We start from the raw sequence: 144,179 nt of genomic DNA on the forward strand, positions 1-144,179 counted from the left end.
ATTTGGGATTCTGTACCCATAAGACTGGGTGCTGGAAAGGCAAATACAACTCATGTCTGCAAACTTGATCCATCCCATGGGATGCCCAGTTTGAACTCCTCCTTTAGAGCTGGGTCATATGCTTTATTTTTGATGTCCGAAATATCAGTGTCTGAGTCATAAACACAGACTGGACACTGGTTAGCCACACGCATGCTGATCTTTTTGGGTGAAGTATGCTGATGTCTGCAACTTACTTCGAAATGCATCCAACAATTAAATATTGTGATGGAGAGATAAAGAATGGATACATGGAGAGATAAGCACTCAAGAGAGGAGATGTCAATGGTCAAATCTAGATGGTAGGTATATGGCTTTTCACTGTAATGTTCTTTCGATTTTTATGTATGCTTGAAAATTCTCATAATAAAATATAGGAAAAAATATATTGTGTAGTAGATCTTGGCCAAGTACATTAATACAAGCTGTTGTTGAAACCAACATCTCCTGGTGGCATGGCAACTCTTTCAAAATTCAGCCTTCGGGGTTGTTGCAGAAGACAGTTCCATCCCTGGTATTAGGCTGCCAAAAATGGTACCTGACATTTTCCCCTGATGCTCCCAGTTCTCCACTGACCTTGGCCTCCTCTGCTAGAGCTTTTACCCGTTTGTCTTTGTCCTCAGGCTCTTGTTTGCTTCCCAGTAAGAACTGTAGCATCCAGTGTTGGCTGTGTTTTATTTCTCGGGCAAGGCTTGTGTTTGAGGATCTTGGTGTACTGCTGAGGCTCTATGCCAGAAGTCCTTGTAACCATCATTGCCTACAATTTTTTTTGAGGTGCCTGTCAATTCTCATAGAATTTGCAGGAAGTCTTTCTTGGCTTGTCATTGACCTGTCAGTGTGGTCAGAGGCCAGGGCAGATTAACCAGTAAGCAAGGTATGGGCCGGCTTACATCAGTGTGGTGAAAAACAGGTGAAATTGTTCACTACCAATTAGTGAGTAAGCACAAGTAAGCCCACGCATACCTTGCTTATTGGGTAATCTGGCCTTGTCAGGGGTACGAACAGAGCAGGATGGGGAGATTTCGACAGTTGTGAGTCTCCCCACCTCTTACCGCCCACTGGGAGAAAGGAGAGAGCCCAAGTTGTGCCTGGGTAAGTTTCATCAGGATATGAAGAATGGCTGTGGACGAGGGGGAGGAAAAGCAGACTTTCCCTGAGAGGAAGGAGGGACGAGGGTCAGGGGTGTGTGCATTAGGATGAGGGAGGGTGGAATTGACCAGGATGTGGAGAACCAGGAAAATAATCTTTTCTTTCTAGATCAGAGAGACCCAAGAGACCGTAGAGTATCCTTCAAGACTCCCTCTGCTGTGTGAAACCTTACCTGCCAGTGGTGGGGTGAGGGAGAAAGGGACAAGAGGAGGGGAGGGAGGGGAAGAGAAAGGAGAGAAGTGGAAAGGGAGGTGCGATAGGATGGCAGAAGAGACAGTGAGAGAGGAGAGGAGGGGAGAGGAGGAAAGAGAAGGAGAAGAAGACAGAAGAGGAGACAGGAGACAGGAAAGAAAACAAAAACAATGTGTATCATCAAATTTCCTGTTTCGTATCCGTGGAGAAACATGTAATGACAAAAAGCAAAAACAAAGAAAAAATCATAGGAGAGTTATCCCATAAAATCCATTGCCACCGAGCTGATTCAGACTCCTAACAACCCAATAGGATGGAGTAGAACTGCCCAGTGGGGTTTCCAAGGCTGTCATCTTTACAGAAGCCAACTGCCACATCTTTTTCCCTCAGAGTGGTAGGTGGATTTGAATGCCAACCCTTCGGTTAGCAGCCGAGTGCTTAACCACTGCACCACCAAGGCTCCTTCTAGAAGTGTTACACAGTTAAGTAATATCTGGGTAGTAGATATTTTGCGTTTATGGGCTGCCCAGAATTGTATTCCTCTTTCCTAACAGCATCTTGATCTGCTTGTAGAGAATGATTCTCTCGCACCGGGTGTGGTTTTGGAACGAGAGTGAATTCAGGCGCCTGCCTCCCCCCCCGCCCCCCCACCCCCCGTTACAGAGGCAGACAGGGTCAGATCCTTTGTTGGACTCAGGACAACGAGCTTGGCGGGCAGGTGTTCTAACCCTGGCTAGTGAGATACTGTCTTCTGGGGCTCTGAACCTTGAATGAGTGAAACAGGGCAGGAGAACAGTTTGGATTGCAGTCATCTCAGTGGGGACTGCAGGCAGGATCAGCTGCCCCTGGACCACTGCTGTATGTATGGTCTATGGCTTCCTGTTTCTCTGTGAGTCCCCTTATATCTCTTAATAAAACCAGAGACGATTTCTGTTGCTGGCAGCCCAAGGATACTCATGGATCCGCTGGTGATCTTTGTCCTCCTTATAGCAATGCTTCACAACTGATAGAACTTTGTTATTAAACAGAGTAGCTGGATACCTCATTCTATTTTATTCCCCACTATTATCTACAGGGACACCCTGATGGCTTAGTGGTTAAGTGCTACCACTGCTAACCAAAAGGTCAACAGTTCAGTTCTACCAGGTGCTCCTCGGAAACTCTGCTGGGCAGTTCTACTCTGTCCTATAGGTTGCTATGAGTCAGAATCAACGGCAAAGGTTTTTTTTTAATCATCTACAGGGAGCCGTGGTGGCACAGTGGTTAAGCGCTTGGCTGCTAATGGAAAGGTCGCCAGTTCAAACCCACCAGCAAGCTGCTCAGGAGCAGAAAAATGCGGCAGTCTGCTTCCATAAAAATTTACAACTTTGGAAACCCAGTGGGGCAGTTCCATTCTGTCCTGTAGGGTCACTATGAGTCAGCACCCACTTGACAGCCACAAGTTTGGCTTTTGGGTTTATGACGCACGTGAAGCATCTAAGGCTTTGAGAACTGTGGGACCCGCAGAGACGATTTTGGGAATCTCCCCCATTTTACAGGCGAGAAAATTGAGGCCCAGAGAAGTTAAGTGAGGTGTCCAAGGTTACACACTGCATTCATGTCAGAGCCAGAATGTAAATCCATTGTTTAGAACTCAAAATCTAACTCCTTTCGTTGCATGATTGAGAATCGGCTTCAAAAAAGACCATAACAGGAACTTTTTGTTAACTTTATGGCTGTGTGTTGTGTGAATGAAAAGTTACCAGATGTCATTTTCCCTTGATTTGTACAGCATCCGAGGCCAAGAATTCTCTCACACTGTGTACAATACCTAGAACATTCCAGGTACTCAAGTCACCAAAACTGGAAGAGAAGGTTTGGATAATCTTTTCCACCAGTTCATCCTGAGAACATTCCCCTAATCCCTGAGCCTTTTTTTTCCCCCCACCACTGCACTCCCACTGCTGAAGAGTTCAATTTTCTTTAAGAGCCTGAGAAATAGTCCTAAGAGAAAGACATGGGGTATTAAGAGTAGTGAGAGTGGATGTACTTACCAGAATCCTCCCTGCTGGGATAAAACATTGAAATGTACAGAAAGCATGACTCATCAATGTACAGGTAAGGCTGATTCTGCCAAGCAGCGAGGATGACAAAACCAGAATGGCCACAAAGGCTAGCAGGTAGGGCAATCTTGTGCCTGGATCAGTGGGGGCCTGGGGTAGGGGGGTGGGTGCAGAGGAATGAGCTGTCCTGCTTGGAAGAGTTTCAGAATGTACCGAACACCTGGGCAGCACAGATGTGATCTCCAGGACTCTGTGTGGCTGATCTCAGAGACAAGTTTACAATCCAAAGCCAGGTTCTGTTACTACTATACCTCTCTTTGTAGCTGAGGCTGCAGGGCGAAGAAGCTCCAGGAGCCTTGGAGAGAGGCTTCAGCACCTTGTCCAAGCTTTTGAAGGTGGAGGTTAGCCATACACAGGCAACCAATTGCTAAAGCCAGCAGGTCTCTGGAACCTTCTTAAATAATGCACACAAGGGAAGTTTGCTTTCCTAAGAGGATTCCCTGGGTGGTGCAAATGGTTTGTGCTCAACTATTAACCTAAAAGTTAGTGGTTCAAACCCATCCAGGGGCACTGCAGAACAAAGGCCTGGCAGTCTTCTTCCAAAAGATTACAGCCAAGAAAATCCTACGGAGAAGGCCTATTTTGTAACATGCTGGGCTGCCATAAGTCAGAATTGACTTGATGGCAACAGGATTGATTTGTTTTGGTTGCTTTCCCAAGCTGAAAACTTCTGATTCTGGAAATAAAATGCCCTGTCAATGTGGTAAGATTTGAAACTCTGAAGTCAGGTGGAACTGGGTTTAAGAAGTCTTCCCCCATCTGCGTGACCTTGGCCAAGTCACGTCACTTCTCTTCTCTGTCTCTCAGTTTCCTATACCCAAACTAGAGATAAAAGTTGCATCTACCTCATAGGGTTGCTACTAGGATGAAAGAAAATAACTCAGCATTTCCCATGACTTAGCCGTTTGAGTACAACCTGAATGGGTTTGTTTTTGTTTCTGCCATTTGTACTATTGTTTACATAATAAAAAAAAAAAAAATAGTGCTGCTTAAATTGGTTTGCTTTTAAAATACCTTGAAAAAATAGTTAACATTTATATAATAATTAAACTCTACCTCATATATGCAAATGAATGTCTCTGACTCTATAAAGAAGAAAACCATTTCAAAAAATTATGGCAAAAAGCAACGTCAGTAAAATACTAGTTAAAATGGGCACACTAGCCCAGGGGCAAGGACGAGAAGGCAGGAGAGGACAGGAAAGCTGGACTAATGGAAATGGAGAACCTGAGATCGGGGTTGGAAATGAATGTCACAAAACAGTATGTGTATTAATTGTTTAACAAGAAACTAATTTGCTCTGTAAACCTTCATCTAATGTGCAATTAAAAAAAAAAAAGACAAAAAAAATACATATATATATATACTAGCTAGCTACTGCAGCCTGCCAAGGCTCTGGATCTAAGGCCTGTTCTTCCTTTTTCAGAAGGGGAGGATTAGAAAGTGTTAGGCGTTAAAGATGTGTTAGCACCCACCTGAGACTTTGCCTTGATGTAATCAGAATGACCGGAAAGGGAATAACTCTCTCACCATGTGATTCAGGCTATTTAATACTGGGTCTGAGAACCCCTAAAATGATCTCCTCTATGGTCTCTCATTACTAAATTTGGACCTGCTCAACAAATGTTCTTTCTCTCCCCTATCCCTTTGTCATTGGTACTGGGATGCTGCTTTCTGAGGAACTATCAGGAGGTGCAAGGAGTCCTAGTGGTACAGTGGTTAAGCACTCAGCTGCTAACAGAAAGGGCGTGTGTGACAATCTGCTTCCGTTCAGACTTACAGCCTTGGAAACCAGTTGGGCAGTTCTACTCTGTTACATAGGGTTGCTATGAGTCGGAATTGACTCGACAGCACTGGGTATGAGTTGGAGTTAGGCTCAATGGCAATGCTTTTTATTTTTATTTTTTTTGTTTTTTAATCAGGAGGCTCAAACATGGTGGCAACATTTCCACTGGTAAATACATTTTTTTTTTTTCCATCAGATGGAAGGGTTGGTTTGGTTTCTGGAGGGTGGGTGGGAAATTTGCTCTCAGTTTAAAGCTTTGATAATAACCCATCTGACCATAGGATGTTTCCTGGTCTAAATGTGGCATTAGAGGCTGAAATGTGTCATGGCAGGAAGAGGAAAAGAGTACAATTTTTGAGGGCTTCCCATGTTCTGGGTTCTTCATAAATATTATTGTGATGGTTGATTTTATGTGTCAATTTGGCTAGGCTTTCATTTCCAGTTGTTTGGCCAAACACTAGTCTAGTTGCTGTTATGGAGTAGTTACATGTAATTAAATCAGTTGGCTAACTTGTCTCTAGAGTAATGTAATCAGCTGAAGGTCTTAAGAGCAAAAAGGTAGTTTCCTTAATGTGTAGTCTCCCTCTAGCCTACAAATAGATATTTTGGCAGAACTCTCACTTTACTTTCCATCACCTGACCTAAGAAACTTAGAATGCAAGTCTGCAGGAGTCTCCAGCCTGTTGTTTGACCTACTGATTTTGGGCTTGTCAACCCTCACAATCATATAAGCCAATTCCTTGAAGTAAATCTCTCTCTCTATATATATCATTGGTTCTCTTTTTCTATAGAACCCAACCAAACAAAAACTAAACCCAGTGCCATCGAGTCGATTCCGATTCATAGTGACACTATAGGACAGAGTAGAACTGCCCCATAGAGTTTCCAAGGAGCACCTGGCGGATTCGAACTGCTGACCCAGACTAGGACAATTATATTGTTTATTCCTCATAAACTTCTCCAAATAGGAATCATTGCCCTCATCTTAGAAACAATAATGTTGTTGTTGTTAGGTGCCATCAAGTCTGTTCTGACTCATAATCACCCTACATACAACAGAACAAAGCACTCTCTGGCCTTGCGTCATCCTCACAATCACTGTTGTGTTTGAGCCCAATGTTGCAGCTACTCTGTCAATCTATCTCTTTGAGGGTCTTCGTCTCTTTTGATGGCCCTCTACTTTACCAAGTATGATGTCCTTCTCCAGGGACTGGTCTCCCCTGATAACATGTCCAAAGTAAGTGAGACAAAGTCTCACCATCCTTGCTTCTAAAGAACCTTCTGGGTGTACTTCTTCCAAGACAGATTTGTTGGTTCTTCTGGCAGTTCAACATCGTTCGCCAACACCATAATTCAAAGGCATCAATTCTTCTTCAGTCTTCCTTATTCATTGTCCAGCTTTCACATGCATATGAGGCAACTGAAAAAACCATGGCTTGGGTCAGGAGCACCTCAGTCCTCAAAGTGACATCTTTGCTTTTTTTTTTTTTTTTTTTAACACTTTAAAGAAGTCTTTTGCAGCAGATTTGCCCATTGCAATATGTCTTTTGATTTCTTAACTGTTGTTTCCATGAGCGTTGATTATGGATCCAAGTAAAATGAAATCCTTGACAACTTCAATCTTTTCTCCATTTATCATGATGTTGCTTATTGATCCAGTTGTGAGGATTTTTGTTTTCTTTATGTGGAGGTGTAATCCATACTGAAGACTGTGGTCTTTGCTCTTCATCAGTAATTGCTTCAAGTCTTCTTCTTTTTCAGCAAGCACGGTTGTGTCATCCGCATATCCCAAGTTGTTAATGAGTCTTCCTCCAATCCTGATGTCAACATTCTTCTTCATATAGTCCGGTTTCTCAGATTATTTGTTCAACACACAGGTTGAATAGGTATGGTGAAAGGATACAACCCTCAACCACGCCTTTTCTAATTTTAAATCAGTCAGTAACCCCTTGTTCTGTTTGAATGACGTCTCTTGGTTTACATAAAGGTTCCGCGTGAGCACAATTAAGTGTTCCGAAATTTCCATTCTTTGCAATGTTATCTATCATTTATTATGATCTACACAGTTGAACGCCTTAGCATAGTCAATAAAACACAGGTAAACATCTTTCCGGTATTCTCTGCCTTCAGCCAGGATCCATCTAACATCAGCAATGACATCCCTGGTTCTATGTCCTCTTCTAAATCAGGCTTGAATTTTTGCAGTTCTGTGTTGAGGTACTGCTGCAGCCGTTTTTGAGTTGCCTTTAGAAAATTTTACTTGTGTGTGATACTATTGATATTGTTTGATAATTTCCACATTTTGTTGAATCACCTTTCTTTGGAATGGGCACAAATATGGATCTCTTCCAGTCGGCTGGCCGGGTAGTTGTCTTCCAAATTTCTTGGCTAGAGGAGTAAGCGCTTCCAGCATTGCATTCATTTGTTGAAACATCTCAGTTGGTATTCCAGTTCCTGGAGCCTTGTTTCTTACCATTCCCTTCTGTGCAGCTTGGACTTCTTCCTTCAGCGCTGTCAGTTCTTGATCATATGCTAACCACTGAAATGGTTGAATATTGACTAATTCTTTTTGGTGCAGTGACTCCGTGTATTCCTTCCATCTTCTTTTTGATGTTTCCTGTGTCATTCAATGTTTTCCCTACAGAATCCTTCAATATTGCAACTCAAGGCTTGAATTTTTTCTTTGGTTCTTTCAGCATGAGAAACGCCGAGCGTGTTCTTCCCTTTTGGTTTTCTCACTTCAGGTCTCTGCACATTTCATTATGATACTTTACTTTGTCTTCTCGAGCTGCAATAATAAAAGGAGATATAAATTATGGAAAGCTTGAGCTGTGGTAGGCACTCTGGATTCCTCTCTGGCTTGATCTTCTCATGGTTGTAAGATGGTGGCAGCAGTTCTGGGAATACCACACAGAAGAGGAGCTGTTTCTTCTCCTGTGGGTCTTTACTTTTTTCAGTGAGGCAAAGCTTTCTCAAAATCTCTCCCACTCCCTGAGACTTCCTCATGTCTTTATGGCCAGAGTGCGTCACCATCTCATAGCTCCACCAGTCACTAGAATTGGAAAACACAGAGTGATAGGACTTTGTAACATAAAAACGATAACCCAACCCAACTGTCAACCCAAGTGACCTTGAGCAAGTTACTGCTGTCTTCTAAGCCTCTTTTTTTCATCTGTGAAATGAAGATACCATCGACTAGTTGTCATATTACAGTGAGATTATGTAAGATAATGGAAAGTACCAGATGCTTTAGTGGATAATCAATAAATATTAATTCTCTTCTTTCTCGCCTTCCTCTGAGTCATCACATAATAATAAAACAGTAATGCATATTAAAAATTTGAATTTTGCTTGGATTTTGGCATTGTTTGCTGGCTATGAGCCTCTTTGAATAAATTGCACCATTTTTATTTTTCTTAGAAGTTCAATGGTGATAGTGATAACTATGATGATAATATTTGCTACCTTTCATTGTGTGTTTACTAAGCGCCAGGCTCCAGAATAGACATGTTGCCTGCGTTAGCTAATTTAATTCTTACAACTTATACTACACAGGCATTGACTCCATTTTACAGATGAGAGGTTAAGTAACTTGACAAGGTAACAAAAACCAGTAAGCAGTGGAGCCAAGGGTTGAAATCAGATTTGTCAATATTTTTAATGCCTATATAAAAGTGCCTTCTTTTTTTTTTTTTAATTATGGATCTCAGTTCCCTCGTCTGTAAATGGGTATAGCAAGATCTTTCCTTGCCCACTTCACAGGGTTTAGGGATAACGTTGGGTCTTAGAAAGCCCAGTGAAAACTCTGTGGTAAGGGATCACTCTTGTAAGCATGGATACCTATTCTTAATAACTTTGGTACTAACTATAAGAAGCAGTCTAGCACCCTCAGGTTATAGTCACTGAAGCAGAATTACCACCACGTACCTCTTCCCTTAAGGAGTCTGAATCTTAGTCCTTCCCTTCTTCCCTCCCCACAATGAGGTATAAATACGCCTCATTCTGTTTCATATGCCCCAGGGCTTTAGCTCTTCTTCAAAGATGACAAATAGATAATATGATAAATTAATCAATGTCAAGGGACCTAATGGGAGAACGATACAGGTGGTGCAGGAGCCACTACAACCCCCATCCTTCCCTCCATTTCTTTCTCCTTATTCCCACCTCCTCCCCCCTCACCACCACCAATGTCCAGTTTGGTAGTAGCTTCTGGAAAAAATGCCCTTTCTTCTCCCATCTCGCTTTCCTCTACTGCAGCAGTTCTCAATAGGGAGTAATTTTGCCCGCCGCCCCCCGCCCCGCCCCAGTGGACACTGGACAATGTCTAGAGACAGCTTTGGTGGCTACAACTGGGAAGGGGGGTACTACTAGCATCTAGTGTGTAGAGAGACCAGGGATGATGCTAAACATCCTGCAATGCCCCACAACAAAAGGTTATCTGGCCCCAAATGGCAGGTTGAGAAATCCTGCTGTACTACTACCAAATTCCTTAATGATTCTGTGCTGAAAAATCAAGTCAGTGGGAGGAGAGTAGTCAAGCCTTGTTTTGGTGTCATGCTTTAGAAGCACTTTCATGGGCCACAGGTTTTGTTTGCTTAGCATTCAAGACTCCCTTTTGCTAACAGATTCCACTCCCTAAGCAAAAAAAAAAAAAAAAAAAAACCCATTGCCATTGAGTCCTAGAGACCCTATAGGACAGGGCAGAACTGCCCATAGGTTTCCAAGGAGCTCCTAGTGGATTCGTACTCCTGACCTTTTGGTTAGCAGCTAAAGCTCTCAACCACTACAGCAACAGGGTTTCTTCCTTAAGCATAGAAATGGATATATGGTATCTCAGTCACACCTATGGCTTCAGTGATCAGTCAAACAGGTCACATGATTTATTTGTGGCCAATCAGAGTTCTTCCCTGTGACTTTTTTTATTTTTTCTTTTCAGAGGAGAGTCTGAAAATTCTTTTTCTATTCTGGGCTGTTAGGATGGAAACTTAGGGCTACATGTAGCATAGGTAAAGGAGGAGATAATGAAATTGATGTGCAGAAAGAGGCAACAGACGTAAGGTAGAGATGGAGGGCCAGCTGGTGGCATTTGAGACACTGATTCTAGCCATTTCTTAGTACTAGCCTGGCTCTTCCTACTGTTTGGCTTAGGCTAGTTCAAACTGGGTATCTGTCGCTTGAAACCAAAGAGTTCTAATTTAGTCAGAGAAGAGCCTTAGACAAAATAAGTTTCTGGAGGCGAGGTACAGTGTGCTTACCTGGGTGGGTTTTGACTGAGAAGAAGTAATGTATAACAGATCTTCTTTGGGTTTCGACCTTCTTAGGGAACAAATGAAAACTGAAGTGATGAAGTTTTTGGAGATTCTTTAAGACACACGCGTCATGGAAAATTTTTATAAAGAATGAAAAGGCCATGAAAAATGTATTAAGTTCCAAATATTTTTCTCCTTTTATAATGACAATTCGTTTATTTTTGCTTCAATTGTCAAACATAATTTGGGAAACTCAAGAAGAAAAGGAAAGCCTATTATATTTACCCGTATTTTTGTTTACTGTGTTCCTCTTCCTTTCTGATGTTCCAAGATTCCTTTTTTTTTTAATTTATTGTTTCTTTTCCATTTAGAGAGCTTCCTTTAGCCATCCTTTAGGGTAGGTCTTATAGAGACAAATTCTCTTATTTTTTCTTTAGCTGAGAATGCCTTGGCTTCCCTAGAAGGATATTTTTGCTGATTATAGGATTTTGGGTGAACAGTTCTTTCCTTTTAGCATCTGAAAAATATTGTGTCATATCCTTCTGGGCTCCATGGTTTCTGATTGTTTTTCCCATTTTGATAAAGTGACATTTTTCTCTGGTTGCTTTCAAGATTTTTTGTCTGTCTTTAAAAAAATAATAAATTTTTTTTTTTTTGTCTTTAGTTTTCAGAAATTTAACTATGAAGTGTCTTGGCATGAATTTCTATAGGTATATCCTGTTTGGGGTTTGCTCAGCTTCTTAAGTCTGTAGATTTATGTTTCTCACCAAATTTGGGGAGTTTTTAGCCATTATTTCTTTGAATACTTTTTCAGCCCTGTCTTTCTCTCCTTTTGGGACTCCAGTGATGGGAATGTTAGATACATATATTTTTAATAGTCCCATAGGTCCCTAAAGACCTCTATTTTTTTTTTTTTTAGTCTATTTTATCTCTGTTGCTCAGGTTGGGCAATTTTTATTGTTCTGTCTTCCAGTTCACTGTTACGTTCTTCTCTCCCATCCATTCTGCTGTTGAACCCGTTCATTAAGCTTTTTATTTCAGTTGTAAAATTTCAGTTTGGTTCTTTTTTACATAGATGATATCTTTTTTGCTGAAACTTTCTTTTTATTTGATGAGACTTTCTATTTTTTCATTTGTTTTGAGCATGTTTGTAATCACTCATTGAAGTGTTTTTATGACGGCTGCTTTAAAATACCTATCACGTAATCCTAACATCTCTGTCATCTTGATGTTAGCATCTATTGATTATTTTTCACTTTCAGTTTGAGATCTTCCTGGTTCTTGGTATGGTGCGTGATTTTCAACTGAAGCCTGGACAATTTTGTATTATGTTGAGACTCTGGATCTTTCTTAGATTTTATGACTAGTTTTCTCTGACACTGCTCCGACAGGGCGCCTCATTATTTTCAGTAGAGGGGGTTGTTGTACTTACGTTTGTTTTATATGAATGCCCAGAATCTTCAGTTGTATTTAGTGGGATGAATAGAAGTTTAGCATTGAGCTTAGGGCTCCCAACTGATAGGCTTCCAATAAATAACAAAAAAGTTTTAGTTGTTTTTAAATCTCCATCCTATTGCCATTGAGTTGATTTCAACTCATAGCAACCCTACAGGACAGAGCAGAACTGCCCCCACAGGGTTTCCAAGGCAGTAAAAAAAAAAATTATTGTGATTTAGGTGAAAGTTTACAGAGCAAATTAGTTCCCCATTCAACAATTTATACACAGCTTATTTCATGACATTGGTTGCAAATCCCTGAATGTGTCAGCACTCTCCCCTTTACCTCCCTGGTTTCCCCATGTCCATTGGCTCAGCTTTCCTGTCCCTACTTTCCTTCTGAACTTTGCTTTTGGGTAAAATGCTGCTCTTTAGGTCTCATATAGTTGATTGTTCTGAGGTATACATTTCTCACTGTTGTTATGGTTCATTTTGTAGGCCTGTCTATTGTATGGGTATAATGTGATCTCCAGGAGTGATTTCAGCTCCAAGTTTGAAGGGTGTCTAAGGGCCATGGTCTCAGGGGTTCCACCAGCCTCTATCATACCAGTAAGTCTGGTTTTATTTAAGAGTTTGAGTTTGTTCTACATTTCTCTCCCACTCTGTCCATGACCTACCATTGTGTTCCCTGTCAGAGTGGTCAGTAGTGGCAGCTGGGCACCATCTAGTTATTCTGGTCTCAGGTTATGGGACGCGGTGGTTCATATGGTCCATTAGCCCTTTGGACTAATTGTTTCTGTGATTTTTTGGTTTCTTTCACTCTTCTTTGCTCCAGATGAGAAGAGACCAATTGTTGTAACTTAGATTGGCACTCACAAGTTTTCGAGACCCAGCCACTACTCACCAAGGTAAGATGTAGAACATTGTCTATATGGATTATGATATGTCAAATGACCTAGGTGTCCACCTATGGTCCCTAGCCCTCAAGTACAGTATATCAGTCCTGGGAGGTATATGTTATAGCTGAGAAGTTTTCATGACTGTGTCCCCTGTGAGCACTATTGTCTACATGGGTATATTTGCAGCATTTACACACATATATGTATGTAGGGGAAACCCTGGTGGCGTAGTGGTCAAGTGCTATGGCTGCTAACCAAAAGGTCAGCAGTTCAAATCTACCAGGCGCTCCTTGGAAACTCTGTGGGGCAGTTCTACTCTGTCCTATAGGGTCACTATGAGTTGGAATCGACTCAATCGCAGTGGGTTTGGCAGTGGGGATGTATGTAGGTGTACTTTCATTCCACCTCTGACCCCTGTTCACCTTACATATCTATATATGTATCCACTTGCACATTATTGTTTGTTATTACTGTTGATGAGGTTTTCATATGTATTAGTATTTACTGTGGTTGCCTCTTATTCTTGCATACCTCTCAGTGTCTTCCTATACTTTAGTTATGTTGTTCTGACCGCCCTCATGTTGTATACTATCTCTCCCTTCTCTCAGGTTAGTATGTGTCTACTATCTAGTCAGTGGTTTTCTGTCCCCCTCCCCATCCCTGGTATCCATCAAAGAATGTTTCTGTCTGTGTGAAAACTTTTTCTTGACTTTTTATAATAGTGGTCTCGTACAATGTTTGTCCTTTTGTGATTGACTTATTTCACTCAGCATAATGTCCTCTAGGTTCATCCACGTTGTGAGAAGTTTCCCAGACTCATCATTACTCTTTAATGCTTCATAGTATTCCATTGTGTGTATGTTACATAGTTTGTTTATCTGTTCAACCATTGATGGGCACTTAGACTGTTTCCATCTTTTTGCTATTGTAAATGATGCTGCAGTGAACATGGGTGTGCATATGTCTATTCACGTGGCAGCTCTTAGTTCTCCAAGATGTATACCTAGGAGTGGAAATGCTAGGTCATATGGTATTTCCATTTCTAGCTTTTGAGGAAGTGCCACATCATTTTCCATAGTGATTGTAACATTTTACATTCCTACCAACAATGTATGAAAGTTCGAATCTCCCACAGCCTCTCCAGCATTTGTTTTCTGTTTTTCTGATCAGTACCATTATTACTGGTGTGAGATGGTATCTCATTGTAGTTTTGATTTCTCTCTAATGGTTAATGATCTGATTGCTAGCATCTCTTCCAGTATTTGTTGGCTGCCCAGATATCTTTTGTAATGAAGCATCTGTTCATGTCTTTTGCCTACTTTTTTTTTAATTGGGTTCTTTGTCTTTTTGTTGTTGGTTCAAGGCTGTAAATCTTTACGGAAGTAGACTGCCACATGTTTCTCCTGCAGAGCAGCTGGTGGGTTTGAACCGCTGGCATTCCGATTAGCAGCCAAGTGCTTAACCTCTGTGCAATCAAGGCTTCTTTAAATCTCCATATTGTCCTGTAATTGAAAATGCCCCAATGTGAAATAAGGTGCTAAGTTATTGAAGAGAGGAGTGAGGAGTGTATGTGCCGTGTTAAAGGGTTGACAGAAGAGGTTGTTTCACAGCCTGTGTGCTTAAACGGATGTGGAACTGCGACATCGGTAAAATCAGCATTTGTTTGTTATCATTCCTAGGTGCTGCAGGGCTCACAAAAAAATAGAAGACATGGAAGATCAAGAAGCATAGTGAACAGTCTGTGGACAGGGAGGAGATAGCCCTGAGTTCAAAACCAAGCTCTGCCACTTTCTAGCTGTGTCACCTTGGGCAGGGTTTCCAACTTTGTGAGCTTTAATTTTCTCATCAGGAAAATGTAATCTGACAGTGTCGTTTTGAAGACTCCATGAGATAATGAATGCAAATGTGTGGTACCCAGTTAAGAATATTGTTAGAATCCTTCTCTTGCCCACAGATGGGGATCTGATCTGGTAGAGAAAGTAAGTTACACAGAGAAGCAATAGCTACAATTTGTGTTATGTTTTCAATATCTGGTGTACTTTATTCATATGTTAGTTTTGACTTGTTAGCAAGGTCCTAGGAGAGGAAGAAGGAACCCTGGTGGCACAGTGATTAAAGCGCTAGGCTGCTAACCAAAGTTTGGAGGTTGGAACCCATCGGCCACTCCACAGGAGGAAGATGTGGCAATCTGCTTCCGTAAAGATTACAGCCTTGGAAACCCTATAGGGCAGTTCTGTTTTGTCCTATATGGTCACTATAAGTCAGGTGTGACTTGATGGCAATGAGTTTAGAAGCAGAAGGAAGAAAGGTCATTTCCTTTCCTCCCACAGACCCTGGGATAAAGGGGGCCTGATGAAGAATGTTGGTCTCTTTAAGCTGAAGGGGCCTCAGAGAGGGTGGAGCTCAGGCCCACAGAGTGAGAGGGTCCCTAAAACTGGGAGCACCCAAATGGAGGGGTATACAGTGCAATAAGAGGAAGAGTGCTGGGCCCCATTGCCACTCGGTCTCCAGGAGGCAAGACCCTACCACAGTCCTGAGAACAACTGTGAGGGTCCATTTCTGTGGGCAAGTGGGCCAAGCAGGGGAGCCCTGGAAAGGGCATCACTAATTCCTGGGCAGAGCAGCAGTGCACCCCAGAGATTGGAGGACCAATGTTTGAATGGGGCAGCTGCAACAGCAAATGCAAGGATCCTGTTGCCCTCTAGTCGATTTGACTCATAGGGACCCTATAGGACAGAGTAGAAGGACCCCATAGAGTTTCCCCAAGGAGCATCTGGTGGACTGGACTTGAACTGCCGACCTTTTTAGTTAGCAGCCCAGACCTCTAAATGCCAAGGATGGGCCCTATCTCAGTTTTCTGGAGACCGTGGGGGTTCTTCTAAGATTCCTTGGGGGAGTAGGTTCGAGCCCTGTCAACTGAGCAGGTGTGCCTCAGAGATCAATTTAATCTGGTTCAGAACTGGACATGGAGAACCCAGGGTGGAAAGGGAAAGGAGGAGAGTGCTGACATATTGCGGGGACTGCAACCAATGTCACAAAACAATCTGTGTATCAATTTTTGAATGATATAAACATTCACCTAAAACACAATGAAATTTTTAAAAATTTAATTCAGAAAAAAACATTTTTAAATGACATCGTCTCTTGAACCTGAGTGTCACAGGGTAAATTCAAAAGACCAAGGTTTTCTAAGAGCTTCCGTTCACTCATATTCAGTCTACCAAACCCAAATGGAGCACCGTTATACATCTGTCACCTTTTCTCTCCCTGAATCCTCCAAACATCCTATGGGGTGGTTGTTGTTGGTGCTAGTTGCTGTCGAGTCAGTTCTAACTTGTGGTGTCTCCATGTGTGCAGCGCAGAGCTGCTTCATAGGGTTTTCAAGGCTGTGACCTTTGGGAAGCAGATTGCCAGGCCTGTCTTCTCAGGTGCCTCCGGGTAGATTTGAACCACCAACCATTCAGTTAGTAGCCGAGTGCTTAATCGTTTGTGCCACCCAGGCACCCTACGAGGTAAAAAAAAACGAGGTAGGCTCCATTAATTCCATTTGACAGAGGAGGAAGCTGAGGCCAGGAAGGTGGAAGTAACTTGTTTATAGCTATAGTTAGTGAGGAATGATTTAAGAATGCTCGTGGCACCAAATACAGTATCTGACATGGAGTAGGTATTTATTACATATTTATTGAATTGATGACTGAATAATCTGATACCTTCCTATTAAAGATCAACTGAAATAGCAAAACTGAGTAACAATATAATAGCTGATGCATGCTGATGAGCAAACTGAGGCCAGAAAGGTTCAGACATTTGCTCACACCCGTATATCTCAAGATGTCTGGCTTCATAGACCAGATTAAGTCCCACATTATCCAGTGTACTGATAGGATACAGAGTGAAGGAACAATTCTTCGAGTTGGCACAACGGGGCCTTGTTTTTCTCTTTCTGAGATCGGGAATGGTATCACGTAAAGGTTACGAGCATGGGCTCTAGGGAGAGATAAACTGAACCTCAAGTCCTGGCTCTACCACTAGCTTGGACAAGTAACTTAGTCCTTCTGAGGCCCGGTAGGATGGGCATGATAAGAACTTTTTGAAAGGATCCAACAAAATAATGGCTGTATAGCTGTTACCACAATGCTCAACGCCCAGTGGAATGGCAATAAATGGTAACAATAGTAATAATAGCAACATGAGCTAAAATGACAGCTATAATAATGATACCAGTGATGATGATGATGATGGTGATGAAGACTTCCAGGAACAAGTGGGGTCTAAAATGGGTTCTGAAGACAGGGAAGAACATCGAAGTTTGAGACTAGACTATTTCCCAGATTGGGGGCTGGAGGGAGGAACACCTCAAAAGGCACAGACAAAACCTTGAGGCCCACACTTTACCAGGCCACGTGCTAGACACTGAGCAAGGAGGGCAGAGTCCCCAGACAGGTAATGATAGGAGAGCCAGCCCTTGCCAGCACCAAGCCCATCAGCTCAAACCCATCTAGCCATTTTCCAGCAAGGCTGAGGTTTCAGCCCAGGTGACTTCACTCCAGGACATCAGATGACACACACCTCCCTCCAATCACCACAACATTGAATTTTCAGCCACATCCTCCAGACACATTCATTTGGGTAGAGATGCTATTTGCAGAAGCCAATCAGAAACCGCATCTGAAATACAATCCCCCTCATTGGAATAGCCCCCTCCCTCTACCCTGAGAGCCTCCGCACACCCAGACAGACACCATCGCCTGAAAGGTTAGACTAGCCTGAAGCAGTTGAGCGGAAACCCACATTTGGAGAACAATCTGCTGCTCGTAAGGAGCCATCACTCAGAGATGCACTGACTGGCCTCCAAGAATCAGGCAATCACCCGTGGCTCCTGTGTTGCTCTGCCTGGATTGGGTGACCTTGAGGCGTGAGGCTACCGAGATTGGGCGCCTCACTACAGTTTCTGCTCTCTGTCCAGCAGGGACTAGAAGTCCGAGAAGCTTGAATAATAAGCAAAAAACGAAGAGGAGACAGACTGACTTTCTTCCCTCTTCCTCTGCTTTCTACCAACGGGACCTCTACTTATTGTATTCCCGATGGGCTTTGCTATTCACAGTGTGGTCCATGGGCCAGCAATATCAGCATCACCTGGGAGCATATTAGAAATGCAGAACCTCAAGTCCCACCACAGGCCTACTGAATCAGAACCTACATTTTTAACAAGATCCTCAGGTGATTCCTGTGCATATTAGAGTGTGAGCAGTGCTGTTCACAGGGAATCATTGCTCTGAACCCATGTAGCTAGAGATTCAACAGCCCCAAATTAAGTAAAAAGCAAGGTAATGGGATGTCCATGAAAGAATCAGGACAGCTATCAGCATACCAAGGACCTTCCACATAGCCTCTCACCTGTACATATCCCCATTTTACAGATGTACAGATGTACAGAGAGATACAACCTGCACAAGGTCACCCAGCCAGTTAGTGACAGAGTGGGAATTTGAGCCCATGGTTGGCTTGGGCCCGTCTGTTTCATTCTCAAAGGCTTAGGGTGTAGTTCACCTTAGTGAACCACAGAGCACATGGCCACTGGGCTTCATTATCAAGGAGGAATGTGGAATGACTTTTGGATAGGAGACTGATAGCATCAGCCACATCTAGACTGGAAAAGTAGAACTATTCCCATAGAACCCTGAACTCAAGAAATTGGAGATGCATCACCCGAGAGAGAGAACAACATTGCTTGGGAGAAGGGAGGATCCAAGGCAGGGAAAGAGCCCTCTACTAGTTCCAGGAGCCCTGAGTGTTATTTCTGATCTGCCACTAGTCCTTAAAATAGCATAAGAAGGAAGGGAAATAACCATGCTGGGTACGTAAACCATATAATCTCATTTCTTCATCAAACAGACTCTGTCATTGTTCCTATTGCATAGATGAGTAAACTGAGGTTTGTAGAGGTGATATCAGTTCCCCCCAAAAAGCTGGGATTCAGATCCAGTCTTGTCTGACAGAACTCATGCCTTTTTTACAGCATGACACACAAAGCGATAAAGTCCTGGACTAAGACAGTGGCATAAGGGATGAGAAAGAGTTGAATAGAGGAGACCCCACTGAAAGATAATCTCCCAACCTGTGTTAATTTTTAGATGGAGAAGCAAAGACAATGTTAAAGGTCATGCTGGAGTTCTAAGTTGACCATTGTTAACCGCGGACAACTTATTCTTTGTCCTTATGGGAATATTAAAATGTTTTGGGATCAATTCCCAAGTGTTTGGGTAAGGTGTTGACCTGTTTAATGATAGGGCATCCTCTTCTTCCAAGTCCTTTCCCCCAAGGCTTGTAGTTCTTTCCAGAAAGGAAAGAGGCAAGGTCACAGACCACACTCCCAAAATACAACACTTTATCCATTGTAGAAAGTACTGCCATGGGAGCCTGCAGCATCCTCACCCACTGGAGAGGCCTGGGACTCCCACCAGCTGCCGCCAGTGATACTCGACATCTACACACACACCTTTCTCTTCCCAACTCACCATCCGTACTTCAGTCTTCTCTCACCGAATTGGCCATCCATAAAGGGAGGATGGTTCCTCCTGCATCAACTCCCAAACCCCTCCAAAGTTGGGAAATTCTTCAGCCAAAATATTTTATAATGTTTCTTTCACCACTATGACTAATAACCAAGTTGTGGTTCTGTTTAGTGTCCTATCCCATGGCTAATTTGAAGAATCCCCAAATCTTAGGAAGTTTCAGAGAACTGTGTTTAAAGAAGGGCTTTTCTCTAAGCACAGGAGGGCATTTGCTCAGCCTAATTCCCCAGTGAGAAGCAAATCCAGAGTGAATGCTAACGTTCTCTCTCTTGTCAAGGGCCCGGTAAAGGCTGATGCATCTGCAGAAACGAAGAACCTTGGGTGTAAAGAGCTACGAAGATGGCTTCCTAATGGCTCTCCTCACATCCACTGTTGCCTCATTCAAATCTCTCCTCCACACAACTACCACACAGAGGTCTTCTAAAAATCCAAAGCTGAGCATGGCATTCTCCTATTCAGAACCTTTCAATGGCTTCCCATTGACCTTAGGACAAAATCTAAACTCCTTAATATGGCCTATGAGGTCTTACATGATTGGGGCCCTTCCTACCTCTTGCGAATTCCCCTGTGCCTCTGTTCTCCTGACCTATACATCAGTACCACTCTTAGATCAGGACAAGAAGAGTCACCACACTGGGAACTCACAATTCAGATGGTTTCCACATATCACAAACACCTACAAAAATAAACTTACCAAAGAACACTAGGGCAATTCTATTACTTAAGTTCTGGCATTCAATGCCAGCGCAGAGTGACCCATAAACCTAAACATCCAGTCTCATGATAAACACCATTCTGGCCCCAGGGACATGCTTCTCTACGTCCCTTGTTCTACATCTTTAAAGCAAAAGGCAACTGCATCCAAATGTCATGAAGGTTTGCTTATGGTGCCACTACTGATGACAGAAACAAACACCGCTTTGGAAGGCAAAGAGGGTTTCAGAAGGGAAAACATTTAGGTAAGAGAAAAGGCAAATTATTTAACTTGTCACAGTATTCTTCACAGATAACGTGAATATACCATGCTCTTGCAAATGAAGCTTTTGTTTCCTACTACCCATATTTCATGCAAATAATGCGCATGCTATACGTTTTTTGCCAACCAAGCCCTCCTCCCACCCCACAAGGTATTTCTGCAAGCATGTTATTCTATTTTTTTTTTTTTTAACAGTATCAGGTAGCCTCCATTTTCTTGCTTCCCTTAATGTCATATCTAAGCTTATGGATCCAGAGGTACTCATGAATTAGCAGGGTTTTTGAACTGAGGAATATTGTTCAATACTAAGCAGTTTATATTACTCTCAGATTTGTATGTATGTCAGTCTAAACTCCACTCGTGATAATCACGCAGCATCCTTTACATTGACAGCTGGCTGGACATTGAATGCTAAAATCATTTCATGAGATTAAATGTAATTTTTTTAAAACTTAAAGAAGTTTCGGCTTTATTTAAACCATTTCTTTTTTGTTTTTAGAGTTTGATGTTCATTAATTACAACTTATATTTTGCCTTTTGGCTTTAATAGATCATTGAAAATATTTAGGCACAAGGTATATGAGCCTCCATTTGTACCGTTGAGCCCTGAAAATTTTGATGCCAGAGCTGCTTTACACTCTCAATCTTACTAGAAGTCTTCGAATTCCTCAAATGCATTGTCCTCTTTATTACCTCAGGGCCTTTGCACATGCTACTTCCTCACTTGGAACATATTTCCCCTCAGTGCTCTTCTCCTGAATAATTTCTCCTCATACCTCATGTGTTGCCTTAAACTTCTCATCCTTTAGTAAGCCTTCCTTAATTCCTTTAACCAGGTTAAACCAACCAACCAACCAAACAAACAAAAACCCTTTGCCGTTGAGTCGATTTCGACTCATAGTGACCCTATAAGAGTAGAACTGCCCCCACAGAGTTTCCAAGGAACACCTGGTGGATTTGAACTGCTGACCTTTTGGTTAGCAGCTGTAGCACTTAACCACTATGCCACCAGGGTTTCCTTAACCAGGTTAGGTTCCCTTATAATGCACACTCATTGCATCTACTCTTCTCCTTTGCATTACTTATTTCATACCTGTCTTCCCCAGTAGACCATAAGTGCCTTGAAGGTAGAAATCATGTCTTATTGACACATTTCTGTCCAGCATCTGAAACAGAACCAGACACATAGTCCCACCCCCCATTGCCGTTGAGTCAATTTCAACTCATAGTGACCCTGTAGTATAGAGTAGAACCGCCCCATTGGGTTTCCAAGGCTGTAATCTTTACGGAAGCAGACTTCTACATCTTTCTCCCATGGAGTGGCTGGTGAGTTCAAACTGTTGACCTTTTGGTTAGCAGCCAAGCGCTTTAACCACTGTGCCACCAGGGCTCCTTAGACACATAGCAGAAGCCTGATAGATATTAGGTGACTACATGAGTGACTGTGCCGAGGGCCAGCTCTGATTACACTGAATTGTAATTACTTTTTTATGTCTCTCCAGCTGGATCATAAGTCAGAGACCAAAATCTGGCACCCATGGGCCACATTTGGCTTGCAGTTTTGTTTCTTTGGCCTACAGAATATTGCCCACACTGCCTTTAAATTTTTAGATTAATTGCCAATATTTAAGAACTGGAAATTATAGTTAAAAATCGAGATTTTTAGCTTCTCTTGAAAAAACCAAAGACACGGCAACTCTTCCCATGTGGCAATAATCTGGACCTGAGACTCATCTGCTCCTTTCAGAGAGCTCAATCTGATCCCCACAGCCCCAATCTACATACTTTTGCTCACTTCCATTTGACCCTTATGGCACAGACTAATATTCAATTGTCAAACCTGTTTCCTCTTTTCCCTGGCTATCAGCTGGATGACATTTCCCAGCATCCCTTGCAGTTAGGAATAGTCATGTGATTAAGTTCTAGCCAATAAACTCTGAGAAGAAGTGAGAAGGGGCACTTCCAGTCCAAGTTCACAAAAAATTCCCATGCATGGTACTCTCGCTCTTCCCCCATCTGTCAGCTGAATATTGATACCCACAGTGACCCTGCAAGGCACATATTAAGATGGAGAATCCTTCATCAGCTTAGATCCCTGAATGATTGCGTGGAGTAGAGACTTCTCCACCTACCCACTACCAACCAGGAATACCCACATTGGATTGTTTCATTAGTAAGTAAATAATTTTTATTATGCTAAACCACTGAAATGTGGGGGTATGTTTATTAGAGAAGCTGATGTGACCCTAACACAGCCACCATAGACATATGAACTTCGGATTCAGAGTAAGCTCTTGAAAGACAGAGATCATATCTTGTCCACTCCTTTGTCTACAGTGCCTAGCACAGTACCGGGCCGAAGTAGGTGTCCAAAAATCATTAGCTAAAGAAATGAATGAGGCAACAGATATTGGTGATGATTGCACAACATGATTGATGTAAATGGTGTCACCGAATTGAGCACATGAAATATGTTGAATTGGCAAATGTTATTATACATTTTTATACAGCAATAAAGATGTAAAAAAGGGAAAAATAACCTAATATCAAAGAAAGAAAGAAATGAAGGAAGGAAGGAATGTTGTCGTTAGGTGCCATCAAGCCAGTTCTGACTCATAGCAACCCTATATACGACAGAACAAAATGCTACCTGGTACTGTGCCATCCTCGCAACTTTCCCTGTTCGAGCCCATTTTTGCTGTCACTGTGTCAGTCCATCTTGTTGAGGGTCTTCCTTTTTTTCACTGACCTTCTACTTTACCAAGTAGGATGTCCTTCTCCAGGAACTGGTCCCTCCTGATAATATGTCCAACGTAAGTGAGACGAAAACTTGCCGTCCTTGCTTCTAAGGAGCATTCTGGCTGTACTTCTTCCAAGACAGATGTGTTTGTTCTTTTGGCGATCCATGGTATAGTTAGTATTCTTCACCAACACCATAATTCAAATGTTTCAATTCTCCTTTGGTCGTCCTTATTCTTTGTCCAGCTTTCGCATGGAGGCTATGGAAAACACCATGGCTTGGGTCAGGTGCACCTTAGTCCTTAAAGTGACGTCTTTGCTTTTTAACACTTTAAAGAGGTCTTACAGGAACATTAAGAATTTCTGTAAGCCGACTGTAAGCAGAACCACTCTAGAACCCTGCCCTGGTTTCATTCCAGCACCATCCTTGCTCGTCACCATCCCCTATTCTTTCTCTTCAGGGCTTTCTCCTGTGAAGACGTTCCCTAGTTGGCTTTGGATTTCCCTTATCGCCTTCATTGTCACACCACACACCTGTGCTGAGGACACCAAGAGGTGACCTGTGGAACTGGTACAAGGAGACAGGCATGAAGATGTAGCAGCTGCCTGGAAAATAACTTGCATGTAATTACCTGCTCTCCCAATTCTCATCTCATCTGGGACCTGATCTCCCAACCCCTGCTTCTGCTCCCTCGCTGTTGTCTGAGAATGCCCTGCAGACAGAGCTCCATCGGACAAGAGGATAAGTAGGAAAGAATCTATCCTGTGATCATTTTGCATCCCCAAATATTTATTATATGATGAATTTAGGCATAACAGGGATGCTAAGAAATTTTTGTGCCGTGCCTTTTTATCCAGAAACTTAGAGTGGTAACAACTAGTATTTTATAGCACATCTTTGAAAGTCCATTCACTTGTATTATTCCATTTAATGCTCCAACATTCTTGTGATATATGCAGGCAGGATAGGGATTAATGTCCCCATTATGCAGTGTAAAAAATTCACCAACTTTTGCTTTATACATGCCAGGCACTATACTAAGGACTTGCTGTGCTTTATTTCATTCAAAACTCAACACATCTTTATGAGGTAGATTGGACTGTTATCATCCTGCCCCTTTTACAAATGAGGACTCTGAGGCCTAAAAAGTTTAAATGACTTGCTCAAGCTTATGGGCTAGTAAGTGGTGGAGCCAGGAACTGAACCCCTGTCTGTGTGACTCCAACGTGTTAACCAGTTTGCTATTATACCTAATGGCTCTGCTCGCTTGAGGAGTTATATTTCTTACGCACATGTCTGTCTTCTCCTCTGGATTGTCAACTCTTCTAGGCAAAGACTAAGGCACATTCATACCACTCTCCCCAGCTAGCACAGCCTGACACTCAGAACAGTGCATATGCGATGAACAAACAAAAAGAAGAGGAAGAGTGAGAGGTTAATTGACCTGCCCAAGTCACATAGCTAACTAATAACTTTGCTAACTTGAGTCTCAAAGCTAGTTCTTTTGAATCCAAGGACTTTTCAATAATAATAATAGGAATAACAATAGTTACACCAGCAGTCAGTTATTGAGAATTTAAATACCACGCACTTTTGTACATGCACTATTTTACTTAATTCTTCGAACAGCCTTGCAAAAGGGCATTAATAATACCTTCATTCTGAAACAGGCTCAGTAAAGTAAAACAACTTGGTTGAGGTCACCAAGCTAATAAATGTCAGAGAGTCAGTTTGTCATATCTGGATTATTTAACCCTTGCTAACTTCCTCCGCCTGAGAACTGAACCCAATCTCTATCTGCTCTGAGCTGATTGGCTCTATTTCACCCCATATCCCAAACTGACGTTTACCCATCTGACTATGAGAATCCCCACTGCTCAAAGAATCCCTCCATGGAGCTTCACCTCTAGAGGATTCCCTTGGGTGTGGAAGACACCCTCCAGAATTATACTGTAGACGTTATGAGCACGAACTTCTGAGTCAGGCAGAGCAGGGTCCAAAGCTCTGCAGCTCTAAGTGGTTGTTATAAGTGGTTGTAGGAAAGAAAGAGGAGAATTAACCAAGACTGGTATTTCTCTATTAAATGTGACCTGGGCTTCTTAATATATCAAATGCCTCCACTACATATTTTAGGGTAATCAGAGTAATCCATCCATTCATCCATCTATCTTACATTCTTTCTTTTTTCATCCATTTACCCTTTTATCATTCCATCTTCCTTCATTCCCATCTCCCTTCCTTCACTCTTTCCTTTTATCCTTCCTTCTCCCCATCTATTAAACTAGCATTTATTGACAGACCACTCTGTTCCCAGCACTGTATTGTACTCTAGGAGTAAAAAGATGAACAAGACACAGGACACAACATAGTATAGTGGTCAAGAATGAAGGTCAGCAAGCAGAAAGGACTCAGTTAACATCTGGCCTCTGCCATTATCAAGCAGGATACCCTTGGACAAGTCCTCAGGTCTCTCTAAGCCTCAGTGTCCTCATACATAAAATGGAAATAATGTAGTAAGTAACTTACAAGGCTGTTTGTGAGGAGAAGACAAGATCAAACTCTTGGTAAGTGCTCAAACACTGTTAGTTGACATTGATATTGTAAAGCCAGTTTCTACCCTGAAAGAACGCAGCAGTTTTCTGGAAGCATGCTTGTAAATAAGTTAAAACCGGTGATGAGGGACCGGGTGGTGAGAGGTAGCAAAATTTAGCCTCAGGCATCAAGGCAAGTATCAAGAAAGAGGAACATCCTAGTTCCTTTTCTCATAAAAAGGCCTCTTTTCCAAGATGAAGATTCAACTGGAATTACTTAATAGCCTTGAGGCGCTTAAAAGGGCTTCATCAATAATCATCCCTTATCTCCCCTTGACCAAGGTCTTTGGCAAAATATTTTCTAGCACTCTGGTTCTCTGCTGATGTTCTCTGTCTCTCTCTTCCTGAGTTTCATAGATCTTCATTCTCCTAAATATTGCATCTAGCATGTCCTTGGAACTTAATATATCTTAAATTAATCATAAATTTACAGCTGTGAAAAGCACCTTAAACCTATATAACCCTACTGTCATGGACTGAATTATGTCCCCCCAAAAATGTGTGTATCAACTTGGCTGGGTCATGATTTCCAGTATCGTGTGGCTGTCCTCCATTTTGTGATCGTAATTTTATGTTAAAGACAATTAGAGTGGGATTGTAACACCCTTACCCAGGTCATATTTCTGATCCAAAGTAAAGGGAGTTTCCGTGGGGGCTTGGCCTGCACCACCTTTCATCTCTTAAGAGATCAAAAAGGAAAAGGAAGCAAGCAGAGAGCTGAGGACCTCGTACCACCCAGAAAGCAATGCTGGGAGCAGAGCACCTCCTTTGGACCAGGGGTCCCTGCGCAAAGGAGCTCCTAGTCCGGGGGAACATTGATGAGGAGGCTGACAGAGAGAGAACATCTTCCCTGGAGCTGATGCCTAGAATTTGGACTTTTAGCTTACTTTACTGTGGTATTTCTGTTACAGCAGCACTAGATGACTAAGACACCCACACGTCCTCAGTCTCCAGAAGGCAAGGCCCAGAGAGGTTAAACCTTTTCCAAGATCACACAACTAACTCAATAACCCAGTTGGGATGAGATCTAAGGTCTTGGGGGCCCACCCCAAGATTATTTTCCACCTATTTTGCTGTCTACTCCTTTAATTTTTCATACCACCCAATACCAAGCTGCCAGCCCAAGGGTTTCTTTCTGTGTATCACTTTGTCTGTTTCCCATCCATAGTTTAGAGGGAAGTCTAAGGCCAAACAATCTTGAGAAAGTTACTTTGCTTCACTGAATCTGTTTTCTTGTTTGTAAAATTATATTGATAAGGCCAACCTCACAGAGTTCATAAGAAAATTCAATGAGAGAATTAAATGAAAGTACTTCAAGAAATGCTGTATGTTATTTTTGATTCTCAGACAGGAAGTAGGTACTATTAATATTTCCAGGGTATAAATTACAAAACTGAGCTTCAGAAGAGCTAAGACATAGGCTCAGGGTCACTCAGCTAAAAAAATGAGTGTTGGGCTGTGAACTCGGGTCTATCTGATTCCAAAATCCGAGCTCATAATCATTTTATTATTATGCCAACGGAGCCTTCGCTGGACACTTGGAATATGGAGGAAATGGGACTGCCATGTTTGCAAGACGCATTTCTAGTTGCTATGGTGATTCCTCATCTTCCCGTTTTATTCCAAGTTATTTAGAAGAACTTGGCCATGGTGTCTGTTTTCAGTTAATAATGGGTAAGCTGGAAAATGGCTTGGTTCTAAGGGATTTCTAATCAGTGACAACAGATGTTCACAGAAGGCAGAATTTCCTTTGAATCGGTGTTTTGATAATAAAGTTAAATACAAATCCTAAGGTAGAAAGAGGAGCTTTCACTTGGACCATATGTGCTTTTGCTGAGATATTTTGGGTAAATGGGCGATGGAGCTTTCTCCTGCATCTCAAGAATGGGGCTGGCTGCCTGGATGTCACTGGTGCTGTCTTCTCCTTCTCTGGCTCTGGGGATAAAAAGAAGGATGTCTTCTGAGTTGTGATTATAAGAGACTTTGACTTTTATTTAATAATATCCAAAATACAAAGAGGATAAAAATACCCTTTCCTCTTGTAAATATTCCTGTCTGCAAGGGGTCTTCTCTTCTTCGTTTGGAAGATGTGGTGGCTTACTGGAACTAGCTCCTATTGGCTCATGACAACAGACTGCTAAGTATTCAGGAATTTTGTAAAAGGTTGTTAAAGTGTTGGTAGTTTGAAATTAACCATGGTGGGATTGTTTACATCACTGACATTGTCAAATGCTACTAATCATGATCTCTTTGTTTTCCTGAGATCCAGTTTACCAACGTACCACTGGTTATACAGGATTGCAGTTGACATTTGTGGTTTTTGCCTGTCAACATCTATTCCCTCACTCCCTCTGGCAACAGCAGATTTTCTCTTGGGGGAAACACCCTCCACTTATCTCAGGCAATGTGGTTTGGGTGGGACTGGCCATATTTTACAGGTCCAAGAGTAACCATATGACCTAAAACCAAAAATCCAAATCCATTGCTATGAGTCAATTCCTATTCACAGCAACCCTATAGGACAGAGTAGAACCGTCCCATAGGGTTTCCAAGGCTGTAATCTTTATGGAAGCAGGCTGCTGCATTTTTCTCCTGTGGAGTGGCTGGAGGTTTTGAACCACTGATCTTTTGGTTAGCAGTCTGGTGCTTAATCACTGTGCCACCAGGACTCCTAGTGTGTGACCTAGGCTTGGCCAATCAGAGCACACCACTCCCCTAGCCACAGTGATTGGTTCACAGATAAACGTATAACAGATTTATAACCAATCAAAGCTAATCATGGAGTTTCATAGGCTCAAGATTTCAGGAAAGAGATTCTTGCTACCATGCGTGAGAGAAAAAACTATAAGAGCTTTAAGAGAGCACAAAAGAATAAGGAATTGAGAGATGGAAAGATCACCTCACTTCCTGATGAGCACTTGCAAACTATGCCTGAAGCCCTATATTCCCGAACTTTGAAATTGCTAAGCCAAGGGTGGAGTGATCAGTCAGGGGTATTGAAGCCATCCAGTTGAGAAGTAATGGTGGCCTGGTCTACTGTGGGAGTAGTGGGGACAGAAAAGAAGTTTCTAGAGATATTTCAGAGGGAAGATGGACTAAAACTTGGTGACTTGTTTGCCTGTATGTTGCCTGGGTGGACAAATGTATGGAGCCATGAGGGGTAGACATGGAGGAACAGAGAATCATTTCCAAATTTCTGGATTGGACAATTGTGTAGAAGATGATGCTATTTACTGAGCAGAGGAAATATCTGACCTAGAATGAACTCTGAGAGTTACCGACAGTGAAAGCATCTTCCAAACCCTGAAACTAAGACATCCAGATTTCTGAGAAGGAAGAAGAATAACTGAAATCAAGTTTCTCCCAGAAATTCCATAGAGGCCATTGGCTTGCAGAGTTGGGGAAATTGCATTTCCTTTCTCAACCTCAATTTTTTTTCCATTTGCAAAATGAAAATAATAATTCTTACTTTTATAGGGTGCTGACAGAATAAGATGCAATAATAGATACGAAGGCATTTTGAAAGTAAAGCATTCAATTATTATTATTGTTATGCTTATCGGAAGGAGTTTGAAAAGTCCTCATCGTTGTTACCAAAAATCAAGTTCGAGACCCTGGAATAGTGGGTTACATACATAATTATTCAAGAGAAATTTGCAGCAGAGACAAAAAATTATGAGTTCTGGAAGCTTTGAGCAGCCCTAGACATTCAAGCCATTCATTCATACATATGTTTATTCACTCAATCATGCAACATCTAGTGAGTTCCTACTATGTGCTAGGCATTGTGTTGGGTGTTGGAGAACAAGAGGAGCAAAATCTTGTTCCTGTTAACAAGTGTGAAAGGTATACTTTAGAGTAACTCTAATTCCATAGTTTTTGAAGTTTATTACCACGTACAGAATATGTTTAAACACTATTCTATTCGATGCTTTTAAACAGTCCCTAGGTTAGCTGTGAGTCAGAACCCACTTGACAACAACTATTTTGTTTTGTTTTTCCCCAGAGTCAGCATCATTTTCCCCATGTTGTTGACAAAAAGGCGGGGGCATAGAAGGATGAGCTGCCTAGCTCCAAGTTGCCTAGCTGGGAAATCCAGGACTCAAACCAACCAAAAACAAAAACAAAAACAAACTCATTGCCATCAAGTCTATTCTGACTCATGGCGACCCCATGTGTTACAAAGTAGAACTGCTCCAAAGGGTTTTCTTGGCCAAAATCTTTACAGAAGCAGATGGCCAGGACTTTATTCCTCTGTACTGCTAGGTGGCTTTGAACTTCCAACCTTTATGTTAGTAGTCAAACTCAAACCAGTTCAATGCTGATGGTGGGAGACTTGAAATAATGACACCAGCTAAGATTTATTGGATATTTCCTAAGTGCAAGATGCCATGCTAACTGGAAATATGTTATTTTAATCAGTTCTCCTACACCAAAGGAGTTAATATCATCTCTAGAGGGCAGACATGCAGACTGACAGATATGCATACACAGTGCACTCACGCTACGTATACCTAAGTGATAGAGCACTCACTATACGTCAAGGACTTTACATGTCACAACAGCCCAAGGAAGTTGGCGCTGTTATCATCTCTATACTGTGGATGAGAGGTTACGTAACTTGCCAGAGTTCACACAGAGAGAGAAACAAAAGAAGTGCACTGAGAAGTCAAAAGACAGCCATTTAATAGTTGGACTTAAGAAGTAGGGAAAACCTTTCAAATCTGCAAAAGTGAATATACCTCAAGTGCTTACTGGTAACAGATAAATGAAATATCTACACCAAGTCTGTGATGCTGGGCAGGACTGACCTGGGGATAATGTTTCCATGTCTGCACATTGGTCTTTCCCCATCATCTGGAAATGGATATAGTCTCCTCTTCTCGTACCCAGGAACCCAGGAACCCACCTCTTCCTGTTGGCTCCTGGACTCCCCAGGGAAGACCTATACCTGTCCCTTCTCCTGACGAAATGGAGCTGTCACTGTCTCATGCCACCGAGCTAGTTTTACACTGTGAAAATGAGAAAAAAGTTACTTGACTTCACTGATCCTCAGTTATAAAATGAGTTTAGTAGAAAAAAAAAAAAACAAACAAACAACTCTTTGCCACCGTCAAGTCTATTTCAGCTCAATGCAGCTCCGTGTGTTACAGAGTACAGCTGCTCCATAGGGCTTTCTTGGCTGTAGTAATTACGAAAGCAGATTGCCGGCCCTTTCTTGTGTGGTGCCACTTGATGGGTTTGAACCAGCAACCTTTAGGTTAGTAGGTGAGTGCAAACCATTTGCGCCACCCAGGGACCTGGATTTAATAATATTTATTATGTTTGCTCTCAACTGCTAACCAAAAGGTTGGTAGTTCAAACACGCCTATGGAGTAGTTCTACTCTGTAACATAGGGTTGCCATGAGTCATAAATGACTTGATGGCAACAGGTTATTTTGTTTGTTTGTTTTAATCATATAAGACTATTATCAAGGTTATATCAATGAGATTATCTATCAGGCATGTACATCGCTTATCACAGTTCCTGGTCATGCAGCAAGCACTCATAAATATTGGCTCTTACGATGAGTAGTACTTCATAGGTTAATTGTCCCTGGCACATCGTTTTATGAAAAGTTCTGATTTGCAGGTGGGATATCTAACCTTCAACTCATGTTTTCCTGGGGAAAGGAAGTCCATTTTATCCATTTGGCCCACTTTGTGAGTGGGGATTTGGAGTGGGGATTCTCCAGATGCTGACTGTAATGCTAGAAACCCAGTAGCGAAGACTTGGTGTTCTTGTTAGTTGCTGCCAAGTCGATTCTGACTCATGGTGACCCCACATGTGCAGAGTAGAACTGCTCCACAGGATTTTCAAGGCGGCAACCTTCTGGGAGTGGATCACTAGGCCTCTCTTCTGAGGTGCCTCTAGATGGGTTGGAACTGCCAATCTTTCAGCTAGCAGTTGAGCGCTTAGCTGTTTGTGCCACCCAGGGATTCCTAACTTAACACTACAAAAGTTTATTTCTTGCTCATGTAGGGGTCTGATGTGAGTTCTTGGTCAGCGGTGTGGTGGTTCACAGTATGGTTCAAGGATCCTTGTTCTTTCCATCTTGTGGCTTTGCTCCTCCTAAGGGGCCTTGGAGTCTCTGCATCCAGCCAGAAGGTGGAGGAAAGAATGAGGCGGAGCAGGCGAGGGAAGTTTTCATGGGCCATGCATCTGAGTGGCTCGCATCACTTCTGTCCACATTCCTTTGCCTGGAATTCAGCCACATGGCCACATAACTGCAAGGGAGGCTGGGAAATATGGTCTAACCACATGCCCAGAAAGGAGGAATGGATTTGGTGAACAACTTGCCAGTTTCTGCCTCCCTAATATCAAGGGGTCTTCAAATTTGGTCAAGAAGCCCTAGAGGAACTTACCTTTCCTCTGATTAATCTGGGAAAGCTCTCCAAAAGAGGAAAGTTCTTAGAAATTGCTATAAAGAATGAAATTCAACTTGTTGAGAACCTATTATGTGCCAAAGTGTATGCAATGCCCTATTTCTGTTACCTTGTTGAATCCCCAAAGCAACATTAGGAAGATATTTTTATTATCCCCATGGAGGTGTCTGCAAAAGACCTCTTTAAAGTGTTAAAAAGCAAAAATGTCACCTTGAAGAGTAAGGTATGCCTTGTGTTTTCAACTGCCTCACATATATGTGAAAGTTGGACGATGAATAAGAAGACCTAAGAAGAACTGATACCTTTGAATTATGGTGTTGGCAAAGAATATTGAATATACCACGGACTGCCAAAAGAATGAACAAATCTGTCTTGGAAGAAGTATAGCTAGAATATTCCTTAGAAGCAAGGATGGTGAGACTATGTCTCACATACTTTGGACATATTATCAGGAGGGATCAATCCCTTGAGAAGGACATCACGGTTGGTAAAGTAGAGGGTCGACGAAAAAGAGGAAGGCCCTCAACAAGATGGATTGACACAGTGGCTGCAACAATGGGTTCAAGCATAACAACAATTGTGAGGATGGTGCAGGACAGGGCAGTGTTTTGTTCTGTTGTACATACGGTCACTATGAGTCGAAACCAACTAGACGGAACCTAACAGCAACAACATGAGGTGTCTAGCTACCATTTATTAGGTTTTTTACTGTGTGCTAGGCACCTTGCTTTACATGTGTGATATCATTTTAGCCTCACAAAGTTCTGCCAGGTAGGCATCAAGTCGTACCATTTTACAGTGAGGAACCTGAGGCCCAGGTGTGTAATGTGACTTGCCCAAGGACACATAGCCAGTGTGTGGTTGAACTGGGGCTAGAGATTTCTGTCTGTCTTGACCCTGAAGTCCTCATTCTTTCCACTGAAGTTTGGGAAGAAGCCCCAAATCAGGATTCCTTTAAATTCAGGATTGATTTCCTCTCAGGCTCTTACTCTGCCTGCTCTACCGTAAAGTGGGGGCAGCTCTGGAGCAGACAGGCATTTCCAGTGCCCGGAGAGAGGTGCAATGGTTGTGGTCATTCCCGACAAGGCCCTGCTTATGAGTTCAATGTCTTTCATCATCCAATCTCTGCTGCATGCCACACAGTGACTCAGCCATTGACTCACTTTTTTTATGGCTGGAGGAGCCCAGCTCAAGTGGAATGCGCGCAGGCCCTGGATGTCAGCCACCTGCTGGCATTGGAGCCTGATGTCGGGGGTATACCTTTGGGTGTTGCAGATGGGGCCACCCATCATTCAGAGTGATTCTCCATGCCTTCTGCAATCAATGCTTGTCTCCACCCTCCTTTGCAGGCCAGTGTATTGGCAGATTTTTTCATCTTATTTCAAATCTTGGTGTAGTCTCCAAATAGATACTTGAGGTAAAAGAGATTATTATAATTTCTTTGAAGACCTTACTCAGCCTTAATAATACTAATTCTGACAATAATAGCTAACATCAGCCAAGTACTTATTATGCGTTGGCTCTTATATGCTTGTGCTAGTCACTATCCTATTTTATTCTCACGTTAGTACCCACCTATGAGGTGGGTACTAATATTATCCCCATTTTACAGAAGAGGAGACTGAGTGTCAGAGAGTTTAAGTAACTTGTCCAAGCTGGAGTTGGGTTACAGACCTGGGCAGACTGGCTCTAGAGCCCACTCTTAACCAAAAGGCTTACCCTGGGGGACGTTCAGAGTTTTAAGGATACGTTCCTTTATTATCTGTTTCTCTGGGGAGAAAAAAAAAAAATTAGGAAGCTGAGGGTAAGGGATTCTCCGAGATGGGCTTGACTTGAATACTAAGAACAGCTAACAGATGTATTATTCATTACTGTGTAACAAATTAGCTCAAAATTTGGCACCTCAAAACAACAAGTATTTATTAGCTCATAGTATCTGAGGGTCAAGAATCTGGGAGCGACTTCTTTGGGTGATTCTGGCTCAGAGTCTCTCTCGATGACTGAGGTTGCAGTCAGCTAAAGGCTTGAATAGGAGAGAATCCACTTCTATGCTCACTATGTGTTTCTTGGCAGGCCTCAGCTTCTTGCTGGCCGTTGGCTTGAGGCCTCAGCTGGTTTCTGGCTGTTGGCTAGAGGCCTCAGTTCCTTGCCATGTAGGCCTATCCAAAGGGTGATTAAGCGTCCTCACAACGTGGCAACTGGCTTCTGCTAGAGTGAGTGGCCAGAGAGAGAGAGACAGCCCAAGACAGAAGCCACAGTGTCTTTTATAACCTAATCTCAGAAGTGATTTACTATCCTATTGGTCACACAGACTAATCCTAGTACCATGGAAGAGGAGACTACAGAGGAGTGTGAATACCACGAAGCAGGGATCGTTGGGAACCTTCTTGGAGGCTAGTTACCACCCCAGGTAGTGAGCTCCTACTATGTGCCAGCCACTGCAGAGGCACTTTACCGAATACATGAAAGCACTTTCCTGTCTGACAGGGTTTAAGTCCTGGCTCCCTCACTTTGCTTGAGTCATACTTCTTCTGACTTTCTATTTTTTCTGCTTGAGCCCTATCTAGGCAGTATAGTGAAGAGGTTAAGAGCATGAGTACTGAAGCTTACCTGGACTCAAGTTACAGTTCTACCCCTAATTAGTCCTATGACCCCTGGCAAGTTATTCAAACCCTTTAGTCTCTAGGTTCCCCTTCCTTAAAACAGGAATAATTTGAGGACTTCCCAGGGATCCCGTCGGGGTTAACTGAGATAGTGGATGTAAAGAATGTGCTTGTCCCAGAGCTGAACATAAGCAGGTGCTCCATAAGCTTTAGCTATTATATTTTAAACGAGAGGGTTGAACTTAGATTCCTCTGGCCATAACCTGAATGTCATGGTCACCCAAAACTGTTCCATCGCTAAAACTGAACATCCCACACTCAGGTCACACCCTCCTGTCCTTCCAACTTTTCACAAAGTTCGTTTCACAAAGCTGGCCTTCATTTCCACCAGCCCCCACTTACTTCACTTCCTTCCCTATCAAGTCTAGGGACCATGGTCCATCACTTGAGCTGCATTCTTGCTCATATCTTCAACTCCTTTGCTACACTGGCCAATCCCCCATCCTGGACCCATCCACCTTTCTGCCTCCTTGCAGCTACATCTGTCTGGTGAGCGCTCTTGGACAAAGTTCCAGAATGTTCTACATTGGCACCACTACAATTCAAGGGATCCATTCTCACTGTAACCTAAAATTCCTTCTCTTGTTTCCATATTCATCTCTCTTTCTTATTTCCAATTTTCTTAACTTGCCTTAAACCTTCTTCCCTACCACTCTTTCCTTCCTTTTTATTCTTCTTCAAAGGAACCCTGGTGGTGCAATAGTTAAGTGTGAGGCTTCTAACTGGAAGGTTGGTGGTTCGAACCCACCATCCGTTATGTGGGAGAAAAGACCTGGTGGTCTGTTTCAATAAAGACTACAGCCTAGGAAACATTATGGGGCAATTCTACTCTGTCATATAGGGTTGCTGGGAGTCGGAATCAACTCAATGGCACACAACAATAACATCCTTTTTCCATCAAATATTGATTGAGCACTTACTATGTGGCAAGCACATTTCCAGGCACTGGGAAATCAGTAATGAGAAAAACAACAATGTAGATATGGTTGCTGCCCTCTCAAAGTTTCACAGAGAAAGTAGAAGCAACCAGAAGGAAATTATCTAACTTCCTGTTTTAATAGGTAGTTGTAGTTGTACCAGCCTTCAGGCTTGTCCCCTTTCTCTTCCCCTCTTCTTTATCATCAATACCATTATCACAGTCTTTTTTTTATCATGCCTAGTATGTGCCAGCACTGTTTCAGCAAATTACATAACTTAACTCATTTAATATATTACATCCCACCAGTTCCAGCTATCACTGAGTTGATTCCAACTCATAGCAACCTTATGCGTGTCAGAGTAGAACAGGGCTCCGTGGGGTTTTCAATGACTGGTTTTTCAGAAGTAGATTGCCAGGGCTTTCTTCCAAGGCACGTTTGGGTGAACTTGAACCTCCAAATTTTTGGTTAGCAGTTGAGGTATGTTAACTGTTTGCAGCATCCAGAGATTAGCTTATTACATACATTAACTTCTATGTAAGTACGTGCCATAGAGTATGTATGCATGTACATACCTCCAAACCCCTGGGAGGTAGGTACTATTATTACCTCCCTTTTTACAGGTGAGAAAGTGAGGCTCAGAGAGATTAGGTAAGTTGCACAAGTCACACCACATTTAGCATAAAACTCCTCCTCTACTCTTACATTGGAAGGGGTGTCCGGTCCACTGTTGATGGTTAATCTGTTCATATTTGTTTTGGAGCTAGGGTTGCAAGGTTTAGAAAATGGAGTTACAGGATGCCCAGTTAAGTCTGAATTTCAGATAAATAACAAATACACTTTTTTTTTTTTTTAATCATAAGCATGTTTCACGCAACACTTGGGACATGCTTATACTACAAGTTACGCGTTGTTGACCTGAATTTGAAATTTAATGGGGTGTTCTATATTTATCGGGCAGGCTCTCATCTCCTTTCCTCGGTAATTATTCCCTCCCACCCCAGAAACTATTAAGGTCAGTTTGTGTCCCAGTGTGTCAGACCTTGTTTGCTGGATGCTCCTTTGGGTGATAATACATTGGAAGTGACACGATAGGGTTTGTATTCTGGAGAGGACACCTTGGGGCTACCATTTGAGGGGGGTTCCCCAGATAGGGGAGAGCTTGGAGACAGGGAGATCAGTTACGGTAATGGTCTGGGAATTGGGTGATCTCGTTTTAGAGAATAAAGGTTTGCCTACCTGGCAGGGCCCTGGAGCTGCAAGACAGGGGAGTCCTAGGAGTCTTCCTTATCAAGATATGAATGAGGGCTTCCATCTCCTCTCTGTGCTCCGGGGCAGAAAGCTGAACCTCCAATGAGAAATGAGGTCAGCAGAGTGGAGGGAAACACCCTGTAGGTTCTTTATTGAAACCAATCGTTTACATCTCATTGAACCCAATCAAATTAGCCACTTACCGCATTAAAATGGCAAAAGAGGGATTGTGTCAAGCTGTGTTAATTCAATAGGAAAGAGGCTCCAACAGAGAGCACTATGTCACCTATTTTCAAGAGGTGGGATTCTGATGTCCCCCTCTGCGCACAATGACCACTATGACCTTCCTCAGACAGCTTTGCTGGGTGGTGAACTTTGGTAAAGGCAGGAAAAACAGGAGCCCTGAGCCCTGCAGAGGCACAAGCTGGAAAGGGTGGGACAACAGGTGATGGGTGATATGGCACCTTGAGGGAGAATTACCATTCCAAGATGTTGTTAGCCGCTGTGGGGTCAGCCCCCAATTCATGGTAATCCCAAGAACAATGGAGCGAAATGCTGCCGGGTCCTACACCATCCCCCATGATAGGTTTCAGATAAGATCGTTATGATCCATAGGGTTTTCACTGACTGATTTTTGGAAGTAGATTGCCAGGCCTCTCTTCCTAGACTTAGTCTGAATGTTCTACATCATTGCAACGTGCAAGCTCCTACTGATGGGTGGTGGCTGCGCTTAAGGTGCATCGATTGGTATTCTAGCCTGGGTCTCCAGCATGGGAGGTGAGAATTCTACCACTGAACTATCAATGCCCCCTTAATTTCAAGATAGGGTGGTATTTAAAGGCCTGGAATTTGGGGTTAGACTTGGGTGGGAATTCCAGCTCCAAATCTTACTAGGTATGTGACTTTGAGCAAGTTACTTGGTCTTTCTGACCCTTAGTTTCCTCATCCATTAAATGTGGAATGGTAGCATTTGGCTCAGGGCAGTGCCATGGCAATGTTTCCCACAGCTCATATTCCAGAGAAAGCCATTTGCATTTCAATTCTCTTTTGATTTTTCTCCTTATATCAAGGAGAAGGGCTCAGTTTGGTACTAGACTGTCTTTAACACCTCTTGAATACTTGGAAACTTTCCCTGGTTCCTTCATGGGTTTTAGGGTGCTAGGGTGTGTTTGAAAGTTGGAATCATCCAGACTTGTGTTTAAATCCCGTTTCCAACCTCACCAGCTGTGCGACCTTGAATAAAGCGGCTTATCCACTCTGCGCATCAGTTTCTTCATTGGTAAAATGGGAATATTGATCCTACCCATGTCATAGGGTTGTTATCAGTATAAATGGGTTAATGCAAGTAAAGTGCTTACTTAGCACAGGGCCTGGCTCATAGCAAATATTCACCAAAGCTAGCTCTTCTTTTTCTTACTCATTTCAGCCTCTTCTCTCCCACTTCCTCCCCAAGACAGTCATGCCCTCTATATTCCACCCATTAGAACAATTGGCACTTCCTTGACCTGCTTTCTCCTACCTCAAGGCCCTTGCACATGCTTTTTCTCCTAATGGGAACATTCTTCTCCCAATCTTTTTTCTGGCCAACTTCTACTCATCTTCCAGGCCTCAACTGATATGCTGCTTCTTCCAGGAAGCCTGCCCTGACTTATATCCCCCTCCTCATACCTCTTCTTGTTATATTGTTTTATCATTTGTTTTTCTTCTCTCCTGGGAAGCCTGAGAGCTTCACGACGGCATGGTTCAAGAACCAGGTCAGTGCGGTTAATGCTTGTACCCCCAGCACCCACCACAGAATCCGACACCTAATAATGGCTGCTTTAGAACGCACCAGGGGACTGATACGATTCTACGTTCTTTACATCGAGAAACGCATTTCATCCTCACAAATTTCTGAGATAAGTTTGATTTTTTTTACAGCTTTGTGGAGGTATAACTGACATACAGTAAAACGTACATTTTTAAAATGTACAACTTGAAAACTTTTAACATATATATAGACCTGTGAAACCAAAACCACAATGAAGATAAAAGCTTATCCATCGCCCCCAAATGTCCCCTCATGTCCCTTTGTAATCCTTCCACCCACCTCTCCCTGAACTACTGGTCTACTTTCTGTCACTAGAGATAGGTTTGCATTTTCTAACATTTTATGTAAATGAAATCATATAATATGTATTCTTTTTTTTTTGGTCTGGCTTCTTTTGTGTAGCATTATTATTTTGAGATTCATTCACTTTGTTGCATATGTCAATGTTTGTTCCTTTTTATTGCTGAAATAGTATTCCAGAGTATGAATACAACAGTCTGTTTGTCCACTCACCTGTTGATGGACATTTGCTTATTCCCAGTTTGGGGCTATTACAAAGAAAGCTGTGATGGACATAGGTTTTATTTTTTACTCCCATTTTACAGATGAGAAAACTGAGGCAGTGAGTATGTCAGTTGCTTCAGGTTGCGTAGCTGGTAAATGGCAGAGCCCTATGCAAACCCAAGCACTATAGGTCCAGAGTCAAATCTCTGCATGCCCCCTCTGTATCAGAATCAACTTGGCGGCAACTAACAGCAGCAACGACATATTAAGGAAAGTTTCAAACAGAAACAAAAAAGTAGGGAGAGTAGAATAATGCACACCGATCGATCCACCACCCAGTTCCAACAATTATTAACTCAAGGCCAATCTTATTTTGGAGCCCTGGTGGCGCAGTGGTTAAGAGCTTGGCTGCTAACCAAAAGGTCAGCAGTTCAAATCCACCAGTTGCTCCTTGGAAACCCTGTGGGGCAGTTCTACTCTGTCCTGTGGGGTCACTATGAGTTGTAATTGACTCAACGGCAATGAATTTAATCTTATTTCATCCTTCTTCCTATGCTTTAATTATTTTTGCTGGAATATTTTAAAGCAAATACCAGACCTACTGTTATGTCTCTTTCAAATACATCACTATGCATATCTAACGCATGTTAACATTAAAAAACAAAACAAAACCTTTCCTTGTGGAAATGTTCAACATACCCAAAAGTAGAGACAATAATATAATAAACCCCCTTGTACCCATCATTAGCTTCAGCAGGCATCAGCTCATGGGTGATATTATTATATTCACACTCCCGACTATATTCTGCTTCCCCTTCCCTGCCAATTATTTTGCAACGAATCTCAGACATTTTATCTGTAAATATTTCAGCACATATCTCTAAAAGATAAAAGAAAAAAAAAAGATAAGGAATCTTAAAAAAAAAAGCCATAAAACCATTATCACACCTAAACATTTCACAAAAATTTTCTTTATATCATCCAACACTCAGCTGACACATCTCCCCAGTTTTCTCAGAGTTTCTTCCTCCCCCACCCTTTTTCCTTTTTCTTTTTGCAGTCTGTTTGAATCTCTGTACAAACAAGGACCATATGTTGCAATTGGTTGGGATGTCTCTAAAGTCTGTTTTCATCTATGAAGTCTCCCTCTATTTCATTTATTTTTTCCTTGTGATATAAGGTCATATTTTACATGACCTCCATGCCCTTATCGCTCCTCCCCAAATGAGCACTACTCCTAAAATCACCGGATACCCCGTCTGTAGTCATGTTTCCCTGATTGTCTCCTGCACGACTTTGGGCTTCTGCAAATCAGAATTGACACCTGTCCCCCACTGCATTTGGTGGCCACGCTGCTGAGATTCCTTCTTTCCTGGCAGCCCCTTGTCCCCACTTGCCGGGTCACCCCTGTGTCCTGCACGATGCCCCACGGCCTGGGCTCCAAAGCCCATATGTCAACCACCGGCCGTACTAGCTTTCCTAGTAAGCACTCTACAAATAATTGTTGGATAAATGAATTGAGAAATGAATGAATGAATGAACGACTATCTAGGAAGAACCAGGTAAGACAGCAAGCGGTCCTAACACTCCTGGATCACTGCCGAAATATTTCCTTCTCTTCTGGACCAGAACCATGGTTTCCATGTGCGTGCGCGCCACGCATGCAACAAAATGGAATGTTACGCAGAAACCTGCGCTAATAAAGCTGAGTGTTTACGAGCCTGAGCTTTGGCTCCACATTGCCCGTGTTTGAATCCTAGCCTTGCTGCTTACTAACTGGGTGGTTTTGGACAAGTTAAATATTCCTTAAGAGCCATGGTTCCCTTTTCTGGGAAATGGGATTTATTGTAGGACCTACCTCCCAGGGCTACTGTGAGGATGAAATGTGTCAACCCATATAAAGTGTCTACAGCTGTGCCTGGCATACTGTGAGTCCTCAATAAATGTTGGCTCTGATAACGATCATTAATTTGGGTGGTGGGGGAGGCCTTACAGGGCCTGGGGGCCCCTCTCCAGTTCTCTGGGAAGCAGTTTGACAAACTCTGGTCTCAATGACACCCACCATTCTTGTTTATTTGGGGCTCAGTCCAGCCGCCAGACCTCACCACCCTCCATCCCTCAAAGTGGGCAGGAAGTCCAAGGGTCACATTCCTTGGCCTTGAGGGCTTCCTTGGCCTGTCCTGATCAAGCCAGAAAATAACACCCTCCAGGCAGCTCAAGCTGGACCATGATTAAGGAAGACCGAAGAAGAGTTGACGCCTTTGAATTGCGGTGTTGGCGAAGAATATTGAATACACCATGGACTGCCAAAAGAATGAACAAATCTGTCTTGGAAGAAGTGCGGCCAGAATGCTCCTTAGAAGCAAGGATGGTGAGACTGCGTCTTACATACTTTGGACATGTTGTCAGGAGGGATCAGTCCCTGGAGAAGGACATCATGCTTGGCAGAGTACAGGGTCAGCGGAAAAGAGGAAGACCCTGAATCAGGTGGATTGACACAGTGGCTGCAACAATGAGCTCAAGCATAACAACGATTGTAAGGATGGCGCAGGACTGGGCAGTGTTGCGTTCTGTTGTGCATAGGGTCGCTATGAGTTGGAACCGACTAGATGGCACCTAACAACAACCACAACAACAGGCAGCTCCTATCACTCCCAGGGACTGTCTTGCAAGCACGAACTGACCCGGTACCAATGCTGTGTTTTGAAACCCAAACTCTGAAACTGATCTGCAACGTGGCTGGCAAAACCAAGTACATCTGCTTTACAGCAATTAAGGAATTGCAGCCCCACAAAGGAAAACATGCTATTGAAACAGGCTTCTGTGTGCCATTAAATATTCACGGCCCATTGATGGGATGTCAAAACAGACCAGGAGGGAATCACAGCCCATGAATCCTGAGATGCATAGCAAAATCGTTCTCCAGACACCCTGAGGCCTTTTTTTTAAATTAAGAACGAAATGGCTATAACCAACATTTTTTGTGGTCTTACTCTGTTCTGGGCACTGTGCTAAGCTAAATTTTATGTTTCCCCTTATTTGATCTTCACGGATCCTTTAGAGGTAGATTGTATTGTTCCCATTTTACAGATGAGGAAAACGAGGCTTAGAGGGGTTAAATCACTTGTGTAAGAGTCCCGCAGGGGCAGAGCCGGGATTTGAACTCAGTTCTACTCAGGGCTTTGAATCACAACACTAAGTGTCCCCTTGGTTAGGAAATTAGTCAGTTCACAGGATACCTTTTGTATCAAGCTCAAAACTCTTGGTCGACTGGGATTCAAAACTATTGTTTTTCTTCCCGTAACAGGACATGCCTGTGTCTTACAAAATGCTTTAGTCCCAAAGATAAATTCAATATACACAGCAAAACAGCATCTCAGATCTAAGGCGGAGAAATGTCTTCCAACTTGATGGTTCATAGGCTAATGTCTAAAGGTGTTTCCATAGAGACAAGTTATTAATATATACCAGCAGCCTTCACGATGTATGCTTTAGTGTTGAATTCCTCGTTCTGGGTATCCAATTGCTTGTTAATGTGCTATCCCGAATCCTTAAGTCTCACCTCTCTCCCCCAGCCAGGCTCTCTTTTCCCATCTCGACTTCTTTCTTACTCTATAGTTTTCTCCTGATGGTAGCATGCTCCGGAAAATAGTGTATGTTAAAACACACACATAGACACACGCATACACATATACTCTAACACTCCCAGCTTGTAGTACCATTATGAGTTTACACAGCTCTGACTAATTGGCTGGCAGTGTTTAAGCAATGTATTGGGATTTTGCCTGGGACAGTAAGCCAGAAAAATATATTTTTACTTGAACCTAGCACTCAGGAAAATAATTTCTTTGTGTATCTGGGGCAGGGGCTGGGCGGGTAGAGAGAGAGAGAATCTTATTAGCAGCCAGTGGTTTAAATACAGCGGGCATCTTTTAGAGAGGAGATGCCATCTTTTAACCTATGGAGATCCTTCTGGGTTTTTAAGGTATAAGCAAATTTATTTTTTAAAGAAAAAGAAAATATATACCAGAAAGAAATGGACACTCCAGGGTCCTGGCCTGGTCAGCTGGGAGGGAATCAGAGTGGCATTCAGATTCACCTGGAAGTTTTAAAGTTTGGAGGACTTCGTCAGGACAAATTTTGGAGTCACTGTGGGGTCTTCTCCTTCTCTCACACCCTGTGTCAGTCTTGCCAGCCCCACTGTCAAAATGTCCAAAGAGTGATATATCTGTACAATGGAATACTACTCAGCCAGAAAGAGAAAGAAGTCCTGATACATGCTACAATGCGGCTGAACCTTGAAACACGCTGAGTGAAATAAGTCAGTCATAAAAGGACAAATGCTGTTATGATCACAATTACATGAAATATCTAGAATAGGCAAGTGCATAAAGACCAAAGTTTACCAGTGGTTACCAGGGGTGAGAGGGAGGTGGAAGGGAAGACACAATGCTTCGGGGACACCGAGCTTCTGTTAAGGGTGACGGAAATATTCAGGCACTATTAATGGTGATGGTTGAACAATGTGGTAGATATAATTAAAGTTCCTGAACTGCACATGCTAGGACTGCAGAAGTGGCAAATATTCTGTTACCTGTATACTTACCACAATTTAAGAAAAAAAACAAATATATATATATATCTCCACCTGCACTGCCACCATCCTGGTTCAAGCCACAGCAGCTCTTACCTGGGATATTGCAACAGCCTCTTCACTGGTTTTCCAGCTTCCTCTCTGGAAGTCTGTTTGCTGCACAGCAACCAGAACGATGCTGTAAAAACGTAAGTCAGATCATGTCTGTCCCTTGCCCATAACTCACTATGGGCTCCTACCTCACCCAGAGTAAAAGCCAAAAGCCTCCTCATGACTAACAAGGCCTTCCAGGACCTGACTCTGTGTTCTTTCCGAGCTCCTTCTACTGCTCTACCTCTCCTTCACTTCTGTCTGTCATATTGTCCTTCTTACTGACAGTTGAGCTTCTACCTCAGGGCCTTTGCATTTACTGTTCCTGCTGCCTGCAATGTTGTTTGCCCCAGGTAGCTACATGCTACTTCACTTCCTTTAGCACTTGACTCAATTGGCTCTTCCATTGATGCCCCTGCCCCATCCAATCTAAAATTAGAATTCACACCTTCAACACTTCACACACATTCCTTACTTTTATTTTTTCTTGATAACACTCACCATTATCTAACACACCATGTATTTTACTTATTTATTGCCTGTCACTTCCTCTTCCACACTAAAAAGTAAGCTCCATGAAAGAGGGTCGTTTATCTTTTTACTGATCTGTCCCCCATGACTAAAACAGGGCATGACAAATATTTCTTGCATGATTGAATGAGTTTGTAGGTTCTGGATCATCCATATAAGCCCACATTGGAGTTCTGACTTGGCATTCACACTAAGGAATCCCTTAATAGGTGCAAGTTTTATAACGAGCCACTTTTGCTTATGACATCCAGGCTCCCCTACGTGGGTGACCACAGTAGACTGTCTGAGTACTGAATTCTTGTTTGTGGTTGGTGCATGGGGATTGAGTTTAAAATAAGGTGACCCCTGAAAGGTAACTGAAGAGGGAAAACACTTAGATGAAGCTTAAGAAATAGTCACCTTGCTCAGACACTATGGAGCCCTGGTGGCACAGTGGTTAAGAGACTGGCTGCTAACCAAAAGGTCGGGGGTTCAAATCCATCAGCCACTCCTTTCAGATCCTATGGAGCGGTTCTACTCTTCCCTATAGGTTGCTATGAGGCGGAAATGACTGGACAGAAATGTGTTTGGTTTGGATTTTTGAGACATTATGGCTATAGGTTCTCTATGAGTTGGAAACAACTTGATGGCAGTGGGTTTTGGTTTTGGGTTTTGGATGGCTATAGAGCAAGGGAAGAGTTGAGTGACACCACATATTGCAGTGGCAGGATTGTGTCAAGTTGAAGAACATAGGCTCTGACATCTGACTGCCTGTGTTCAAATCCTGGCTCCACCTCTTACTAGCAGTCGATGTTGTTAGTTGCTGTTGAGTTGATTCTGACTCATGGTGACCTCATGTGTACAGAGTAGAACCGTCCTCCATGGGGTTTTTAAGGCTGTGACCTTTTGGAAGCAGATCACCAGGCTTGTCTTCCAAGATGCCTCTCAGTGAGTTTGAACTGCCAAACTTTCAACTAGTAGTCAAATGCTTAACTGTTTACGCCACACGTGGACTCCTAGTGGGGTGATGGATTTTGGCAATTAATGTCTCCAAACTTTAGTTTCTCCGTCAGAAAAATGGGATGATGATAATAGTTCCCACCACAGGATGTTTGCAAGGACTAGGAGAAACAACACATGTAAAATGGGTGGCAGGGTGCCTGGCACCTAGTGAGGACTTTATACGTGTGAGCCTTGATTGTTAGCCAAAGAGAGAGGGATGGGTCACTGATGGCACTGAGGCAGGAGGCCAGGCAGGATGATAGAGGGTTAGGGCATGATTTGGGAGCTTCACATATTGGGAACTGCGAAGAGGGGCCTATTAGGTTTCCGGAGTTTGTATCATCCTGTTCTCATCTCTACCTCTGGCAAGAATGTCTTTGGGGGTGTGGGCTAAGACAGATATTTTATATGTTTCAATGGGAGTCCCTGTGGGCAGGTTTGTATTACCGGACCCTACCCTTAGACTAAAGCTGATTATGCTTGACCCAGATTAGAATAATCAGACCGTATCTCCTAGGAATTTAGAATTCGGAACTTGAGCTGGGAGGATGTGGGGATGGGAGCCGTGGGACAGCCACACTTGGCTATGTGCAAGAAGAAGCCTGTTTTAGAAAGAGAGAGAGATAAAGGAGGCATCTGTCATTGGGAGTTGTCCATTGTCTCACTCTCCTTCCCATGTCTGGGAAATTTTTCTTTCTGTAATCTGGTCACAGAAGCCAAAAATGCCAAAACTCTTGCTTCTTCGACCTTCCTGGCAGCTAGTGCAGCTCCTGTGACACAGCCTTGGCCAATTGTGTGCAGCTGCTTGGGGCTTGAATCTGGAGTCAGAGTTGCAAAGAAGCTGGGACACACTAGAAGGAACCAGGGCTCCTTTGAGAAATGACTGATTCCTGATCTGGGGCAGGAAATGCACACAATGAGCCTGGACTAACTTGTCACACCAGGAAGCCAGGAAGTGATCCAAGACCAGTGGGGTATGTCAAAAGGACTCAGGAGTTGACTTAAAGGGGCTCCCACTGGCCACAGATGGAACAAGTTGTACATCAGCAGGACTATAACTGCAATGGACTGAAAACACTTCTAATATGTTTAGATTCATGAGTTCATAATGACACTAACAACAACAACGACAGAACTCACAGGTCCCCTTTGGAAGATGCTCATTTACCAACGCATTATTTTGAAGATTGGCAAATAAAAGGAAAGAACGAAGCATTTATTTTATGTTCCTTATACAAACTGTAAGTCATACTAACCAAAAAATTGAGGGACATGTTTGTAAGTACTCTAGCTAACAAATGAAGAAGGAATGATAGAAGTCCACCATCTTCAATAACAAATGTAATAATGAACTTAGATAACGATTGCCAATGGCTTCTAGTATGCACCAAAGAGACAAATAGGCATCGCAAGCCTTCAGGAGACCGAGGAGCATGTTAAATTAACCCATGAGGATATAATTAGAAAAATTCAGACTATTAAAAACTCTACAGGACCAGGGTTCTTAAGCAAATACATTGCAAGGGGGGAAAAAAATGAGAAGGTAAAGGGGAAGCCTATTGCTAAAAGAAACTTATGGGACATATCTGCAAACAGTTAACATGCTGGACTGGTAACTGAAATGTTGGAGCCTCAGAAGAAAGGCCTGGTGATCTACTTCCAAAAAAATCAGCAACTGAAAACCCCATGGAGCACGATTTTACTCTGACACATGGGATCGCCATGAATCGGAACTGACTCAGTGGCAACTGGTGACGTGAGACAAATCAGCCAGTGTGTATGGACTTATTTTAATCCTGAATTCAAGAATTAAATACAATAAAAATATTTATGATACAATCAGGTGGTTTTAAACTCCAACTTGGCATTTAATGGTATTGAGGAATTATTTAAATATTTAAAAGTGCGATGATGGTTTTGTGGCTATATATATGTATATATATTTTTATGTATTATATATGTATGTAAAAAACCCATTGCCATCGAGTCGATTCTGACTCATAGCGACCCTATAAGTCAGAGTAGAGCTGCCCCATAGAGTTTCCAAGGAGCACCTGGTGGATTTGAACTGCCAGCCTTTTGGTTAGCAGCCATAGCACTTAACTACTACACCACCAGGGTTTCCATATGTATATAAATATACATATATATTTTAAGAGAATATTAATCTTTCTCAACCAGAGTCAATTTTCTCCCTAGGAGACATTTAGCAATGTCTAAAGACGTTTTGGATGATCACAAATGGGGGGCCAGGTGCTACCAGCTCTCAGCGGGTAGAGGCTGGGGGTGCTGCTGAACATCAACAATGCACAAGACAGCCTCCAACAACAACGAACCATCTGGCCCACGATGCCAATAATGCCAAGGCTGAGAACTCACATTTCAGAGATACACATTGAAAAGGTTATGGATAACATTATAGGATGAATGATATTTGCTTCAAAATATTACAGGGAGAGGGGAGAAGTGGGTGAAGATGCAGGTAAAAGAAGATGGGCCATGAGGTGAGAATTATTTAAGTGGGCGATGGGGGCTCATTATATTAGTCTCTCTACTTATATATATATCTGAAAATTTCCATAGCAGAGGCTTATAAACAAAACGCAGGTGCAGTGGAGGCTTTCTTCTGTGATGCCCATGGTGGTCTGCCACGCCTGGTGCGTGGTGCAGGGTGCCAGCCCAGAGGCTTGGTTCTCAGCGACAGCAGCAATGGGGTCTTCAACGGGCTTAGTTGGTAGCATGATTCTGGCTGCAGCTCTGGCTGTCTAGCCTCTCCTTGTTTCTGCTTGATTTTGATCTCGTTCTTTTGGCTTCCTGGAGAGGCAATGTGTCTTCTGATATTGTTTCAACAAGTTCCTTTTCTATTTAAATCAGCCAGAGTCTGGGTTTATGCCGCCAAGAATCCTGACTAATACAAAAGAAGCAGGTGTATAGAGAAAGCTGATGAGACAGATCATGGGAGGAGAGAGGTAGAGAGAGGTAGACAGACAGACAGACAGCTCTGTCTACCTGAGGCACAGATGGAGTCCTGGGACTCTTATTGGAGGCCGCCGAAGTGTCTTAAGTATCTTATTCAAGGTATATTAATAATAATAATAACAACAATAATAACTACCAGTTGCCTTCAAGTCAATTTCAACTCGTGGTGACCCCAGGTGTGTCAAAGTAGGTGCTCCGTAAGGTTTTCAACGGTTGCTTTTTTTGGAAGTAGATTTCCAGGCCTTTCTTTTGAGGCACCTGTGGGTGGGCTCAAACCTTCAACCTTTTGGTTAGCAGCTGAGCACTTTAATCATTTGCACCACCCAGGGAGTCTAATAATAATAATAACTGCCATTTATTGAGCACCTACTATGTATTGCCTTTTACATATGTCCCTCTATTTGAATTCCACAACAACCCTGAGTGGTAGGCATGGTTATCCCCTCTTTACAGACAAGGAAACTGTGACTCGCGGGAGGTTAAAGAACTTACCAGAGCACATATTGTTGGCAAGTGATGGAGCATGGGTGAACACCCAAGACTGTCCTACCTGTTGCTTTTCCCTGAACCTCTCCTTCTTTCTCAGAGTCCATTATTCATGCGGTGAATCAGAAATCAATCTGATGATCTCCGGCCCTTCAGTGCAATGTCAAATGAAAAAAAAAAGAGAGAGAGAGAGAGAGAGAAAGAAAAGAGAAAACGATTCCCTTTGGAGAAGAAACAGTCAGGAAATGAAGAGACACACTAGAAAGATTACATATTTAATGTTCACGCTTCTTCCTCTTGTCTCTCAAGTTCAGTTTAGCATCCAACAGTTGAAGCTGACAATTTATGAGGATCTTGGGCGAGTAACCGCTTGAAGCTTCCCTGCAGCTCTAGCCATGGCAGACAATTAATTCTTTTTTATGGAGCTTTGAGGGTAAAATACTTTTCTAATATATATATTTTTTCCTTCTGCTCGTGCTTCTCCCGAAGGGCGACAAATGGCAGTAGTTTGCCAAGAAAGCACTGGGTATGGTCTTGAGAGAGGCTGTCCTTTCACCTTATGTCACCCTCCAAGAGAAAAGAAAGTAGCCAGTCCCCTGCCTCTTACCCCCAAGCCTGAGTCTGAGTCTCTAGAACTCCAGTGACCATTCAAAATGGTCTCGTCCTTGGCCAATCAATCACCCCCTATCACGGATTGAATTGTGTCCCCCCAAAACCTGTGTAAATTTGGCTAGGATGTGATTCCCAGTAATGGGTGGTTGTCCACCATTTTGTGATCTGATGTGATTATCCTATGTGTTGTGTAAATCCTAACCTCTATGATGTTAATGAGGCAGGATTAGAGACAGTTATGTTAATGAGGCAGGACTCAATCTACAGGATTAAGTTGTATCTCAAGTCAATCTCTTTTCAGATATAAAAAAGAGAATCAAACAGAGGAGAGGGACCTCATTACCACCAAGCAAGGAGTGCCAGGAATGGAGTGTGTCCTTTGGACCTGTGACCCCCTGCTGAGAAGGTCCTTGACCAGGGGAAGATTGATGATTAGGACCTTCCCCTATAGGTGACAGAGAGAGAAAGCCTTCCCCTGTGAGAGAATACACTTCTGTTTGTTAAAGCCATACACTTTTGGTATTTCTGTTATAGCAGCGCTAGGTAACCAAGTATTTATTTATTTTTTATTTTATTGTACTTTAGATGAAGTTTTACAGCGCACAGTAGTTTCTCATCAAACAGTACACATGGCGTTGTATGACATTGGTTAACAACCCCATGACATGTCAACACTCTCCCTTCTCAAACCTGGGTTCCCTATTAGCAGCTTTCCTGTTCCTTCCTGCCTTCCAGTCCCTGCCCCAGGGCTGGTGTGCCCCTTTAGTCTTGGTTTGTTCCATGAGTCTGTTCAATCTTTGGCTGAAGGGTGAATCTCATTACTGAGCTGAAAGGGTGTCCGGGGGCCATACTCTCAGGGTTTCTCCAGCCTCTGTCAGGCCAGCAAGCCTGGTCTTTCTTTTTGAGTTAGAACTTTGTTCTATGTTTTTCTACTACCCTCTATTATGATCCTTGTCAGAGCAGTCAGAGGTAGCTGGGCACCATCTAGTTGTACTGGTCTCAGCCTGGTGGAGGCCGTGGTAGATATGGTCTATTAGTCCCTCTGACTGTGGTTTCTGATATAAATCAAATCCCCTTGTAGACAGAAAGGCTTATTTCAGAGAATGGCCACCTCCTCCATTACCACTCTGGTCTCAGGCACCATCACTGCCAACCTGGACACCAGCAATCACCTCCCTTCTTCTACCCTTGCACCCTACAGTCTACTCTGCAAGGCAGCTGGGGTGATCTGCTAACAGCTAAGTCAGATAATACTACTCCTCTTAATAGCCCTTGTCATGACTAATGAGGCCCCATGTGATTGGTGTCCAGTTTCCTCTCTGACCTAATCTCTTTATTACTGCCCCCTCCCCATGCCCATGCCACTCCAGCCAAAATGGCTGCCTTGCCTTTCCTTGAATCTTCCAAGTACACTCCCACTGAGGGTTTTTACCCCTGCTGTTCCCTCTGCTTGGAATGCTGTTTCTGCAGATTTCCTTACAGCTCAGACCTTCACTTCCTCAGGCCTCTGCTTAAGTGTGCCTCACCAGAGAAGCCTTCTCAGCCCACCTTCTACAAAATAGCCCGACCCCATCACTTCCTATCCCCTCCCACAGCTTGGTTTTTCCTCCATGCACCTATTCTGACTTTATATCTCTAGGGGCTTATTTTATTTAGTATTTGCCTACGCTCACTAGAATATCAACTCCATGAGTGCAGGATCTTGCTTTGTTCTATTCATTGCTATCCTCCCTGCACCTACAAGTTCACTTAGTAAGTGTTCAATAAAGCATACTCAGTAGGTAATCAATAAATGCTTATTGAATGAATGAATGTAAGTCAGCCCTCAGGAGGAAAGGGTGTGCAAACACCTCAATTGCACGGTTGGCTCAGGTGCCTACATAGCTCAGCCATGTGTGGGGCCTGGGCGTTTTATACAAAAGCTCTAATGTCATTTTCTCTCCTTTAGGCCACCCTCCCACAGGCTCCTGGTTGGGGTATCCCTCTAGCTCTTTGCCCACGTTCTTACCCTCCTCTTTCTCATCTGACCATGGCCACCCAGTGCTTCTGGAGCTCGCCTGCCCTTCACAGGTCAGACACTAACCACCTTTCCTGCTTCCACTGCACCCTAAGGGTCATGATGCATTCCACTGTCTGTGGTCTCGTTTATTCCCACAGCAGCTCTGGAGGCAGGTGCTAACGTCTTCATTTTAGTCATTTGCTCAAGACCTTCAATTTATGGAGCACCCGTCGTGGTGGGGGGCTGAGAGGACAGAGAACCAGGCAGAGATGGTTCCTTTTCTCATTAAACTGAAGATCTGGCAGGGAGACAGACTTGAAACAAATAATAGTGTGAATAATTTTTAAAATTGCAATTATCCTAAATGCTGTGGAGGGGACATAGGTAACATTTATTGAGCATTACTGGCTGCTAACCAAAAGTTGGCGACTCGAACCCACCAGCTGCTCTCAGGGTGAAAGATGTGGCAGTCTGCTTCCGTAAAGATTACAGCCTTAGAAACTCTATGGGGCAGTCCTACACTGTCCTATAGGGATGCTATGAGTCAGAATCCATTTGACAACAACAGGGTTAATCTCATTTAATCCTCACATCAACCCTCTGTTGTGAAACTAATTCTGTCTTGTTTTACAGATGAGAAGACAGCATCTCAGAGGATATTTCTCCCAAGATCAAATGAACCAGGGACCGGAAGGGCCAGATTTGAGCTCAGGCATGCCAACTCTGGAGTCCTGGGATGGTGCAAATGGTTAACCTACTAAGCTGCTTAAAAACATTGGAGGTTCAAGTCTAGCCAGAGACACTTCAGAAGAAAGGTCTGGTGACCTACCTCTGAAAAATCAACGATTGAAATCCCTATGGAGCCCAGTTCCACTCCGAAAGATGTAGGGTTGCCATGAGATGAAATTGATTTGACAGCAATTGGTTACTAGTATGTTAACTCCATGTTTGGTAAAGGAGAGGATCAGCAAAACCCTCCATGAGACGGATTGCCACAATAGCTGCAATAATGGGCTCAGCATACCAAGGATCATGAAGACGGTTCAGGACCAGGCAACATTTTGTTCTCTTATACATACGGTCGCCATGAGTTGGAGCCATCTTGATGGCAACTAACGATACAACAAATGCTAGCTCCACAGCCTGTGTTCTAAACCACTAGGCTACTTGGCCTTTCAGGTTGCTCAGTTGTGACCCAGTCTGAAGAAGGGTCTGAGAAAGTTTTTGGAAGAAGTGATCCTTGGAGGAGTTGCAATAAGCCAGTGTGGCTGGAGCCAACAGGACAACAGGATCAGGGGAGGGTGGAGGATGGTGTGAGCTGAGAGTGAAGGGATGGGTGGGGGTCAGAACATGCAGGCCCTTGGAGAGGTTAGGAGTGTGGGCTTTATCCTATAAGGCATGAAGAGTTATTATTTTTTAAGCAGAGATGGAAGGTGGGGGTGGAGTGAGAGGGCAGTTGGGGGAGTGAGAGGGCAGATTTGCATTTTATGGAGCACAGTTCTACTCTGCACACATGGGGGCCCCATGAGATGGACTCAGCTTGAAGGCAACTAACAACAATAGCAACTAGGTGGATCAGGAAGAATGGATTACAGGAGAACATACGAAAAGCTCTGCCCTAGGAAAATAGGGTGATCCTTTCAAGCTCTGTAGCTCTGTATGAACAAAATTGGGATTAGTGTCCAGGTTTCTGACTCCAAAGTGGTGTTCCTCTTACTTTATTGCAGCTGCCTCCAGCTCTGGCACCCCTACACCCTTGGCACCACGTCCAGAAGGCTAGGAAGTCCTTCCAGGATTAACAGGAGAACAGCGCTGCCCGGCTCTCGCTCTCATCAGCCACCAGGGTGCTCACTCTGCCCCCAGTGTTACAAGCATTCATTTGTTAATTGAGAAAAATCCAACCAGAGTACTTGGCAGTCCAGTCGGCATTATTGCACCCATTATTCAACACCTCATTCAGCACCTATCTCCCCCCAGATCCCCACCTAAGAACCACGCAGGAGGAGAAAGCTCCAGCTGCCCAGTCTGTTCAAACCACTGCCATTTTCTGTGTCCAGTCAGGTCCATGTTCAGCTCCATTGTCTGTTCACACTCAGTGTCACAGGCGTCTTTGTCATGTCTACCTGATTGGAGCTGCCAGAAGAGTCTATTGTCCTGAACTCCACAGAACCACCATCCTAAAGGCGCTGTGCTGCATTGAGGGTGGAATTCTGTTCTAATGAGAACATAGCTCAGAACCTGACTGTCAGACCACAGGAACCAGACAGGAATCTGAGCCGGTATCCTGAGAGTACAGTGAATTAGAAAGTAGAGAAGGCGCTCTGAGCCCAGTAAGCCAAAGTGGTAGATAACATAATTTGACTTTCTCATCTTCCGCCAAGTACCTAGGTATTGGATGGGCAATTACGTTATTTTATTTTATGTTGTGTACATGCCATATTTTTCTCATATAGACATATATATTTAATATGTGTACATATATATGTATAAGTATGTATACACACACAAACATATATGTATATAATCTGTTGTGATTGAGTTGAGTCTGACTTGTGGCCACTCCATGTGATACAGAGTAGTACTGCTCCATAGGGTTTTCTTGGCTGTAATCTTTACAGAAGCAAATTACCAAACATTTCTTCCAGGGTACTGCTGGGTGGGTTTAAACTGCCTTTAGGTTAGCCGTCTAGAGTAAACTGCCTTTTGCACCACACATGGACTATCTATCCACCCACCCAGCCACTCACCCGTCCATCCACCCACCCACCCGTCCGTCTGTCCATCTGTCCATCTCTACTTACACACACATTTGGGGAGAGATTAAATTATTTAAGGAAAGAGTAAATGGCAGGAGGATTTAGAACTGTGAAGACCTGTTGTAGAATTCTGGCTCTGCCACCTACTCTCTATAGTCAAGTCCTTTAAGCCCTCTGGGCCTCCATTATACATACCATCTACAAAATGGGAATTATAAGACTCACTACCTGTTGTTGTTTGGAGGAGCGTACATGTCATTATATTCAAAGGGCTCTGAAAATCTGGATCCTCACACTCACCTCTACTTTCCCTTATGGTTCTGCACAAAGGGTTTATACACACAATGAACAAGAGCCGATGGGAGAATGGGAGGGAGAGAGCTGGAGAGGAATGGGTCACATTGCCTGGAGGGAAGTGGTGGGCCTGTCTTACCCAAGAGGCACAATCTGAACTGAGAGAGGGCTTGGAGATTGGCTTGACTTCTGCCTGATGGGCTGGCCACATGAAAGGGTTTTCCGTGGACCCCAAGACCTGCTCTTGACTCTTGACCCTGCCATCCATTCAAGTTTGGTGCCGTGACTATCAGGTTAGCAATTTCTCCACCTATATATAAGTGGTACAGAGATGGTGGGGATGCAGAGGGACAGAAATTCCTTCCTCTCTCCGGAACAGGCTAGAGATGTGAGCAGAAAGAAAGAAACACTCCTTCTTCTGGAGCGTTTTCTAGGTTCTAGCCTTCTCTACCACTTGGTTAAACGCTGCCTTAGTCCTCTAGTGCTGCTATAACAGAAAAACCTCAAGCGGATGGCTTTAGCAAAGAGAAATTTATTCTCTCACAGTCTAGCAGGCTGTAAGTCCAAACTCAGGGCTTCAGCTCCAGGGGAAGGCTTTCTCTCTCTGCTGGCTCTGGAGGAAGGTTCTTGTCATCAATTTTCCCCTGGCAGAGGAGTTTCTCAGACACAGGGACCCCGGGTCCAAAGGATCCACTCTGCTCCCAGTGCTGCTTTCTTGGTGGTATGAGGTCCCCATATCTCTCTGCTTGCTTCTCTCTTTTTTATCTCAAAAGAGGTTGGCTTAAGACACTATCTAATCTTGTAGGATCAATGTAACTGCCACTAATCCACCTCATTGCATCATAGTGATAGGGTTTACCACACATAAGGAAATCACATCAGATGACAAAATGGTTGACGGGCATACAATACTGGGAATCATGACCTAGCCAAGTTAACAGATATTTTGGGGGGGATACAATTCAATCTATGACAAATGGCTAAGCCAATGGTCAAGTTAGAGAAAGGGTCCTCTCCTTGGGGGAAGAGCAGAAGCATATCTTTGCAATTCTGCTTCTACTTTTAGGAGAATTCTTTCCCAAAACATCCTCGGGTACTTTCCTGGAACAGAGGGACGGATGGTTGAGCTCTTAATAACCACCATTCTCTGAAATGACAACATATTCATTAAGGGAAAGCTTCCTCCACTACAGAGGCTGAAAATTTCAATGCTCGTCTCAATTATACTCAACGATGTTACCCAGCATCAGCCCTGGTGATCATACCCTGTCTCAAATGAAAACTACATAACTTCCCTCCAGTTAACTCCCCTTCTCCTTGTACGTTACAGTTCAAAGAATTTAATGTCTGAAATTTGTCCTTCTCAACATCTTACTCAGTGTTTTGTTCTGTTGTACAAAGGGTTGCTATGAGTCAGAATCAACTCGATGGCACCTAACAACAACAACAACATATGTAGTGAATCCTGGAGTTTTTTATTCCACATCCCAGTAAACCCAAGTGTCTGTAAACTGCTTCGCAATGAACTGGGTGTCCGAGGGCTCAATTACGATGATGATGATGACATCAAATTATATTGAACAACTGTTCATTGAACTCCAGTCACGTGCTTGGCTGTGTATTCAGCTCTGTGAACACTGAGGCGAATAATGCTAAGTACAGTCAATTTTTATTGAGCACTTACTACTTGCTCGGTGCTGTTCTACATGCTTTTCATGCATTAATCACTGATTCTGACAATCACTCAGGGAGTAGCCGCTATGACAATCAGCACAGAGCACAAGGCACAGAGCAGCCCAGTAACCTCCCAAGGTCACACAGCTAATACGTGGAAGGGCAGGTTTTTTTTTTTTTTTTTTAATGTCTTTGCAATGGTATTTTCTCTTCCATCTTAAAAAAATTGTGGTAAATACATATATGGAAGATCTCATAAGATCCAAAAGCTTGGTGGTTCAAACCCACCCAGAGGTGCCTCAGAAGTTAGGCCTGGCAATCTGCTTCAGAAAGGTCACAGCCTTGAAAATCCTATAAAGCAGCTCTACTCTGCACTCATGGGATCACCATGAGTTTGAATCCACTCAAAGGCAACTAACAGCAACCCATATCTTTTGTTCCTGTTCTCGTTCCCTTTCTTGTTAGGTACCGTTGAGTCAATTCCGACTCATAGCGACCCCATGTGAATGAATAGAACTGCCCCATTGTATTTTCTTGGCTGTAATCTTTATGGATAGGAACCCTGGTGGTGCATTATTTAAGTGGTCCACTGCTAACCACAAGGTCGGCAGTTCGAACCCACCAGCTGCTCTTCAGGAGAAAGATGTGGCGGTCTGCTTCTGTAAAGATTTACAGCCGTGGAAACCCTATAGGGCAGTTCTACTCTGCCTTATACGGTTGCTAGGAGTCATTATTGACTGGATGGCAACGGGCTTGGTTTTGGCAATCTCCAGTTTGGCTGTAATCTTTATGGAAGCAGATTGCCAGGTCTTTCACCTGCATTGCCACTGGGTGGATTCGACCTGTCAGCCTTTCATTTAGCCGCCAACTGCTTAACTATTTGCACCACCATGCCTCCTTTAACAAGTATATAAGTAACAAAGCATTTGCCATTTCAACATTTTTTACACGTACAACTCAGTGACATTCATTACGGTCATCATGTCGTGTAACCATCACTGCTATCCATTTGGAAATTTTTCCATCACCCTTGACAGAAGCTCAGAACAAAAACAAAAACCAAATCCACAGGATTTCCAAGGAGTGACTGGTGGATTCGAACTGCCGACCTTTTGGTTAGCAGACAAGCTCTTAACCACTGTGCCATCGGGGCTCCATCAGAAGCTCAGTACCCCCCGAGCAACGACTCCCTCTTCCTCCATCCCTCTCATCCCCAGTGTTGTAGTGGTTAAGAGCTACAGTGAGCTATGGCTGCTTACTAAAATGTCGGCAGTTCATATCCACCAGCCACTCCTTAGAAACCCCAAGGGGCAGTTCTACTCTGTCCTAAGGTCTCTATGAGTCAAAATTGACTTGATGGCAATGTGTCTCACCCCTGGTAACAACTAATAAACATTGGTCTCTATACATTTGCCTATTTTAGACATTTTATTTAAGTGAGATCATACAGTGTTTGTCCTTTTGTGACTGACTTATTTCACTCAGCATAAGGTATATATGGAGTCCCTGGTAGTGCAAATGGTTATCATGCTTGACCACTAGCCAAAAGGTTGGCCATTTGAGTCCACCCAGAGGTGCCTCAGAAGAAAGGCCTGGCATTGATCAGGCATTGAAAACCCTATGGAACAGTTCTACTCTGACACACATGGGGTTGCCATGAGTCAGAATCGACTAGACAGCAACTGCTTGGTTGGTTTCAGGTACATACAGTGGAATACTACTCAGTCATAAAGAGAGTGGTACACGCTACAATGTGGATGAACACTGAAGAGCAGATTTTGAACTCCAGAACCACCTTGCTAACCACTGGGATCTACTGCCCATACTCAGCTCCTGCAGAGCCTGTGGTCTAGTCTGGAGCAGCAGTGTGGGTGGTTGAGCTGAGTGGATGGGGGCAGTCTTAGGGGAAGGAGGCAGTCTTAGGGAAGGGGTTCAGTCTAAATCCTCTTCTCAGAATCCCGTGTCTAAGCCAGTTCTTGAGACATCACTACACTGAATTGTTCTTCCCCAGACTCCAATTGCTCAGCCTCCGTCAATAACTTTATGACCCAAACAGCCAAGCCATGACGCAGGTGGCTTGTAGTTGTTGCTGCACCGTTTTTCTCTATCAGGCTTAGTGTGTCTGCACGGGAAACTCAGGGTGAAGAACTCCACTTGGCCCTCCCTCCTACCCACTCTCTGGGCAGTGCTGAAAATGGGGGACTTGGGAAACCTCAGATGGTCACCCAGGACATCATCTGTCCCATCCACATGCCAAGACCATGCTTGCCTCTGCACCTTTGCCTGCATGGTTGCTGGGAAGCTATCTCCTCTCCAACCCTGGACCCTCCATATCCTTGAATACTGAATTCCAGGCACTACTCCAACCCCTTTAAGTGACCCCAGGTGAAATGCGCACAGGTATGGGCATGTTGGCTCCAGGATTCATGCAGACCACCTCCTGCTCATCCCCTCTGACCTCCTCAAGCCCCTGGTTCCTCATCTAGCCTTGATCTAGGACTCACCTCCAAGGGATGAGGAGACCCATTTTTTTCTCCTTCCTCTACACTGCCAGGCTCTCTTCAGGGTCTCTCAGGGAGTGAGGCTTCATTCTCCTGCAACCTTCTCCATCTCAGTTGAAGGCAGATCCACCCTTCTGATACTCGGGCCAAGAGCCTTGGCATTCTCTTTCCTGACTGCTTGCTTTCTCTCATACCCACACCCAATAAGTCAGCAAATATATATTTCAAAATATATATAGAACATGATCACTTCTCATCCTCCCCATGGCCATCTTCTGGTCCAAGCCGCCATCGGCCTCCCAGGATTGTTAGAAAAGCCTCCTGAAGGGTGTCCCTGCTTCTATGTCTGCTCCCTATGGCCCATTGGCAATACTTTCAAAGGCAGAGTGAACCTTTACGACTTACACCTCCTTGTCACTCCTCTACTCACAATCCTCGTGGCCCCTCTTCCCATTTGAAGTAAAATCCAAACTCCCTACCTTGACCTGCAAGACTGTGAGTCATCTGACCCGTTACCTTTCACCTCAACTTCTGCCACATCTCCCTCACTTCTCCAACTGCAGCACCTACTTCGAGGGTCCTTGAACTTGCCAAGAACTTTTCTGCCTCACGGCCTTTATGCTACTGCTTCTTCCTGGGCTATTCTTCCCTTTGTTGCTGTTGTGTGCCATTGAGTTGATTCCAACTCATAATGACCCTATAAGGACAGAGTAGAACTGCCCCATTGGGTTTCCTAGGCTGTAATCTGTACAGGAACAGATCACCAGGTCTTTTCTCCAATGGAGCAATGGTGGGTCCGAACCGCTGACTTTTCAGTTAGTAGCCGAGCACTTAACCATTGTGCCACCAGGGTTCCTTATTCTTCCCTGACATGCCATGAAGATTCCATTTAGATCTCTGCTCAAATGCCATCTTATCTGAGAGTCCGTGATATGTTCTACCCCCTTGCATGCTTTATTTTCCCTTCATAACCCTTAGGAGCATCCTATATAGTCTATTCTATCGTGATCTCTGGGGTTGGCAAAGAATATCGAATATACTGTGGACTGCCAAAAGAACGAACAGATCAGTCTTAGAAGAAATGCAACCAGAATGTTCCTTAGAAGCAAGGATGGCAAGATTTTGACTCACTTACTTTGGATACACTTCATCAGGAAATGCGTGCCTATTGGTAGGAAAAGACATCATATTTAGTCACAGTAGAGGGCCAATGAAAATGAGGGAAATCCTCAATGAGATGGGTCAACACAATAGCCACAGCCATGGATTCAAACATACCAACGATCATGAAGATGACGCATGGCTGTTATGTATAAGGTTGCCAGGAATTGGAGCTGCCTTGAAGGCAACTAACCACAACAGCATATTATATATTTAGGTATTTGTTTTTGTCTCTCTCCCTCAAGAAAGCTCCATAAAAGCAGGGACTTTGCCTGTTTTACTCTCTGCTTTATCCTAGGGCTAAGAACAGTGCTTGACACATGGTAGATCCTCAGTAAACTTGTAATGATTTGATTTGAGAAGCAGGATAGTGGAGTGGTTAGGAGGTGAGGCTTTGCAGCAAAGCTTCCTGGTTCTAATCATAGCTCTGCTGGTTTATATCGGATGATCATGGGCAAGTTATTTAATCCTTTCGTGCCTAAGTTTCTTCATCTGTAAAAGGGGTATAACGGTACCCCATAGAGTTGCTGTTGGAAGGATTAAATGAGTTACTGCTCGTGGAGAATTTAGACCAGTGTCCAGAAGGTATTTACTATAATGTTCACTTTTATTATTATTGAATTCAAGTCTCACCTTTAATGTGTGAGTTGGGGAAAACCACTTTAACTTCTTTGGGCCGCAGTTTCCTTACACGTACCCCAAACCAAACCCGTCACCGTTGAGTCGATTCCAACTCATAGAGACCATATATGACAGAGTAGAACTGACCCATAGGGTTTCCAAAGAGTTCCGGGTGGACTTGAACTGCCAAACTTTTGGTTAGCAGCTATAGCTCTTAACAACTATGCCACCTGGATTTCCCTTACATATATATATAAAAAAAAGCAGGTCCCAAATCCTCAAAATGGCTAAAAACTCTGTGTGATCTACCCTTGCTTCATCTCACCCACTTCTCACCCTCATTTCTTTACTCTTGAAGTTCTGGCCACGCAAGCCTTTCAGCTTACAGAATGCACTGTGCCCTGTCCCACCTCGGGGTCTTTGCATGTGCAGGTTCCTCTGCTTCCAACATGGTTCCCTGGCCTCTTTTCCTGGCCCCCACTTACCATTCCCATTTCCTCAAGGAGGCTTCCCTGTTCCCTAGTCTATGTCAAGTCCCTCTGTTATAAGCCCCCTTAACATCTTGTAATTCTCCCTGTTAGAACTTATCGTAAGATACCTCATTATTTCCTTTTGTGCTAAGTTGTTGAGATGCCCATCTTCCCAGCTAGACCATAAGCTACACAAGGGCAGTGGTCTTCTCTGGGTTGCTCACCACCATATATCCCTGTGCTTGACAGAGTGCCTGGCATAGAGTCTATGGTATTCCATTGCCATCAAGTCAATTCAGACTCATGGAGACCCCATGTGTTACACAGTAGAACTGCTTCATAGGGTTTTCTTGCCTGTGGTCTTTGTGAAAGCAGATTGGTAGGCCTTTCTTCTGTGGCACCAGAATAGATGCTGAATAAATATGTAATGAATGAATGAAGGCATGAAAGGCTGGGTTCCATCATTTAAAAATTCTTCTTCATTGCTAGAATACTCTGGGAACAAGCTGGGAAGGAATTCAAGCAACCTTCACATTTAAATGGTGGCAGACGTTGGAGAGCAGAGAACACAAGCCACTGGCATCACGGTTTTTGTCTGGAGAGTTTTGCCTTCCACCTGGGAGATCTGCCTCTTTCCTGAGGGATGGGTGATTCCCTGTAAGTTGCTGGTCCCACTTGAAACCACTCAATGCCACTTGAAGCTCATGTCACCTCTTCCTCCACTGGGGCCTTAACAGTCATCTCTCTAGGCTCGGGAAGCAGTTAATTTAAGGTACCAATTAAATGGAATCAAATGGCTCTTTAAGTACCATAGACCATTTAACGGAATAGCTTTCATCTGCCAAACAGAATTAATCCCCAAAGCTAGGAAGCAGCTCCAAGTGCATATATGTGTGCTTGTGTGTACTTTTTCCCCTTCTGAAAATAAATGGAAAGATTTTATTGTAACTTTTTACTACGAAAACTTTCCAACAGGCTCAATGAGCTACCACGCACTCAGCACCCAGCCTCAAATATAAACATGTTGCCAGGCTGGTTTCATCTAAACCCCCCACTTCCTTTTTTTTTTTTTTTTTCTTTCCTGGCTGGAGTTTGCCAAAGTAAATCCCAGACATCATATTATCCTACTGCAAACATAAAAGACAAAGACCCTGCTTTCACTGCACTGCTACAAGGCCATTATCACACCCAGAAGACCAACAGTAACAGTCCAATAGCTTTCAATACCCAGTCCACACTCAAACCCCTGAAAAGGGAAGTTATGAAGGATGTGTCACAGGGATTACTGAAAGGAAACTCAACACCCTCTGACATATCTTGTTGTTGAACGTATTGTTTTTCCAACTCTCTGGTCTCTGCTTTCTATCTCTTGGGGGCTGTTAGCTTCTCCTACTGCAGTCTGCCCGTAGAATGGCATGTCTCTTTCTTGCTCATGGCAGCCAGTTCTCTGCAGAGAGTTTGGAGAAGAGAACTGAATCTATGTAGAGACCTCCTGAGAGGAGACCAGCCTCAAGGATTTGGCAGGGATACCTAGGGCCCAGCAAAGGGGGAGACAGGATGCCTGCCTTGCCAGCCAGATGTGCAGGACCCACAGTCAATCATTACGCAGCAGATACGGTGGTCAGGGCCCCTCAGGATACCATTTGTGCCCATCTGATTACATCTGTCTGTCTGATTCTCTAATTCATCCATCTATTGCTTTGTCTATCTGTCATATGGATCCACCCCGGCATCTACCCATCTAGCTAGCTATTACTACGCTCTTAACTAATCCCATGGAAACCCTGGTGGCCTAGTGGTTAAGTGCTACAGCTGCTAGCCAAGAGGTCGGCAGTTCAAATCTGCCAGGAGCTCCTTGGAAACTCTATGGGGCAGTTCTACTCTGTCCTATAGGGTTGCTATGAGTCAGAATCGACTCGATGGCAGTGGTGGGTAACTAATCCCATTGTCAATAATTGTTCAAAGCCCACTGGATTTTTTCCATTCTTTTTGTATTTTATTGAGCTTAATAAGTACACATAAATCAGCAAACCAGGAGAGATAAAAGAGATCCTATATGTGCTCTGAATTATTTATAACTGCCAAAGAAATATGATGGTAAATCATAGTAAGTAAACCAAATTCCCACTAAGCATCTAGCTACTGGTATTTCAAGTGCAATACACATCCCATCTGAACAAAATCTCAGCACAGCTTTTTCACAACTAGACCAGTGTCAATGTGGTAGAAATGTTTTGATTCATTTATTTGAGGCAATTCCTGAGTTCTGGGATGTGTGGATCAAATTAGTCACTGTGACAAGTTAAAATACACTTTGGGTCCAAAACTTGTCTCTCTCTCATGTGAGAGAGATGTATAGCAATAATTGTTGTACAAAATTGTATTTTGGAAGTTCTACCTGGTGTTTTCAATCGCCTCCTATGCTTGTGAAAGCTGGACAATGAATGAGAAAGATTGAAGAAGAATTGACACCTTTGAATTGTGGTGCTGGCAAAGAAAGAATGCCAAAAGAAAGAACAAATCTGTCTTGGAGGAAGTACAACCAGAATGCTCCTTAGAGGCAAGGATGACAAGACCATGTCTTACGGAGTTTGGACATGTTGTCAGGAGGAATCAGTCCCTGCAGAAGGACATCATGCTTGGTGAAGTAGAGGGTAACTAAACGAGAGGAAGACCCTGAACGAGATGGATTGATACAGTGGCTGCAACAGTGGGCTCAAGCATAACAATGATTTGTGAGAGTGGTGCAGGACCAGGCAGTGCTTTGTTTTGTTGTACGTAGGGTCACTATGAGTCAGAATCAACTCTATGGCACCTAACAGCAACAACAACATGAATCATGAAGTTCCTGGGTGGCGCAGATGGTTAACGTGCTTGACTGCTAACCAAAAGGCTAGCCATTTGAGTCTACCCAAAGGCACCTCAGAAGAAAGGCCTGGTAATCTACATCCAAAAATCAGCCATTGAAAACCCTGTGGATCACAGTTCTGCTCTGAAATGCATGAGGTTACTACGAGTCGGAGTTGATTTTATGGCTACTGTTCTTTTTTTGAATTCGCTTTTTTCTTCTTAAATAATATTTTATTGTGTTTTAGGTGAAAGTTTACACAGCAAAGTAGGTTCTCTTTTAACAATTTTTATACAGATTGTTCCCTACCATTGATTACATTTTTTACAATGTGTCAGCATTCTCATTATATCCATTCTGTTTGTTTTGTTTCCATTGCTCTAGCTTCCCTTCCCCTCCTTGACTTCTCATCTTAGTTAACTGTTTACGGGAGCACATTACTAACAGGTGATATTGTTTATTTAAAAAAAAAAAAGCCAACCTATTATTTGGCTGAAAGGTAACCTCCAGAAATAGCTTCAATTCCAAGTTCAAAGGATATTTTAGGGCGATAGTCTCGGGGGTTAGATCTGTCCAGTAGGTCTGATCTTCTTTAGGAATTTGAGTTTTGTTCTACACTTTTCTCCTGTTCTATCTGGGACCTTCTATTTTGTCCCTGGTCAGAATGGCTGGTAGTTGGAGCCGGGCACCTTCTAGTTCTTCTGATCTCAGGTTGGAAGACTGTGTGGTTTGTGTGGGCTATTCGTCCTGTGGGCTAGTTTCTTCTTTGAGCTTTTGATTTCCTTTATCCTCTTTTGCTCCAGATGAGTAGAGACCAATAGTTGTATCTTAGATGGCCCTGCACAAGCTTTTAAGACCCCAGACGCTACTCACCAAACTAGGATGTAGAACATTACGTTTGTGAACTGTGATGCCAATTGACTAAGCTGTCCCCCAAGACTATGGTCCCAAGCCTTTTGACCCAGTAAACCAATCCCTTGCGTCGTTTGGATATGTCTAGGAAACCTCCTTAGTTGTGCTCCCTATGTGGTCCCTATGTGGTTTGTTGTATATGTGGGTATATATGCAGCACACACAAATGTGTATATACCTATGCCTACAGACACACCTATACATGCACACGCATTTACTCACATACGCCTTCCTATACACATATATGCATCCATATCTACCTATGTAACCACACACATATTTTTTGGTTGTTTTTACTGTTGTTGCAAAATTGTATCTGTTATAGCATTTACCAAAACTGTCCCTTTTTCTCATGTACTTCTTAGTGTCTTTATTTACCTTGGTCAAGTTGTGCCAGCTTCACCCATATTTGGGATTGCCTTTCCCATCACCAAAAATAACAAGCGTCTACTATCTAGAAAGTGATTCCCGCTGCTTCTCCCTCCCACCCTTGATAGCCATCAAGGAACTTTGCTCTCTGTGTGTATATCTCTTCTTGACTCTTTATAATAGTGGAACCATACAATATTTGTCTTTTTGCGATTGACTTAATTCACTCAAACATAAAGTTCTCCAGATTCATCCATGTTATATTTTGTGGACTCCTCATTATTCTTTATAGTTGCATAGTATTCCATTGTATGCATGTACCACAATTTCTTTATCCGTTCATCTGTCGATGGGCACTTAGGTTGTTTCCATCTTTTTGCTATTGTGAATAATGCTGCAATGAACACAGGCGTGCATATGTCTATTCATGTCACTGCTCTTATATCTCTAGGATGTATACCTAGGAATGGGATTGCTGGATCATAAAGTATTTCTATTTCCAGTTTTTTTGAGAAAATACCATACTGTTTTCCATAGTGGTTGTACAATTTTACAATCCCACCAGCAATGTATAAGAATTCCAATCCCCCCGCAACCCCACCAGGATCTGTCTTCTGGGTTTTTTTGTTGTTGTTTTTGATCATTGACGTTTTGTAGGGGTGAGATGTTATCTTATTGAAATTTTGATCTGCATGTCTCCCATGGCTAATGATCATGAGAATATTTTCATGTATTTGTTGGCCACCTTACTGTCTTCTTTGGTGAACTGTCTGTTCATGTCCTTTGCCCGTTTTTTCATTAGATTGTTTGTCTTTTCTTTGTTGAGTTGTTGAAGTTTTCTATATATTTTAGAGATTAGACCCTTATCAGATATGTCGTCGTCAAAGATTTTTTTTCCCCAATCTGTAGGTTCTCTTTTTATTCTCTTGTTAAAGTCTTTTGATGAGTATAAAAATTTAATTTTTAGGAGATACAAGGTATCTGTTTTTCGTTGGTTGTACATTTTTAGTTTTGTTTGATAGGCTATTCATGCCGAAAATTAGGTCCCTTGGTTTTGACCCTGTGTTATCTTCTAGGAACTTTATAGTTTTAGCTTTAACATTTAGGCCTTTGATCCATCTTGAATTAATTTTTGTATGTGGTATGAGGTATGAATCCTGATTCATTTCGCTACATATGGATATCCAGTTTTGCTAACACTATTTTTTAAAGAGACTGTTTCTCCCCCCATTGAATGGACTTTGACCCTCTGTCAAACATCAGCTGCCTTAATGGATATATTTACTTCTGGGTTCTCAATTCTATTCCATTGGTCTATGTGTCTGTCGTTAAACCAGTACCAGGCTGTTTTCATTACCACGGCTGTATATTAAGTTTCGAGATCAGGAAGTGTGAAGCCTTCTAGTTTGCTCTTCTTCAATATTGCTTAGTTATTTGGGGCCTTCTTCCTTTTCATATAAAGTTGGAGATTAGTTTTTCAGTTTCATTAAAGAATGTTGTTGGGATTTGGATCAGGATTGCATTATATCTATGAATCATTTTTGGTAGTATCGACATTTTCACAATGTTAAGTCTTCCAATCCACGATCATGGAATGTTTTTCCATTTATGCAGATCTCTTTTAGTTTCTTGCAGTAGTGTTTTATAGTTTTCCTTGTATAAGTCTTTTACGTCCCTGGTTAGGTTTATACCTAGGCATTTTATCTTTTGGGAGGGTATTGTAAATGGTATTGTTTTCTTAATTTCCTTTTCAGAGTCCTCCTTGTTGGTGTAGAGAAGCCCAACTGATCTTTGTGTGTTGATCTTGTATCCTGCCACTTTGCTGAATCTATTAGTTCCAGTAACTGTCTTGTGGAGTCTCTGGGATTTTCTATGTATAGGACCATGTCATCTGTGAATAACGATAGTTTTACTTCTTCCATTCCAATTCGGATACAATTTATTTGCCTTTCTTGCCTTACTGCTTTAGCGAGGACTTTCAGTACCATACTGAACAAGAGCAATGATAAAGGGCATCCTTGTCTTGTTCCTGTTCTCAAGAGGAATGCTTTCAGTTTTTCTCCTTTGAGAATAATTGTTGGCTGTTGGTTTTGCATATATGCCCTCAATTATGTTGAGGAATTTCCCTTCTATTTCTCTTTTGCTGAGAGTTTTCATTAGGAAAGGGTGTTGAATTTTATCAAATGCCTTTTTGCACTGATTGAGATGATCATGTGATTCTTTTCCTTTGTTTTATTTATGTGGTGAATTATGTCAATAATTACATTTACTGATTTTCTAATGCATCACTAATGAATCCCACTTGATCATGATGTATTATTTTTTTGATATACTGTTGAATTCTGTTGACTAGAATTTTGTTGAGAATTTTTGTGTCTGTATTCATGATGGATATTGGTCTGTAATTTTCTTTTTTTTAATGGTGTCTTTGCCTGTCTTTGGTATCAGAGTTATGCTGGCTTCATAGAATGAATTAGGGATTATGCCTTGCTTTTCTATGCTCTGGAATAATTTGAGTAGAATTGGTGTCAACTCTTCTCTGAATATTTGGTAGAATTTTCCAGTGAAGCCAACTGGGCTGGAGCTTTTTTATTTTTTATTTATTTATTGTGCTTTAAGTGAAAGTTTACAGATCAAATCAGTCTTTCATACAAAAACTTATATACACCTTGCTATGTCCTCTTAGGTGCTCTCCCCCTAACGAGACAGCACACTCCTCCTCTCCACCCTTTATTCCCCGTGACCATTCAGCCAGCTTCTGTCCCCCTCTGCCTTCTCATCTTGCCTCCAGACAGGAGTTGCCCACATAGTCTCATGTGTCTACTTGAACCAAGAAGCCCACTCTTCACCAGTATCATTTTCTGTCTTCTAGTCCAGTCCAATCCCTGTCTGAAAAGCTGGCTTTGGGAATGGTTCCAGTCTTGGGCTAACAGAGGGTCCAGGGACCATGACTTCCAGGGTCCCTACAGCCTCAGTCAAACCATTAAGTCTGGTCTTTTTAAGAGAATTCGAGGTCTGCATCCCACTGTTCTGCTCCATCATGGGCTGGGGCTTTTTTGTGGTTGTTGTTGTTGGGAGTTTTTTTAATGACATCTTCAAGTTCTTCTTTTCTTATGGTTAGGTTCAAGTTTTCTACCTCTATTTGTGTTAGTTTAGGTAAAGAAAACCCAAAAAGGTAGTGTGTTTCTAGAAATTTGTCCATTTCTTCTAGGTTTTCAAATTTGTTGGCGTGCAATTTTTCACAATATTCCGTTATGATCCTTTTTACCTCACTTGGTTCTGTTGTAATGTCATCCATCTCATTTCTTATTTTTTTCCTTTGTCAGTTGGGCCAGTGGTTTGTCACTTGTGTTGATTCTCTCCTAGAAGCAACTTCTAGTCTTGTTGATTCTTTGTATTGCTTTTCTGTTTCCTATTTCATTTATTTCTGCTCTGATCTTTATTATTTCCTTTCTTCTGGGGACTGCGGAGTTCTTTTGCTGCTCCTTTTCTGTGCATTTGTGTTGTGGGGTTAAGCTATTGATTTTGGCCCTTTCTTCTTTTTTTTTTATTCTGGTTTAGATGAAGGTTTACCAAGCAAATTAGTTCCTCATTAAACAATTAGTAAACATATTGTTTTGTGACATTGGTTGCCAGCCCCATGATGTGTCAACAGCCTCCCCTTCTGGACCTTGGGTTCCACATTATCAACTTTCTTGTCCCCTCCTGTCTCCTTGTCCCTGCCCCTGGGCTGGTGTGCCCATTCAGTTTCATTTTGTTTTATGGCCCTCTCTCATCTTTGGCTGAAGGGTGAACCTCAGGAGTGATTTCAATACTTTTCTTCTTTTTTTGATGGGTACATTTATTATTATAAATTCCCCTCTGAGCACTGCTTTTCTGTGTCCCAAAGGTTTTGGTATGTTGAGTTTTCATTCTCATGTGATTCTAAAATTTTTTAAATTTTATTTTTAATTTCTTCTATCGTTTTTAAGTAAGGTGTTATTCAGTTTCCACGTATTTAAATTTTTCCTTGTTCTTTCTGTTATTGATTTCTAGTTTTATAGCATTATGATCAGAGAAGATGCTTTGTATTATTTCAATGTCTTCGAGTTTATTGAGGGTTGCTTTGAGGCCTAAAATATGGTCTGTTCTGGAGAATAACCCATGTGCATTGGAAAAGAATGTGTACTGTGCTGGTGTTGGGCGTTGTGTTCTGTATCTGACTGTGAGGTCGAGATGGTTGATTGTGTTATTTGGATCTTCTGTATCTTTGCTGAGTTTCTTTCTAGTTGTTCTGTCTGTCATTGAAAGTGGTGTGTTAAAATCTCCTACTGTTACTGGCAAACTGTGTATTTCTCTTTTCAATTCTGTTAGTTTGTTTTATATATTTTGGAGCTCTGTCTCTATTATGGTTATGTCCTCTTGGTGGATTGACCCTTTAATCATTACATAATGCCCTTCTTTTTCTTTTATAATGGATTTTGACTTACAGTCTATTTTATCAGATATTATTATTGTCATTCCTGTTCTCTTTTGGTTACTGTTTACTTGATGTATTTTTTCCATCCTTTGATTTTTAACCTATTTATGTCTTTGTGTCTAATGTGTGTCTCTTGTAGGCAACATATGGATGAGTCATTTTTTTTTTTTTTATCCATTCTGCCTCTCTCAAGTCTCTTGACTGGTGCATTTAAATCATTTACATTCAGTGTGATTGTCAATAGGTATGAATTTACTGCTGCCATTTTGTTATGCTGTTTTTTTTTTGTGTGTGGTGTTAATGGTTTCTTTGTTCTGCTTAATTTTCTGTTGAGTTCTGTTTGTTTATGGGTTTTTCTTTTTGATATTCTTTGTTGTTGATTTAGTGTTTACTGAGTCTTTTTTAATATTCTTTATTTTGGTGAGTAAATTTATTAATTTTGGTTTTGGTTACTCTGAAATTTACCTTTGTCTTCCTAAGTTTAAAACAGTCTGTTACATCTTGATATCGCCTTGACTTCCTCTCAATACAGAAGTTCTATAACTACACCATTTATTCCCCTTTTTGTTTTGAAACTACCATCATTTACAGATTGACATCTTTGGTTCCCTGTTTTCAGTTTTATTTTACTTTGGAGAATTCTTTATCTGGGCTGGTACCTGGGTAATACTGTAGCATGTCTTAATCTCAGGTTGTTGTCTGATGTCATTTGTTCTCTGTCCGAAGGACTTCCTTTAATATTTCTTGTAAGTTGGTCTTGTTTTCACAAATTCCCTTAATTTCTATTTTTCTGGGAGTGTTTTAGTTTTGCCATCATATTTGAAAGACAGTTTTGCTGGGTATATGATAACTGGCTGACAATTTCTTTCTTTCAGTGTTTTGTATATGTCATCCCATTGCCTTCTTGCCTGCATGGTTTCTGCTGAGAAATGAGCACTAGTCTTATTGATGCTCCTTTCTAGATGATATTTCATTTTTCACAAACTGTTCTTAGAATTCTTTGTTTTTAATTTTGGAAAGTTTGATTATATGTCTTAGTGACTTTCTTCTGGGGTCTATCCTATATGGGGCTTGTTGAGCTCCTTGAGTGGAAATCATCTAGTCTTTCATGATATTAGGAAAGTTTTCTGCCAATAAATCTTCAAAAATTCTTTCTGTACTTTTTTTTCCTCCTCCTCTTCTGGAATTCCTATTACATGCAAATTATTCCTTTTGATAGTGTCCCAGATGACTCTCAGGATTTCTTCATTTTTAGTTATTCTTTTTTCCTGATTGTTCCTCAGACAAATTATTATCAAGGGATTTGTTCTCTATTTTGTGATTCTTTCTTCCTTAATTCAATCCTGCTTCTATGTCCTTCCATTGAGTTATCTATTTCCGATATTTGATTATTAATCTGGGTTTTCAGTTATTGTTTTTGTATGGTTTTTAATTGTCTACTTATTTTGTCATTTTGTTCTTGTATTGTTTTCCTGAATTATTCTAGGTTTTTGTCTGTGTTTTCCTTGATTTCTTTGAGAATCCTATATATAAGCCTTTTGAATTACTTATCGGGTAGTTCTTTCACCATTTCTTCCTCAAGAAGCTTTTCTACCCTTTATTTTGCTCGTTTGTTTGAGTTGTCTTATCCTGTTTCTTCATCTAATTTATTATTTTCTACTGTCTCTGAGATATTAAGGTGTTAATTAACTTATTTATATATACTTTTTATTGACTGTATGTATGTTTGTTTTGTGTTGATTTTTTGTTTTCTTGTTTGTTTTGTTTTGACATATTCAGAGCTGTGTTTCTTTCTCTTTAGAATGTCTTTCTTCCTTTGTATTATTTTAATTGATGTTGTTTTGCAGTTCTGGTCTATGTGTGACTTTGGTGGTGTCTGTTGGCTGGGTGTGATTTCCTCTAGCTAGTGTGTATGGTGGGTCATGCCCTTGTGTGAGTCTTCTGTGGTTAGGCTTGTATGTTTTCCCTTGCTGGATTGAGTGGGCATATGAGAGCAGGCTCTTTCCCTGATATTGGATGACAAGTGTTGGGTGATCAGCGTTCCTCCACAGCCCTTGTGGGACTGTGGGGTCCTTCAGGGTTGGTGCTTGTAGTTAGTTTGTTCTCTGAAGGTCAGGGCAGAATGCCTCCATGTCTGCTATGAGGGAGTACTACCAGAATGGATGGGATAGGCTGCTGTGCATACATGAATTGGTGTCTCAGTAGGTGGTGAGGTACCGAGGGGTTTCAGTGCAAGTGCAGATGGCCTACAGAACATGTTTGGGTGTGGGATGTGTGGCATTGTATCCAGGCGAAGGTTGGATGAGGGCACTAGGATCTACTGCTTGTCATTTGGCAGATGGCACGTGTCAAGATGTGACTGGTGTTACTGATGAGGTGATGTGTCTGTACGGCTGGTCACTGAGGCGTAGGTGCAGGGAGTGTTCTTGCTGGTTGTTGGGTTGGGTGCTGTGTGTGCACACTATCAGTTGCTAGGTGGTTGGGGTGAGGGTGCACAGGTCACCAATCGTTGGGCAGGTGGCATGAGAACTCACACTGCCAGTTGCTGGGTGGGCAGGATGGTGGGGTTGGGGGGATCTCACATCTCTGGTCACTAGTCTGGTGGCAGGAGGAAATGTCGCCTATCACCAGGTCGGTGGGTAGCTCAGGGATGAGCAGAGCTGGCATGAGCCTCTGGTTGTAGGTCCAATAGCACAGGAGTGCATGCCACAGATCACCAGGTGGGGGAGGGGGGGAAGGTGAGCATATCACAGGCCTCAGGTGGGGTGGGGGGAAGTAGGGATGAGCATGTTCCTCCAGTCTCTGGTGTGGGCTCTGGGGCACCTCCCACAGAGTGCAGTTGGTGGTCAGGACCTGGCCTTGACCAAATACAGAGAGAGGAGGGCTCTCCAGAGTCCAGTCAGGTGGAGGATCTCTAGCCTTCACTCTAAGCATCCCCCACTCTGCCAGTGCCACCTGCCCAAATGATCAGGGATCACTGCTGATGAGTAGTTCTGTCCTTATTTTCTAGCTTTCTCCCTGTTCTATACTCACCTGGATCCCTAGGGTTCTCACCTGCCTTCCAGCACTTTTCCTCCTTAGATCCAGTTCATGTTCTGCTCACCTTTTTTTGCTCCAGGTTTGTCTTCACAGTATCTCTGTCTCCTATTTGCAGTTCCATGAGGTTGTCTTCCTGTGCTCTACACCCAGGAACACTGCTTGCTTTGTCTCAAGATGGCCACGCTGCACTGGGCTGGTTGGCAGGGCACCTACAGTCTATAAGTCTCCTTGTTCACTGTTTTCATTCAGTTTTTCCTTCCCTTCAGTGTTTGATCTAATTTTTCATCCTTCTGTTTGCTGTTCTGGGTTCTCAGATTGTCACCTGTATCTCTTACACCTGGTTTCTTGGTTTTTTGCTGTAGGGAGACAGCATGGTGTGTGAGACCAAGCCACCATCTTGGGCTGTCTCCAGTCCATTGGCTTTCAAACTGTCTGCTTGTGCAGAATCTCAGTGTCTTAAGATTCTCCCCATCTTCGAACACCCTCTAAGATTCATTTAGTTCATTTACTGCCTCTCATTCCCTCTAGAATATAAGCTCTGTTAGGGCAGGGGTTTGGGTCTATTTTATCCACATTTGTATTCCCTACTAATTTTTTTTTTACTACCAGCTCAAAGCCTAGCATATGATAGGTGCTCAATGCATATTGATAAATGAATGAACTAATGAATAACTCATTACATCTCCATTTAAGATGAACTGCTAATGCTCAGAGAGGTTAAGGAACTTACCCAAGGGCACACATTCAGAAAGGAGAAAAGCTGAGCTTTATTTATTTATTTTTATTTTATTGTGATAAAGTATATGTAGAGAACCTTTTTCCATTTTGACCATTTTTATGTGTATAATTCAGGGACAATTATGTTCATCATGTTGTGCAACTGTCACCACTATTTGTCCAAATTTTTTTGTCTCCCCAAACAGAACTCAGGACGCCTTAACCAATAGCTCCCATTTCCCCTTCCCACCTGTCCCTGGTAACCACTATTAAACTTTGGGCTTTATACATTTGCCTAGTCTAGATATTTCATGTAAGTGGGATCATACAATTTTTGTCCTTTTGTGTCTCACTAATTTCACTCAGCATAATGTTCTCAAGGTTCACCCACGTCATAACATGTATCAGGACTTCACTTCCCTTTATGGCTGAATAATACTCCATTGTATGTATGTATCAGTGTTGTTTAGCCATTCATCTACTGACGGACAGTTGGGTTTTTTTCCACCTTTTGGTTATTGTTTATAATACTACAATGAACATCAGTGTAAAAGCCTGAGCTTTGAACACAGATTCATCCAATTCCTAAGCCTCACATTCTTAACAGCTTACCACATCGCTTCCAGTACATTAAATATTCCATGGTAGAAGGTATTCTCTGGTAACATTCTACCAACTCTTCTGAAAGTTGCCATTATTGTCAAAACTAAATTTTCCAATGCAGTTTTTATTCTAGTCACATAGAGGACATGATTTGAAAAAAAAAAAAAAAAATGGATTATGGATATCCCTCTTCCTCTACCTTTTCATCTGGGTACTTGTTTGTCTTGATTAGAAGGAGCCCTGGTGGCGCAGTAGTTAAGTGCTCAGCTGCTAACCAAAAGGTGTGCAGTACAAACCCTATCGGCTGCTCCATGGGAGAAAGATGTGGCAATCTGCTGCTTCCATACAGCCTTGGAAACCCTATGGGACATTTTTACTATGTCCTATAGTGTGACTATGAGTAGGAATAGACTCAATGCCAATGCAGTTTTTATGTCTTAATTAGAAACAGAAAAGTTGATTTGGGTGTGATAGGGATATGGGAAAAAAATGCAATGAAAATAATCTGGAACCTTCTTTTGTAGGCAAAAGGTTTTGGGAGTATATGTTTTGAGGGAGCAATGGCCCATTTGCTGATGAGGCCTGCACATTTGCTCATTTTAGCAGACATTTCTTAAGCGCCTACTATATTTCAGGCACTCTGCTGGGTACTGGAAATGTAACTGTGAATAAGACACACACAGTCTCATCTTAGTAGTTGCAAGATGACCTCCAGCAAAATATTGAGCTCTGTGAGTGTGCGTATACGAACTACACTTAATTAACATCTTTTTCATACTTCAAATGAAAATTTGTACTTGTTGGTTATTAAGTTTTCTTGTATTTAAAAAAATAGTCATCCTGTTTTTGAGTAATTGTGCAGAATGTTGAAAAGGTGAGATTGTCCAATTTTTTAACTTTATTGTTGAACCATATGAAATTGCCACTTTATTAGCTAAAACTAGTCAAATATTGGCAATTTCATATGTCACAATCTAATAACTTTATCTGATGAAATACTGGATTGTCCTGTTTAATCTTGGGACTCGTATGCTGGAAATAACATCACGTTCTCATATTGTGGCTACAGTAAAATATCTCCCCCAAATGGATTGTTATGGTAGGGTTGCCTTTAGAGGTTATTTGAGGAAGTCAGAACAGTGATGTGAAAAATCTCCTTAAAAAGACCGAATAGGTATCAAGCCTGTAAAATGTTAATGTAACCTGACTGGATGTATTAACAGAGGCAAGTAAAGAAAGTGTCAAACAGAGGAGGGCAGGAGATTGGGCAGCCATGGAAAGAAGAGAAAAGAGGGGACTATGAGTGCATTCAGCTCAGTACTGTCCAGCTAGTAGGAAATGTTGAACAATGAAATTTTCCTTTTTCTTTAATTGAGGCATACTTCACATACAATAAAATGCATAGATCGTAAGTATTTTGTTAAATGAATTTTGATAAATTTTATGCATCTACCACCTGTGATCACTATGGTTGTGTGTCATCTTGGCTGGGCCATGATTCCCAGTGGTTTGGCAGTTATGATGTAGTTTGGCAGTTATATGATGACGATCACTTCCGTGATGAGATTTGATATAATGTGATCATCTCCATGATGAGACTGGCTGTGAGCTGAGTATCCAATCAGTTAAAAGGGAGTTTCCTTGGGGAAGTGGACTGCATTGAATATAAGTGGACTTTCTACCAAGGCTCACAGGCTTTTGCTCACTCTGGATCCTGCAGCTGGGTCCTGTTAGTCTGACCTCTGGTTCCTGGGACTGGAGCTAGCAGTTTACCTGCCATCTTACCTGCCAGTCTTGAGATTTGTCAGTCTTCATAGCCTGTGAACAAAAGCCCTGCTGTCTGGCTTACCAATCTTCAGTTTGCCAGCCCTTGCGGCTACGTGAATCAGGAGAAGCCTCTAGCCTGACCCACAGACTTGGGACATTCCAGCCTTCACAACCTCGTGAACCATTTCCTTGATATAAATCTCTTTCTCTGTATGTATTTCTATGCTTTACTTGTTTTGTTTCTCTAGAGAACCCAGCCTAAGACACCATCCAAACAAGATTTAGCACGTTTCCATCACCTCAGAAAATTCCCTCAAGTGCCTTTCCAATCAATCTCACCATCCTTACACTCTGGGCAGCCACTCTATGTTTTTTGTTTTTATTTTTTTGCCATAGAATAATTTAGCATGTTCTAGAACTGCATATAAATGGAATCATCTAGTATGTACCCTTTTGTGGCAGGCTTCTCTTACTAAACATGAGGTTCATCCACATTGTATGTATCAGTAGTTCATTCTTTTATATTCTATGGCTATACTACAACTTGTTCATGCATTCTCCTGCTTATGATTGACCACTGGATTTTTTTAAAAGTAGTTTTTATTGTGCTTTAAGTGAAAGTGCAAATCAAGTCAGTCTCTCACACAAAAACCCATATATACCTTGCTACACACTCCCAATTACCCTCCCGCTAATGAGACAGCCCGCTCTTTCCCTCCACTCTCTCTTTTCATGTCCTTTTCGCCAGCTTCTAACCCCCTCCACCCTCTCATCACCCCTCCTGGCAGGAGATGCCAACATAGTCTAAAGTGTCCACCTGATCCAAGAAGCTCACTCCTCACCAGCATCCCTCTCCAAACCATTGTCCAGTCCAATCCGTGTCTGAAGAGTTGGCTTTGGGAATGGTTCCTGTCCTGGGCCAACAGAAGGTCTGGGGGCCATGACCACTGGGGTCCTTCCAGTCTCAGTCAGACCATTAAGTCTGGTCTTATGAGAATTTGGGGTCTGCATCCCACTGCTCTTCTGCTCCCTCAGGGGTTCTCTGCTGTGTTCCCTGTCAGGGCAGTCATCCGTTGTAGCTGGGCTCCATCTAGTTCTTCTGGTCTCAGGATGATGTAGTCGCTGGTTCATGTGGCCCTTTCTGTCTCTTGGGCTCATAATCACTTTGTGTCCTTGGTGTTCCTCATTCTCCTTTGATCCAGGTGGGTTGAGACCAACTGATGCATCTTAGATGGCTGCTTGCTAGCATTTAAGACCCCAGACGCCACTCTTCAAAGTGGGACGCAGAATGTCTTGCTAATAGATTTTATTATGCCAATTGACTTAGATGTCCCCTGAAACTATGGTCCCCAGACCCCTGCCCCTGCTACGTTGGCCTTAGAAGCATTCAGTTTATTCAGGAAACTTCTTTGCTTTTGGTTTAGTCCAATTGTGCTGACCTCCCCTGTACTGTGTGCTGTCTTTCCCTTCACCTAAAGTAGTTCTTATCTACTATCTAATTAGTGAATGCCCCTCTCCCATCCTCCCTCCCTCCCCACTCTCGTAACCACAAAAGAATGTTTTCTTCTCAGTTTAAACTATTTCTCAAGTTCTTATAATAGTGGTCTTATACAATATTTGTCCTTTTGCAACTGACTAATTTCACTCAGCATAATGCCTTCCAGGTTCCTCCATGTTATGAAATGTTTCACAGATTCCTCACTGTTCTTTATCAATGCGTAGTATTCTATTGTGTGAATATTCCATAATTTATTTATCCATTCATCCGTTGACAGGCACCTTGGTTGCTTCCATGTTTTTGCTATTGTCAACAGTGCTGCAATAAACATGGGTGTGCATGTATCTGTTCATGTAAAGGCTCTTATTTCTCTAGGATATATTCCAAGGAGTGGGATTGCTGGATCTTATGGTAGTTCTATTTCTAGCTTTTTAAGGAAGCGCCAAATCAATTTCCAAAGTGGTTGTACCATTTAACATTCCCACCAGCAGTGTATAAGTGTTCCAATTTCTCCACAGCCTCTCCAACATTTAGTCTTTTGTGTTTTTTGGATTAATGCCAGCCTTGTTGGAGTGAGATGAAATCTCATTGTAGTTTTGATCTGCATTTCTCTAATGGCTAATGATCGTGAACATTTCCTCATGTATCTGTTAGCTACCTGAATGTCTTCTTTAGTGAAGTGTCTATTCATATCTTTTGCCCAATTTTTAATTGGGTTATTTGTCTTTTTGCAGTATCATGTAGATTTTAGAGATCAGGCACTGATCAGAAATGTCATAGCTAAAAACTTTTTTCCAGGCTATAAGCAGTCTTTTTACTCTTTTGGTGAAGTCTTTGGATAAGCATAAGTGTTTGATTTTTAGGAGCCCCCAGTTATCTAGCTTTTCTTCTACGTTCTTTATAATGTTTTCTGTGCTGTTTACGCCATGTATTAGGGCTCTTAACGTTGTCCCTGTTTTTTCTTCCATGATCTCTATCATTTTAGATTTTATATTTAGGTCTTTGATCCATTTTGAGTTAGTTTTTGTGCATGGAGTGAGGTATGGGTCTTGTTTCATTTTTTTGCAGATGGATATCCAGTTATGCCAGCACCATTTGTTAAAAAGACCGTCTTTTCCCCATTTAACTGTTTTGGGGCCTTTGTCAAGTATCAGCTGCTCATATGTGGATGGATTTATGTCTGGATTCTCAATTCTGTTCCATTGGTCCATGTAACTGTTGTTGTACCAGTACCAGGCTGTTTTGACTACTGTGGCAGATAACAGGTTCTAAAATCAGGTAAAGTAAGGCCTCCTACTTTGTTCTTCTTTTTCAGTAACGCCTTATTTATCCGGGGCCTCTTTCCCTTCCATTTGAAATTGGTGATTTGTTTCTCCATCTCATTGAAGAATGTCGTTGGGATTTGGATCGGAATTGCATTAAATGTATAGATTGCTTTTGGTGGAATAGACATTTTTATAATGTTAAGTCTTCCTATCCATGAGCAAGGTATGTCCTTCCACTTAATATGTCTCTTGGTTTCTTGCAGAACTGTACTGTAGTTTTCTTTGTATAAGTCTTTTACATCTGTGGTAAGATTTATTCATAAGTATTTTATCTTCTTGGGGGCTACTGTAAATGGCATTGATTTAGTGATTTCCTCTTTGATGTTCTTTTTGTTGGTGTAGAGGAATCCAACTGGTATTGCATGTTTATCTTGTATCCTGATACTCTGCTGAACTCTTCTATTACTTTCAGTAGTTTTCTGGAGGATTTCTTAGGGTTTTCTGTGTATAAGATCATGTCATCTGCAAATAGAGATACTTTGACTTCTTCCTTGCCAATCTGGATGCCCTTTATTTCTTTATCTAGCCTAATTGCTCTGGCTAGGACTTCCCACACAGTGTTGAATAAGAGTGGTGATAAAAGGCATCTTTGTCTGGTTCCCGATCTCAATGGGAATGTTTTCAGGCTCCCTCCATTTAAGGTGATGTTGGCTGTTGGCTTTGTATAAACGCCCTTTTATTATGTTGAGAAATTTTCCTTCCATTCCTATTTTGCTGAGAGTTTTTATCATGAATGAGTGTTGAACTTTGTCAAATGCCTTTTCTGCATCAATTAATAAAATCATGTGATTCTTGTCTTTTGTTTTATTTATGTGGTAGATTACATTAATTGTTTTTCTAATGTTGAACCATCCCTGCATACCTGGTATGAATCCCACTTGGTCATGGTGAATTATTTTTTTGATATGTTGTTGAATTCTATTGGCTAGAATTTTGTTGAAGATTTTTGCATCCACATTCATGAGGGATCAAAAAGGGATATAGGTTTATAATTTTCTTTTCTTGTGGTGTCTTTACCTGATTTTGGTATCAGGGATATGGTGGCTTCATAGAATGAATTTGGTAGTATTCCATCCTTTTCTATGCTCTGAAATACCTTTAGTAGTAGTGGTGTTAACTCTTCTCTGAAAGTTTGGTAGAACTCTGCAGTGAAGCTGTCCAGACCAGGGCTTTTTTTTTTGTTGTTGGGAGTTTTTTGATTACCTTTTCAATCTCTTCTTTTGTTATGGGCCTATTTAGCTGTTCTACCTCTGTTTGTGTTAGTTAAGGTAGGTAGTGTGTTTGTAGGAATTCATCCATTTCTTCTAGGTTTTCAAATTTGAGTATAATTTTTCATAGTAATCTGATATGATTCTTTTAGTTTCAGTTGGGTCTGTTGTAATATCACCCATCTCATTTCTTATTCAGGTTATTTGCTTCCTCTCCTATTTTTCTTTTGTCAGTTTGGCCAATGGTTTATCAATTTTGTTCAGTTTTTCAAAAAACCAGCTTTTGGTCTTGTTAATTCTTTCAATTGCTTTTCTGTTTTCTATTTCATTTAGTTCAGCTCTAATTTTTATTATTTGTTTTCTTCTAGTGCCTGCGGGTTTCTTTTGTTGCTCTCTTTCTATTTGTTCAAGTTGTAGGGATACTTCTTTGATTTTGGCCCTTTCTTCTTTTTGGATGTGTGCGTTTATTGATATAAATTGGCCTCGGAGCACCGCTTTTGCTGTGTTCCAAAGGTTCTGATAGGAAATGTTTTCATTCTCATTGGATTCTATGAATTTCTTTATTCCATCCTTTATGTCTTCTATAATCTGGTCTTCTTTGAGCAGGGTGTTGTTCAGTTTCCAAGTGTTTGATTTCTTTTCCCTGCTTTTCCTGTTATTGATTTCCACTTTTATGGCCTTATGGTCAGAGCAGATGCTTTGTAATATTTCAATGTTTTGGATTCTGCTAAGGCTTGTTTTATGACCTAATATGTGGTGTATTCTAGAGAATGTTCCATGTGCACTAGAAAAGAAAGTATAGTTGGTTGCTGTTGGGTGGAGTGTTCTGTATATGTCTATGAGGTCAAGTTGGTTGATTGTGGCATTTAGATCTTCCGTGTCTTTATCGAGCTTCTTTCTGGATGTCCTGTCCTTCACCGAAAGTGGTGTGTTGAAGTCTCCTACTATTATTGTGGAGCTGTCTATCTCATTTTTCAATGCTGATAGAGTTTGTTTTGTTTATCTTGCAGCCCTGTCATTGGATACATAAATATTTGATATGGTTATAAGGAAGTAACAGGAAGTAACTCAGAAGCAGTATGGGAAATACGTAGGTGAAATCTCTGTTCTTCAGTGCATGACAGCTCTCTCAGCTTCTCTCAGCCATGCACTGCTCCTCTCAGCCCCCTGAGGACAGGCTCCCTTTGGCCCTTCAGGACGGGCTCCCCTGGGCCCCCCTCAGGACACAGTCCCCGCAGCCCCCTCAGGACGGGCTCCTCTCAGCTCCCTCAGAACGGGCTCCACTCATCCCCTCAGGGCAGGGTCACCTTGACCCTTAAGGACAGGCTCCCCTGTGTCACCTCAGGAGGGCTCGCCTCCTTACCATCAGAACAGGTTCCCCTTGGCCTATTATCACTTTAATCATTATATAGTGTCCTTCCTTATTCTTTCTGATGGATTTAACTTTAAAGGCTATTTTGTCAGAAATTAATATTGCCACTCCTGCTCTTTTTTGATTGCTGTTTGCTTGATATATTTTTTTCCATCCTTTGAGTTTTAGTTTGTTTTTGCCTCTAAGTCTAAGGTGTGTCTCCTGTAGGCAGCATATAGACGGGTCTTGTTTTTTAATCCATTCTGCCACTCTCTGTCTCTTTATTGATGCATTTAGTCCATTTACATTCAGCGTAATTACGGATAGGCATGAATTTAGTGCTATCATTTTGATGTCTTTTTTTGTGTATTGACAGCTTCTTTTTCCCACTTGATTTTATGTGCTGAGTAGATTTTCTTTATATATTGTCCTTTCCTCATATTTGTTGTTGTGGATTTTGTTTCTGCTGAGTCTGTATTTTTCCCTTGTATTTTATTTTGATGAGCAGGATAGTTTGTCTCCTTTGTGGTTACCTTATTATTTACCCTTATTTTTCTAAATTTATAACAACTTTTATTTCTTTGTATCGCCATATCTTCCTCTCCATATGGAAGGTGTATGATTACATTTCTTAGTCCCTCTTTATTATTTTAATGTTGTCTTTTAAATAATAACATCGCCGTTACCCTGTGTTGGTTTTTTTTTTTTTTTTTTTTTTTTTAAATCTTGCTTTTTTTTTTTCTGGATTTCCCTATCTGGGTTGACTTCTGGTTGCCCTGCCCAGTGTTCTCGTCTTGGGTCAATACCTGATATTATTGGTTTTCTAACCAAAGAACTCCCTTTAGTATTTCTTGTAGTTTTGGTTTGGTTTTATGAATTCCCTCAATTTGTGTTTATCTGGAAATGTCTTAATTTCACCGTCATATTTAAGAGACAGTTTTGATGGATATATGATTCTTCGCAGGCAATTTTTTTCCTTCAATTTTTTAAATATGTCATCCCATTGCCTTCTTGCCTGTATGGTTTCTGCCAAGTAGTCCGAGCTTATTCTTATTGGCTCTCCCTTGTAGGTGACTTTTCTTTTATCCCTCGCTGCTCTTATAATTGTCTCCTTATCTTTGGTTTTGGCAAGCTTGATTATAATATGTCTTGGTGACTTTCTTTTAAGATCTACCTTATGTGGATTTCGATGAGCATCTTGGATAGATATCTTCTCATCTTTCACAATATCAGGGAAGTTTTCTGCCAACAAATCCTCAACAATTTTCTCTGTATTTTCTGTTATCCCTCCCTGTTCTGGTACTCCAGTCACTCGTAGGTTATTTCTCTTGATAGAGTCCCACATGATTCTTAAGGTTTCTTCATTTTTTAAAATTCTTTTATCTGATTTTTCTTCAAATATATTAATGCCAAGTGATTTATCTTCGAGTTCAGAAATTCTAGCTTCTACTTGCTCAATTCTGCTCCTCTGACTTTCTATTGAGTTGTCTACTTCTGCAATTTTATTGTTAATCTTCTGAATTTCTGATTGCTGTCTGTCTATGGATTTTTCCAGCTTATTAAACTTTTCATTATGTTCCTGAATAGTCTTTCTGAGTTCTTCAGTTGCTTTATCTCTGTGTTCCTTGGCTTGTTCTGCATATTGTCTCATTTCCTTCCTGATGTCTTGAAGAGTCCTATATATTAAACTTTTGTATTCTGCATCTGGTAATTCCAGGAATGCACTTTCATCTAAAAGATCCCTGGATTCTTTGTTTTGAGAGCCTGTTGAGGTGATCATGGCCTGTTTCTTTATGTGACTTGATATTGACTGTTGTCTCCGAGCCATCTATAAGTTATTGTATTAGTTTATGCTTGCTTACTGTGTCGTAGCTGCCTGCTTTGTTTTGTGTTGGTATACCCCTATGGGTTGCTTGAGTGAGCTAGCTTGATTATTTTCACCTTTGGATCTCTGGTGTCCTGTCCCCAGCTGGCTAGAGCTGTTATCAGGTATATCAGTCTACGAGTCCATTCAGTTTTCTTCTATGAATTCAGCTCAGGTTCCCAGGTAGCTGATCATCAAGTGCATGGTACAGGCTCTGTCCTACAGTCTTAGAGGGGCAGGGGTGATTGGCATATATACCCGTATCTGATTGCAGTAGGGGGTCACACTCTGAACAAGGCAGGGGGCTGAGAATTGACCCCCAAGTGACTCTGAGGAAAACATGTCTCTGGTGGGTGGGCTCTGCAGAGGGTCCATGGGCACCCAAAGATTTTGTTGTAAGGACTGGGAAGTAACAGTTATCCCTGGGCCCATGTCGCAGGTGGCTGGGCTACCCAAGTGGAGCCACCAGTCCTTAGGTCCCTGTTGTGGGTAGGTGAGGACCTTGTTTAATAGGCAAAGCAATGTCAAACGTCAAACACCTACCTCTCCACCACACCGCTGAAATGGTTGGAGTTTGCCGACAAGGGCCTATTCTCCCGAAATAGGCCCACACAGGTCCATGCAGACGGGAAAGGTGCTCAAGGTCCACGGATGGTTTATGCCTGGACAGGAGCCGCTTCTGTCTTGAGCTCCCCCAGTTAATGGAGCTAGCAAATTATCTTCTCCCCCCAGGTGGAAATTTTTTCCTTCCCCAAGACTGGGAGGACAGCTCCAGGTGCTCACCAGGGTCTATCTCAGGCCTAGGGATTCAGTCGCTGAAACTGGCTTGGGGGTTGAGGGGGGTGCGCAGTAAAATATTTGCAAGTACTTAGCTTTTGCCGAAAGCGCCCTTCTCCTCAGGTTCCGGAGGTGTGAGTGGGCTGTGCGGCTGGCTGCTTCTTCCTGAGGAAACTGCGGCCGAATGCTAGGACCATCCAGCCGCTGCCGCTGCTACCACCACAGCCGCTCCAGGAATGGTGCCTGAGGGCTCTCTGCGATTCAGGTCCGGCAACTCCTCTCCCCTTCTGAATGGTCTCTTCCTTCCCCTGCCCCTCAGTTCATTGTCTAAGCTTGCCTTTGACGCTCAGGGCTCCCAGCTCGTCACAAATATACCCATTTCACTTGTTTTTTCGGGTCTTTGTTGTAAAAGGGCTCGAGGGAAGTGTCTGTCTATTCCGCCATCTTGGCTCCGCCTCTGACAAATGGATTTTGACAAGTTCTTTTCTTATTAGCAAGACCGTGTCTAATTGGAGTTAGATGCAGAGGGTTACAGCCAAAGGTGTTTGAGTATTCTGTTTCTATTGGCATCCTAAAGGGTAGGCCATGTCCACTGATGGCACATTATATGAGATGATTCTATGAAGTATATAAAAGCAACATTAAATAACATTGAGTCCCAGTGGCAGAAGTTTACTTCTCACACAAAATTCTTTTTAATCCTTCTGATTATGTCAGTGAGAAAGTCCCTGTCTAGTGCTACCGCATCTTCAACACTCCTCTAACACTAAGCAATTTCCTTTTTTCTTTTTAACAAAGAGCAGATTTTAGTTTCAGTGCTTTTAGCAAGTCACAGTATCTAACTAGATTTTAATGGTACTGTCTTATTTTATTTGTATTTATTTTACCTTCTATTTATGGCAAGGTATACAGATTTTCCATTTATTTATATCTGCAAACTCATTACGGAGTAGAGATATAAAGTTTTATTAAAAAAATAAATGTATTCAAATAATAAGAATAAAATAAAAAGAATAAAAAACTTAGCAAAAGAGTTGACCTTCAAAAAGTCATGCAAATGCATCAGTTTTAAGACAAATTTCTAGTTCCAGGGAAGGAGTTAGAAACAGATTTTTTTTTTCCACCAAATGAATGGGCCTCTGTCCTGGGATCACAGATGGGCAAGATGTGGATTAAATAGATGCAAACTTGGATGATGCCCCATCTTTCCCAAACCCAGTGAGGAAGAAAGGGGAAGGTCCCTAGCTGAACTGGGGGAGTAAAGAATTGTAATTCCAACGGACTGTGAGTTCCCAAGGACACTTATATTGGTTTTGTGTTCAGTTGTTGAAGACCAGCATTTCTATCAGCGGGTCGCAGCAAAACAGTAGTATTGGAATGCACTGGGTGAGTAGCCCCTGGATGTCGGCCATTGAGCATACCCCAAACTTATTAATGGTGGCCGAGGTTTCCCGGGTGGGGCTGCCCAGGTACATAAAATACCAATCCTTAAAATTCCACAATTTCAAAAGGCAAACATTCTTACATTCAACATAACATTGTAGCTCCTCTCAACTTGCCATATAATAAAAAATTTGCAAAGTCATTTTTACATTTAGGGCCTACAGAGTTCAACTATATTAGGAACTGTCTGATAATAAAAGAAAGTCTTTCTATAAAAAGGTATTTGCTTAGGGCCTTCAAGGTCCACTCCTCCAACAAAAGGGATATCTTATCATGGTAGTAGATAATACTACCAGTGGATATAACAACAAGTTGTACAGTGGGACATGAATGATTGAAGTTGAGGAAATACTAGCAATACCATCTGTTACTGTGAAATGAACATGCCAGTCCATCTTATCTTGATGCCGCTCAACATTTGATCCATCTAACTCCTCTTGCTCTGAGTATCTAATTGTCAAATGACCTTCGAATATCACTTGGCTGTTGACAAGGAGGGAAAATTCTGGTCACAAGGAGCTGGAGAAATGCAATCTTTGTGATCATGATTTTGCATTGAAAAACTGTCCAATTAACTTTTTGGTTTTAAACAATAGTCTTGAGAACTTGGGTAATGTGAATCTGCAGCTGGCAACGGGTCCATTATTGGTGTGGTGGCAAAATCAGGGACCCTGCAAAGCTGACGTTTGTATACCCATACTGCAGGAAAGCACAGAGGTAAGGACTGTCATCCCGAGAGACCCTGAGGTTCTGGGACCTCCACAGGTACTAACTGTGTTTGGGGTGTGCAGGGGGCAAAGCTCTCTGAAGGACCAGAGCCACCCTGGTCAAATGCAGGGAGTCGTTTCATGCCATTCAAATGCACCTTTCAAGAAACTGCTAATGTGTCCTAATCCCCTCTCTCCAAAATAACAAATAATGAACTCTATATAATGAATTTTGAAAGAGTTAATTGCCAAGAACAGTTACACGATCGTGGCAAACTAAGGGCAATCAATTCTGCTCAGATGGAAATTTATTTATCTGGATTTGAGATAATTTTTCCATTTATAGTACTGTATGTTACAGTTAAATAACTTTCAAGGCTTGCTCCCTTCCTTCCCCTTCCCTCTCCATCACTTTATTCCCTTTCACCCATCTGTTCCTCTCCTCCCTTCCCTCTCCTCTCCTTTCCTCTTCTATCCTTTCTTGTTTCTCACTCTGTCTTAGTCATCTAGTGCTGCTATAACAGAAATACCACAAGTGGATGGCTTTAACAAAGGGACATTTATTCTCTCACTGTCTAGTAAGCTACAAGTCCAAATTCAGGGCGTTGGCTCCAGAGGAAGGCTTTTTCTTCTCTGTTGGCTCTAGAGGAAGGTCCTTGTTATCAATCTTCCCCTGGTCAAGGAGCTTCTCAGCGCAGGGACCCCGGGTCCAAAGGACATGCTACGCTTCCAGTGCTTCTTTCTTGGAGGTGGGAGAGGGTTCCTGGAGAAGGTAACCTCTGAAGGGTTAGTAGAAATTTACATGTGACAACAGTGGTGGGGAAGGGAAGAGACAGTGGGGAATATTTAACATATTGTAAGTAGTTGAGTATTTCTGGAGCAAAGGTGGGAGTGGAGGGGATAGAGCAAGAAGCAAGAGGTGATACTGGTGGGATAGTCAGAGGCCAGGCTGCACAGAGCTGCAAGCAACGTCCCGAGATTCAACTGTGTTCTGGGAGTCACAGAACATTTGAACACTTTTGGAAAGACCCTATATAATAATTATGACTTACATTATTAAGCATTTCCTATATACCAGGGGGAAACCCTGGTGGCGTAGTGGTTAAGTGCTGCGGCTGCTAACCAAAAGGATGGCAGTTCAAATCTGCCAGGCGCTCCTTGGAAACCCTGTGGGGCAGTTCTACTCTGTCCTGTAGTGTTGCTATGAGTCAAAATTGACTCGATGGCAGTGGGTTTGGTTGGTTTGTATATACCAGAGATGGGAGCTGTGGTGGTTCAATGGGAAAATTCTCAACTTCCATGTGGGAGACCTGGGCTCCAATCTCGACCAATGCGTCTCAAGTGCAGCCACCACCTGCCTGTCAGTGGAGGTTTGTGTGTTGCTATGATGCTGAACAGGTTTCAGCAGAGCTTCCAGACTAAGAGGAACTAGAAAGAAAGGCCTGATGATCTGATTCCAAAAATCAGCCAATGAAAACCTTATGGATCATAATGGTTTGATCCATGTAACCTTTCATGGGCATGGTCCAGAACTGGGCAGCATTTTGTTCCGTTGTGCATGGGGTCACCATGAATTGGGGGCCAATTTGAAGGTGGCTAATAACAACAACATATGCCTGTGGAGCCCTGGTGGCACAATCGTTAAGAGTGCAATTGCTAACCAAAAGGTTGGCAGTTTGAATCCACCAGCCACTCCTTGGAAATTCTATGAGGCAGTTCTACTCTGTCCTATAGGGTTGCCATGAGTCAGAATTGACTCAGTGGCAATGGGTTTGGTTTCTTTGGTTTGGTGCTAACTACATGCATTAATTTATTTATTCCCCACAATGACCAATGCAATGGGTCTGATCATTCACCAATGTCTTAGACTGGGTTCTCTAGAGAAGCGAAACTGGTGAAGTGTATAAATACATATATATAGAGAGAGATTTATATCAAGGAAATGGTTCATGAGGTTGTAGAGGCTAGAAAGTCCCAAGTCCATGGGTCAGGCTCAAGGCTTCTCCTGACTCACGTAGCTGCAGGGGCTGGGGAACCCAAGACTGGTCAGACAGCAGTCCTCTTGCTCACAGGCTGCAGAGGCTGCCGAATCTCAAGGTTGACAAGTAAGCTGCTAGCTCAAGTCCCAAGAACTGGAGGTCAGATGAAAGGGGCCAACTGCGGGATCCAGAGTGAGCAAAAGCCCTTGAGCCTTGACTGAGAGTCTGCCTGTATTGGATGCAGGCCACACCCCTAAGAAAACTCCCTTTCAACTGATTGGCTACTCACAGCAGATCCCATTATTATATGACTGCCAGACTACATCACAATTGCCAGATCACTGAGAAGCATGGCCCAGCCAAGTTGACACACAACCTTAAAGATCACAACCCATTTTACAGATGAGGAAACTGAGAAACAGAGAGGCTAAGTAACTTGCTCAAGACCACTCATCTAGCCAGTAGTGGAGCCAGGTGTGGACTCAGAGACTCTGACACCAGAGCCTGCATGTTTACCCGTCATTCTGGTTCTCTGAATTTGGTCAGGGTCTACCAGGCTGCTGGCAACTAGAAGCCCTTTTCTTTTCATGGGCAGCTTTCTGCTTGTTTGCCCAGGTCTCCCTCACCTTAGGCTTCAAGCAGTTGAGAATCTGAACATTCCATCCCCTGCAATTTGGTTTCAGAGTGCGTATGACTGAGCTGAGATGAATCTAAGTTTAGTCTTGCATGCCTAAGGAACTCACGGAGGTATCTCGGAAAGTCTCCTGCTTCTATTAGAGAGATAATGTGTGCAGCCTATTTCCACTGACAGGCAGTTTTATCATTATTTTTAAAGCAGGGACTTGTCTTGAATAGTTCAGGCGGTGTCAAAAGGAGAGATAACAAACCTTCTAGAATAAAATGTCAGCGCTGGAAAGAGGTAAATATCATCTAGTCCGACCTCCTCAATATACGTACGGGACAGGGACTGTCCAAGAGGCCCATTTTGCTACACCCTTAGCCATCTGCTGGCAGGTGGCCCTTCTGGCTGTGTGGGAAGCAGGGTGGTGTGGAAGAAGAAGACGGGGCTTTGGGATCAGGGGGACCTACGTTTGAATTCCAGCTCTGCCAAATTTCTGCTAGTGCAGGACCTCGAGCAAGTGATTTCGCCTTTCTGGGATTTAGAATTCCCATTTGTGAAATGGGATAAGAGAATTGCCTTCCCAGGGGAGTTACGAAGATGAAATGTAATCATGTGTGAGATGCTTATCACAATGCCTGCTGCAAAGTGTTGCTGCTGCTGCTGTCGTTGTTTTTAGTGGTGGGTGGTGGGTTGAGTCAGCCCCACTCACGGTGGCCCAATACAAAATGGCATGAAATCCTGCCCTGTCCTGAGCCATTCCCATGATCGATTGCAGATCAGACCATTGTGCTCCGTAGGATTTTCACAGGCAGGTTTTCAAAGGTGGATCACCAGGCCTTTCTTCCTAGTCTGTCTTAGTCTGGAAATTCTGCTGAGACCTGTTCGGCGTCATAGCAACACTCAAGCCTCAACTGACCGGCAGGTGGAGGCTGCACTTGAGGTGCATTGGCTAAGAACTGAGCCCAGGTCTCCTACATGAAAGGTGATAATTCTACCACTGAACCAGTAAATAGTAGTTTTCTGTTTCCGAATGCCAGTGAGGAATATGGAGAAGAACAAGGCCTGACCTTAGGGGCTTACCGCTCAGCAGGGGAGACAGTCCTACAGATAAATGTGCTCATTGCTAGAATACAGCAATGAACAAATTGTCATGGGAAGAGAGAGGAGGGTGAGTCTAACTCCGCTTGGAGAAGTGAGGGAAGGCTCTGAAGAGGCAACATTTATCTAGGGCCTCAAAGGATGGGTAGGAGTTCACCATATAGGTACTAAGAGAAAAATATATTCCAAGAGAAGAGGCAGGATGATATTGATGACAACAATGATGATGATAATGACAATAATGAAGATGAAAAAAGGACTTGCAGACTGGTGGCTCAGCAGGTTGAGTCCTGTCCACAGATGTGTTTTGTTTGGCAAGTCTGGCAGTGTAAATTTGAGTGCATACCCTCTCGAGTTCTCTACAAGCCCCACTACTTCTTGGGTCTCATCCCTGGCCTGGTTCACACCTTTCCGTCACTTGCCTAGTTTCTGAGACCCGGATTCCTTATCTGGAAAAGGATTGTTGTGACAGAAAAATGAGGTAAAACATGTAAAAAATTTAGAATGGGAATTGGCACCTAAATAAATATCAACTTTTATTATGGAGAATTGGAGAGCGATGAATTCAAGCCATTCCACAGGGGGATAAACATGCAGGCTAGCTTCAATACTTCAGACTAATCAGACAAAGATGCTTTGAAATATATAAATTACAGAATGCAAGAGGAGTTCAGGGTGCCACTCTCCCTCTATCTCTTCCAGGCGCTGTCCATTGGACATTGTACCCAACCATCACTAGCCAAATGAGAAGTAATGGGTTTTTTTTTGTTTGTTTTTTAGAAAGATTTTTAAAAAATTTATTGTGGTGACATCGTAATTGAATTGTGGTGTTGACGAAGAATATTGAATACACCATAGACTGTCAGAAAAGCAAACAAATCTGTCTTGGAAGAAGTACAGCCAGAATGTTCCTTAGAGGCAACGATGGCGAGACTTTGTCTCCCATACTTTGAACACGCTATCAGGAGGGACTAGTCCCTGGAGAAGGACATCATGCTTGGTATAGTAGAGAGTCAGAACAAAAAAGGAAGACCCTCCACAAGACAGATTGACACAGTGACTGCAACAATAGGGACAAACATAGCAACAGTTGTGAGAATGGCACAGGACAGGGTAGTGTCTCCTGTTGTACATAGCGTTGCTATGAGTCAGAACTGACTCAACGGCACCTAACAACATCTAACAAAACATTTCAACAATTTTTGTGTGTAAAATGCAGTGCCATTAGCTACATTCATCATATTGTGTGACAATCACCACTATTTCTAAGTTTTTTTTATCACCCTTAACAAAATCTCTGTATCATTTATGAAACCCCCCCTGCCACTCCCCCTCCCAGGTAACCACTAAGGAACTTCTGTCTCTATGCATTTGCCTATTCTCAATATTTCATGTAAGTGGAATCATGCAATATTTGTCCTTTTCTGTCTGACTTACTTCATTCAGCATAATGTTTTCCAGGTTCGTCCATGTTGTAGCATGTATCTATCTGGACTTCATTTCTCTTCATCACCGAGTAATATTCCACTGTAGGTACATACTACGTTTTGTTTATCTGCTGATGAACATTTAGGTTGTTTCCACCTTTTGTCTATTGTGACTAATGCTGCAACGAACACTGGTGTACACATATCTGTTTGCGTTCCTCCTTTCAATTCTTTTGGGTGTATACCCAGGAGTGGGATGGTAACTCTATGTCTAACTTTTTGAGGTACCACCAAGCTGTTAGAAATGATGTTTTGATTAACCTAGAAAAGCACCTGCCAGCAACCCAAATTCAGTGCTTTGAGGTGAAAACTGGGAGGAGAACACAGCTAGGACCCAACTACAGCCTACTTCTCCCTTGTTGTTAGGTGCCATTGAGTTGGTTCCAACTCAGAGTGACCCCATGTATAACAGAATAAAACATTGCCCTGTCCTGAGCCATTCTCAAAATAGTTGGTATGTTTGGGTCCACTGTTGCAGCACCCACTGTGTCAATTCATCTTATTGAGGGTCTTCTTCTATTTTGCTGACCCTCTACCTTACCAAGCATGATGTTCTTCTTCAGGAATTGGTCCCTCCTGATAACATATCCAAAGTAAGCCAGATGAAGTCTTGCCATCCTCACTTCTAAGGAGCATCCCGGCTGTACTTCTTCCGAGATAGGTGTGTTCGTTCTTCTCACAGTCCATGGTCTATTCAATATTCTTCACCAACACCACAATTCAATTATGGTGTGTCACTCTCTTAATCCCCAATTTGAAAGCAGGCAGTTTGTCAGTGCAAGGTTGTCCAGACCTGCCACCCAGACACACATAAGGGCATTTTGGCTGGTGGGGTGGAGTGCTTCCTACATGGGGGACCCGGATCTGCAGTGCTCAAGTGTAGATCGTGAAAAAGCAAATGAGAAGGAAAGAGTCAAAGAGAATGTATGTGCCTTGCATTATTACTGTTAACAGGGTTAGCTGCCCATTCGCAAAACATGAGCAAGCCGCTCAGGCTCTCACTGATCAGAGGAGGAGCAAGGAAAGGGATTGAGAAGGGTCAGAGCTCTCTCCCCAGAATTTCCTTGCCAAGGATGAGGAAGAGAAAGGGAAACAACTGTCTTTAAAAAATAAACAAAAAAAGCAACCTTTTAATTCAAAGCAGTTTTATGACCTTTGAAAGCCAAACTTAAATTAACATAGCGTTGCTGTGTAGATCCTTTCCTGCTGGGTCTTCTATAATGAATAGACGGCATTCTTTTGTAATTAGCAGCACCCAGCTGCATAAGAGCAATTAATATGCTAACAGGAGTTAAAACAGTAGGTTCTCCCAAAAAAAGCAAAACATCAAGGTTTTCTTGGTTTACTCCTGCTTGCCTTATGTGGGTCCAGAAGAGCAGGAGCTTTTTCTGCGAAACTTCTGTTAATCTTATGCACACCAGCATTTGGACTATCAAGGCGGCCACAATCCAGGGCATCGCTGAGGAGTGCAATTCCACAGGTTGCCCCAGCTCAGGGCCGTTCCCTCCCTTCTGCACCTGGGGGTTTGACCTTTCGTTCTCTCTCAAGTGATGTTATTGAATCCTGTAATTTGAAAGTTCAGGAGAAGATCTAGCTCATCCTGTGTAGGAGTGTTGCATTTCTTTCTTTCTTTCTTTCTTTCTTTTTTGTAATTTTATTGTGCTTTAGGTGAAAGTTTACAGAGCGAATTAGTTTCTCATACAAAAATTTTGTATACAAATTGTTTTGTGACAGTGTTTGCAATTCCCGCAATGTGTCAGCACTCTCCCCCTTTCCATGTCAGGTTCCCCATGTCCATTTGTCCAGGTTTCCCATCTCTTCCTGCCTTCTTATCTTTGTTTTTGGGCAGGTGTTGACCCTTTGGTCTCCTATACTTAATTGAACTAAGAAGCACGTTCCTCACGTATGTTATTGTTTGTTTTATAGGCCTGTCTAATCTGTGGCTGAAAGATGGACTTTGGGAGTGGCTTCAGTTCGGAGTGAGCAGTGTGTCTGGTGGCCATATTCCCAGGGGTTCCTCCAGTCTCTGTTAGACTGGTAAGTCTGGTCTGTTTTGTGTATTTGAATTTTGTTCTACATTTTTCTCCCGCTCTGTCTGGGACCCCTGTAGTGATCCCTATCAGAGTGGTTGGTGGTGGTAGCTGGGCACCATCTAGTTCTTCTGGGCTCATGCTGCTGGGCGCTGTGGTTCATATGGACCATTAGTCCTTCAGATTAATATTTTCCTCCTGTCTCTGATTTTTTTCATTCTTCTTTGCTCTAGACAGGATGGGACCAATAGATGTATCTTAGATGGCTGCTCAAAAGCTTTTAAGACCCCAGACGCTACTCACCAAAGTAGGATGTAGAGTATTCTCTTTATGAACTATTGATCTAGATGTCCCTAAGACTATGGTCCACCACCCTCAGCCCTGGTAAAGTATGTCTCTCAAGGTTTTTGGAGGTGTCTAGGAAGCTTCTATGACTTTGCCTAGGTCAAGTTGTGCTGACTTCCCCTATATTATGTGTTGTCTTTCCCTTTACCATAGTTAACACTTGTCTACTATCTAGTTAGTGATTTTCCCTCCCCAGCCTTCCATTCTTTTTTAACCAACAAAGATTGTTTTTTTCTGTGTGTAAACCTTTTCTTGGGTTTTTGTAATAGTGGTCTCATACAATATTCACCCTTTTGTGTTTGACTTATTTCATTCACCATAATGCCCTCCAGGTTTATCTATGTTGTGAGATGTTTCATGGAGTCATCATTGTTCTTTATTGTTGCATAGTATTCCATTTTGTGTACATACCATAATTTGTCTATCCATTCATCTGTTGATGGACATTTAGGTTGTTCCCATCTTTTTGCTATTATGAATAATGCTGCAATGAACATGGGTGTGCATGTCTATTTGTGTGTTGCTCTTATTTAGGAGTGGGATTGCTGCATCGTATGGTGTTTCTTTTCTAGCTTTTTAAGGAGGTGCCATGCTTTTGTTTACTTCTTAACCATTTGTGATTTGCCTTCTCCTCTTCGTAGGAAGGGTTCTAGTAATCTATTGTTGTTAGGTGCTGTTGAGTCACTTTCAACCCATAGTGACCCCATGTGACGGAGTAAAACTAACTACCCCATGGGTTTTCTATGCTGTAACCTTTACGGGAGCAGATTGCCAGGTCTTTTTCCCATGGAGAGGCTGGTGGGTTTCAACTGACCACCTTTTGGTTAGCAGCCTAGCACGTAAATGTTTGTGCCAGTCATCTACTTGGTGGTGTTAAAAAATCATCAAAGCACAAAGAAATTAAACCATATAGGGCTTAGTCAAGTGGTTAATTTATATACATACAGGGAAAACTTCCTGTTCAAAGAAACATAGGGTTCCATTTTAGGTTGGTTATAACGAGCGTTTTAAAGAGAAAGGAGTAAATATAGGGTAGAATACAAACTGTTGTCTAACTTTAACGTACTGAATTGTGCTTGCTAGCTTCCTGAGATTGCCAGGTAGGCTTTGTAATCTGGCCAAGACCTCTTGATTCCTCAGGAAACTCCAAAGGATTAAAATGGTCTTTTAGGACTCAAGAGCAAAGGCTAATTTATTTTTGGGTGAAGTTAAATTCTTTGCAAAAGACTGAGCTTTAAATGGATTCACAGTTAACAATTCTTATCACAGAGAGAGTTTTCAATTTTATGATCACCGCCGTGTCCTCAACCTGTGTCCTTGTTAACATTCTTGGCACAATCTACCCTTGCAGAGCAGTGGTTAAGAGCCCAGGCTGCTAACCAAAAGGTCAGCAGTTTGAATCCATCATCTGCTCCTTGGAAACCCTGTGGAACAGTTCTACTCTGTCCTATAGGGCCACTAAGAGTAGGATTCGACTCAACAGCAACTGGTTTGGTTTCAGAAAAATTTATCAATTTGAGGCCTCAGTTTCCTATATTATTAACAGTGGGCAAGCTCTGATTCCCAAAGTCCTTTAAAGCCCTCACTGAGATGGCTTTGAGGAACTGGCATCCCCCAGGGCAACAGCAATGGAGGCAAACTGGGAGGTATCTTCCCATCCTACCAGAGGGGTGCCAGGGAGTCCCCATAGTCCAGAAGGTTAAGAACCCGACTACTAGCCAAAAGGTTAGCAGTTCAAGCTCACCCAGAGGCTCCTCAGAAGACAGGCCTGAGAGTCTGCTTCCAAAAGGTCACAGCCTTGAAAACCCTATGGGGCAGTTCTACTCTGCACACATGGGGTTGCCATGAGTCGAAATCAACTCAACAGCGACTAACAACAAAAAGGGTGTACTGGGGGCTTTGGGATTGGCAGCATCGCTCATCAGTGGACAGAGCTGGACCAGCCTCACCAGCTCCCGAGGCCAGCAGCTTACAGGAAATGAACCAGCTGCTGAAGCTGGCAACCTGGAAAAGCCCCTGATGCCCTTTCCCATTGGTTTTGGAGCAACGTTTCTTCCAAAAAATGCAATTTTAGCATACATGAGCTTTCTAAAGAACACACGCCTTTCATATGTCAAGAAAAGCCTGTACCTCATTTTCACCCCTCATTTGCTAGGCCCATCCTTTCTTTATAGCATGCAGAGAAACTTCTATTTTGGCCGAAGTATCACAGATTCTGAATTACAGTAAAAGCATACAAATCAACGAGGCGCTATGGCACAGCCATGATGTGGCCAGTGAGGTGACAAGGAGCACTGTCATTGTGGGAGGACTTTAACCTCTGTGGCCTGATGCTGGGCAGGAACAAAAGCTGTGGAGACAAGCAGGCGTGAGTTCCAATTCTGCTTTTGCTGCTAATGAGCTGTGTGCATTTGGGCAATGCATTCATTCAGCTCCCTGAGCCTCAGTTTCCCTGTCTCATTAAGGACAACACTCCTTGCTTCAAAGGGGGCTGTGAGAGTTGTACTGTGCCTGGAACATAACAGGAGGCTCCATAAAAAGGCTTCGGCTATTAGGAGAGTTAGCCAGGCAGAGTGCAGTGAGCTTCTGGAGTCAGACTGACCAGGATACAAAGCCCGATAGCTGTTATTAGCAACGTGACCTTGGGCGGTTTATTTCACCTCTCGGTAAGTTTCTTCAGGAGCTAGTTGGGGATGAAATGACATTCTTTATATGCTGTTAAAGGGATAATTGAAACCATATATTCAAAAGCACCAAGCTTGGCTTCTAAAACGTTAACCCATCGCTGTCAAGTTGATTCTGACTCATAGCAACCCTATAAGACAGAGCAGAAGCATCTGTGTAGGATTTCCAAGGCTGTAGAAGCAGATTGCCACATCTTTCTCCTGCCAAATGGCTGGTGGGTTCCAACAGCTGACCTTTTGGTTAGCAGCTGAGCGCTTAACCACTGTACCACCAGGACTCCTTTCTGACATGTTAATAGGCGCTTAATAAACCTTGGCTTCCCTTGTATGCAGATCTTGGACTGCGAAGTAGTAGACCGGGGCAGAAAGGCATGGATTTGAATCCTGACCACATCCCTAACGAGCTGTTTGACCCAGGGCCAGTTACTTAAACTCTAAGAGCCCCGGTTTCGTCGTCTGTAAATGACAGAGCATAACATTACTTATGGTAGTGGGATGAATAGAGTGCCCCCAAAATTCATGTCCATTTAGAACTTCAAAACGTATCTTATTTGGAAATAGGGTCTTTGTAGATGTAATTAGGGTGCTCTGGTGGTGCAGTGGTTAAGTGCTCAGCTGCTAACTAAAAGGTCAGTGGTTTAAATCCACCAGCCGCTCCACAGGAGAAAGATGTGACAGTCTGCTTCTGTAAAGATTGCAGCCTTGAAAATCCTACAGGGCAGTTCTACTCTGTCCTACAAGGTCGCTATGAGTCAGAATCAACTCAACGGCAACAGGTTTGGTTTGGTTTTGGGGTAGATGTAATTAGTTAAGCCAAGATGAGGTCATACTAAATCAGGGTGGACCCTAAATTCAATGACTGCTGTCCTTATCAGAAGACGGAAGGATACACACAGAGTCACAGAGACACCGGGAGGAAAGCCATATGAAGCTGGAGGCAGAGACTGTAGAGATGCTACAGCCAAGGACTGCCTAGGGCCACCAGAGCCTGGAAAAGGCAACGAAGCATTTTTCCCTAGAACCTTCAGAGGGGGCCTGACCTTGCTGACACCTTGATTTAGGACCTCCAGAATTGTGAGAGGATAAATTTCTGTTGTAAGCTACCCAGTTTATGATACTTTCTTACGGCATCCGTAGGAAACTAATGAAGCCCACCAGTTGCCACTGAGTCAGGTTCGACTCATGGCAATCCCATGTGTGTCAGAGTAGAACTGCGCTCCATAGAGTTTTCAATGGCTGATTTTTCGGAAGTGGATCGCCAAGCCTGCCTCTGGATGGACTCGAACCTCTAACCTTTTGGTTAGCAGCAGAGTGTGTTAACCATTTGTACCACCCAGAGACTCCAGGAAACTAATACCAAAAAAAAAAAAAACAAAACCCAAATCCGTTGCCATTGAGTCAATTCCGACTCATAGCAACCCTATAGGACAGAGTAGAACTGCCCCATAGAGTTTCCAAGGAGTGCCTGGTGGATTTGAACTGCCGACCTTTTGGTTAGCAGCTGTAGCACTTAACCACTATGCTACCAGGAAACTAATGCCAAAGCCATTGCCGTCGAGTCGATTCCGACTTGTAGTGACCCTAAAGGTCAGAGTAGAACTGCCCCATAGGGTTTCCAAGGAGCACCTGGTGGATTTGAACTGCTAACCTTTGGGTTAGCAGCTGTAGCTTTTAACCACTACACCACTATTAAAAAAAAAAAAAAAAAACAAGGTGTTAAATGGGAAAATGTGGTTAGTATGTGGCACATAGTGATAATGGCTCATTTTTATTCACTGAGCACTTAGTACGTTCCACTGTTCCATTTAGGCACTGTTCTAAGTGCTTTACACATAGTAAAGCATTAATTTTTCACAAAAACCTTGAGAAATTGGGACTTTTTTCAGGTCCATTTTGCAAACAAGGAAATTGGAGCTCTGAGAGTTACGCTCAAGGTCATTTGCTATACGCAACAGAGACAGGATTTAACAACAGTGGCCTGGCTCCACATCCCAAACCGTTACCCACTGGACTACACAAGTTCACTTCCACCTTACTGGCTGCTAACCAAAAGGCCCACAGTTTGAATCCACCAACGGCTCCTTGGAAACCCTATGGGCCAGTTCTACTCTGTCCTGTAGGGTCACTGTGAGTCAGAATTGACTTGACAGCAACGGCTTTGGTTTTGGTTTTTGCGTTACCTTTGGGCTTAGAAGGGAACGTTGAAACACAGACTTATGGACTGGATGCGATGGCCTTCCTGATGTAGCTAGGGTATCCTTCAAGTGTTGGAAAAAACTAGCATAGTACACTTACAAAAATATGGGGGGGAGGGGCGCGGTTGGCCAAAAAAAAAAAAAAAAGTAGATCGCTGGTGTTATTTGCACAAAAATACAGTAATATTCAGTGGGTAGTCGGAGTGAGTTTCATTGAGGGTGGAGATTTGAGCAAAGATTTGAAGGCAGTGAGGAAATGAGCCATGGAGACACCTGGGGATAGAGGTTTCCAGGCAGTAGGACAGTGAGTGCAAAGGTCCTGAGGCACAAGTATGGCTGGTGTGTTTGAGGCTCAGAAGGAGACCAGAGTGACTGGGGCAGAGCAAGTGAGTTGGGAGTGGTAGGAGATGAGGCCAAAGAAGTGATAAGAGTTGGGGAGGGGAAGCAGATCATAAGGGCCTTGCAAACTGTTGTTAAACCAGACGAAACTCGTTGCCACTGAGTCAATTCCCACTCATAGCAACCCTATAGGACAACGCAGAACTGCCCCATAAAGTTTCCAAGGAGCACCTGGTGGATTTGAACTACTGACCTTTTGGTTAGCAGCCGTAGCACTCAACCACTCTGCCACCAGGGTTTCCAAACTGTTGTTAGGTCTTTAATATTCACTCAGAGTGAAATGGAAAGCCTGCTCCCTTGAAAAATCAAAACACTGGGCTACAGTGGGTGTATGGATTAAAATGTGTCCCCCAAAATGTGTGTCAACTTGGCTAGGGCATGATTCCCAGCACTGTGTGGTTTCCTCCATTTTGTGATCTGATGCAATTGTCCGATGTGTTGTTAATTGTAATCTCTGCCTGTGGTTATGTTAAAGAGGATTAGGGTGGGATGTAACACCCTTACTCAGGTCACAGCCCTGATCCGATGTAAGCCTGCATCACTTTTTATGTTACAACAGATAAAGGGAGAGAGAAGTAAGCAGAGGGAAGGGACCTCATACCACCAAGAAAGCAGCGCTAGGAGTGGAGCATGTCCTTTGGACCAGGGGTCCCTGAGCTGAGAAGCTCCTAGACCCGCTAAAGGTGGATGACAAGGGCCTTACCACAGAACCTACAGAGAGAAAGCCTTTCCTATGAGCTGGTGCCTTGAACTTGGACTTCTAGTCTCCTAGACTGTGAGAGAATACATTTCTGTTTGTAAAGTCATCCACGTCTGGTATTTCTGTTACAGCAGCTCTAGATAACTAAGACACTGGGCCCCATTTTCTCCCAGGCCAATAGATGGCTGGAGCTAAGCATCAGCTGTCTTCTTCTTCATCAACTCTCTAGTTTGCTTCACTTCTGTCTACTCCCTATCGTCCCCATCCTGGCTTGCTTCACCCCCGTACCTTTCTTATATGGCTCCTGTAGTCATTGCAGTTTGCAAATCCTGTTTCACAAATGAATATATCTCAGGCAACGGCATCCTTAAGAACTGACTTTCTTTGAATGAAAGCTTGGCTCAGGTTTGCCAAGAAAACAAATGCATCATGGGGCCCCTTCCACCCTCTACTGATGCTGGCTGGATTGCAAGTCATTAGAGGCAAATTGAGTCTGCTGTGGAAAGATCCATCACGACCCCCACCTTGTCAACCTGCCTCATCCTCCAGGGACTCCGCCTACACTCAGTCACTTGGAGCCTTGGCACTAATGTGGGGCTTAATTAAAAGAACACCACATGCCGACTTCCCTCCACTGGGGAGGAATTGGGCTGAGTTAGGAAGAGGACATGGGATTCCCCAGGCTTCTCAGCAAGGCTGATTAAATTGTAATGCTACCAGAGCTGGGGCTGCGGGCACTTGGAAAAAAAGATGGCTTCAGATGGAAAGGTCTTAACAACCGAGGTACCTTAGCATGGGGTAGTTTAGCTGTAGTTCTTGGTCAAGGCTGAGGACGATGAAGGACTTTTCCATGCTATGATCCCGGGCTTGAGCCCAGCCTTCTGGGTTTTGAAATGAAGGTGGCGGAGGGGCATGTCCATAGGAGAAGGAACTGACCCAAACTACAAATAAGGGTCAGAGTCTCTGGTTCTCAGCAATGGTGTGAGGTAGGGGATTTTTTCTGGATTCCCAGAGTAATGGCATACAGGTAAAGATTTAAAAGAGATAATGGTTTTGTTTTTGTTTTTTTTTTTAACACTTTAGGCAGTGATTTTCCACTGTGGCTGCTCTTTGGAATCATTAGAAGAGGTTAAAAAAAAAAATAACACTGATGCCTTGGCCCTGTCTCATGCAAAATTATTAAAAAAAAAAAAAAGGGCTGTCAAGTTGATTCCAATTGATGGCAACCGTCCATGTTTCAGAGTAGAACTGTGCTCCATAAAATAGTGGATGGTTTTTCAGAAGTAGATGACCAAGCTTTCTTCTGAGGTGCCTCTGGGTGGACTCAAAGCCCCCGTCTGTGGCCAAGCATGTTAACCTTTGAACTACCTGGAGACTCTGAATAAGCATTAAAACCAGAAACCAAGTCTGTTGTTGTCAAGTTGATTCTGACTCAGTGACCCTATAGAATGGAGTAGAACTGCCCCATAGGGTTTCCAAGGAGTGGCTGGTAGGTTCGAGCTGCCACTTGTGTTAGCAGCCAGCTTTTAATCACTAGAGAGGTGTTAAAGACATATTAGCACCAAACTGAAGCTTTCTCTTTGAGGTAATCAGAAGGAGTGAAGAGAATTTTAAGAAGGATCCCGTTCTTACTATGTGATTCAGCACCGTTTAACCAAATGTCCAGATGAACATACCCTATCAGCTCCGGTGTGCACCTGTCACCAGAGGCACGAGTCCCACGCCCAGGAAAGTCACTGAGTGAATACATGTGCCCAGCACTCTGGCAAGAGATGGTTCCTTCGTTCCCTTCTTTCCCTCTTTCTTGCTTCTTCTCCTTGCCTTCTTCTCCCCGCTTCTTTTCTTTTCCTTGGGTCTCATCCCTCTACCTCCCTTTTCCCCCTCTCCTCCCCTCTCCTCCTCAAATGCCACAGAACCATCAGTAAGTGTTCACCTTCCTCTCCATCTTGGCCTAGGGCTCAGCCCCTCCACCATCCTCTGCATGCATTACTCCTCCAGCCTAAAGCACAGGCCTGAGCAGATCTCTCTCCTGCTCTAAGACCCTGATGACTCCAAACCTCCTCGTGACACAGCATCCAATCTTCTCAGCCTGGTATTCCAGATGCTCTTACTGGTCTTCTCCTGCAGGACTCTGCCCACTGGCCAGTGAAGCTGGACTGCAGCCTGTCCACTTTCTAAGCCCGCTGAGTATCCTCTCTGTCCATTTGCTCATGCTATTTCATTGGCCTGAATGCTCATTCTCTGCACCCCCATCTGTCCAAATCCTCTCATCCTCAAGGCTTCCAAATAGTGCCACATCTGGGAAGCCTTTTGTCCAGATGCCCATATGGTCTTACCATTTCCTGCCCTGTGCGGTAGTAGAACACGGGGTGGGTTTTCCATTTCCGCCTCTGCTACTCGCTGTCATCTCGGTCATGTCACTGAAAGTCTGTACCTCAGTTTCCTAATTTATGAAATGGAGATAATAATTGTACCTGCTTCTTAAGGTTAAGCAGCAGATTAAATGAATTAATGCACAGTGCCCAAAACAATGATCGTTATGTTATGACGATTGGTGCACACATCTAATCCCTCTGTGGGAATCCTGATCTGATTCACCTCCATTTTGCCAGAGTGCCTAGCTTAGCGCCGGGCACATTGTCAGTGCTCAGGACATGCTTGTGAAAGGAACATAGGAAAGTAATGTTTGCCTGCCAGATAGGGTTTAGTACCTAAGGAAATTTGGTCTCCACGGTTGAGTCTTGGAAGTCATGGCCCTGGCCTGTGAGGTTGAGTACTCATTGAGAGTAAAAGGGCTGGAGCCAAACAATCGAGGTTCGAATTCAAGCTCCACCACTTCCCAGCTGTGTGAACAAGGGTGCCCCTTTGCCTCAGTTTCCACATCTGTAAATGGGTACCATCCTAGTATCTACCCCATAGATTGTGAGGCTTAGTTCTTGCAGAAACCCTTGGAAGAGAGCTAGGAATCTACTGAGTACTCAGAAAATATTACCCATGACTGTTGTTTTCTCTTGTGTATGTTAATAAATGTAGAGCTTAGAGCTTCACATTCCCCGACTGCAGTAAGAAACCCACAGAAAGAGAGAAACTTAAGCCCTGGTGGCGGTGGCCAAGGCAGCTGTGACAGCTAATTACCTCTCCCCGTTACTGATTCTGCCCCAGTGCCTCGCTCAGAGCTGCTTCTCACAAGATGATGGAGGTGTCCAGAGGACATCCGGCGTTATTATTTAGTTGGTGCTCTGGACTAGTAAATCATCTTCCTGGCTGTGAAAAGCCTCCTCTCACATGCCATTTTCCCAGGAACCCCAGCTATTCCTCATATTTCTCCATAGAGCCAACTGCATAATAGAACTTCGGTGTCCCCCCTCTACCCGTGGGCCACGGGTGTGGGGCAGGAGTCTGCAGACGATTTGTCCAGGGCTCCACATCTTTCTCTGTCTGGGCTGGCAAGAGGAGCGATTTATATCTCCCAGGGTCGTCTGCCGAAGGCAAGAGCCAGCCTGCTCTTTCTCCCTCATCGTTTAGAGATAAATAAATAACAAGGAGGGAGCTGTGGTACAGCAGATGAACTGAAGCCAGCTGGTCTTTGAGCCTGGTGGGAAGGAGAGAATGGGAAACCCAGGGGTAAGAAGTGGCTGTGAAATTGGTGTCTTAAGAAAACACCTGTGGATCTCATATGGGTTGAGAATAGTCTGCTCTCGCTCTGAGTCCCCGAGCCTGGGCAATAGGAAGGGAAGGTGAAAGCTTTGTACTATTTCCTGTGTTGCATGTTTCATCTTTCATTCCATTTGCTTCTCAGGACAGAAGCTAGGAGGTGTTATTCACATGGAAGTCAGCAGAAGTGGAAGCTCAGAGAGGTTAAGTGACTTGCCCAGGGTCACACAGCTAGTAAATAAAAGAGCTGGTATTCTAATTTGAATCTGTCTAAAGAGTCCCTGGGTGGCACAAACAATTGTTTGACTACTAACTGCAAAAGTCGGTGTTTCAAACCTAGGGGTGCCTCATAAGGCCAGATGATCTGTTTCTAAAAGGCCACAGCCATGAAAACCCCATGGTTACTCTGTACCCATTGGATCTCCGTGAGTTGGAATTGACATGATGGCAGCTAGTTTAGAGTATTTTTTGGAATTCTTTTTACTATATCATGCTGCTAGAAGAGAGAGAGAGGAAAGAAGTTGCCATCTGTGATCCAGAGAAATAGAATATCCTGAGGCTTCCTCCATTATCGTGACCACCAGCTGGCCTTTATTGAGCACTTGCTATATGCACTGTGTACAGAGCTAAGCGCTTCCACATACATCATTTCGTGTCATCTAACTTCACCCCTATGATGTTGACATTATTATGCCCATTTTTTATCTGCCAAAACTGAAGTTCAAAATGATGAGGCAGCAGAGCTAGGATCCAAGCTCAAGTCTGTCTGGATTCTTTTTATTGCATCACTGGATGGAAGCTTTTGAAGAATGTAATTTCATCTCTGAATGTGGTGGGCAGGAAGGCTTTTAAACACAGGGCCAAGAAGAACTCTGGAGTATTCTTCAGTGCAGTGGTTTTCACATCGGGTTTCAGGGGCTCCGGGGGCCCACAAAGGTGTCTTAGACAAAGACAGAGTGACAACTTGCAGCAGCTCTGGGATCCTGACTCAAAAGAGCCAGAGCTTCTTCATCCTCATGGGTTACATAAACCAGGCTTCCATACCCCCTTACAGTGGGGTATGCATTCTACAGTACAGCACGGTTGTAAGCAGAAGCCAGACAGCCATGAGTTCAAATCCCTGCTCTCTCACTTATTGCCTTGGGCAAGTGAATTTGGGCCAGATGCTTAATCTCTCTATGCCTCTGTTTTATGAACTGTAAAAGGAGGAAGGTAGTTATAGAAGCTACCTCACAGAGTTCTTTTAAGATGGCACATGCAATCATTGAGGCCAACATTTGGAACATTTTTTGTTGTTTCATGCCGTCAAGTCGATTCTGACTCGTGTTGACTCCACATGTTACCAAGTAGAATTACTCCACAGAGTTCTCTTGGCTGTAATCTTTATGGAAGCAGACTGCCAGGGCTTTTCTTTTGCAGTCTCACTGGCTGGGTTTGAACTACTAACCTTTCAGTTATCTGCTGAGCGCAAACCATTTGCTCCACCCAAGGACCTTGTAATAAGGTCCACCCGAAAAGCAAGGAGACTGGCCAGAACTTGGTCCCTGGTCTTGAATTTGACATAATGAACAATCCTACTACTCAGAACTAATTGAACCAGGCTCTCTGTGATGGTTAGTTTATGTGGCAACTTGGCAAGACTGTGGTTCCTAGGGGTTTGGCCAAATTCTAGTTTAGTTGCTGTCACAGAGTAGTTACCTGTGAGTAAATCAGTTGGCTTTGGGTACAGCAGATTACTTTCCATTAGGTAATGTAATGTAATTACCTTACATAATGTGAAACAAAGCAATGTAATGTAATGCAATCTACTGTAATATAATCAATCAGTTGAGGTCATGCCATTGTAGGGTGAATTCAAAATCTAATCACTTCTGAGTTATAAAAAGACAAGAATAAATGCAGAGACACACACAGAGGGAAAGACAGATGGCATGTGACGATCTTCACCAAGCAAAGAAACACCAAGGAGAGCGAGTAGACACCAGAGCTAGGAGGCTCACCGGAGGAAACAACAGGACCGAGACCCTGATTTGGACTTTAGCCTCCGGAACCGTAAGAAAATATATTTCTGTTCTTTAAAGCCACCTACTTGTGGTATTTGTCTTACAGCAGCAATATCTAATACACTTTCCATGTGTGCCAGTTCCAAATTTGCAAGAGGAAGAGTGGCTAATCTCAGTCAATCGCTTGGCTTCCCTGGGTGGAGTTTTCTCATATCCAATCAGTTGTGGCCAGTGAGGAGTGGCGTCACTTACAATGGAGAGAGCTGCTGACACCCCAGGCCGTGGGTAAAGAGGTAGTTCTCAGAGAACAGGATATGGGCTGGAGAGTGACATAATGCATGCACTTCAATGATAAGTAAGTAGTTGGGACACTAAATGTTGGGGGCTGCTTATTTTCTCCCCAATAAAAATCCAGCAAGAACTAAAAAGACTCCAGACAAAAATGGCGGCTTGACTCCTAGGCTTATGTTGAAGAAAACAGGCCAAGTGTTCACTGCCTAAGAGAATCGGGAGAAAGCAGGTCTATTTCTCTGGGACTTTCTCCACTCTCACAAAGAGAGGCGTCCTGGGTCACTTTTGAGGTAGTTAAATCTTCTTGCTCATGCTAAATTGTAAAGAAAACTGTTGCTGTTGGGTCAATTCTGACTCAGGGTGACCCCATTTGTGTCAGAGTAGAACTGTGCTCCATGAGGTTTTCAATAGCTGATTTTTCGGAAATAGAGCACCAAGACTTTTTTTCTGAGGCACCTCAGGGTAGACTTGAACCTTCAACCTTCCGGTTAGCAGCCAAATGGATTAACGTTTTGCACCACCCAGGGACTCCGTGCTAAATTATACACAGGTGTTTGTTATTATTATTTGCAGTTCTAAGGCTAATTTATAAACAAACAGAAGTCCTGGTGATGACATAGTATTTTACACTCTAGGTTTAACCAAAACACAAGTGTGCTCAGAGCGGATGCTCCTTGGAGGGAGAATCTGTAACAGGTTATAAAAGACTGTATTAAATTATCAGTCTTTGCCATCTTTTTCTGCCCCAGGCCCACCTTGCTTACCCTCTTTCTTATGCTGTATCTAGGTGATGGCAGAAAAAGGAAAACTGAAAGAAGCCAGAAGCTGAACCTGAGTAAGCGGAGGAGAACAAACAGGAAGCCTGCCCAGGCTTGGTTTATGAGGGAGTTTTAGGGAGATTAGAAAGAGGGAAGAGAGAGGGAGTGGGGAAAGTTTTTCTTAAAGGCATTTTGCTGTGCTTTAAAACCAGCTGCCATCAAGGTCATTCAGACTCATGGAGGCTCCATGTGTGTCAGAGTAGAACAGTGCTCCATAGCTGACTTTTGGGAATTAGATCGCCAGGCCTTTCTTCTGAGGTACCTCTGTGTAGGTTTGAACTGCCAGCCTTTCAGTTAGCAGCCGAGCACTTAACCATTTGCACCACCCAGGGTCTCCTTGACGTGCATAAGGAAGATCCGTCTCCTCTCACTACGTTCAGGAGAAGCTGGAGCAAACATGTAAATTGCTTTTCCGTGGCTATTTATTTGAGCGCCATAGAGAAGTGAGGCGAGGCACAGTGATAAATCGGATATGCATCACACTTTCATCTCCAGGACCCAGGACACTGCCTGTCCTGTGGTTCTGGATGAGTTGATTGAACTTGACAGAAGAGTGATTCTATGCACTGTCATCCGTGTCTTGTCCTGTTTAGCTCCCTTCTTTCCCTTTGCACCACCCCAAACCCAAACCAAACCCATTGCTTTCGAGTTGATTCCGACTCATAGCAAGGCTACAGGACAGAGTAGAATTTTTCCATAGGGTTTCTGAGGCTGTAATCTTTATGGAAGCAGAATGCCACATCTTTCTCCTCTGGAGCACTGGTGGGCTCTGATGGCCAACTTTTGGAGTAGCAGCCGAGCACTTAACCACTGTACCACCAGGGCTCACTGCACCACCCTGTAACCGCTTGCCATCGAGTCAATTTCAACTCACAGTGACCCTGTATGACAGAGTAGAACTCCCCCCTAGGGTTTCCAAGGCTGTAATCTTTACGCAAGCAGACTGCTACATCTTTCTCCAGCCGAGCTGCTGGTGGGTTCGAACCGCCAACCTTACAGCTGAGTGCTTAACCACTGCAACACCAGGGCTTCTTGTGTACCACCCCAGTACCTTGTAAAAGGCCTCCAGGGTGATCAACGTAAAGAAGCAAAAGCAGTTTCCTCTGTGAGGGAAATACTGCGACAATTATCACTTTATGTCATTCTGGAGCTCTGTGAAAGAGCTGAGGCGAGACAAGATAATGGTGGTGACAGAAATTATGGGGAGAAAAGCTGTATATCACTTCATTTAGTACGGGAGGAAGTCAAAATGTTCATAAAAGTCCATTTGGTCTGAAAGCAAATAACTTAAGTCATTCAAACTCAGTCTTGTTGGACCGTAAAGCCGCCGGCAATATTTCGTAGAAAGGACTCTATAGAAAAATAAATTATATTTATTGAATTGAACTTCAAGTAATAACCCAGCCACCTACTCTTTTTTTCTGGCCTTCCACATCCTATGAATTTTGATGAATGACAAAAAGTTCTACGGCAGTGCGTAATCACTTAAACAAAAAGCTATTCAGTCAATAACACCAGCACCTTGAAACCCGCCCAAAACTCATTTGCCTTACAGGCCTGATCATTATTTATTCTCTCGCTGCTTTGACTGACTTTCTCCAAAATAATGTTCAGAGTAGCGCTTTTTTGTTTAAGGCCGCAGGCGTTCTTTGGAACCCGCCATTGTGTTCTACGAGGGACTCCCCAGTGCCACCCGTGGGTGCTGCTAGTCAGGTTCTATTTACCTCTAAGCCCTGGGGAGCCGTGATGATGCAATGGTTAAGAGCTTGGCTGTTAACCAAAAGGTCAGCAGTTTGAATCCACCAGCTGCTCCTTGGAAACCCTAAGGGGCTGTTCTACTCTGTCCTATAGGGTCGCTGTGACTTGGAATTGACTTGATGGCAACGAGTTTGTTGGTCTAAGCCCTGGATCGTAATCTTTTGTGGTTAAGCCTGATGGTGCACTGATCTAACCCAGTACCTCTTTGATACAGAAAGATGCAGACAGCTTGGCTAAAGGGATCTCTGGAGCATCTGAGAGCCGTGCCCACCCGTAAAACAACATGTTCCTGGAATCCCATACAATTTTTTAAATCTTGCTTTCCTGATTTGTCTGCATTGCTTCTTCTGAAGACTTAATTCAGGTATTGCCTCCTCCAGGGAGCCCTCTCGATTTCCCAGGGGCTCAGTTATGTTATGCATCCTTCCCATTTGCTCTTGGTAGTGAACAATTGGTTGAAGTGTTAGATTTTCAGGATCTGTGTCCCCGTGTTTGGAGAATTCATTCACTCACTCATTTAGCAATATTTATTGAGGGCGTACTATGTTCCAGGTACTGTTCTTGGCACTGGCTATACAGCAGTGAGTAAACCAGACATAAATCCTTTCTCCTTTGGAGCTTACATTTAAGTGGAGGGAGATAGACATACAAACAAATAAACATATAGTATATAAGGTGACAGAGGCCTGATGGTGCAGTGGGTAAAACTCGGTTGCTAACCAAAAGGTTGGCAGTTCAAATCCACCAAACAGCTCCTTGGAAATCCTATGGAGCAGCTCTACTCTGTCCTATAGGGTTGCTATGAGTCAGAATTGACTCGACGGCAACAGGTTTGTTTGTGGTTATATAAGGTAACAAAAGCCAAGAGGAAAAGTGTAACATAAAAGGGTGATAAGGAGCTCTGGAAGAGGAAGCACTAGAATTTTAAATAGAGTGGTCAGAGAAGGTCTCACTGACAAGGTGACGTTTGAACAAAGTGTCATAAGAATCTTGGCGATGGGAGACAGAGTCTTCCTCTAACTACAGCAACTCAACCGGTTAGATACTCACTTTCCCAGCTTGCCTTGCAGCTTGAGTGAGGGTGAATGATCCAGGAGCATCCAATCTAATTCAAGGACCTCACTTTGCTTCACTTTGGGAGCTGGGGATCTAAAGTAGCTGGAACAGTGGAGAAAATGTCTTGCATAGCTGTGGCAGCAAAGTGCCAGTTCCAAGGTCGTGGGGGTGGGAGTCCGGTGCAGCTTGCAGGGCCCAGTGCTGGAGTAATGGCGTTAAACTGTAGTGGCCAGTGTTTGCTGACCGTGCCTGCAGTGCTTCCGCTGTTTGAGGCAGAGGGGTTAGCTGCTGCTGAAGCTCCCTAGTTTCTGAACCTTGTTCTTCATGCTCTCGGAATCTTTCCAGTAGATTTCCTTTCTGCTCAAATAAGCCAAAATTGGTTTCTGTTGCTTGCACCCTACAATTCTGACTGGGACGCCCCTATACCACCCTGTGTTTGTCTCCATCAGTGCTTTTATCTCACTGTACTGCAACGCTTTGTTTACTGGTGTGTATCGTCGGTCAGACAGTGAACTCTGGAGGGCAGGGACCACGTATTTGTTATTCATCATCAGGCCTCCAGTTTCTACCCCGGTGCTTGGCATAGAATAGGTGCTCAGTATGCTTTTTGTTTGTTTGTTTTTACTACCCCTTTAATCATTTTCCAAAAGGTATTCAGTGCTAATTTCTGGGGAGTTGTCAATGCATCAGGATAGCTTTTACTTTTTTTTTTTTAAATAATATTTTATGATATTTTTCAGTGGAAGTATACACAGCAGAACAGGTTCCCATTCAACGATTGCTATACCTATTGTTCAGTGACATTGGTTACATTCTTCACAGTGTATCAAAATTCTCACTATTTCCATCTAGTTGCTTTGTTCTTATTAACCTAGTCTTAAAGCCCCCCAACCTTCTCATCTATGTTTTCAAGTATTTCTTGACCATTTGGTCTCATATAGTTTTTTTTTTTTTTATTTGTTTAAGAATGCAGTCCTCAAGGGTGATATTCATTACTGTATGTGCTAACCTGATATTTAGCTGAAAGTTGACTTGAGGGGATAGTTTTGACTCAAAGCTTAAAGAATATCTCAGGACAATAGTCCTGGTGATTCTTCCTGTCTCAGTGGGTCCAGTAAGTCTGGATTTTTTTTTTTTTAATTGAAATTCTGTTCCACATTTTTCTCCCTTTCTATCAGGATCTATCTATTGTGGTCCTGACCATAATGTATGATAGTGGTAGTCGGCCACCATCTAGTTCTTCTCGTCTCCAGGGTAGAGGAGGCCATGTTTCATATAGACAATTAGTCAGATAGACTGGTTTCTTTTCTGAGCCTTGGATTTCCTTCTTTCTTTTTTGCTCCAGATGAATAGAGGCCAATAGTTATATCTTTGATGGCCACTAGCAAGCTTTTAAGACCCTAGACACTACTCACCAGACTAGGATGTAGAACACAAACTTTATAAACGATATTATACCAATAGACCGAGTTGTCTTCTGAGACTATGCTCCTAAGTCTTTAAACCAAGAAAACTAATCCCATGAGGTGATTGGTTATGTCTAATAAGTATCATTTTCTGTGACCCTTATTTGTTTTATTATATATATGTATGTATGTATACAGATATTCACAAAGACGTGTATTTAGGTTGTTGTTGCAAAGTCAGTGTGCTTTTGTTGAGTCCGTTAATGAACAAGAAAAGGAAAGAATGACTAAATGAGTCCACCTTTCTCCTCACAGCATCCTGATTTTAGAACAAGTCCAAAGGCCAAACCCAACCGTGCTAACACAGCTCTGTCACTCAAGTCTAGGGCCTGTCTCCTGGGGCAAGCATGCAGCTTGACTGTGAGTGTTTTTCCGTTGCCAGCTAGAGAAACTTCCAACTGGGATGCCACTGCAGAAATGGTTGCTTTTAGGAAGGGGGGAGTATGCCAAAATGAGACCTCAATTTCAGTTCAAAAAAAGAAAGCTGAAAATCTATTGAACGCAGAAAGAATCCAGGGCATCTGGACTCTACTCGTGAGGAGCTGATGATCTTGGGTGCATCATCACGTGGGCCTCAGTTTCTTCTTTTGTAGGGTAGAGAGATTGTGTTAGTTTCTCAACCTTAGCCCTATTCATGTTTTGGGCCAGATGATTCTCTCTTTTTAAAAAAAAATTTATTTATTTATGTTGTTGTTGAGAATATATACAGCAAAACATAGCACCAATTCAACAGTTTCTACATGTACAATTCAGTGACATTGATTACATTCTTCAAGTTGTGCAACCATTCTCAGCCCCATTTTCTGAGTTGTTCCTCCCCCATTGACATAAACTCACTGCCCCCTAAGGTTCCCATCTAACCTTTTGAGTTGTTGTCAATTTGATCATATAGATAGTTCTTAGAAGAGAATAATGTTCAAGGCAGACATTTTTTACTATTTAAGCTATTGTTTGGTTTTGAGAAGACTTCAGGGGATATTTTTAGTTTAAGGTTTAAAGATTATCTCAGGGAAATAGCTTCAGGGGATGATTCTTTATTGTAGAGGGCTGTCCAGTGCATTATACAATGTTAGCAGCATCTCTGGACTGTACCCAACAGATGCCAATAGCATCTAGTTGTGACCAATGATGTCCCCAGACATCACCAAATGATCCCCTGTTAAGAAACACTAAGTTAGATGGTATATAAGCTAGATTACAAATTCCTAGGGTCAGAGCAAGAATTGGGGCTGGTCTTCTACCATATTTTCAACACCTAGCACAGTGAGTAGCACCATAGTAAGTACTCAATACATGCTGAAAGAATGAAAAGGACTATATGGCTTAGCATGCAGTCCATTCTAGCTGGACAACTTCTTTGGCATTAAGAGAATCATTTTGATGATAACAGTATCCATGACCCATGGGACCACCCCCACTTGGATAATGTGTGACATTCCTGGACAGAGATGTCCTAAGGCATTATTCAAGAATGAGTCTATCTACAATGTTCAGTGGTGGTTACCAGAGGGAGGAGGTAAAGGAGGGGGAAGCATGTTCTAGATTGTAAATACTTGTTATTTTTGGTGATGGAAAAAGTGGCACTGAATGTGGGTATAGTAAGCACAACGTGACCAAAGTAAATGATGTCACTGAGAAGCATTCATGAGAAAAGAATGTCTGTACCAAAGAATTTGACATATATAAGAGGGTAACACATCCAACAAAGAACAAGAAACAAGTCTAGGATCACATTAGGATGGGTATAGGTATATACATATATGGGCAGGTAGGTACAGGTGTACGCATACATGAGAAGTATGTACACATAGGTGTAAGTACAGATATGTATAGGCAGACACATAGATTCATTGAAGACACAACTACAGATACTCCTCAGGCATAGCCAAATACCTTCCAAGACTGGTTTTCTGGGTTTAAAGGTTTAGGACTATAGTTTCGTGGGACAACTCAGTCAATTTGCATATTATAGCTCACAAAGTTCATGCTCTGCATCCTAGCGAAGTGAGTGGCTTTTAAGAAAAGCTTGCAAGCAGCCATCTAAGACACAACTATTGGTCCCTACTCACCAGAAGCAAAAGACTAAGAAAGTAACTGAAATTACAGAGAAGAAACAAGCCTACAAGACTGACAGCCTCTAGGAACCACAATCTCAACTTTCCTAAGACCAGAAGAACTAAATGGGGCCCAGCTACAACCACTGACCAATCTGACTGGGGTGACAATAGATGATCCCGGTTAGAAGGGGAGAAAAATGCAGGACAAAACTCAAATTCTTAAAAATGGCCAGACTAACTGGACCACCTGAGACCAGAGGGCTCCCTGAGGCTATTACCCTAAAACGCTTTTTAAATCTTGAACCAAAACTATTTCCTGAGATCATCTTCTAACAGAAAAACAAAGTGACACACAAAATAAGGATTTTACCCATTAGATCAGTGCTATACTAAAAAAAATACGGCATGAGTCCAAAAGATCAACGTTTAATCCAAAGCAAAGGTGAGATGATAAGGGGGCAGGGAAACTAGAGTACTGGAAATGGAACAACCAGAACACAATTAATGAGAATGTTGACACAATGTGAAAAATGTAACTAATGTCATTGATCAATTTGTGTGGAAATTGCCAAAGGAGAACCCAACTTGCTGTGTAAACTTTCACCAAAAACACAATAAAACAGTAGTTTAAAAAATGGGTCTAGAAAATCTACATATTGTGTTGTGATGTTGTCTCTTAAACCTCTTGTAACCTATAGAAGTCTCACCTCCTCTCTTCTTTATTATTATTGTTTTTAATGTCATTTATGTAGAAAAAATGTCATTTGTCCTTGGGAGGGCGTGGGGAAGATGGGTCTATTTGCCCACTTTGGCAACAAAATGGTCAGCGTGGTTCTACTCAATCCTGATAGCAATCTCAGATCATACCCCAAAAAGGTTCACCCTGACTTTTGTGAATATGACAAAAAAGTTGAAAAGTATGAGTCCAAATTCTGGAATGAGAATTATATACAATTATTGTTCAGTGAGCATAAAATTATCTACAATGATCAGGAATGCTAATTTCCAGTTCCTAAATTGTTCACTGTCTTTTGCTATGTGTGGCTAAGAAAGTGGTTTCTCTACCAGTCCTTCCAAGACAAGATTTCCCTTGTCTTATTTTTCAGCCTCTGCATATCTGCTTCGTAGCATCCCACACCTATCTGTGATAGAATATTCACACCCTTGGATAAGGAGGTTTGGTCCTAGCTCCAGGAAATTCTCAGTTTCTACCCCTGAAATTGCTCCAAGTTCAGATTTGAAGCATATGGCCTTCCATAACTGACCTTGAACCAGGTTGATGGCCTGGAATGCTTTCAGTCACCATTCCAAGTGGTAGCAATAAGGGGATGGCATCTTGATTAAGTTTTTCTTGAAAAGAGAAATTTCAAGGTTGGTTCAAACTGGACCCAAGTTGCTTGGAGTTGTGTAGATTCATGGCTGTTGACACTGCTCTGGGACACCCTGGGCCATGGCTTGTGTAGATGGTTTATTGCAGGGTATTCAACAAGGTAGAGTGCCTTCCAACTTGGCTACTTACTAGCTGCGTGGACATGGGTGAGTTATTTAAACTCTCTTTGCCTTTTTTTCATTGTCTGTGAAATGAAAGTGATGAAAATGGTAGAATCTAATTCATAGGTTGTTTTGAGGATTTTTTTTTCCCCCAAGTTTTCCAAAACAGCATCTCATTCCAAACGGATGATCAGAGAAAAGGCACAAGCCATTAAGTGGTGTTTGGAATGGATAATCAGTCAACCCGAAAGCTAGTCCATTGTACATCCAACCAGGGTCTCTAAGGCTACTTGGTGGACAGGTCCTTCCTCCATGTTCCTTGCCAAGGATTTGCTGTGCTGGAGCCCACAGCTGTTTTTTTCTCTCTCCATCTGGCAACACTTGGGGAGCTCAGTAGGGCCCTAGGGGCTCAGAAGTTGCAGACCACTGGCAAAGGTTGGAATTTCTCCTTCCCTGATGCTGTCATGCTTTCTCAGGGACAACTCAGTTTTCCAGTCTTTGGCTGGCAAGCTTGGGTCCTGGCTGGGCGGTGTGGGGCTGGGTCATTTATTGAAGGATTCGTTTGTGCTTTGTTGTCCTGGTACCTTATCTCATTGAGTTTAAGATGCTGTTGATTTTAAGATGCAACATTATTTTATTTCTCTAAGTAAAAGCAAAAACAAACGAACGTTTTGTCATAATCATTATCACCATATTTGTGCTGAGGACAGGCCTGGTTTTCTGGCCTGCCTATGACAGAACACATAATATACAATACTCAAGCCAAAAAAACCAAAACCCATTGCTGTTAGTTGATTCTGACTCATCGGTACACCATGTGTTACATAGTTGAACTGCACCATAGGGTTTTTTTTGGCTGTAATTTTTATGGAAGCATATCACCAGGTCTTTCTTCCAGGGTGTTTTTGGGTAGGTTCAAACTACCAACCTTTAGGTTAGTAGTCAAGTGCAAACCATTTGCTCCACCCAGGCAAAACACACTACCAACTGTGCTATGATGCAATATGCTTCTCACCACTTAGAGTTTTAATTTTGTATTCATTAAAAGAGCATGCTAGCCTTTTTGAGACCTAGATTTGAACATGTATCACTTTTATGGGTATATAATAAAAAAGAAAGTTTAAGCCAAAAAGGTTGTTTAGGGTAGTCCTAAAACCTCTTCACATTCAATGTATGATTCTTTGGAATCACTTCTCAATTCAGACTCATCTGTGGTCGTTGATGTCTGCGTTTTTCCACACGATATCAGCCTCTGTGCTGTTCAGAGTGTTGGTGATATGGGGTTTCTTAGAAGAGTGCTGTATGGTTGTTTCTGGGATTTTCTTTCAAGCCTCTGACACCATTCTACTAGTTTTGATGTTGACACTTTCTTAATATTACTAGGATGGAAGATTTTCAGGTAACAGCCAAGACTCATCTCCCTTCCTTAAATGGCCTGTTGGCTGAAAGGTTGAGAGGCCTCAGGTGCCCAGTCAAGTCACCAGAGGTAACAACTCAATTTGGGCTTGCACAGAAAATGACAATGGCAGTCTTGCTTGCCCATGACCAACAGCTCTGGTAAGACATCATCAACTGTGAGATGCCTCACACTATCTGAGACGTTCAGATGTGGTGGGAAATGTGCATCTTAGATGGCACTGGTGATTTCTGAGAAAGTAGCCAGTCCTTTGTATGGCTTTGTGTGGAAAGTGAACCCCCTTGCTGGCTTTTGTTTCAGAAAACCCAAGTTTATTGAGAAGTTAATGCTAGGTGGGCCCTGAAAAAGTGGGAATGAGGGAGGCAAGAGCTTTTGGGGTGGGGGAGAAGTGACAAGGATAGAGAGTAGAACAGGAGAGGTGAGAAGAGGAAATCTTAAATCTAGGAAAGCTTATAAGTTCTGTGAGAGGCTGAAACCTTGGCCACTCCCTCACAAGGCCTTGGGGTGTCAAGACTTCAAGGGTGGATGGCCAAGGGGCACTCGTGGAAGTGTACTTGGGCTTCCAGCATCCTCTGTGGCTCCTGTGGCCAAGCAAGACCCATCAGTAGTAGAGATGACTGACTCCAAGGGACTAAGTGGCTTGGTACCTCCCAGAATATTCTGCTCTTTGTAAGCATGAGGCTCTTGACTAACCCTGGACGGTGGGAGGGAGCTCTGCTAATGACTGGGATTGAACTTCCTGCCAATCCAATGAGATGAGTCCAGTGGGATGAGATTTAGATTTAAATCTAAATTTGACTTAGAGCAAAGAAAGTACTGTGACACTTTGCGTCAACTTCATTTACGAAGCTAAATTCATAAGTCACACATTGGTGTGTGTAATAAACTTATTTTTCATTGAAAAGCTGTCCTGGACATAAACAAGCCTTGATCCCAGCCCCAGTTCCCCTCGGATTTCTCTGTGTGGCTTCACTGGACTTCGCCCAGTGTCTCTCAATGGAACATGATAGGCACTTGGGGCTGGGTGAATACTGCACATTGCAGATTGTTTTGCGAACAACACCCCCTACGAGTGCCAGTGGCACTCCCTTGGTCATACCAAACCTGCTGCTGTCAAGTCGATTCCGACTCAGTGGCCCTACAGGTCAGAGGAGAAATGCACCATAGGTTCCAACGAGCATCTGGTGGATTCGAACTGCCGACCTTTTGGTTAGCAGCTGTAGCTCTTAACCACTCTTAGTCATAGGACAACCCCAATGCTCCTCACGTTTCCAAATGTCTCCCCTCCATGAGGAAGGTACCCCCTCTGGAGGAGAATCACTCAGTATCTTTGCTGAGCAATGTTAGCCACTCATTTAAACTCTCTCGACCTACATTTAATTCATCATTGATGATATGATAATTTAAAGATAGATTCTTAATAGGGATGGCAAGAAAGGGTGTAAAACAAAGAAACAAATGAACCCCAAACAACCAACTGCTTAAAAACTCTCCGAGTGTCAGCATGGGAGAAATCAAAGTTGCACTATTATTAGTGCTGCCGTAGTTATTCTTGGAATTACTAAAAATGCAAGAAATTTGAAACAAGTGCGGCTCAACAGAATATGGGAAACTGAAAAAAAGAAAAAAGACATGATCAGAATAATAGTTACCTAATTTCAGACTAGTGGTCATGAGAAAACCACCCCTTTTAGTGAGGGAAAATGAAATAGAAGGAATTTTTACTTATCTAGCATTTTCTATATGCCAAATACTGCAGACAGTTCATTACGTGGGTTCCTCATTTGATCTTTGCTGCTTCGCAAATGAGGACACTGAGGCTCAGTGTGGTTATATCACTTGGCCAAGGTCATACAGCTAGAAAGGGGTAGAGCTACTCTTCAAAGCAAGACTCCCAGGCCTATAATCTTCCCATCATGAAACACCGTCCAGGTCAAACCTACCAGAACTGGGACCAGTTGCTGTCATGTGGATTCCAACTCATGGCAACCCCATGTGTTTCAGAGTAGCACTGTGCTCTATAGAGTTTCCAATAGCCGGTTTTTCTAAAGTAGATTGCCAGGCCTTTCTTCCAGGGCACCTCTGGGAGGATTTGAACTGCCAACCTTTTGGTTAGTAGTCAAGCGCTTAACCATTTGCACCCTCCAGAGACTCAAAGTAGCCTAGTTGGAAGGAAAATTGAAATCATGATTGAAGGACAGGCAAGGCGTAGTTGGGGCCATGGTGCTGAGCATGAAAGCTTAAGGTAGCTGAAAACAGTAGAATTAGCCTGGAGTCAGAAGCCAGGTGGAGCTCGGTGGAGGAATAGGTCAAAACAGGTGCTCCTGAGTCTCTCTGTGTGTGTCCTTGTGTCTGCCTTCGGGGCTCCCTTACTAGAGATGTAAGAATGGGGCCAGAGATGTTAAGGAACCATGTGGTGCCAATGGACTACTAACTGTTCCCAATGTGCTTGGTTTAAGGACACACTGTGTTCTGTGTGCTGCTAAATAAAGACTCCTGCAGTAATGAGAATGATGTTGGGGCTCCCTTTGCAAGCCCACTGAAAGCTTTGGTTTCCTCTGAGTCTCCTGTAGAAGGAACCTGGGAGAGCGATTTCCTTCCGGCCCTCCTGGGCTTGCCATTCACTCCTGCCTGTTCAGCTCAATTACAGCCAGTTAGCTGTGCGTGGAGGCTGCTCTGTTCCGGCCACTGGGTTGTCGCCACTCCATCCCTAGGACAGTGTGATCCAGGTCTCTGCCCCTCCAAGGTTACTGCTGATGCTGCCTCTTTGGAGGGGCCAGCCTTTCCCTTGGACGAGACCTCTGCTTTCAGATTCAGTAATTTTGTTTTCTGTGCTCCAGCCACGCTGAGTACGTTTCATTGCCCAAACATGCCAGGTCCTCTCCAGACTCCAGGCCTTGGCACATGTGGGTCCTTCTGCCTGAAGCACTATTCCATTGTCCAAACCTCTTTCCCTGGCTAACATGTCCTTCGGATCTCAGCTAAGACATCGCTTCCTCCCAGAAGCCTCCTGGGCCCCCCAGGCTGGGCAAGGGATTGTGATGCTCCCATATCATCTCATGTCCCCCATCAAGGCACTTACTTGTGGTTATTGTTAGCTGCTGTCAAGTCAGCCCCCACTCATGCCAGAACCCCATGCATAACAGAACAAAATGCTGCCCCTTCTGCACTATCCCCATGATTGGTATAGAATAGATAGTTGCAATCCGTAGAGTTTTCATTGGCTGATTTTCAGAAGATCACCAGGCCTTTCTTCCTAGTCTGTCTTAGTCTGGAAGCTCTGCTGAAATCTGTTCAGCATCATGTTGTTGTTGTTAGGTGGTGTAAACTCATAGTGACTCTATAGGACAGAGTAGAACTGTCCCGTAGGGTTTCCAAGGGGTGGCTGGTGAATTTGAACTGCTGACCTTTTGGTTAGCAGCTGAGCTCTTAATCTCTGCACCACCAGGGCTCCACAAGAGATGCCAAACATCCTTCTCATTACTGCAGGAGTCTCCATTTAGCAGTGCACAGAACAGAGTGTGTCCTTAAACCAAGCACATTGGGAACACAGTTAATAGTCCATTCAGCATCATAGTGACATGCAGACCTCCACTGACAGATGGGTAGTGTCTGCACATGAGGTGCCTTGGCTGGGAATCGAATCCAGGTCGTCCTCATGGAAGACAAGAATTCTCCCAGTGAACCACAAATGCCTCAAGACATTTATTTATCACCTCCTGAATTTTGATTATGGTTGTCTGGTTACCTGTTAGCCAACACTGTGAGGTGGTCAGCATTATGAGGGCAGGGACTGCATTTCTTTTATGATGTGTCCCTGGTCTTAGTTCCTGAGATCTAACTTGCCAACTATCTGTTTAGTCACTGACAGTACTGGCATTGCTTGCTTAAATGCAGGCAACATTCCAAAAACCCATTTCTGGAAGATGATCTGACTATACTTAGGTCAACTGAGTGGTGCCTACATGGTTTAGTTTGATGGAATCAGAAAGTTCCCCTCATCTAATGAATGATATTCATCTGACATGAGACCATCCATTCTTTTTGCGTTTGTGAGATTGTCTTCGGTTGTGATGCACATATTCCTAGGAAGGTGTCTTAGTCATCTAGTGCTGCTGTAACAAAAATACCACAGTGGATGGCTTTAACAAACAGAAGTTTATTCTCTCACAGTCTAGTAGGCTAGAAGTCCGAATTCAGGGCCTCAGCTTTGGCTCTGAGGGAAGGTTCTTGTCATCAATCTTCCCCAGTGGAAGAACTTCTCAGGGCAGGGACCCCAAGTCCAAAGGACGCACTATTCTCCTGGCTCTTGTTTCTTGGTGGTATGAGGTCCTCCCTCCCGTCTGCCCATTTCTCTCTTTTATATCTCAAAAGAGATTGGCTTAAAACACAACCTAATCTTGTAGATTGTGTCCTGCCTCATTAACATAACTGCCACTAATTCCACCCCATTAACACTGTAGAGGTAGGATTTACAACACACAGGAAAATCACATCAGATGACAAAATAGTGGACAATCACATAATGCTGCGCATCACAGCCTAGCCAAGGTCACACACATTTGTGGGGGACACAGTTTTAATCCATAACAGAGGGTTAACTAAGTTCTGGGTATGAATTAGTTTTTCTCAGTGGCCCCAGTCTGGCTGATCAAATAAACTACCAGAGGAGTAAAAAAAAAAAAGAATTCCTGGTTCTCATCCACAGAAATTCTGATTCAGTTGGACTCCAGAATGAATGGTTATTAGCATACTAGTACAGCTAGCCTTTTAAAGGGAAAGCTTATACCATCTGTAGTACAATTTCTTCGGATGGTAACGTACACAATTTGGCTTAGTTATAGAATCCAGCTTGTCACAGATTTATAATGAAGTTAATATCTTGTGGGGGAAACTGTGAATTGGTGCAGTTGCTTTCATTCCAGCTTCCTTCCAAGATGCTTTTCTTCCTGGAAATATAAAAACTACATCACCCAGAGAGGATTTCTGACAGAGACACTTGCTTGAAACTCAAATTCAGTACTAAGTAGGGAAGGAGGCAGGTGTTATGGATTAAATTGTGGTCCCCTCCCCTTGGAATCCTAAGCCCTATACCTGTTTGGAAATAGGGTTTTCTTTGTTATGTTAATTAGATCATAACCAAGTAGGGTGGGTTCTAAATTTAATCACTTTTGAGTTATAAAAAGAGCAGATTAGACATAGGAGTGTGTGTTTGTGTGTGCGTTCTACCCTCCCACCCCAACACACACAGGGAAGACAGACAACATGTGAGGGTTGTCTACAAGGAAAGGAAGTAAGGAATGCCTGGACTACCTACCAGAAAGGAATCGACGGAGCTGAGACTCTGGTTTGAACTTTTAGCCTTCAGAACCGGGAGAAAATAAATTTCTGTTTTTTATAGCCACCCGCTTGTGGTATTTGTGTTACAGCAGCACTGGGTAACTAAGACAGAGGGTAAGAGGTGCACCCTTTTTGCTGCTGTAGCCCAGAAGTTGAATCTATAGCTTGCAGATTCTCAACTTGGCACGCGGCTTCCTCCTTATGGTAAGAGCAGAGGTTCCTGGGGGCTCAGTTCTGCTGTCTTTCTTTGGGAGTCACTTCTAGAAACTCAGTCTGGAAGCTGTTTCTTCAGTCCTTTCAGTTACTCTAAAATCCATCCATGTGCTGTGACAAGAAATTTATGCTTTAACTAGCTGGAGTGGATTATGTTCTCTGCAACCAAACCCTAGACAATCAGCTATCCATGTGAATTCAGACCTCAGACTTCATCATTCCAGTGTATAGCACTCCTGTGGCCCTTGGGAAAATTGAGTTCTACCCCCACAGGTATTTCTCTCTACAAAGTCTTGACCACCAAGTAGGTTGTATCATGATTCCATAAAGTCTAGAATCTTGCTTCCTTTGTGATTCCCCATCCTAGATGAAGGTCCATCAGTGGCCCATCTCTTACCTTTCTAGAGTTTTAATACTTTATCAGCAATTAACCTAGTGTCTGGTATAGCATGCTTGTTGTTGTTAGGTGCCATCAAGTCAGTTCCGACTCATAGCGACCCTATGCACAACAGAACGAAACACTGCCCAGTCCTGCTCCACCCTTACAATCATTATGCTTGAGCTCATTGTTGCAGCCACTGTGTCAGTCCACCTCGTTGAAGGCCTTCCTCTTTTCTGCTGACCCTGTACTTTGCCAAGCATGATGTCCTTCTCCAGGGACTGATCCCTCCTGACAACATGTCTGAAGTATGTCAGACGCAGTCTCGCCATCCTTGCTTCTAAGGAGCATTCTGGTTGTACTTCTTCCAAGACAGATTTATCCATTCTTCTGGCAGTCCATGGTATATTCAATATTCTTCGACAACATGACAATGCAAAGGCGTCAGTTCTTCTATCTTCTTTATTCATTGTTCAACTTTTGCATGCATATGATGCTATTGAAAATACCATGGCTTGGGTCAGGCGCACCTTAGTCTTAAAGGTGATATCTTTGTTTTCAACACTTTAAAGAGGTCTTTTGCAGCAGATTTGCCCAATGCAATGAGTCTTTTCATTTCTTGACTGCTGCTTCTGTGGGTGTTGATTGTGGATCCAAGTAAAATGAAATCCTTGACAACTTCAAACTTTTCTCCATTTATCATGATGTTTCTTATTGGTCCAGTTGTGAGGATTTTTGTTTTCTTTATGCTGAGGTGTAATCCATACTGAAGGCTGTGGTCTTTGATCTTCATCAGTGTTTCAAGTCCTCTTCACTTTCAGCAAGCAAGGTTGTGTCATCTGCATAACACAGGTCAATGAGTCTTCCACCAATCCTGATGCCCCGGTCTACTTCATATAGTTGAGCTTCTCAGATTATTTGCTTGGCATACAGATTGAATGGGTATGGTGAAAAGATACAACCCTTAGAACCCTGAGGCACACCTTTCCTGACTTTAAGCCATGCAGTATCCTCTTGTTCTGTCTGAACAACTGCCTCTTGATCTATGTACAGGCTCCTCATGGCAGTATTAAGTGTTCTGGAATTCCTATTCCTTGAAATGTTATCCATAATTCGTTATTATCTACACAGTCGAATGCCTTTGCATAGCCAATAAAACACAGGTAAACATCTTTCCAGTATTCTCTGCTTTCGGCCAAGATCCATCTGACATCAGCAATGATATCCCTGGTTCCACATCCTCTTCTGAATCTGGCTTGAATTTCTGGCAGTTCCTTGTCGATATACTGCTGCAGCCGCTTTTGAATGATCTTCAGCAAAATTTTACTTGCGTGTGATATTAATGATAATATTGTTCTATAATTTCTGCATTCGGTTGGATCACCTTTCTTGGGAATAGGCATAAATATGGATCTCTTCCAGTCAGCTGGGCAGGAAGCTGTCTTCCGTATTTCTTGGCATAGTCCAGTGAGCACCTCCAGCACTGCATCTGTTTGTTGAGACATCTCGGTTGATATTCCATCAATTCCTGGAGCCTTGTTTTTTGCCAATGCCTTCAGAGCAGCTTGGACTTCTTCCTTCAGTACCATCGGTTCCTGATCATACGCCACCTCTTGAAATGGTTGAACATCGACTAATTCTTTTTGGTATAATGACTCTGTGTATTCCTTCCATCTTCTTTTGATGTGTCCTTCATCATCGTTTAGTATTTTTCCCGTAGAATCCTTCCGTATTGCAACTTGAAGCTTGATATACCCCTGAGATGTGGTATAGCATATAAAAAAAAAAAAAATTTTTTTTTTATATTGCTTTAAATAATTGTTGAATGAGCTAGTTACATAATGGAGGAATGAGTGGGGGAGGGAGCAAAGTACGCGAAATGATAATACAATGCTTGGGACAGAGTAGGTACTTGATAAATAATTACAGAATATGAACACATGAATGATGTTTGTAAAGTGCCCACACAGTGCTTAGTACATAGTAGGTGCTTACAGTGGTTAGAACGTGGAATTTATCGAATGAATTTAATGAATAAAAAAAAAATGAATGGTGTCTATAAAATGCCTAACATAGACCTTAGCCTGTAACATTTTTTAAATAAATGAATGAATGATCATCTCCTACACCTGGATGGGTTATTTCCTTCACCATCTCTGCCTCCATCCCTTCCTATCCATCTTGGCCAGGCTTCCATCTCTTGCCTTGGAGCCTTCTTTGGTCCTAAACCATCAATGTCCATTAATCTGTCTTCTGTCAGCCAACTTCTGGATCACTCCCAGCCAACATTTTCAAGTATCTGCATTTATATACCTTTTAAAGGTACCTTACAAAAATGAGGGCATGAGTAATAATGGATGCCATCTACCACGTGCCTATTATGTCTTAGTCAGCTGCTGTTGTTGCTGGGTGCTCTCAAATTGACTCCAACCATAGCAACATCATGTGACAATAGAATGGCCCCATAGTGTTTTCTTGGCTGTTATTTTTAAAGAAGCAGGTCACCAGGTCTTTTTCTGGAGGAGCCTCTGGGTGGATTTGAACTGCCAATGTTTCATTTAACAACCGAGTGCTTAACTGTCGTATCACCAGGGCTCCTCTTAGGCACCTCCTAGGTGCTTTATGTGTATCATCAACAAGCTTCACTCCAGCATAATTATGCCAAGTTCACGGATGAGGAAACTGAAGCTCAGAGAAGTTAAGTATCATGTCTAAGTTCGCACAGCTAGCAAGTGGAAGAGCTGGGATTTGAACCCTGGTCTGTATGATCCCAAAGAAACTCATTTCCCCAAGACCTGGTGGTTATATAGCTATAAGACAGATATGAAAAGTATGTCCATTTGCATCTGCATGAACATACATCCATATCAGGCTCTAAGCAGCAGCACATTGACATCTTGGACTGATAATTCTCTGTTGTGGGGGCTGTCCTGTGCATCGCAGGATGTTTAATAACACCCCTGGCCTCTACCCACTACATGCCAGTAACACTCTCCCCAATTATGACAATTAAAAATGTCTCCAGATATTGCCAAATGTCATCCGAGGGGAAAATCTCCCCTGGTTGAGATCACTGATCTATATAATTGAAGAGGAAGTTGTTCAGTACATTGGGGATGTTGCAAGAAGGAAGGTGCTCAGAGACAGATGGTGAGGTGCTAAACTGGTCAAGTCCTTGGTTTGGCAGAGAATCAGATTGACTAGGAAACCCTCTCCAAGAATTAGCGGTCCAGGACATGGGAACAACATGTGAATTTCATACCCCATGAACTAGGATAAGGGGCATCTGATTCCATCAGAAGCACTGGGGTGTAATGAGAAAAGTGACAGACTGGGAGGCAGGAGCATGTGGCTTCAGTTTTAGCCCTGCTATTAACTGATTGTGTGGTCTTGGGCCAGCCTCAATCATAGCGATAACAACAACAACAATTGCTACCGAATCAATTCTAACTCATGGCAACCCCATGTGTGTCAGAGTAGAACTATGTTCCACAGGGTTTTCAGGAAGTAGATTGCCAGGCCTTTCACCAAAGTACCTCTGGGTGAACTCAAACCTGCAACCTTTGGGTTAGCAATTGAGTATGTTAATCATTTGCACCTAACATTTATTGATACTTATGATGTACCAGGCACCGGTTTGTATGTATTTGGGAATGAGCCAGACATTAGCTGACAGAAGACAGATTAATGGATGTAGTGGCTTAGGACCAAAGATGTCTCCAAGGCAAGAGATGGGAACCTGGCCAAGGTGAATAGGAAGGGGTGGAGGCAGAGATGGTGCAGAAAATAATCCATCCAGGTATAGGAGATGATCGTTCATTCATTTATTTAAAAAATGTTCTAGGCTTTGTATGCATTTGCCCATTTTATTCCCATGACAATCCAATAAAATAGCTTCTACGATTACCCATACTTTACAGATGAGGAAAGTGGACAAGAAATGTTAAGCAACAACCAAGATTAAACATGGTGGATTCAGGATTAAAACAGAGGCTCTGAACTACTCTATTTTACCTCCCCGAGTCTTTGTTTCCTCTGTGTGTAAGATGAGTGATTGGAAGAGCCCATTTCTTAGCTATTACACAGTCTGAAAAGTCTAAATTTTAGCTAGTCATTCATTCAACATACATTTATTGAGCATAATTACATGCCAGACAGTATGGGGCATGAATTCTCTCCCGGAACTTCTAGAACAAGAGTGGTAAGACAACCACATTTTCAAAAAAAAAAAAAAAATGTAATGGTCACTACTGACTGGGTGTCTATTAATGCTGTTAATCATGCATTAGGCATTTGGCCTGAGTTAACTTTAATCCTCATGATGTTTTTTTTGTTGTTGGCTGCTATCTAGGTGGCCCCCAACTTATAGGGTCCCCAGGCACATTGGCTGATTTTTGCAAGTAGATGACCTGATCTTTCTTCTACCTCTGTCTTAGTGTAGAAGCTGCACCGTAGCCTTTTCAGTATCACAGCAACATGTAAGCCTCTACTGACAGACGGTTGGTGGTTTAGCATGAGGTACGTTGGCTGGGAGTTGAACCTGGGTCTCCCGCATGGAAGGTGAGAAGGACCAGTGAACTACCACTGCTAGGGGCTCACTAAAAAAGGTCATTATATCTTTTTTTTTTTTTTTTTTAATGAGGCAACTGAGGCTCATAGAAGTGAAGCGACTTATCCATGGCTATCAGAAGGTACAATCAGTGAGATTTAGAAGAAGTACCGGAGGAGTGGGGTGGTGGGAGGCCAGTGTCTCATTCCAGGCTCAGAATGGGCCACCCTCCCTCTCTGACATTTGGAGGAGAAGGTGAATGAGACCAGGGCAGGCATCAAATTCTGAAGATTTGGCTCAGGTGCCAGTAGGAGAAGCTTCTTGGTTCCAAAACTGTTGGTGACCCCAAGTATCTTTCTTCCTCTCCCGAGAAAATCCATGGAAGGGGAGAGACACTTGGTGGCTGTCAGATGCCCTGACGAGTTGCTGGGCTCAGCAGTAGCAGTCACAAAGGGGCTCTCCCTTCCAGGTTTGCAGGGGATGTTGGTGGTTCACTGGTAGAATGCTTGCCTTCCTTGCAGGAGATCTGGGTTTAATTCCTGGTCAATGTACCCCGTGAGCAGCCACCACCGGTCTGCCTGTCAGTGGAGACTTGCATGCTGCTATGGTGCTGAACAGGTTTCAGTGGGCTTCCTGATTAAGACAAATTAGGGAGAAAAACTTGTCGGTTTCCTTCCCAGAATCAGCCGCTGGAAACCGTGTGGATCACAACAGTCCACTCCACAACCGATTGTGAGTATGGCACAGGAATGGGTGTTTCACTGTGCATGGGGTCACCATGAGCCAAGGGTTGGCTCAACGGCAGCTAACAACAACTTCCAGGCTTGTTTCTGAAAACAGCCAAAAGGCCCAGACATGGTAAGTGATTCCCTTTCTCAGAACACCAAATTATGCTGCCACTACCCAGCGTCCTTGGTCTTGTCCCTACAGCCCGTCCATGTCACATCTGTATGCCTAACGCAGCCTCTTTGTATGCCCTGTTCAAGCTCTTTCCTTAATATGGCCTTTTCTTTCCAACCCCTCCTCCCTACCTGTTATCACTTAGCAAACTCCTACTCATCCTTGTGACTTTGCTCAAAGTCACCTCCTCCCAGAAGCCTTCCATAATTCTTCCAGTAGAAATGGCAACTTCCCCTGAACTTCCTTAGACCTTGGTGTATAACTTTGTTTTCATAATTATAATTCATGTCTTCTTCATGCTCAGAAGATCCTAAAGGGCACAGACTGTGTTTTATTCACTAACTGCATTCCTCATTGTTCCAAATTGATAATAATAATTTTGATTGATTGATTGATTCACTCATTATTCATTTATTGAGCACCAAACACTCTGTAGACATTGGAGCAGGTAAGGCAGGTTTTCTCTACCTTTCTCCAACCCACAGTCTTCAAGAGAAAAACAATCCAACAAAAATTGAGACAGAGTGTTCTAGGTACTATGAAAGTGTACACACAAGGCTCACAGGGAAACCTCGGAGACAGCCCAACTCTAGAGAGAGTCAGGGAAGATTTTCCAAAAGAAACGCTCCAGCTGGATTTTGAAATAGAAATGTAAGTAGCAGCTTGTCGGGTAGACAAAGCGAGTGGACAGGAAAGGTGTTCTAGGTGCAGGGAACAGCCTGCGCAAAGGCATGGAGGCGTGAAACAGTGAAGTGAGTTTGGGTAGCTCTGTGTTGGGCATGAATAAAGGGTAGAACTTGTGCAGGGGTGGCAGGAGGTTAAGGCTGAGAGGTGGGGACTGAGAGGCAGGGTGCAAAGAGTTTCAATTTATTCTGATAGGTGACATGGAGTGTCCGTCAAACCCATGGGCCAACAGCCTATCCCTGACATCCAGAGGCAGAGTCTTGGCAGCAATGTTGTTCTATAGGAGCTGACACCCTTGGGCATAGATGATTGGACCAGGGGTGGACGTCTGACCCAAACTGGACAACACCAAGTCTTCTGCCCTGAGATTTGGGATTGGAACTGAGAAAGAGTTGAGTCAGTCTCTTCTTGTGCTAGTATTTGGCATGTGAAATCATGGGGAAATCTCCCTTTTCGGCCCCTTAGGGTGGATCTCTATAAGGTTGCTATGAGTCGACATCGACTCCACGGCACTGGGGTTTTTTTTTTTTTTTTTTTAGGGTGGGTCTCTAAGTAACTGCTTAACCTTACCATTAGGCATCTGGCTAGTGGTCTGCAAATGAATCCCCTCTCTGCTCTGCAGTCTCTAAAAGATGGCCCCTCCCTGCCACCTCCAGTCCATAATGGCGATGTTCTCATACCTGGCCATGGGCAAGGGGGCTAATTTCCTTTCTATTCTGCAAACAGCTCTCTGCTGTTCCCAACTGAATTCATGCACTCTGGGCTCTGTGCGAAGTCTGAGTAACTCTTTGTGCAAGGATTCAAGATATGGTTTGCTAGGTACCAAACTGTAGAGTGCTGGGGGCAGCTTAGCCTTAGTCTGATCATCTTAACCACTGACAGCACTCAGTGTCTCAAGGCACTTTTGAAGTGTCTCTCCTTCCCTAATGCTCTCCTTTTTCTCCCACCCTTCTCTAGCCTCTTCTCCCTAGAGTGCTGCCCCTTTCTTGCCTTCCCTCTCATTCTTGATTCCCTCCACTCCACTGAAATCATTAAGTCTCTATACCCACCAGCCCCTTCTGGTGTCTGGCAGATTTCCCAACCTCAGCCTCTAAAAGTCTAGGGCTCTTTTCTTCCCCCCTGTTTACCGATACCTTGTTGAGGGCAGTTCTAACTCAGAACCAGGTGGCTGGGCTGTGGGAAATGTCTTATCTGTGGGTGGATTGGAGCATCCCTTTCTATTCAGAGTTTCTGCAGCTGGTTGTTCCATAGGGTATTTTAAATGAAACAGGTCTCATCAGCCCAAGAATTAGTTTATTTCCAAACCTCCCACTCCTGTCACATGCACATCCTTCTGATCTGACTGAAAATTTAATAGTCCTCTTATTAACATAACTTTACATTTATTTTTTGTAAGCTAATAATACCTTGGCCTCATTATGTTCGTATTTGCCCCTTTCTTCCCAGAGTTAAATCACAAATCTGCTTAACCTGACAAGTTCCATTTGTGCTGGAGGGCCAGTTGGCCTCCTTTTGCTCAACTGTATATTAAGCTGAGAAATCGAGGGCGGGCCATAGTCCCCCTGCTCTGGGCAAGGAGGGGCACAGATAGCTGAGAAATGAGAGAATAATAGAGCAGACACCCAAGAGAAGCAGAGAATAGTGATGGACAGGGGAACATTTCTCGAGTTTCAGGCAACATTCTGGTTTCTGTTTCCTGGGACTTCTTGTCCTCAGGTGGCTATGGCAGAGATGCTGTCTCCCCTTCTACAGAAGTTTGTTGTTGCTGTTAGCTGCCATCAAGTTGGCCCCAGACTCATCACAACCCCATGGACAATTACAATGGATAGGGTTTTCACTGGCTGATTTTCGGAAGTAGATCAACAGGCCTTTCTTCCAAGTCTGTATTAGTCTAGAAGTTCCACTGAAATTGTTCAGCATCATAGCAACATGCAAGCCTCTACTAACAAATGGGTGGTGGCTGTGCTTGATGTGCATTGGCCGGGAATTGAACCCAGGTCTCTTGCATAGAAGGGGAGAATTCTACCACTGAACCACTACTGCCCCTCCACTTCTATAGTTGTAGGGAAAAAACCTAATCAGTTGCCATCCAGTGAGTTCTAATTCATGGCAACCTCATGTTTCAGAGTAGAACTGTACTTTATAGGGTTTTCAATGGCTGTGATCTTTTGGAAGTAGATTGTCAGGCCTTTCTTCTGAGGCATAAGGGGGTGGATTCAAACCATCAACCAAATAGTAGCCAAGTGTTCAACCGTTTGTGCCACCCAGGGACTCAGTAGTGGTAGAACCCCTGATTTTTAGTGGGGCATATGGCTGCCCAGCTTAAAGACTACATTTCCCAGCTTTTCTTGTAGCTAGATATTGCCATGTGACTATATTCTGGTCAATGGAATGTGAGTGAAATTGATGTGTATAACTTCTGAGCTGTGCCCTTAAAGTGGAGTGTTGCTTTCTTCACTCACCCTATCCCTCTTTTGTCTCTCGGTGAGCAGTTGTGGAATGTAGGGTCGCTATGAGTCAGAATCGACTTGATAGCAATGGGTTTGGTTTTGTTTAACGGGCTTACACTTATACCTATTTTACTATTGTTATGGTGGTGTTGTCGTTAGTTGCTGTTGAGTTGTCTCTGATTCATGGTGACCCCTCACACAACAGAACAAAACGTTGCCTGGTCCTGCACCGTCTTTACCATCACTGGTATGTTTGAGTCCGTTGTTGTGGCCACTGTGTATTTTGAGTGCCTTCCAAGCTAGGGTGTTCATCTTCCAGCACTATATCAGACAATATTCTGCTGTGATCTGTAGAGTTTCTACTGGCTAATTTTCAAAAGTTGATTGCCAGTCATTTCTTCCTAGTCTCTCACTCTGGAAACTCCTGTCCCCCATAGATGACTATGCTGCTATCTGAAATACTGGTGGCATAGCTTCCAGCATCATAGCAACATGCAAGCCACCACAATATGACCAACTGATAGACGAGTGGGGGTTAGTATAGTTAAAACAGCAGAAATTTATTCTGTCACAGTTCTGGAGGCCAGAAGTCCATAATCAAGGTGTCTGCAGAGCTATGCTCTCTCTGAAGCCTCTAGGGAAGAGTCTGTTCATTGCCTTTCTCTTAGCTTCCAGTGTTGCCAGAAATCCTTGGCCTTCCTGGACGTGGAGACACATCCCTCCAATTTCTGCCTCCATCACCACATTGTGTTCTCCCTATGTCTCTTGCTACAGTTATTTTTATAATTATGAATATTCTAAACAATTCACTGGGCCCCTTGGTCCCAGACATAGGACGTTGGCTTCAAGAAATAGGAGGAAGAACTTCCACATTACACAACTCTATGCTATTAACATAAAGAGCGTTCCCTACTGACTGAGCCCATTAGCCATGGAAGAAGATCAGGTAGAAGCCCTGACGGTGCAGTGGTTAAAACACTGAGTTGCTAACCGAAAGAAAGGTCGGCAGTTCGAACCCACCAGCACCCCGAGGGAGAAAGGCATGGCAGTCTGTTGCTCTAAAGAGTTACAACCTTGGAAACCCTATGGGGCGGTTCTACTCTGTCCTACAGGGTCACCAGGAGTCAGAATCAGCAATGGATTTGGTTGTTTGTCTGTTTCGAAGAGCAGATAGAAGTAACCCTAAGTGCGATTATGCTTTATCCTACTTTTCCCCAGGAAGCATCCGTTTCTTTGTTCCACGGAAAGCAGAGGCATTTGAGTTCTAGCATAGAGATACCTTCTCCCCAAGGCAGCTACAGCTCTGGGTTCTGCAGGAGGCTGCCTGAATGGGAGTAGGTCCCACGTGCCTAGAGTTGCCTGCAGGTCTTTGAAGCTGAGGCAGCCCTCCTCCCCTTCCTGCTGCACCCTGGGGGGCTTCTCTGCAGCTGGGCTCAAAGGAAAGCTTTAAATATGCTGGAAGAAGGACGTGCCACAGCTGGGTTTGGATTCTTCCAGGAGGCAGCAGAGGCAAACTCTCAGGTGCGTGGGCAGACTCTGCCTGAGGGCACTCCCCCGCTGAAACCTCCTGTGCTCCACGTTGCCTTTTGGGCAAAGTCCAGAATTCTTAGCCTATGGAAGAACGCTCCGCATGGCAAGGCCCATCCCAATGGGCCGTGACACAGGGGTGAATTCAAACCTCATGGAGCATGGTTGAGGACCAGTAGATGGCCCCTGTTAGGCAAATTCCCTCAGGTTCATTTGAGTGAAGGTATGAATGCTGGGCTGCTCTGGACACAAGAAGAAATTTTGAGATGCAACGTAGGAGGGAGGGAAAAGAGATGAAGGGGTCAACAGAGGTCAAGGACTTAGGGGAAAGGAGAGGTGTTGAGTGGGGGAAATTGATGATGTTTGAATTGCATGATATGCAATGCAATCGTCTTCCTGATCTCTCCATCAAAACCTGAGAAGACCATCTACTCATCAACAGGTTGTGGAGTAGATTTACTTACGTTAGGGATGTGTTTAAGTGCTTAACTTAGTCTCCCTGAGGGTAAGGGTCCAGCTCAAATGTTGCCCAACGGAGGCCCTTTACAAAAAAGAAAAACCTGTTGCAGCGGAGTCAGTTCCAACTCATGGGGACCCCATGTGTGCCACAGTAGAATTGCTCCATGAGGTTTTTTTTCGCGTAATCTTCACGGAAGCAGACTGCCAGGTCTTTCTTCCACAATGCCATTGGGTGGGTTCTAACCACCAACCTTTTGGTTAGTAGTCGAGCCTAAACTGTAGAGGCCCCTTAAAAACACCCAACACCTGGCTATATTTGCAATTTATTTTTGCTGCAACTGAGAATACTACTACTGCAAATGGAGCTACTTCTAAGAGAAATATTGCTCTGCGCGTATCCTGCAACATGAGAGGGAAACAGTGTCGAATGTCAGCTCCATAAAGGTAGATATTGTTGTCTGTTTTATTTACTGCTGTGTCCCCAGTGCCTAGAACAGTGCCTGATATACAGGACCAAAACCAAACCCGTTGCCGTCAAGTCAATTCTGACTCATAGAGATCATAGAGATCATAGAGGACAGAGTAGAATTGCCCCATAGGATTTCCAAGGAGCAGCTGGTGGATTCGAACTGCGACCTTTTGGTTAGCAGCTGAGCTCTTTACCACTGCACCACCAGGGCTGAATAACGATGGTTCTGCGATCTGCTCCATCCATCTCTCTTGCCCTTTCTCCCACCCTGCTCCACACACTGTGTTGTAGCCCAACTGAACTGCTTCCAGCTCTTGGAAGGTGCCCTTCCTTACAACTCATTCACTCATGGATCCATTTAGCAAGTATCTACTGAGTTCCTGCTCTGTGCCAGGCATTGTGCTAGGAGCTGGAGATACTTGGTGAGTAAAACACAGTGTTGCATACCAGTGAATGGAGACAGCATCAACCTCAAAATTAGATAAGTGGATGCAACATTGTGGGCTGTGGCAAATGATATGAAGGCCAAATACACGGGGCACTAAGACTGTATTACAGCTGGAATTGTTCCAGGTTCAGGAGGTGACTGACATTTGACCTGAGCTCGGAAGGTCACTGAGGAACTGAAAGAGTCAAAGTGTGGCCAGAGTAGTTGAGAGTGGAGGACAGGGCATGTTGGAATATGAGGTCTGAGAAGTCAGCAGGGGCCAGACCCTTGCAAGTCACATTCAATGCATTGGTCTTTATTGTGGAAGCAGTGGGGAAACACGCAGAGTTTTAAGCAGGGTGGAGATGTTTGACATGATCAAATTTGCTTTACAAAAAGATCATTCTGACTGCCAGTTCCTTTGAGCTCCCTGCCACTCTCCCTGCCTGCAACCCTCCCCTGCCCAGTCTGACCCCCCTGCCATGATTACTTTATTGGTGGTGAGGACAGCCACAGTAGGTGACTGAAATCTCAGCCACATATTTATTGACTCTTGGCTGCTGTTCATAATGAACTCTCGGCTTCCCTAGGGGGGTCTGAGTAGATTTGCTGAGAAGAGGATGGGCCCAGGGAGGAGGGAGCTGAGAGGGGTGGATATGGGGCTCCGCATTCTGTTCTCACATCTCTCTCCCTCTATTGATGCCTGCTCCAGGATGATGTATTAGAAATCAATAAGCCTCGCTGGTCTTTTCCTAGAAAGGGAAGGGCTGGTGGGGGAGAAACAGACCCCTCACCATCAATGAAGGGGGTAGCAGTTCAAATGAATCATTCTATTAACTAGCAGGGGAAACTCACTGCTGTGAGTGGCCATTGCCGTGTTCTTAATCCTAGTTCTCACCCAGAATGTTTAACCTCAGCGATTCTGGCAGCTGCGAGACCTGCAGACTTGTTGAAGGAGATGGCTGGGCATCACAGTCTCTCTGGCTTGATGAACCAAGGTGGGAGGTCTTTTTCTCCCTCTGCCCAGCATATTGATTCCAGCAAAATGAGGGGCAGTTGGCAGTGCATGTGTCCACCTTACATGCCTGCTGTGATATTGGCTTGCACTGAAGAAGGGCCGACCTTGAGCTTGACTTATGAAGTACAATGGAGGCCATTTGGTTTACCAGGATTGCTCTTTGGAAGAGAAAGCTACCTTTGCTGGGAAAACACTTAGGCTGGTGTTCCTGGCTGAAGGTTGTTTCTGAAGGAATTTTAAGGATTGTTCTGGAGAGAATGGGGGTGACAAGAGGGGTAGACAATAAGAGACAAGATGGAGATAGCAAAAGGTTGGAAAGCCACGTGCTCTGGGATGTGATCCCTTCCCATGATCTTCTCCACAGGAAATTTTTGAGAGTCTTCAAAAATCTTAAAATGGTTAATGGGACTGGATTTCTCTTAGACAGTGGAGGGGAGGGTGAGCTTTGCATCTCAGGTGCTGCAGGGCAAGGCCCAGGTAGCATGCACTGGCCAACTCTGGACCAGTAAAAATGGCTGGGGGCTGTGATGCTCTGGTTGATTTGGGCCAGTGTCACAGGCTTTATGGCTGGAAAAGGGAGTGGAACCAGTTGGCCCCAGCAGGGCCAGAATATTAACTCCAGTGTCTCAGTGGTTAAGGGGACAACCTCTGGCTCCCAACCCTCTGGCTTGGAACCTATGTTCTGCCACTTGCAAGCTGTGTGACCTGGGGCAAGTCACTTAACCTCTTGGTGCCTTAGTTTCTTTATTTGTAAAATAGAGTTAATAATTATAAGGAATGGATGCGTTAATGTGTGAAAATCCTTGAAACAGTACTTGGCACATGAAAAACACCATGTAAGTCTGGAAAAGGGAGCCCCACCAGACCACCTGGACTGAGAGTGTGAGAGCGGTGCTTCTCCCAGTAATAGCCATTCCTATCACTTGTACTATCACTCTTTTGCTTTTGTCTTCTCTCTTCCTCCTGCTTCTTCATCTCCTGCCACTAATAGTAACCACAGTTGACCACATAGTATGTGTCAGACCCTGTGGTAAGTAATGGATGCAAGTTATCTCATTCATCCTCATTACAGCCCTATGAAGAAGGAACTTATTACCCCCATTTACATATAAGGAAACTGAGGCTCAGAGAGGTACACAGCATGTGCAAAGCCATGCAGCTGGTACACAGCAGGGATGTACCAGCAGGCGTTTAAGCCCAGTTTTGGCTGGCTTCAATGTCCCCGCCCTTGGCCTTGGCCATGGCTGAACTTCCTGTTTCTTCTCCCCTCTGCATGTGTGTTTCACATTTAAAACTCTCCCAGGAGAGAGGGTCTCATTGGGTTGTCAGGTCCCCATCCAATATGGAGAGTTTGTGAGCCAGGGCTCCTCGTAGGCTCCTTTAGTTGGACTTGCAGTGCTGTGACTGGAACTCTGATCTCTGATCCAGTCCCTGGTGGCCAGGGGTACAGCTAACATGACCCAAAGCCCAGTGACTTGAGTGGAAGAAATTGCATATGGTCATTTTCTCAGGATAGTGTCACGAAGGGAGGTGCTTGGGGAGGCAGAAGGTAAACCTGCAACTCTATCCTGCCAGTTTCAAGAATTCCTTAATTTGGTGAAATCCAAGGACTCAACAACTTGGTGTTTTCAGATCATAGAATATTAAAGGTGGTCCAGTATTCCCCATTTTACGGATGGAAAAACTGAGACACAAAGAGAAGATGGTGCTTACCTAAGTCCTCACATAGGAAGATAATGTAAGAGGTCTCTGGGCTTAGACTCTAGGGTTCTTTTTTTTATGGCTGTAAAAATATATATAACACAACTGTGATGGTTAAGGTTGTGTGTCAACTTGACTGGGCCATCATTCTCAGTGGTTTGGCAGTTATGTGTAGTCAGGAGAAGCCTCCAGCCTGACCCACAGACTTGGGACATTCCAGCCTCTACAACCACGTGAGCCATTTCCTTGATATAAATCTCTCTCTCTATATATACATGTCTTAGGCTGGGTTCTCTAGAGAAGCAAAACCAGTAAAATGTATAAATAGCTACATAGAGAGATTTGTATCAAAGAAATAACTCATGATGTTGTAGAGGCCGGAATGTCCCAAGTCTGTGGGTCAGGCTGGAGGCATCTCCTGATTCACACAGCCACAGGAGTTGGTGAACCCAAAATCAGCAGGTCAGACAGCAGGGCTCTTGCTCACAGGATGTGAAGACCAACAAATCCCAACATCAACAGGCAAGATGGTAGGTAAGCTGCTAGCTCCAGTCCCAAGAACTGGAGATCAGATGAACAGGAGCCAGCTGCAGGATTCAGAGCAAGCAAAAGCCCTCAAGCCTTGCCAGAGAGTACACTTATATTGGATGCAGGACACACCCCCAAGGAAACTCCCTTTGAACTGATTGGCTATTCACAGCAGATCTCATAACAGACGTGATCACATTATAATCACATTTCATCATGGAACTGATCATATCATCGTACGACTGCCAAACTACATCGTAACTGCCAAACCACTGAGAATCATGGACCAGCTAAGTTGACACACAAGCTTAATGATCACACAAGATATACATACACATATATATATATGTATCTAGCATCTCTAGCGTCGCTATGAGTCAGAATCGACTCGACGGCAACAGGTTTTATATATATAAAATGAACACACACACACGTCACTGATTTTACTTTTCTAGAGAACCCAGCCTAAGGCAACATTTGCCAATTCAACATTTTTCAGGTGTATAATTTAGTGATATCAGTCACATTAATCATGCTGTACAACCATCACCCATAATCACTATCTAGGACTCTTTCTACCACAACTGATTGTACCCCAGCCCCAAACCAGAAGAGAGACTTAGGAATGCCACCCTTGCCCACTGGGTGACAAAAAAGAGTTTGTTCACTTTCTTTTTTCTCACTTGGGCTCACTCTGCCCACCCTCTCAGAGTTAAGAAAAGCCTGTTTAAAAAAAAAAAAAAATCCAGTCTCATTCTGATGTTTTATTAATGGAGACTGCTGGTGTTTCAACAGTTTTAATTAGGGCTGAATTTTACTCTATTCAAACCCCAGGGAACACCAGGGAAAGGGAGCTACTGAGCAAACCTGAGGATCAAATGAGTAAGTTAATTAAATATCACCATGTAGGCAGCTTGAGGCAGGCAGACCTGCAGCCCCTCCTTCCCTGATGTGTGGATGTGAAGCTGGAGGGGGTGAGGAGAGGCAGGCAGAAATTGGTGGCTGAGTGCATGCAGGTGAGTTGTTGGAGACATTAGCGTAAGTTTTCACCAGCCACCAGCTCTTCAGCCAAGGACTCAGTTTCCTTTGTTAAAGGCAAACGCACAGGGATGTCCCCTATCTGGTTAGGTCCCTGCTTCTCCAATTTCACCCCCAAGACACGCAAAGAAGTGGCTATCTTATGGGTTTATTTTGTTTAGCATTCACCTCATGGTTAGTGTCTGCCAGCCACTATTGTCAGGGTTTTAGAAATATCAACTTTTTTTTTTTTTATTGTGCTTTAAGTGAAAGTTTACAAATCAAGTCAGTCTCTCATACAAAAATTTATATACACCTGTTTTTTTTGCTATATACTCCTAGTTACTCTCCCCCTAACGAGACAGCACACTTCTTCTCTCCACTCTCTATTTTCGTATCCATTTGGCCAGCTTCTGACCCCCTCTGCCCTCTCATCTCCCCTCCAGACAGGAGCTGCCCACATAGTCTCATGTGTCTACTTGATCCAAGGAGCTCACTCCTCCCCAGTATCATCTTCCATCCCATAGTCCAGCCCAATCCCTGTCTGAAGAGTTGGCTTTGGGAACGGTTCCCATCCTGGGCCAACAGAAGGTCCAGGGACCAAGACTTCCGGGGTCCCTCCAGTCTCAGTCAGACCATTAAGTCTGGTCTTTTTATGAGAATTTGAAGTCTGCTTCCCACTGCTCTCCTGTACCCTAAGGGCAGTCATCGGTTGTAGCTGGGCACCATCTAGTTCTTCTGATCTCAGGCTGATGTAGTAGTCTCTGATTTACGTGGCCCTTTCTGTCTCTTGGGCTCATAAATACCTTGTGTCTTTGGTGTTCTTCATTCTCCTTTGATCCAGGTGGGTTGAGACCAATTGATGCATCTGAGATGGCTGCTTGGTAACGTTTAAGACCCCAGACGCCACTCTCCAAAGTGGGATGCAGAATGTTTTCTTAATAGATTTTATTATGCCAATTGACTTAGATGTCCCCTGAAACCATGGTCCCCAAACTCCCTCCCCTGTTATGCTGGCCTTTGAAGCGTTCAGTTTATTCAGGAAACTTTTGCTTTTGGTTTAGTCCCGTTGTGCTGACCTCTCCTGTATTGTGTTGTCTTTCCCTTCACCTAAAATAGTTCTTGTCTACTATCTAATTATTGGAGACCCCTCTTCCTCCCTCCCTCCACTCTTGTAACCATCAAAGAATATTTTCTTCTCTGTTTAAATGATTTCTCGAGTTCTTATAATAGTGGTCTCATACAATATTTGTCCTTTTGCAACTGAATAATTTCACTTAGCATAATGCCTTCCAGGTTCCTCCATGTTATGAAATGTTTCAGATTCATCATTGTTCTTTATTGATGCATAGTGTTCCATTGTGTGAATATACCATAATTTATTTATCCATTGATGGGCACAAATGTCAACTCTTAATCCTCCCAGCAACTCTATGAGGTACGTATTAATTTATCCCCATTTTAAAGACAAGGAAACTGAGGCAGAGGGCATGGACTTGCCCAGGAATTCTCAGCTTTGAAGGGGCAGAGATGGAATGCAGGCCCAGGCCTCTTAGTCCAGAGTGGATGCTCCTAACCACTGCACTTCTTTGCCTCTCAGTTTTTGTAGCTGACACCAGGAACCAGGACATCCAGGCTCCACCTATATACTTAACCCTCAACCTCCATGGGCCCCTCATCTTGTCAGGCCAGCAGTTAGCCCTCAGCAGGACAAGAATCTTAACTTCAGTGTCTCAGTGGTTAAGAAGACAACCTCTGGCACCTGACCCCCTGACTTGGAACCCAGGTTTTGACACTTTCTCGCTGCGTGACCTGGGGCAAGTCACTTAACCTCTCTGTGCCTTAGTTTCTTTATCTGTAAAACTGGAATAATACTAATAAGGAATGGATGAGTTAATATGTGAAAGCCCATGAAACAGTATTCAGCACATGGAAAACACTTAGTGTTTGGTTTGCTATTACTATTATTATTGTATTATTATTGTATTCTGATTCCCGAAAGACTTCAGTCCCTTAATTCCTGACCCTGAGGTTGTTTTCTGTTTTCAGCCCTGATTTGTCCCTCAGATCTCAAGTTCACGTATTAGCTCATTTATTCTTTATTAATTTTCTCTGTTTTAAGGTTAAAGTAACTAAAGCAAAGAGAGGTTAAGTGACTTGTCTCAGATCACACAGCTCTGAATTTTGCCTTCTGAACTCAATCTGGATGCAAACTCGCCGCTGCATATAACTGCCCCTTGGTAAGCATCTTCTCTGGTAGCAGCCCAACCTCTGGTCCCCAACAGCCCACAGGTCAAGGTGCCACTATTCGCTCATCCTCAGAATCAGCACTCTCTATGGCTCCGTTGCTTTTATATGGACAAGGACCTTCTAGTTTCCTGAAAGGGCTCTACTTTTAATAATCGTAATAGCCATGATGTTAAAGCAGACTCCCTTTCTAAGACCACTAGAAATCAGTCAACCAGTCAAGAAATGATTGGTTCAGAACTTTTAAATTCTGTGCAGCCACACTTGTCCATCAGTGGAAGCTTGCTTGCTTGATAATGTGATGAAGAACAGGTTTCAATGGTGTTTCCAGACTAAGACAGACTGGGAGGAAAAGCCTGGTGATCTGCTTCTGAAAATCAGCCAATGAAAAAACCCTATGGACCACAAGGATTTGATCTGCAATCGATCATGGGGGTGGTGCAGGACTGGGCAGCATTTTGTTCCATTGTGCGTGCGGTCACCATGAGTCAGGGGACGCCTTGACAGCAGCTAACAACAACAACTTCGGGCCAGGAAGAATGTCGTAAGACAGCGCTACAGCTGAGGTATCTTTAATCTACTTGCAGAAACAAACAAAAGTTTGTTAACAAAAGGAGGCAGCATATTCTGAATGAGGCAGCCTAGTTTGGTGGTTAGTTGTGTGGACTCTGGATTCAAACCGCCTGGGTTTAAATCCTAGCTCTGCTGTGGCCTTGGGCCAATTAACCTATCCTTTTTTTTCTGGGCTTCAGTTTGTACATACCATATTTACATGCAGATAATGCCAGTGTTACACTTTTTTTGCCAACTGTACCTCCCCCCTCCCCCCGGGTATTTTGTAAGTGCTATGTTAATTTTTTTTACAGCAACATTTTAAAAATTAGTATAATGATGCTTAGAAAAATACCTGGGGGAATGGCAGCGGCAAAAAGTGTAACATATGCATTATTTGTGTAAAATGCGGTATATAAAATATAAAATGAGGATTACAGAAGCTTCCTACCTCATGGGGTGGTTTGATAATTAAATGTGAACGTACATACGGACCTGAAAACCCTATGGGGCAGTTCTGCTCCGTAACACATGGGGTCACCATGAGTCAGAAATAACTGGACAGCAATGGATTTGGTTTTTTTTGGTTTGAGTGTCGAATATTGTGTGTACCGTCAGAGGCGGGACAGAAAACCAGGCCTGTCCCCAATGCCACTATGGTGATAATGACTAAAACCAATTGCCGTTGAGTCAATTCGAATTCATAGCGACCCTATATGACAGAGTAGAACTGCCCTCTAGGGTTTCCAAGGAGAGGCTGGTAGATTTGAACTGCCCACCTATTGGTTAGCGGCCAAGCTCTTAACCACTGTATCACCAGGGCCCCGGTGATAATGACTATGATCAAAAAATTAATCAAAATACCCATCATTTCTTGAGCATTTAACATGTGCCTGGCACTGTGCTCAAAGCTGTCCGTGCATTGATTCATTTAATTTTATTAATGACTCAACCTGTGAGCCAAAACCCACCAGCACAATACAATAACAGCCATAAAAAAGGCACTTTTTTTTTTTTTTTAACAGAGCAAAATGTCAACAAGTGCGAATGAATCCTGGGATAATTGAGTTGATCTTGGAGGGGGAAAGCTGAGGACAGTCAGGTGGGGGCAGCCATGGATTCTGATGAAACATATGTATCTGTGGTCCAGGCAGCCTGCTCCCCATCCCGGGATCTGCTGCCGGAGCTGTTGGTTATGTTTGGTTTGCATTTTTCTTTTCTTATTCTGCAGCATTCACCTTTCACGCACTTCTAGGACATATCTTATCCCACGGGCTGCTTTTTCCAGGCATGCATGGAGGGATGGCAGTGAGAGAGAATGTTTGCAGATGCCTGGGTAAGGCTTAGGTGCTGTCCTCTGGGGGCAGTGCTCCAAGTCAGCTAATTGGATCAGGAACGGGGTTACAGAGGCAGGCATCAAGGCGCGCTGGCCTGAATCAAACCCTGGATTAATTAAAAAGTGTCCAAGTGGATTGAATATTTCATGACCTGAAGGCTGAAGTCAAGGTCTCTTTGGAATAGAAATCAGATGTGAATGTGTGTTGTGGGTGGAGAGAAGGAGGGGAGGGACGGAGAGAGGGAGAAAGAGAGAGAGAACATGAGTTAACCAAAGTCAAACTACTTCTCACCTCCATCATCAGGTGGTGGTGTTGTTTTTAGCCGCCATTGAGTTGGCCCTGACTCCTGGAGACCCCATGTACAACGCAACAAAACGCTGCCCAGCTCTGCCCCATCCCCACGATCGGTTGGGCATGGGACTGTGTGATCCATAGGTTTCTCACTGGCTGATTCTCAGAAGTAGATCTCCAAGCCTTTCTTTCCAGTCTGTCTTAGTCTGGAGGCGTCACTGAAACCTGTTCATCATCATAGCAACACCATACAAATCTCCACGGACAGATGGCTGGTGACTGCTCACGGGGTGCACTGGCCAGGAATCAGGCCTGGGTCTCACGCATGAGAATTCCACCACTGAACCACCACTCCCGCCTTTAGAGAGTGATATACTTTTCAGAAGACGTTCACGACGTTATTTTAGCTGACCTCTCGAGAACTCTGTGAGGGCAGGCAGAACGCACTCCTGGTCATGTCTGACCACAGGAGAGTTCTGGAGCCCAGAAAGGGTCAGCCCGTCCAGGCTCAGTGGGGGGTGTTTAGTGGGATTGAGATGCAAGCCCAACTCTCTAACTCTGCCCTAGAATCTTCATGGAGCCTGGAGATTAAGGGCCTCCAGAGTAACTGGTTCCTACGATCTTGGGGACATGTCTTCCAGAAAGAACACCAAACGGAGAGGAAACGTGGATTCTCTCGGTAGACTGGGAAATTCTTTATGTCTGCCCCCCCCCACCCCCGGTCTCTCCTTGGTTGCCTTGATAGCAAAACAGTTGGCGGTTTGAAATCCACCCAGAGGTACCTCAGAAGAAAGGCCTGGTGATCTGCTTCTGACAAATCAGCCATTGAAAACCCTTTGGAGCCCACAGGGGTCTCCATGAGTCAGAATCAACTTGATGGTAACTGGCTGGCTGGTTGAGGTCTTCTCAGGACTTGGCTATAGACTCTTTCCTTGTCCTTGTTTCTGTGTGTATGAGCCTGACCCTGTTTGTGTCCACCTGTCTTTCTGTGTACTTGTCCTGCATGTCTGTCTCTGGGTGTCCTCTCTCTTTGCCCTCTGCCTAGTGTTCTCTCTGCCCCTTCTCTGTGTCCTCCTACCTCTCTGCTCCATCTGCCCAGCTCACATCTTCCTCTCTGCCCTTTTGTCTCTGCCCACCTCCTCCACCCCTGCTCTGCTCCTCCTCCACCCCTTTTTGCCCAGTTTACATTTCAAGCTTCTTTGCTACATTCTCTGACCTTCCCCTTTGGCCTCTGCCTTCCCATCTCCTCCTCTTCCCTCATCCTGCCTCTTTCCTGTTCCAGTAAGGATATCTTACTGGTGGCTTTAATCAATTCCAATCAATAAGTACCTCTAGACCCCCACCACAAGCCTGACGTGGAGCTGGGGACCCCCTGGGACACAGACCCAGACTAGTCCCTGTCTGCAATTGGCTCTCAGCCAGGTCTGAGCACCTTAATAACACTTTCATGTTGCACTCAGCCTCAACCTGCAAGTGGCCTTGAGTGTGGTCACCTCCAGGGGGAATTGTCCAGATGACAGAGCCACAGAGGAAGAGGGAAGGCAGAAGGCTGCTACCTCTGTGGGCAGGGTGGGTAGGGGTCATGCAACTCTCCTGGGCAGGGCGATGCCGCTAGGGGGCAGCAAGGGCAGGTGGCCTTTAGCTTTTCAGTGGGTCAGGCTGGGCTCTGCCACTTACCTTGACTTGGAAGTTACCATCACCTCTCTGGCGACCACATTTCTCATTTATAAAATGAGCATCATTTCCAAGCTTTGCAAGGACTGGTAGTTACATAAGTCAGTGTGGCCTGGGCCCCGTGATTCCACATTTGGTGACTTCTCGAATGAAACGCAAGACCGAGGGAGCCTCGCGGCTCTAATTATCTTGCCAACTCCTTGTTCTGCATATCAATTTCCCTCCCTGCACAATTCATATTCTATACATCTGGCTGGCAAGTGGACGCCTAGGGAAATCACATAGTTTTGCACCCGAGATTTGTTAAAAGTTGGAGGACAGACTTATTTCATTTGATAGTCTCTTATTTATGGGTTTGTTCTTTTCTCAATATTAACGAGACTTACTGTCTCCATTTTGCTTTGACAACTTTATCAACACTTCCGTGGCTGCGTTTTCATCTGGGTAGTAGAACTGAGGTCACACTGAATCATTATAAATAACTGGAAACCCCCCTGGTTGAGGGTGTCTGCAAGCCCCAGGGGCAGGGTCTCACAGAAGCCACCTCTTGAAGTGTGGATCTACTTCCTACTCAGAGCCAGAGCGTACTGTCCTATCACGCCTGCCGCTGAGACGGTGGGATTTTATAAAACTCTTTTAGCCTCACTGGGTTCAGGGTCTCACGTAGTAGGTATTTTCTTTTTGAGGCAGTAAATACTGTAGGAAAAGCACAAGATTTTGGAGTCAGACCGACCTGATTCAAGTCCTGGCTCTGTAATTTAATAACTATGAATTTCCTCACCAGTTAAAAAAAGAAAAGAAAAAGTTTTTTAAATAGCTATTGAATTTGTCAAGCACTTGTAAGTGCTTTACATGTAAAAACCAGTCTCTGTGGAGTCGGTTCCGGTTCATGGTGACCCCATGTGTCAGAGTAGAACTGTGCTCC

The sequence above is a fragment of the Loxodonta africana genome, chromosome 12 (assembly GCF_030014295.1).
Source record: "Loxodonta africana isolate mLoxAfr1 chromosome 12, mLoxAfr1.hap2, whole genome shotgun sequence".
In the NCBI taxonomy this organism is placed as follows: Eukaryota; Metazoa; Chordata; class Mammalia; order Proboscidea; family Elephantidae; genus Loxodonta; species Loxodonta africana.